At 48.7% G+C, this 139908-nt stretch overlaps 6 protein-coding genes across 17 annotated transcripts; 3 read left to right on the top strand and 3 right to left on the bottom strand.

The window, feature by feature from the left end:
• Positions 1-7048: 7048 nt before the first annotated feature.
• On the top strand, positions 7049-13340 carry TMEM54 (transmembrane protein 54). The gene is made up of 6 exons (XM_042951568.1): positions 7049-7212; positions 9803-9996; positions 11795-11854; positions 11998-12186; positions 12333-12467; positions 12888-13340. The coding sequence occupies exons 1-6, from the start codon at positions 7197-7199 to the stop codon at positions 12960-12962; spliced, it is 669 nt and encodes a 222-aa protein (XP_042807502.1). The 5' UTR covers positions 7049-7196; the 3' UTR covers positions 12963-13340.
• HPCA (hippocalcin) lies at positions 13237-21387 on the bottom strand. Its single transcript, XM_042951569.1, has 5 exons — positions 21383-21387; positions 18626-19024; positions 14216-14321; positions 13983-14094; positions 13237-13298 (listed from the first exon to the last, which is right to left on the bottom strand). Exons 2-4 carry the CDS (start codon positions 19001-19003, stop codon positions 13997-13999), a joined length of 582 nt encoding a protein of 193 aa, XP_042807503.1. The 5' UTR covers positions 19004-19024; positions 21383-21387; the 3' UTR covers positions 13237-13298; positions 13983-13996.
• A 14294-nt stretch (positions 21388-35681) lies between these two features.
• On the top strand, positions 35682-43230 carry FNDC5 (fibronectin type III domain containing 5). 3 transcript variants are annotated; one of them, XM_042952963.1, is made up of 6 exons: positions 35682-35754; positions 37378-37493; positions 37987-38185; positions 38522-38611; positions 40664-40797; positions 41666-43208. In XM_042952963.1, exons 1-6 carry the CDS (start codon positions 35682-35684, stop codon positions 41702-41704), a joined length of 651 nt encoding a protein of 216 aa, XP_042808897.1. In that variant the 3' UTR covers positions 41705-43208. The 3 variants fall into 3 exon arrangements, with proteins under 3 accessions (XP_042808897.1, XP_042808899.1, XP_042808898.1); XM_042952965.1 differs by lacking the exon at positions 35682-35754 and adding an exon at positions 35962-36137 and having other exon boundaries at positions 41107-43230; XM_042952964.1 differs by lacking the exon at positions 35682-35754 and adding an exon at positions 35962-36137.
• A 4959-nt stretch (positions 43231-48189) lies between these two features.
• Positions 48190-83811, bottom strand: LOC122228798 (S100P binding protein). 6 transcript variants are annotated; one of them, XM_042954137.1, is made up of 7 exons: positions 83777-83811; positions 76555-76772; positions 75116-75960; positions 74385-74470; positions 72582-72685; positions 50726-50813; positions 48190-48904 (listed from the first exon to the last, which is right to left on the bottom strand). In XM_042954137.1, the coding sequence occupies exons 3-7, from the start codon at positions 75956-75958 to the stop codon at positions 48763-48765; spliced, it is 1263 nt and encodes a 420-aa protein (XP_042810071.1). In that variant the 5' UTR covers positions 75959-75960; positions 76555-76772; positions 83777-83811; the 3' UTR covers positions 48190-48762. The 6 variants fall into 6 exon arrangements, with proteins under 6 accessions (XP_042810071.1, XP_042810069.1, XP_042810068.1 ...); XM_042954135.1 differs by lacking the exon at positions 83777-83811 and adding an exon at positions 83686-83770; XM_042954134.1 differs by lacking the exon at positions 83777-83811 and adding an exon at positions 83074-83173.
• Positions 83293-111839, top strand: YARS1 (tyrosyl-tRNA synthetase 1). 3 transcript variants are annotated; one of them, XM_042954131.1, is made up of 13 exons: positions 83293-83577; positions 86617-86763; positions 86903-87078; positions 91892-92021; positions 94348-94428; positions 100309-100401; positions 102389-102524; positions 102997-103082; positions 106464-106599; positions 107388-107485; positions 108361-108554; positions 109103-109244; positions 110961-111839. In XM_042954131.1, exons 1-13 carry the CDS (start codon positions 83413-83415, stop codon positions 111069-111071), a joined length of 1695 nt encoding a protein of 564 aa, XP_042810065.1. In that variant the 5' UTR covers positions 83293-83412; the 3' UTR covers positions 111072-111839. The 3 variants fall into 3 exon arrangements, with proteins under 3 accessions (XP_042810065.1, XP_042810067.1, XP_042810066.1); XM_042954133.1 differs by having other exon boundaries at positions 83493-83577; positions 86557-86763; XM_042954132.1 differs by lacking the exon at positions 83293-83577 and adding an exon at positions 86143-86393.
• Positions 111840-112112: 273 nt separating this feature from the next.
• Positions 112113-139339, bottom strand: KIAA1522 (KIAA1522 ortholog). 3 transcript variants are annotated; one of them, XM_042954127.1, is made up of 7 exons: positions 139105-139339; positions 118683-118853; positions 118543-118598; positions 118126-118249; positions 117430-117546; positions 114774-117338; positions 112113-114342 (listed from the first exon to the last, which is right to left on the bottom strand). In XM_042954127.1, the coding sequence occupies exons 1-7, from the start codon at positions 139337-139339 to the stop codon at positions 114320-114322; spliced, it is 3291 nt and encodes a 1096-aa protein (XP_042810061.1). In that variant the 3' UTR covers positions 112113-114319. The 3 variants fall into 3 exon arrangements, with proteins under 3 accessions (XP_042810061.1, XP_042810062.1, XP_042810063.1); XM_042954128.1 differs by lacking the exon at positions 139105-139339 and adding an exon at positions 130204-130309; XM_042954129.1 differs by lacking the exon at positions 139105-139339 and adding an exon at positions 120805-120919.
• Between the last annotated feature and the right edge of the window lie 569 nt (positions 139340-139908).

Here is a 139908-nt window from a genome sequence, read left to right as displayed (position 1 = left end):
TCAAGATTGTTTTGGCTATTTTGGATCTTTTGCATTTCCATATGAATTTTAGGATCATCTTGTCAATTTCTACAAAACAAAAATGGGGGAAGCTTGGATTTTGATAGAGGTTGCAACAAATCTGCAGATCAATTGGGGAGAATTCCATCCTAACAATATTAAGTCTTACAATCCATGAACCCAGGATGGCTTTCCATTTATTTATGTCTTTTTTTTTTATGTTTATTTATCTTTGAGAAAGAAAGAGCATGAGCAGGGGAGGTGCAGAGAGAGGGGGGGACAGAGGATCCAAGGTGGGCTCCACAATGACAGCAGAGAACCTGATGTGGGGCCTGAACTCACCAACTGTGAGATCATGACCTGAGCCAAAGTCGGACGCTCAATCAACTGAGCCACTCAGGTGCCCACCCCCCATTTATTTATGTCTTTTGAATTTTCTTTTAGATTGCTGATTTTAAGCAGAAGAGAGGCATAATCTGATTTTTTTTAACGTTTATTTATTTCTTAGAGACAGAGAGACAGAGTGTAAGCGGGGGAGGGACAGAGAGAGAGGGAGACACAGAATCCAAAGCAGGCTACAGGCTCTGAGCTGTCAGCACAGAGCCTGATGTGGGGCTCGAACTCACAGACCGTGACATCATGACCTGAGCTGAAGTCGGAAGCCCAACCGACTGAGCCACCCAGGCGCCCCATGACATAATCGGATTTATACTTTAGGAAGAGTACCCAGTGGTGTGTGGAAAAACAGCTGGGGGTGAGAGATGTTATATGAACAAGGGCAATAGTAGCAGGGACAAAGAGGAAAGCACTTGTTCCAGAATTGCTTAGGATGTAACTTGGCAGGACTTGATGATTGACTCTGTATAGAAAGAGAGGGAAGTGAGGCGCCTGGGTGGCTCAGTCAGTTAAGCCTCCGACTTCGGCTCAGGTCATGATCTCATGGTTCATGGGTTCTAGCCCCACATCAGGCTCTCTGCTGTCAGCACAGAGCCTGCTTTGGATCCTCTGTCCCCCTCTCTCTACCCCTCCTCTGCTCACTCTCAAAAATAAGTAAATATTAAAAAGAAAAAAGAAAGAAAAATAAAAAGAAGAGAGGAAAGAGTAAAAAAAATGACTCCCAGGTTTTTGACTTGGGTACATGGTGATGCCACCAACAGAAAATATACAAGGAGCAGTTTGGGAGAAAAGAGGAAATGATCAGCTGGTACTTGTCCAGCTTGAGATGACTGGTGGGAAAGTCAGGAGACTGGATATTTGAGTCCGATGCTCAGGGGAGGTAGTCTGGGGATGGTGATTTGAGAACTGTCATATAAAAGGAGAGCCATGAGACAATAGGAGCCAACCAACGGGAACAATAAAGGAAGCAGAAAAGATACAAAAAGGATTACCAATATCTAAAGGTAGAGCGGATCACAAAAGGTCCACAAAGAACCATTTGCAACAGCATGGATGGAGCTAGAGAGTACAACGCTAAGCGAAATAAGCCAGTCAGAGATGATGTCACTCGAGAAGAAACAAAACAAAGCACCAAAGGAAGAAAGAGACAGACCAAAACACAGACTCTTAACCTTCGAGAACAAACTGGTGGCTGCCAGAGGGGAGTGAGTGGGGGAGGCTGAGTGAAATAGGTGAAGGGATTAAGAGTACACTTACCTTGGGGCGCCTGGGTGGCTTGGTCGGTTAAGCGTCTGACTTCGGCTCAGGTCATGATCTCACGGTCCGTGAGTTCGAGCCCCGCGTCAGGCTCTGTGCTGACAGCTCAGAGCCTGGAGCCTGTTTCAGATTCTGTGTCTCCCTCTCTGTCTGCTCCTCCCCTGTTCGTGCTCTGTCTCTCTCTGTCTCAAAAATAAATAAATGTTAAAAAAAAAAATTAAAAAAAAAAAAAAGAGTACACTTACCTTGATGAACACTGAGTAATGTATAGAATTGCTGAATCATGATATTGTGCATCCGAAACGAACATAACACTGTATGTTAACTATACTGGAATTAAATAAAATAAGTGTAAAAAAAAGTCCACAAAGGAGACGGAGAAGGAACAACCAGGAACAAGGAGTGTGCTCTGTGAGTGCAGGGGGGTGACTAACCAGCCTTGCGGAAATGCTTCCATTGGATCCAGCCAAGTTAGAAGTCCCTGGTGACCCAGACAGGGCTCCTCCGGCAGAGGGCTGAAGCACCTTGCTGCGGATGGGGAGGGAGCAGTAGTTGAGAAGATGGGCAGCACAGAAGGACGATTCACTCCAGAAGTGTGGAGGGGAAGGGAAAAAGGAGTGAAAAAGAAGTAGCTAGAAATGCAAAGGGAGTCAAGGGGCGGGGGTGTCATCTTAGGATCCAAGAGACAAGGGCGTGTTTACAGGCTGACAGGGAGGATTGGGGGGGGGGGGCAGGAAGGATGAGGGATGGAGTGGGGTCCATGTGTGGAGCTGGAGGAACGCCTGGGAGGAGGAGAGAGGAGGTGAGAGGGTTTGGAATGGTGCACACCAATCACACGGCTCAAATCCCCCTCTCCTCCTCAAGCTCAAGTCCTCTACTTTGCATTCCTCACCTGGATCACTGTGCTGGCCTTCAGACGCTCAGCCTTGTGGTGTAGGCTTGCTGGACCAGCGGCCAGGAGAGGCTGACTGAACAGAAGGAAACAGAATGGGCCAGTGGCCTCTGTGAAGTCAGGGGATGAGGCACTAGGAGTCGGAAGACAGGCATTCTGCAGGAGGGGGCCTTGTGGGAACCCTTGAGGCTGGGGTTCCAGAGGGGAACATCCAAGGTGTGGCCCCAGAGAGGATGGCAGGGTCATGACGAAGGTCACCAAGGAGATCAAGGAAGGGTATTGGAGGGTTATCTGCATGGATCGACAGGACATTAGGACAGACTGCCTGACAGAAATTCTGAAGTCCTTGATGGATGGGGGGGGGGGGTGACAGGGAGGGCAACAGATCAGGGTGATGAGAAGGGTGGCAAAGTAGAGCCAGAGGGAAGGAGATTCAGAAAGGGAGAAAATGATAATGTACACGGGAAAAGACCCTCCAAAGTGTGAGTGGGGTTGTCCGTGAGGGCAGGGAGGATTATGGGTAGCTCTGATTTCTTCTTTATACTTTCCTGTTATTTCCTCCAAGTTTCCTACAATGAAAATTTTTTAATTTTTTTAATGTTTATTTATTTTTGACAGAGACAGAGACAGAGTGCAAGTGGGGGGGGGGTGGAAAGAGAGAGGGAGGGAGACAGAATCTGAAGTAGGCTCCATGCTCCGAGCTGTCAGCACAGAGCCTGATGTGGGGCTCGAACCCACAAACTATGAGATCATGACCTGAGCTGAAGTCAAACACTTAACCGACTGAGCCACCCGGGCGCCCCTGAAATGTTTTTAGAAAAGTAAAAGATAGGAAAAAAATACAAATGACAAACATCCCCTTTCACAGCGTCTAGAATTTGTAATTGTAAACATCCCAAGGTCCCCTTTAAGTACCTTCTCCTCTCAGACAAGCATGATCTTTTGTTTTTTGTTTTTTTGTTTTATGCATATGTATATACACTCCTAAAATAGAATATGGTGGGGGGGCTTAATTTTTTTAAGTTTATTTATTTATTTTGAGAGACAGAGAGACACACACACACACACACAGAGACAGAGAGAGAAAACAAGCAGGGAGGGGCAGAGAGAAGAAAAGAATCCCAAGCAGGCTCCGCACCATCAGCACAGAGCCCAATACGGGGCTCAAACTCACAAACTGTGAGATCATGATCTAAGCTGAGATCAAGAGTTGGACGCTTAACCAACTGCACTACCCAGGCGCCCCAGGGTTTGTTGTTTTTTTTTTAATTTTTATTTATTCTTATATTAGAGAGAGACAGCATGCGCAAGCAGAAAAGAGGGGCGGAGGGAGGGAGACATCCTAAGCAGGCTCCATGCTCAGCGTGGAGCCCTACAAGGGGCTCCATGCAGGGCTCGACCCCACAACCCTGACCTGAGCCGAAATCAAGGGTCGGTCGCTCAGCAGACTGAGCCACCTAGACACCCCAGAATATGGTAGGGTTTGTGCATGATTGTTTTATTTACATGGAGGAAGTGTTTGAATAATCAAAGAGGACTGAACCCTCTCTTCAGCTGAGCAGCCCAGCCCGGAGGCCATGCCCTGGGAAGACCCAGCCTTCAGGTGAAGTGCACTGGGCCATGCCTGGTTGTTAAATGTTCTAGGAAAAGGGGGATTACTGCTTGCATTTCTCTGGCCAGGTTTCTACCCACTCTCATGTCTCTCAAGTTATTTATACCATAGAGATCTAGGAGGCAGAGAAAGTAATCATTATCCCCATTTGACAGATGGGGAAACTGAGGTCCAGTGAATGGCAGTAAGCTGCCAGCGTGTCACAGTGTGTTGGTAGAGGGTAAGGGACTAGAGCTTTGCCTAGATTTCTTCCCGGAAGCCCAGGCCAGTGTGCAGAAGGGTGGGGAAGAGGCAAGGGACACTGGGTGGCTTGGACTTTGACCACTTGGCAATAAGGAAGAAAAATGGAAATAGCCAGGGAGCTAAGGCTGGGCCATGGCTGGGAAATTATCTGGGAAGAAACAGACAGGCAGTTTACCCTCCTGGGAGGGTGCCAGGCCCATCCCTGGAGGCTAGGGCTCCCCTTCCCCTTTTCCCCATCCCCACAGTCCCCTCCTTCACTCAGGAGCAGCCTTTACAAATACACAGGTCTCAGCCCCATACCACTGATACATGCTGTGTGATCTTTTTTTTTTTTTAATGCTTATTTATTTTTAGAGAGACAGAGCACAAGCGGGGGAGGGGCAGAGAGAGCAGGAGACACAGAATCCAAAGCAGGCTCCAGGCTCTGAGCTGTCAGCACAGAGCCCAACATGGGCCTCGAACTCACGAACGATGAGATCATGACCTGAGAACCCACGAACGATGAGATCATTGAGATCACTGAGAACCGTGAGTTCGTGACCTGGGCCGAGTTGAAGTGGGATGCTTAACCAACTGAGCCACCCAGGCGCCCCCATGCTGTGTGATGTTTGAAAAGCCTTTCACCTGCCTGGGCCTCAAATTTCTCATCTTTAAAACAGGATAATAATCTTTAACTCCGTATTATTCCAAGAATAAAAAGAGAGAATCCTCATCTATGCGTCTGAAAGCAGAGGCATTTAAGAGGTCCAGGCCCCCAGCCTAATTCCAAGAAGGCCCAGATGGGCTGTGTCGGGGAAACCATATGACACTGATGGAGAAGCCACATGCACTCACACACGTGACCACATGTGCCCTCCAGGGCGGCCCCTGGGAGGTAGGTGGCCTTTTGTCATCAGAAAGTTGTTGGTGGAGTGGGATAGGGTGGCGGTGACAAGGGGTCCTTTTTTTTCTGTCTTTGTAACGAAAGCAAGACCTGAATAAATGCTCGTTGTGAGACTTCCACAATATAGCCATGTGTAAAACAAAAAGCAAAAATCCTTCCCTCCCTCTCCGTGGGAGCCACACCTCTCTTGGTTATCACTTTGGTGTTACCGCTTGCTATTAGGAACAGCTTGTCCATAACGACGCCCACATATCTTTGCACTTTTTGGTGCGTAAGGTAAAGACCTTGAAATTGAATTGCTGGGTCACAGGTACAAGTGTCTGACCATTTACAATGTGGATAACTCCTGCCCAACTGCCCTACTGAAAGGTTGTCTCCATGGACATAAAAATTCAAATGCCAGCCTGGGGGAGCATCAGCCCAGTGGCTTCATGAACTGTCCCCCCCACCTCCCCCCCCCCCAACTTGCCTTCCACGTTGCAAGTCTTTCTCCCCACTCGGTCCCTGCCGTGCACCGCTCCCCCGTCAGACAGCAGATAACTGGGAAGCATGTCTGCTGAGGGATTATCAGGGCAGCCTGCCGAGACCCCCAGGGGCTTCCCGGACCCAGTTTCAGACGGCTCCACTCCCTCCTTTGGTGTTAACGTCCTCCAGACTCCAGAGGCTCTGCGTGTTGACCCAGGTGTCAGACACACAGGGCACACAGCGGCCACCAGTAACAGGCGTGCAGAAAGGCACACATTCAGTGGACATCTGGTGTCGGAAGTACCAAGCCAGCTCCTGCGCTTAAGGCCACTGACCAGTGCAGTGGGGGGTGCGGACGATGAAGTGCCACTGCCCAGATGCCACGTAAGTGCTTCCCAGAGGCCTGCTCTGAAGGCTGAGAAAGCCCTGGGAGGCAGCCCCAGCTCGGCCACGATGAGAAACGTGGGCATGGAGACCCGAGTGGGAATCTGGGTTCCCACTAACTCTACCACGTCCAGCTGGGTGCTCTTGGGCAAGTCCATTTCCAGATGCTGAGGACAAAACACAGGAGGGCAGGGGTCCATCCTGGCACTTTAAGGAGGCTCAGTAACCAGTAGCCAGGATATGTGAAGCTCCTACTGCGTGATCCCGCTGGGTCTACACTCTGTCTTTGAAGGTACTCTAGAGAATTTTCAAAGTGTTTTCTTATCTCATTTTTGTATCTCATTCTGTCTCATCACCCGCGTAGAGGATTTATTATCCCTGATTTTCCAATGAGAGAACAGAGACCTCCAAGACAGGGGAATAAAGTGCCTTGCTCAGCCTGGAGGACCAAAGACTCCCAGGACAGAGCCCATTCTTTGCCCAGTAAAACTAAGGCCCAGAGAGGGAAAGTGATTTGCCTGAGGTCCTACAGTAAGTCAGGAAACAGACTCTGGTCTCCCACGTAGTGCTCCTGCACCACCCATCTTCTAGAAAGAAGTAGATTCCCAACCTTCACCCTGGGGCTGCCCGACCAGGCGCCCACCAGGTCACGGCAGCCACAGCCAACACGCGTACGGCCCCCATCTGGACGACGGCTGCGCCTCGGAGCCTCAGTGGCCATCTGTGCAATGGGACCACTGGGGAGGACTGGGATCGCCGAGGCAGGCGGGCAGGCGGGTGGGTGGGGCCAGCGCCGTGACTCAGCGGGGCGGGCGGGCGGGGAAGGGCTGCCCAGCCGGTCGGACCGGCCCGGGATGCAAACGAGCCGCCAGGGCCCGCCCGGGGCTGGGCCGCCCGGGGGGTGACGGGAAGGGAGGCCGGCCGGGCGCCGGCGAGCCCGGGACCCAGACGCGGCGCGGGCGGGCGCCCAGGCTGCGGACCGGGATGGGAGCGGGGCCCCGCGGCCGGCCGCGGCACCCGGAGCCCCGCTGAAGCGGCCGCGGAGAGCCCGCGCGGGAGCCGAGATGTGTCTGCGCCTGGGTGAGCCGCGGCGGGACGGCCCGCGAGGCCCCCGCCGCCTTCTCTGAGGGTCACTTTCCGCTCTCGGCCTCAGTTTCCCCAGCAATGCGGTGGAGGGAGGAGGGCTGCTGGTATCCTCTCGAGGTGGGGTAGCGCCTCCGCCCTCCGTCCCCACTTTCCTTTCCGGAGGAGGAGGGAACCCCCAGGCGGGAGGAGAGTCGCTGGAGAGAGCAGCGCGCGCTTGGCCCAGAAGGAGAGCAGAGGGAGGGAGACCCAGGGCCCGGCGAGCCCTGAGCCAGAGGCTCCCTGCCTTTTCGCCTCCTCAGCCTCGCAAAAGCCTCCCACCTCCAACCTTCCACTCCTCCAACAGGATCCAGACAGAGCGGGACTGGTGTGTCTCCTCCCGTCGCTCCTTGGGCACAGTGATGCTGCTCTTGGGCATCAGACAGACCCGGGGACTCCCCACTTTCTGGCCAAGAGACCTCATGAACCTCAGTTTCCTCATCTGTAAAATGGGGGTGGTAGCACCACCTCCCAGGACTGCTGTGGGAATGAAGTTGGCTCCTGAGAGTGAAGTGCCAACCCATTGCTAAGTGCTCTAAGAATGATCACTTAGGAGAGGTCAGGACTGCCCTGACACTCTGTCCAGGGCTCCAGGCACAGCCCCACACTGGCCCTGTCCCTCCAGTTTGACCAAGTCTTGGTCCTAGGAGGTTGTTGTTCGTAAGCCCAACCCTGAGCCAGGTGGTGTCTGGGCTGCCAGGCAGGTGGGTGGATGGGGCGAGGTGGGTCAGGCCCTTGGGACAAAGCTTCCTGTTTGACTAGCAGTTAATCTTCATGAGGCCATCACAGTTCCAAGGTCCCATCCAGCCATCATCTGCCCTCTGCTCTGAGACCCAGTCCTGCTCCAGAGGGTCCTGCAGGGCCCCAAGTGTCTCAGCGACCAGCTGCGCTGGCCCCTCCCGAGTTTATATACCACAAGGTCACACAGAAGGGCTATGACAGTGGCCCTACCCTGCTGCTCCCAGGGACTGCTTCTTGGCACAGGGCCCCCAAGAATATCCACCCTACTGATTCCTTCCTCCCTCCCTCCCTCCCTCTTCCTTCCTTCCTTCCTTCCTTCTTTCCTTCCTTCCTTCCTTCCTTTTCTTTTTCTTTCTTTCTTTCTTTCTTTCTTTCTTTCTTTCTTTTTCTTTTCTTTCTTCCGTCTTTCTTTTTCCTCCTTCTTACCTTCCTCTTTCTTTCTTTCCTTTCTTTTCCTTCCTTCCTTCCTCCCTCCCTTTCTCTCGTCCTTCCTTTCTCTCTCGTCCTGCCTCCCATCCTTCCTCCCTCCCTCCCTGTCCCTTTCTCTCTCTCTCTCTCTCTCTCTCTCTCTCCTTCTTTCTTTCATTTCTTTTAGCTACAGGGCTCCCATATATGAAATAGGATCCAACCCTTTCTGTCACAGATGAGGAGACTGAGGTGTAGGAAGGGACTTCCTAGAACTTAGTTTAGAGGCCTGGCCAGTTTCCCAGAGCTGGCTGGAATGAGGGGGCTGACAGGGCCAGGAGGCACAGTGTGTGTCCTCTGTGGCCAAGCCAGGACCCATAGGGGACATTCCAAAGAGCAGATATGGAACAGCCTGAGCTGCCCAAGGAGGAGAGATCCCTCCCTGTGAGGTGTGCAGACAGGGGCTGCGTAGCCACTTGGCCACTCAGAATCTGCAGAGTAGTCTCTGATGTTCTTTTGGTCCCAGTCTCCCCCACTTGCCCTGTCCCTGTCCAGTCTCCCTGCACCAAGAGCTTGCTTCTCCCAGCACCCCCAGGGTATGCCCCACCTACCTTCCCATCTGTCTCCTCCTGGGACCCTCCTCCACTGGGAGACAAGGGTTATTCTTCCCATTTCATTATTTTTAAAAATTAATTATTTATTTAGGTAATCTCTACACCCAACGTGGGGCTCAAACTCAAGACCCCAAGGTTAAGAGTCATATGCTCTTTGGACTGAGCCAGCCAGGCACCCCTCTTCCCATTCTAAAGATGAGGAGATGGGTCCTCAGAGGCTTGAGTTTCTTGCCCCAAGTCAGTTCAGCAATTGTGAGTTGACTACTATGTGCCAGGCTCTACACACCAAACTGAATCCCGAGCAGGATCTGATCCCTGCCCAGTGCACTAGGGGCTCTTTGGGGCCTAGACAGTGACTGTCAAACTCACCGTGGTACCTTAGGGCCTGGCACAGAGCAGGCACTCTGAGCATTTGAGTAACAAACTCCTGAATGAATAAATCAGTGAATGGGGAGCTTCGTGGAAAGATCATGGACCTAGAGCTAGAGACCTGGGTTCAAGTTGTGGCCCTGTCACGCGTAACCTTGAGCACTGACAAGAACTCCTGCCCTTTATTAAGTACCACCTGTGTGCTTTTCCAGCCTTAGAGCCCCAAAGACTCTCACGAAGGTGTTGTGAACCCCTTTTCCAAATGAGGAAACTGAGGCTCAGAGAAGACAAGTCACTGACCCCAAGCCTTCCGGAAACAGACTTAGCACCCAGTGTCCACTAATCCTGCCAGGGCCTCAGTCTTCTCCTCTGCCAGAGGCTGAGCCGCACCATGGCCCTGACCTGGCTGTCCCCCACAGGTGGCCTGAGTGTGGGGGACTTCCGGAAGGTGCTGATGAAGACAGGGCTGGTGCTGGTAGTGCTGGGCCATGTGAGCTTCATTGCAGCTGCTCTTCTGCACGGCACCGTGCTGCGCTACGTGGTTGCCCCACGCGATGCCGTGGCTCTGCAGTACTGCGTGGTCAACATCCTCTCTGTCACGTCCGCCATCGTGGTATGGCCAGGTGGGGAGGGTGACTGGCGAGAGGGAGCTGGAGGGGGCTTGGGGTGGGCAAGGAGAGAGCGCCAAGCCTCTGGTCTCTCAACCTCTCCCTGCCTCAGCTGCCTTGTCTATTACATGGGGATGGTAGCATTGTCCACCTGAGAGGGTCCCCGTGAGTATGAATGAGATCACGTAAAGTGATCCACGTAATGAGATCCACGTAAAGTGCGTGTCATGGTATCTGGCGCATGGTTAGTGCTCACGCTTGCGAACTGGGATTATTATGATGATAAGGAAGTAACCAAGGCAGTGCTGGACAAAAGGAAGGAGCATCAGCTGAGCTTGGGAGGGTCCAGGAGTGTTCACAGAGCTGGAGGCCCCTGAGCTGGATATTGACGGATGAGTAGGAGTTCAAAGATAGGCTGCAATTACCATAGCCCACATAGGAGGCACGCTGGGGCCAGCAAGTAGGAGAGGAAGCTGGGATGACATTCCAGAGACAGAGAGAATGGCAGATGCAAAGGTGTGGAGGTGGGAATGGCTAAGATCTATTCTGGGGACACCGAAAAAACAAATTTGGCAGGAACTTAGCATTAGGCACGATCTATGGTAGGTGCTCAATTAATGGTGGCCATGGCTATGACTAGGTGTCAGTACCTGTTTGAGGAATCCACGAATGAAGGGGCCTGGCATTCTGAAGGCCACAGAGCTCTTTCCCACCTGTTAGCAGAGGTGGCTGCACCTTTTGGGCAACATCCATCCATCAAAGGCTTGAGTTCCATCTCTGCCACCTCCCGGCTGAGGGACTTCTTCCTCTCTCTAAGCCTAGTCTCTCCTCTACAAAGTGAGGCTCGAACAGCCCGCTGGCGTCAAGACTTAGGTGAATGGAGATCGCATGCCCCAGCAAGCGGGAGAAGCCTCAGTCAGTGGGACGGGCCGGGCTGTGCAGATGTGTGTAGTGTCCCCTGGAATGACCCCTGGGGTTCCCCAGTGACCCCAGTGTTCCTCTCACCAGCCTTGTAAGGAACTCCGGGAGAGCAGTGAGCTCAGGGTTAGGAGATCCACCGGGGATGGGCTCTGGGCTGGATCCCTTCAGCTTTGCCCTCATTTCCTCCGTTAATCCTCAACTGCATCTGGCAACAGGGGGCGTCTGTTACCCCCGCTTTCCAGAGGGGAAACCAACACTGAGGATTCACCCAACCTCCTGTCGATACAAAGAAGCCAGGCTGGATCTGAAACCGTTTGTGTCTGACGCCAAAGCTAGTGTCCTTTCTGTGAGCTCATCCTGCAGACTGGGGCTTAGCCCAGAGAGCTTGGGGCACTTACTTGGGGCTGTTCAGTGAAGTAAAGCCATTGCTGGGTGGCCATCAGACCACCTGCCTCCCATGGGCTCAGCCCATTGAATTCTCCTCCATGAAGTGTTCTGACTTGTTAAAATAACAATTTTGTGCTTAGTTCCTTGCCAGTTGAGTTTACTTAGTTTATCCCCAAATCTTTTCCACTCCAGAGAGATATGTCATGTATAGCCTGTGACATGGCCCTGTGGCCCTGGGCTACACAGGTCCCTGTTTGAGTTAAACATCTATAGGCAGTGGGGAGTCACGGAAGGTTGTAGGCAGGGAGTTACCGGATATTAGAAACATCTCTTCGGGGCTGGACCGTGAGGAGGCAGTGCCTCTGTGCAGATGGAGGTAGTGAGGCCAAAGCTGAGCGGAGATGAGGGGCCGGGGGCTTGGAGGGCTAGAGTTGGCCTCGGTGGAATCTTTACCCGGAGCTGCCCCTGACACCTGCCTGCTCTCCTTCCCCACAGGTCATCACCTCAGGCGTTGCAGCCATCGTGTTGTCACGCTACCTCCCCAGCATCCCCCTGGTATGTGGCTCCTCCTGGGAGGGGCTGTAGGGGTCGGGTGGGGGCAGCAGCCACCCCAAAGGGCCTAGCTTGCCCGGAGGGAGTGACGCTGACCCCATGGGACCAAGCCTGACATCCGTTGACCGGTGGCCTCCCCCATCCAGCGCTGGACAGTGTTTAGTTCGAGCATGGCCTGTGCCCTTCTTTCTCTGACCTGTGCCCTGGGCCTCTTGGCCTCCATCGCCGTGACCTTTGCCACCCAAGGCCGGGCGCTGCTGGCTGCCTGCACTTTTGGAAGCCCCGGACTGCTGGTACTGGTGCCTGACTGTCCCTTCGACCCCACGCGCATTTACGTGAGTGCTCAGGCCTGGGATTGCAGGAGGGGGCAGGGCAGGGCTGGAGGAATGGGGGGATGGGTGGTGACACCCAGGGGCTCATCAGAGGTGGGAAGGGTTCTTGGAGACCCACCCTGCATCCTGCCCCTTGTGCCCCCCCACAGAGCTCCAGCCTGTGCCTCTGGGGCATCTCACTAGTGTTCTGCGTGGCAGAGAGCGTGTTTGCTGTGCGCTGTGCCCAGCTCGCCCACCAGCTGCTGGAACTGAGGCCCTGGTGGGGGAAAAGCAGCCACCACATGGTAAGGCCCGCCACCCCCTCCATCAGCCTCGACTCCCCATATTTCCTGGGAGCCCTTGCTGGGAAGCCCAGGCTGGTCTGCCCCTACCCTCTGCATGGGGCCCCTGCCTTGAGAACTGGGGCAGTAGTTTTTCCTCCAGGATGAAAGGGAGAAGCTCGGAGGCTTAGAGAGGTCAGATCTCCCAGCTAAGTCACACAGCTGAAACCTGGCTCCCCCAAGGCCCAGGATGAGTCTTGAGGGAGAGGGAGGAGTATCTGGGTTCAATCTGGGGGCACTCCAAGGGTATGGTCTGGCTCTTGCACGGGAGGGGGTAGTGAGGTTCTTTTGCCCCAGAGATCCTCCCAGCCCTCCCCTCATCCCCTCCCCTGGGTGTCCTATAGGAGCAGACCCAGTCCCTGGCAGCCTCTTGTGTCTCTGCAGATGCAGGAGAGCCCAGAGCCCGTGGAGGGCCATGACCTGCTGAGCTGCACCAGCTCTGAGCCGCTGACCCTCTGAGAGCTGGTGGCCCGTCCAGGCCCCGTGACCACTGGGGCCCCCTGCAACCAAGTCTGCATTGTGACCAGGTCAGGATTCCTGGAACAGACCGGAGAGGTTTCACTGGTCACTCAGGGGCCCGGGTGGGGCTTTCAACCCCTTCCCTCAGCTACCCAGCCCACTGCACTGAAATGAGACTTTATTCTGAAGTTATTAAAAAGAACAGAGATGCTCCACATGGATGCATGCAGCAGGGGAGGGGACTCGGCCGGGGGCCCTGTGCTTCTTTCCCACACAGGATGCTGTGGTTGGGGCTCTGGATGTGTCTGCCCATCGTGGGCCTGTGTGTGTGTCTTTCTGAGAGAGGAAAAAATATACAGAGGGATCGGTGGGTCTGTGTTCATCCGAGTGCTGAAAGGCAGGTGGGGGTTCATGGGACCCACAGCTGGGAGCCTGGAACTGCGGGCGGGGGCGGGGGGGGGGGGTTCCTTTTGCATCGTGGCCTCCAGGCCAACAAGAGCTGTGAAGCAGGAAGGGTCGAGGCCCTCCTGCAGGAAAGGACGACTCAAGGAAGCTTTTTCCTCAAACCCCCACACCTCCGGAATCCTTCCTCCTATCCAAATGAAGACAGCCTCCTCACCTGGGCATGATTCCGCCCTCCACCCAGGCTGAGAGCTACAAGGGAGGGGGGGGTGGGGGAGCTTGCCCGGTGGTTGGGGGAGGAGCTCGAGGCTGCGTGTGAGTCGGGGTGCGGGTGGGGGCGGGGGAGAATGGCTGAAGTTCCCTCTGGGTAAGGGAGGGCAGACCCAGCCAGAGCCTGCGTCTCAATCATTGCCTAAGGGAGATATTGCCTTTTGGACTGAGGGTGCTAACCGCTTGCTTGCTGTAGGGTTGCCTTCTCCATAGACCCCAGAGTGCAGGCCCTGGGGGCGGGGGGTGTGGGCAGGGGGCGGGGGGTGCGACCAGCCTGACCCCCAGCCTGGATAGACACAAGGAAAGGAAGCCGGGAGAGGGCCAGTGAAGGCAGGGAGGAGGGGGAACCTGGGTCCTGTCGTTCAGAACTGGGAGGCGCTGCTGGGGTCGCACTGCAGCAGACGCACGATGGACGGGTCGCTTTTGGCCCCGCGGATGAACTCCTCCAGGGACAGCTTGCCTGCGGGGCGAGGGGAGCAGTGATGCTGGAGAAGGCGGCCGCGCAGCGAGAGGAGGCCGAGCAGAGCCGCGGGAGAGGAAGGGGGAGTGGCACCCGCCCCGCCCCATCCCTGCCCCCTCACCGTCGTTGTTTGTGTCCATTTGGCGGAAGATTTTCTCGGTCCTCTTTTCTGGGGTCGACTCGTCCTCCGGCATCTTCATCACGGAGGAAACCATCTTGTAAATGGCCTGAGGGGCGGGAGGGGGAGGCAGGGAGTCAGAGGAGCCTGCCCGAGCCCCCTACCCCCAGCATCCAAAACGGCCTCCACACACGCAGAAGATTGCTGCCCCCGCTTGGGTGAGGTGGAGAGATGGTCACGGAGGCGTGGGGGAACGGGAAGGGGGGTTAGTTTAGGAAGGAGTGCCTGGAGAGGCTTCCCAGAAGAGGGGGCTATTGGAGCGGGCCCTGACCAAGTTCCCTTGGAGCGCCAGGTGGGAAAGGCATTGCTGGCAGAGCAATCTGCACGTACAAAGGACCTGCAGCAGGAAGCTGAGTGGGCGCCGAGAATTTGGGGGTGGCTGAGTGCAGTGGGCCAGGAGAGAGGTTGGAGGATATCGGGACCCAGATAGCGAAGGGGCTAGAACATCGGGCTTAGGAGCTGGTGCGGGGCGCTGCGGGCTCCAGGATGAGTACCGGCTTAGAGCTGCTTTTCTGAAACTTCGGGGCCCTGGGCAGCCCGCGCTCGGCCGCCTACAGGGGGCGCTGGACGAAGGAGGTGACATTGGGCTGCGGCGCCTGTGTGGCCGGCAGGGGGCGCAGAGCCGCACTAAGGGCTGTAGGGCTCGAGGCCGCAGGGCCCAGAGAGGGCGGGGGCATTATGCAAATAAACGCAAATGAGCATCTGCCAGAGGCGGGGACAGCATGCGCTCAGTTGTGCCCAGAACTGCAGCTGCCACGTGCAGGATCTCTGGAGGCAACACGAAGGAGGATATTTGTGCTAAATGTAGGCAGAGCACGTAGGGCTTGGCCTGTGGGATAGACTGGGTCCTGGCGCCCCAGAACTCAAGGACCAGACGGATCCCCCCCAACGTTCCAGCTCTTTGCAACTGACACCTCTGCCAAGAAGCCTCCCTTCTCCCATCCCATAAACTTCCCTTGCCTCAGATCCAGATCCGGCCTCCGTACTGGTCTCTTCCGGCCTCTTTCCCTCGCATCTGTCCCCCACGCTGCCTCTGAAAGCTTTCCAAACACAGATCTCCACCGCCACGTCCCCAGCCCAGTGGGCCGCCGCCTCGCTCCTATCACACACAGGCTTCCCTCCAGGCCCACCGTGCACCCAGCTCCTTCTGGATGCTGCCCCACGCTCCTTCTGCTGCCTCCCACTCTTCTTTGGGACTCCACTTACATAGCGCTTTCTTAGGGAGGCCTTCTCTGATCCTGCCTGGGTCAAGGTCCATATGCTGGCCCAGAGCCTCCCGGGCTCTTCCTTTGGGGACACCTCTCTGAAAGCAATTTTGTAGGATTGCACCTAGTTTCCAGCATACAGCTAAAGATCATGGATATCTAGCTAGTACCCATATCCTCAGAACTTAGCACAGTGCCTGACATCTGGCAGGGACTCCACGGCTTAAAAGCCTTTGGTGCCTCCCACTGCCCTCTGTACCAAGTCCAAACCATTCAGCCCTGGTCACTCAAGGTACTTCTCGTTTGGTCCCTGCTGACCTCTCCATCATCAGGCCTCCCCTGGTGAGTGACCCTGCCACAACCAACCCCTCCATGCCTTTCAGGTTTCCCAGAATATACGGCCTCTTCCTGGAATAATAGTACTAGCTACCACTTATCAGGCTCCTGCCGTGTGCCAGGTACTTTACATGCATTATTTCTTAACCTCACAACGGCCCTGAAAAGCAGGTATCATGATCCCCATTTTCCAGATAAGAAATGGAGGCTTAGAAAGGGAATTGACGGCAGAGACTGAATTAGAATCCACTCCTTCAGAGTTGTGGGATAGATGCTTGTGGGTAGCGATGACCAGCAGGGATTTTGAAGTAAGATGGACTTGGAGGGGCATCCTGGTTCCACTAATGTGGAAGCCTTAGACAAATCCTTATGTGTAGCCTTGGACAAGTCCTTAACCTCTGTGAACCTGTTTCCTCATTTCTCCCTCATTAGGATTGTCCAGACGATTGAATGAGACACTGTTGTAGTTAGAATAGTAGCTGGCCGGAGTAAGTGGTCAGCAAACAGCAGCTCATAATATAATCATTACTCATCCACCACATCCTCAGGCCTTCCCTGCCTTTCAGTCCCCTAGACTCCAGATGCCACATTTAGCTAGTCAATGTGGGCTGCAGACTTCTTCTCTCCCACCAGAGTGGGAGCCCCAAGAGGCCAAGACGCAGCGTTTTCCCTTGTGGTGTGTCCACAGGGTTGGGTCCTGAGAAGGATGGCCAGGTGACTGCTCCCCTCGTGACAGCCCTCTCCTGGGTCTCCTAATTAATTGTCTGGAATTGTTGTGCACTTACTGTTTCATTGGAGCCAACTTGTAATTAATCAGCCACTGGGATTTGCAGAGCTCTGTCTGCACCGGCCATCTCGGGCTGCCCGGCTGCCGTAAAGGAAATCAGGGCCTACGTAGCAGAGGTCAGCCAGGCAGGGGTCCTGAGGGGGCCGAAGGAATGAAGCTGGGCATGACTGATGTCTTGGGTTTGGCGCCCCCAACAGGGCTGAGATTTACCAGTATAGAGCAGTGCAACCACACGAAGTGGTAAAACGTGAACATCTCTCATATTGGTTGGTATGTTCAATCGCTGAGCTGTTGCTGTTTTCCATCACCCTGATTGCCCCAGCCCTTCCACCAGGACCCCCAGAACTTCCCACTGTCCGTCAGCTAGAGAGTTCATGCCTGGTCCATGGGGGTCACAAACATTAAGGCTTTATCCCTAGCGATAGACACAGGGAGGGCAGCGCATCCCCAAGCAGCCCATGCTAGTCTAGCCCAAGAGAGCATACCCTGATGCTTAGCAAGAGAGAAGCCAAAGCAAGAATCCAGTAGGGGCTGGATGCAATGGAAGGGGAAGCAGCAGAGCCGAGGAACCAGAGGGAAAGGATTCAGAGAGGCAAAAGGAAAGAGCAAGAGCTTGTGCAAAGCTGTGCAGTGGGATTACTCAGGGCATATCCTAAGGATGTTGAAAAGGCCACTCTGGCTAGAGCAGAGAATGTGCAGAGGAGAGAATAGCAACCGACAGCATCTAACATTTGCCAAGTAACAATCATATGGAGGACTCTCTTCTCTCCTGCTAGAGCCCCTGTCCCACTTTATACCTGCAATAACCTGGTGCTGTAGGGAGCTAACACCCTTGCTATATGGGTGAAGAAACACAGGCTCAGGCAAAAAGTGAACTAGGAACTGGATAGATAGACTAGAACCAGAGCCCTGATGGACTTCAATGCTGGGCCAGGGGGATAGGCACTCTGGAAGATTGAGCTAATATATGCTACACTTAAACTTGTACTAAGAAAGAGCATTTATATCAGGTCCTTAAGTCTCCCTGTGAGGTCAGTATCACCATCCCCATTTTACAAATGGGAAATCTAAGAGTTGAAGCCAATTCCAGAACTAGAAGCCAGATCCCTTTCTAGGGGCAACTCTGAGTGGTGGCCAGCTTAACTTGACTCCACCACATACATGCTGTGTGACCTTGAGCAAGTCACTTCACCTCTCTGAGCCTCACGGGGTTATTGTAAGGATGCACTGGCTCACGGATATAAACATATCACTTAGTACTAGGTTTTTAGTGGGCCCTCAGTCAGTTGAAAGGTGGTTGGGTGTCCTCATGGAAAGTGGATGGTGGACCCAAGGTAGTCCACTTACAGTCTGTGTGGCTTTGGGCCAATGTCTTTACCTGAGCATTCATTTTCTCCTGAGTAATGAGGATCAATGAAACATAACTGGCCTGTACTCTGAAGAAATGTCAAGTTTTGAAAGACAAAGACTGAGGAATTATTACAGATCACAGGACTCTAAAGAGACACAACAATGAAATGCAATGTGTGATCCTCAACCTGGGTAAAAAGTGCCATACGGAACATTTCGAGACAGTTGACAAAACTGGAATATGGTCTGTAAGTTAGGTAATAGCATTTATCTACATTAGAAAATAGTTTCTACATTAAATGTCCTGACTTTGATAATTATATTATGGGTCATGTAAGAGTATGTTCCTGTTCTTAGGAAATATATCCTGATGTATTCAGGGGTAGAGGGTCATGTTCAGAACAACAGCGAAGCATTGCACACACGCTCGCATGATGCCCGTCACGATAAAGCAAATATGGCAAAAGTTAATTGGTGAATATGGGTAAAGGATATATGAGAGTTTTCTCAACTTTTCTTTAAATTGGAAACCAGTTCCTAATAGTTTTTTAAATGGGTCACAAAAGTAGCACCCGCCACTACCTACCCACAAGGGCTCTCGAGAGGATGAAAGGGAATGGGGGGTGCCAACTGCTGGGCCCTGCATCTGGCATTCTGAGGGGTCCAGGGGCCCACCTGCACAATCTCGAGCATCTCCTCGCGGCTGATGTAGCCGTTACCATCCAGGTCATACATGCTGAAGGCCCACATGAGCTTCTGCTCCAGGCGGCCACGCGAGGTCACGCTCAGCGCGATGATGAACTCCCGGAAGTCAATGGTGCCATCGCTGTTGGTGTCAAAGGTGCGGAAGACGTGCTCGGCAAACTTGGAGGCGTCACCGTAGGGGAAGAAGTTGGCGTAGATCTTCTTGAACTCGTCCACGTTGAGGATGCCCGTGGGGCAGTCCTTGAGGAAGCCCTTGTACCACTCCTGCAGCTCCAACTCCGAGAACTCCGTGTTCTCCCGCAGGTCCTGCAGCATCTCTGGCCGCAGCTTGCTGTTCTGCTTGCCCATGGCCACCGAGCCAAGTCCCACCTGGATTCCCGAGGGGGTCAAGGGGTAGAGAGGAAATGGTCAGGCCCTCTTGGCCCCTTGACGCCACTCCAGGAAGGCCCCCCGGACACCAGGCTCTCCAGTCTCTCATTTGACCCAATGAAAGAGAGCAGCTGGCCCAAAGTCAACAGCCCATACCCCGGCATCCTGCCCGTGACATGCTCCACACCATTTCCCAGGACCTTACAGTTTCCCAGGGAACAGACCAGGAGACGGAGGAAGGGAAGGGGGCTCACATTTACTGGAGAGCCTTCTCAGTGCCGGCCACTGGGCTTTCACAAGTGAATATCATTCCACACTCACAAAGTGAAGTCCAGGAGTTAGCCCCGCTTTACAGAGGAGAAGGCAGGCTCAAGGAAGTGAGGTGACCTGTTGCAGGTCGCAAAGCCGTGGAGTGACAGGGCTGCCTCCCAGAGTTGCCCAGGGAGGTGCAAAAAGGCCTTCTGGTCCTCTTCCCTCTTCCCTCCTGCTCCTTCTTTGCCTTGCATATGCCTGCTCATTACAAAATACACCTGCAGCCCAGACACTGACCTGTTCTCTCCCCCACACATGTGTGCCTGACAAAGGCCAGCGTAAGATAGATGTTAACCTAGGCTCCAGAGCCAGACCACCTGGGTTTGAATCTCAGGTCTGCCTCTTGCCAGCTAGGTGACCTTAGATGAGTTCCTTATACTCTCTCTGCCTCATCTGTAAAATGAGGGTACCTACCTCATTATTGTGGGGATTAAATTAGTTAATACATGTGAAGCACTTAGAATGATGCCTACACATATATGTGCTACACATATAAGTGTCAAATAAAAATGATTTATGTGTACCCAGATGCCACAAGACTCATGCACAACAACATACAAATGAATACACACTGACACATATTAATGCTACATAGCTCACCAAATCCATACACTGGCTCCCAGGCCACTCACATACCACCATGGGTCACCATGCCTCCACACAACATTCCCGCTGCTCCACAACTCACATGTACTGACACACGGCACCACTCACGAACAGCTCCCATACCCTGTGCATCAAGACACCAGCCCACGACCCCACATGTCTCACAAATGCCATCACAAGCCAACTCCCATGCTGACACCTCTCACATGGCCAGCTGCACGTGGGACCCTCAGGCAGCCTTGCCATCTTTCTTTTCCCAGGGGTGCTTGCAGGTCCCAGGAGAGGGAGCTGCAGCCCTTCTCAGACATAACAGGGGCCTCTTTTCCAGTGAGAGCCCTGGCCAGCCAACCTTTCTCCAATACTTACCTTTCACATAGTCCAGAAAGATCCCCTCAGTAAAGGAGGTTAAGGTGCGGAGGGCTGAGGGGAAGGCAATGGAGAGGAGACAGCCAGGCAGTTCCAGGCAGGAGTGTAGGGGTGTATGCAAGTGAATCCCTCCCCCCAGCCTCAGGCTGTGAGTGAGACAGGGTGAGGATGTTCCTTGTGTGTGCATTTGCACATAGCTCTGTGCACATGTGGATGAACATGTGTGTGAGTGCTTGGGTTCATGTACGCACATATGTCTCGGGTTTCTGCATGGCATTTGACTCCCGTGTGTTTCAGTCAATATATGTGCATGTGACTAGGTACGCACCCATCACAGTATGAGGGGGATATGCCTGAGTGGCCATTTAGTGGACTTGTGTGTGTCCTCAGCAGTGTCACATGCATGTTTTTGCAAGTTGGTGACCCTCCATTCTAAAGCAGCCTTTTCTGCCCCAGACTGAGGACCCAATGAACAAGTGTGTGGGAGGGGACTGAGGAAATGCGTGGGGCTGGGGCGGAGAAGTGTGTCCCTTAGTCCCCTCCTCAAGGTCCAAGGAACTGGGTCATCGGGGCGGGGGCAGAGAGATGTGCTGGGCAGGAGAGATCTTACAGTGGCCCCCTCCTCCCTGCCACCCTCAGAACTGCCCCTCCAAATCGGAAGACTTGGAAACGAGGGTGGTAGAAGGTTATGTTGTCTCCGCAAAGACCCCTAGTCCCCCGAGTGGGAGGCCCCCCAGCTCGACCTGAGAAACTCGCCCTGGGGACCTTCTCCAAACCTCTCCCCAGCTCTCGCCCTGAGCCCACGCTTCAGAGCGCCGGGAGCGGGGCCCCTCCTGGAGGGGGCGCTCCGAGGCGGCCGGAACGCCACTCCTCCCCGCTGGCCACTCGGCGGTCAGGACCCTGGAGAGCGCCGCGCTCTTCCCCTGGGGAGCCCCCTTCTCCCCAGCGCCCTCGGAAGGAGGCTCCCCGGGAGGCGCGAGAGCGGCGGGGTTGGAGAGGCTGGACGGGGCCCCCTCCCTCCGAGCTGCCCCCTCCCCGCATCACCCAGCCCCGGCCGGAGCGGCCCCCACTCACCCAGCGACGCGGAGACACCGACTGCGCAGGGAAGGCGGCGCTGCTGCGGCGCGCGGCGGCAGAGGCGGCCGGAGGGGCGGGCGGGGGGCGGGGGGAGGGACTGCCAGGGAGACGCCCCGCGGCGTTGGCCCGGAGCCCCTCCCCTGGGGGGGGGGTCCCTGTTCCTCCCCTTCCCCTCCAGCCCCGGGGCGGGGGGAAGCAGTGAGCTAGGCTCTGCCCCCGCCCCTGCCCGGGAGAGGGAAGGGGACGCCCTCACTTCCCCGGCCCCCTCACTAGGGAGCGCCCGCCGGGGGAGGAGGACAGAGATTTCCATCTCCTCAGCATCTCGACTCAGGTAGCCCGAATGGGGTCCGGGGGGTCAGTGCCCAGAGACGTCTTTCCGAGCCGGGGACAACCCCGGCCGTTCCACCCCCAACCCTACCTGGGCGCGAAGCCGCACGTCGCTCAGCGAGCGGAATCCGGAGCCTGGGCGGTTCGGTAGGCGCCCTCCTTGCCACCACGCCTCAACTCGCGAACTAACAGAGCTGGGGTCTCTTTCGCGAGGGGGCAGCTCCCATTTCTCCAGTCCGGGAGGTCTTGGTGGGGGGGGGAGACACGCCCCCTCCCCCACCTCGGCCTTAGAGAGCCCCGCCCCCATCTCCTGCCCACCGCCCCGGATCTCACCGCCCTTCCCCCCACCCCCCACCCCTCTCAGAATGAATCTCACCTCCCAACATTGATCTAAACTGCTCCTCCCAAACTCGCTTCCTTCCCCAGGCTCTGCCTCTGCTGTCCAGTCTCGGGGGTTCTGAAGTGCGTAGGCACCTTACCTCAGGAACGCCCTTCTCCGGAGTCGCTGACCCCCCAACACATCTCCTCCTGCCAGGATGGGGGCTGCATCCTCCTTCAGCCAGCTTCTGCAACACCCCCCCCCACACACACACACACACACACATCCTGGGCTCGAATTTTGTGCTTTATCTCTAGGAGGTGGGCCTTATTGTCCCCTCTTCACAAATGAGCAACCTGAAGTTCAAAGGGGTAAATGATTTTCCCCATGTCTCACAGCTGGTGAATGGAAGGCCTGGACCCGAATCCATATGCCTTCATCCTTTCATCGCACAAATATTCATCAAGCACTATTTCTGTGCCCAGCATTTTTCTAGGCAGTGGGGTTACAGCAGCGGGCAGTAAACAGTGGACAAAATATACAAGTCAACTCTGTAGTGTATTAGACACATATTTTGGGAAAAGTTGAGATCGGCGTTTAGAGGTTGGGATGGTGGCAGTGCTGAGGACCATTCCAAAGATTGTGAGGACCGTTCCAAGGATTGTAGATTTTATTCCAGGTGACATGGGATGCTCTAGGTTGGGGCCTTGAGCAGAGTGAGGGTCTGACTTTCAGGTCAAGCTTACTCAGGCATTCTGTCAAGAACAGACTTGAAGAGTGGGGGCCAGGGTGGAAGCCAGGGGCCATTTGAGGGTGAGAGAGATGAGTCTGGTTACTTTGAAGGTGAGCCGACAGCATTTGCTTTCTGACTAGACACCTCCTCCCAAGTCGGTGGCAGCCGGGACACCCCTGGCTCTCCAGGGCTCAGACCAAAGCTCCACTTCCAGGTCCCCAACCAGGCCACTCAGATGGTCAAAGTCTAGTCTCAGTCCTTCCTGCTTGAGGATGGGGAGGTCTCAACTGGAGGAGCTGGGGAGCCAGGCGGCGGTGGAGGGGGTGGGAGAGGTTGGACATGTGGGCCCTCTAGAACATCAGTTCCTCCGTGTGCCTTGGCTCTGGTGTTGGGACCCCCAGTGGAGGCGTGAGAGATGCCAGACATGCGTGGGTGGTTCCCAGCTGCCTCCTGTGTGAGGACCTGGGGGCAGGGAGAGACTTGCTGCTCAGGCCCCACCCCAGGCCCCTGGAGCGACAAGCTTCCTCCATCTTCCCCACTAGGCCTGGAGAGCCTGCCCTGTTTGGAGCTGGATGAGGGGACTGCCCAGCATTCACTGCCTGGGCTTCTCCTCCCCATCCTCCTCCTTCCTCTCTCTCCGCCTGAAGCCAGAGAATCTTCCCAGCTGGGTCTGGATCCTCCTCTCCATCCTTGGGGTGGGGGGTCGCAGTTTATCCTCACAGAGTGCTGCTCAGTCACTGTCTCTGCTTCTTCCCACTACCCCCTGCCAGCTTGACCTCCTACAGACTGACTTCTTGGCTTAGCCCCTCAGGAGCCTTCTTCTATTCCCACTGTTTTTCTTCCCTATGAGGGTAACTCTGATGCCCTGCCCTCAGGGCCCCCAGTCTGAATTCTGTCTCCCCAGTAGATGGGGCTTCTGATGGCAGGACCATGCCTTCTCCTCTTCCTGGAAGCCTCACCTTCTTTTGACTTTCCCTGTACCTGGAATGAGTGGGGTAGATCTGGGGGCAGAGTGTGAACCCTGGTAGGCTCTGTACTACTTCCAATCAGCCACCTCTCCCCTCCTGGGGGCCTAAGAAGCAATGGGAGTTCCCCCAGAGCCAAAGAGGAAGGCTTGGGCTCCCCATAATGTACACCAAGGCCCAAGACTTAGTGCCCTGAGATATAGCCCAAAAAAGCGGGCCAGAGGGGCAGCTGTCAGGAAACCTACCTGGGTCCCTCACTTCTGGATAATCTGGAGCAAGTCTTTTCCCCTTTGGGAACAGAGAGTCTAAACAAGTGACCTGGGTGCCTTGACATCCCCTGTTGAAACCCTTGACCAGACAGGTCTCATTTGCTGCCCCACAGTCTCCTCAGACCTGAAATTCTGGGCATGAGCATAGTAGACAGGAGGCCTCAGTGGCCCTGGAACCCTGCAGATTTGAAGGGCTCTATGAAGACTTGTTGTGGGGGTGAGGGTGGGGTGGGGTGTCCTTGCTGATGATACTCATCCCCCTCCCACCCCAAACTGAGGCATCCAGAAGGGAGAGAGAGGCACAGCTTAGGGTAGATGTTGAGTGGGGTCATTGAGAGAACTGAGCAGTGAGTAGGACCCATGGGGGATAGAAGAAAGGGCAAGTCCCACAGGAGGCGGTGTCCTCAGGGTCTGAGGAGTGGGGCTGGGGTACAGAAACCAGAGGTGGCCACCCTCCTCCAGCACTAAAGAGGGATGCCAGAGAGAGAAGCAAGTGGGGGGTGAATGGAGAGGGGACTGCAGATCTCTTGAGCACCTACTGTATGCAGAGTACTTTGCAGGCATCACCTCCTTTGATCTGAACTAATCCTGAGGAGTCAATAATGTTACTGCCATTTCACAGATGTGGAGACTGAGGCTCAGAGAAGTGAGGCCACCTGCTGGAGGTAATACAGCAAGAAAGTAACAATGCCAAAATTTGAACCCAATTCCATGTGACTCAGGAGCCCAGGCTCCCCTCTGGAAGTCTCTCAGTGAGGTAGGTGGAAGCAGCCCCTCCCCAGCCCCCTCAGAGGCACAGCCCCCACCCTCCCCTCTTAGGTCCCAAATGGTTTGGAAAATCCTGATGGGAGCAGATGGTGGGGACAGATGGAGGGAAAAGCATCTCAGGGCTGAATTACACAAACAAACATTGATAAAGTGATTAAACCTCAAGCCACCCCTTTCCAAAGGGCCCTGCCCACCCCAGCCTGAAGCACCATGGACCCAGAGGTGGGGGTCTGGGGGTCTCTGGGATGCCCCAGTCTTAGCCCAATGGATCCCAGCTTCTGCCCACCCCTCCCACCGCCGGGGACCACCCCCGGACCAGAGCCCAGGGCCTCAGAGCTGCCAAGAGCACAGCCCGGGAGGGGGAGGGGGCGGGCCTGGCTGTTCCCAAGGGAGCTGGGCCATGAGGAACACAACGGGGGCGGTGGGGGTGTTGGGAAAGTCCTGCGAGCTGGGACTGCAGAACTGAAATCAGAGTTGGGTGGCATCCCTCCAGCAAGCTTCACTTTACAGATGGGGCTCAGAGAGCTGCTGGGCCACGTCACACAGCAGCCTCAACCTGACCCGGTCCCCCAACCCCACAGTGGAGGGGGGCAAACCTTCACCTCTGGAAGGTTCAGGCGGTTCCTTCATCTATAAAATGGAAACGATAATTTTAATGCCTCCCTGAAGGGTCTTTGTGAGGATTAAGTGAGAGGAAGCTTGTAAATTTCGGGACACTGGGCCTGTACAGTCAGTGCTCTGTTAATGTCATCTCCAGCCAGCTAACAGGGCCTCGCTGGTGTTGAGGGATCAGGAAGGCAGGGGTTGGTTGGAGATGGTCCCCCTACTGAGAAGAAGTTTGGGCTTAAAGATTTTGCCTGCAGAGTCCCTGAGGTTACTGGGCTCCTTGGTGGTGGGATGGCCACAGTGCCCCCAAGAAAAGCGCCAAGTCCTGGGTAAGATTCATTCCATTCATCCCCCACTTGCTCCTGGGTAAGAGCAGCTGAGGGGCTTCTGGGTGGCTCAGTCAGTTAAATATCCAACTCTTGATCTCAGCTCAGGTCACGATCTCACAGTCGTGAGATCAAGCCCTGAGTTGGGTTCCACTCGAGGCGGGTTCTGTGCTAAATGGGCTCTGCACTAGGTTTGGAGCCTGCTTAAGATTCTCTCTCTCCCTCTGCCCCTCCCCATTCATGTGAGCATTCTTTCTCTTAAGAAAAAAAAAAAAAAATGAGCAGCTGATCTCTCTGCCACGCTCAGAATCCACGAGCCAAAGGGAGGCAGAAAGGGGCTGCGCCTTTGCTGGTCCCTCAGTGTGAACTTACAGACATTGCAGGGAAACAGACCCAGGTTCACATCTTGATGTGGCCCCTTCCCAGCTTTGGAAAAGTTGACAAAAACAACCCCACTGACTCTGGTCTCTTCTCAGTAAAGCCTGTATTTCCAGCCCACAGGCACCTCAGCCTCAAGCTAGCCAGCATCCAGCTTATGGCCCTCCACCCAGCCTGCCCTGTGCCTCGGTCCCCTCCAGGAACCCCTCTCTTCTCCTCGTCCCACACTTACTTCCCAAGTCAGAGTTCAACCAAAGCATTCCTCTCAGGCCTGCCCTGTCCTCTACCCCCAACTCGCCCCCCACTCCACCCCACTCCCTCCTCTGGTGGCCCTATATTATCACCTGGTCCTCTTATAGCTCCCCAGCCTTCGGTTTCTCCACATCTAATCTTCCTCCCTGCTTAATAACCTTCCCCACCACTACCAGAGTAAGTGGGTGTTGGAGACTTTTCATAATACACCCAATGCTTGCCTTCCACTTCAGCTCCTACCCTCCACCTTCCTCCGAAAACTCCCCCAAGGCCCATCTCCTCTACAGATGGCCAGGATCTCCCCTTCGCTGAAGAAGGGATCTGGAGTCAAAGCTGGGCTTTTCCCTGACCCCCATCTCCCTGCATATGGGTTTTAACCTAGGCGGGGGTGGGGTAAAGTGATGCAGGCAGGTGAGGTAACATCCCAGCCACCCCTTGTCTGCACAATATTTCCTCTTCCCTCTGCTGGTGAAAGCAACTGTCAGCTGAAAGGGCCTCAGGTTCGATGGCTTGCCTTAGGTCCCCCATCCAGGCCCACTCTTTTGCCCCCTCCTCAAATCAGAAGTGGCCCTTCTGTGACAGCTCTTCTGGCAAATAAGCGTTTGGGTCTTTCTTACACATTTTCATCGCATTACACATTCAGTCTGCTCCTGCAGCTTCTCCTGGTATATCTCTGTTTGAAAATTGTTCCTGGGGTCACAGCAAATGGAATAGTCACTCTTGGAAGTAGGATAAAGGGCAGGAAGCTGAGTGTTCACTTGTAACTGTATATGAAATTCTATATGCGTGTCTACAACCTGCATGCAGGCACTCGACCTCATTTGAGACTTGAGTCAAAATCTAAAGAGTCCAAACAAAAGCTTGTTTTAAGTTCTTACATATCTTTATTTCTTAAAATTTATTTATTTTGAGAGACAGGGGTGGGGTAGAGAGAGAGGAAGAAAGAGAGAGGGGGAGAGAGAGAATCTCAAGCAGGCTCTACACTGTCAGCACAGAGCTCAGCGCAGGGCTTGAACTCACAAACCATGAGATCATGACCTGAGCTGAAATCAAGAGTCCAACGCTTAACTGACAGCCACCCAGGCACCCCTCAAAAAATTTTTGTTAAGTTTTTTAAATTTATTTGAGTAATCTCTATACCCACGCTCAATCTCATGACCCTGAGATCAAGGGTTGCAAGCTCTTCTGACTGAGCCAGCCAGGTGCTGCCCCCCCAAATCTTTAAAGTCCTTCCTAAATTGGGATCTGCTCTCCAGAAGCCTTCCAGCAGCCCAGCTCCGCTCTGGGGGGTTGCCCAGGGCCCATGGCCACAGGATGACTCTCCCCCACCCCCGCCTGCCTCTTACAATCCAGAGAAGCTGATGGAATCCCCAGTCACCCCTGCAGCGGGGCTTGGTAGCCTGAGAGATTGCACGTGGTACAAGGCTGAGCCCACAGGAGTGGGGGCAGCAGACCTGATCCCACCACGGCCAGCTGTGTTCTCCTGGAGCTTCAGTTCTGTGAACCTCCTCCTTCTTAGAGCTGCTGTGAGGAGCCCGCAAGACACTGGAGCCCACAAGACATGGTTCACATGAAGGAGGCTACTGTGTGACACTGCGGGGCTCAGGGGTACACATTCATACAGCCTAGAGGGTAGGTCCTTCCGGGGAGAGGAAAGGTGACATCCCAACCCAAGGCTTCTGCTGGCACCCACAATTGGCCCCATTTTATGGATGAAGAAACAGAGGCACAAAGAGATCGAGTTCCCTGCCTGAGACTGCGCATGAGATTAGGGCCAGATCCAAGATGGGACCCAGCTCTGTTTCCTGAGCTCTTTCCAGTAAGCCAGGATGCCTTGGAGAAGTGTGGGCTTCCCACAGGGTTCCGAGGCTCCCAGAGTCCCAGAACCCAACCCCCAGAGGCTGAGGTCACCATATGCCAGGGCCTCATGCTCCCGATCCGTCTCCCTTGCTGAGAACACTGGGTCAGCTCTCATTGCTGGCACCTTAGGCTCTCCCCAAGACTGAGGATTGCCTCTTTGTTTCCATAGTAACAGTGAACAGAGGGGTCTCCTGAATCAGTGCAGGGATTCTGCACCGGCACCTGCAAGTAGGCATGTGCCCTGGGAATCCCCGGGATGGACAGCCTTAGGTACAAGCACACATACACATGCATACTCACGCACATGCTTGCACATGCATACACACCCAATGCACATGTGTGCACACCCATCCCCCCTTGCGAACACACAAGTGCGCCCTTGCACACGCAGGCACACGCACAAGGTGCCCACTAACCGAGAAATGGATCAGGATATGATCGTGCCTGGCATAACCCCTTCCCAGAGCCACCTTGGCCCACTCAGGCACAAGGAGGGTCTTGGAGACATGAGGCACTTCTGTACCCCTGCTACATTTGTGGATACTTACTATGTGCCCGGTACTGCACATAGAACCTTTTCACATAGAACATACTCCCCACAACGCCACGCTGAGATGGGTGCCCAGTGAGGGAACAGGCTCAGAGAGGTGGGGGACTTGCCAGAGAAGGCATGGGCCGAGCCAAGATTTGAGTCCAGCATTGTTTGACTCCTGCCCTCCCCACCAGACCTGTTGGTGCCAGACCCATGAGCACTTCCCTGGGACTCATAAACACAGATGAGGAGGCCTGGCAGGAGGTGGGGCAGGAACTGAGGCCTCCCAACTAGAATGCCAGGGTTCCTGGACTTGTGGCTCTGGGTCATCGGATGCCCTCTCCAGCATCCAGCCATTCTTGAGACTGGGGACTGAAGGAAGGTCCAAGGGACAGCAGGGGCTTTCTTTCCACTTCTCCCAGTCAGCAGAAAAGGAACTCTGAACAGCAACAAGAACCACCAGGAATCTCTTGCTGGTGAAGCTACCTGGGTTCACTTGTGAGCTCCCTACCTTTCCAGTAAAGGCAGGAATCCAGCTGCTGAGGTCCTGGCTCCTCGACCTCATGGGCCTCTCAGGCAGACCCTTCAGAGATGAGGGGGCCTAAATTCAGAGGCCAGGCCAGCCAGGTCACCCTGAGTAATGAGTTGGGTGGGGGCATCACCCAGGAGGGACCTTTCAGCAGGAGGAGCTCTAACAGTGAAAATGGGCTGCTGAGGAGATAGTGAGCTCCCTGTCACTGGAGGCATCCCAGATGGGTAGGTGCTGGTGCTCCCTGCTTAGGAAATTGAAAATAAACAGTGACTGAGTCCTCCATCATTATCCTCGTCATTGTCATTGTCATAGTTACCACTGATTGGATACCCTTTGAGTCAGGAACTTAAAGATACAACTACCACTGCTGCTGATAAAAATAGCAGCCCCTATAGATCAGACCTTATGGGGTTGATCTTCACTGACTCCTCACAGAAACCTGTGAGGCAGGCATGATTGTTAGGCCCATTTACAGATGAAGAAACCAAGGCTCAGAAAGGTCAGTGACTTGTGCACGGTGCAGGGACAGCAAGACCTACGTTCTGCCTGGCTGCTGAGTCTGTGGTCTGTGCACCTGGGAGCCGGCCTCGGGGGTAAAACAGGACAGCTTCCCCCAGTTAGGGCTCTTGGTTCCTAGAGCCTTTTCTGTTCTGGGCAACATTGGCTTCACTATGGCCAATGAGGCGCCCTCTGCTGGCCATTTCCTGGCTCTGCGGAACCACCTGAAGGCGGAGGCATACCCTCCAGTACCTGGGAGTGAAAGGTGGATAGGCCCTTGAACCTTGGACTCTCACTTCAGATGGTGGTACCTGAGGTCACCCAGACGGTCAAGGTTGAGCAGAGGTTGGAGTCTAAGGGCTATCTGATTCCCAGGCTCTCGTCCTTCCACCCCTCCCTGGTGGGTAAGAAGTTTTACTGCAGCTGCCTTCACTTCCTACTGCAGCCTCCTCTACATCCCGGCTCCTACAACAGGGCCTCTGGCCCCACGGCTCTTGAGGGATCTTGGGGACTGTAGTTTGTAGCTGAGAACCTGTCTCCAAAGGCAAAGCGGACCCTAGGGTTTGTGGCAGTTTGGGGCATGGGGCTGTCATTGACTGACTGTGTGAGGCTAGGCAAGATTCTCAACCTCTCTGGGTGTGGTGAGATGGGAGTCAGTTCCTTCGTAGACTCCGAAGAAGAGATTTGAGGACGTCTCTTTTACCCAACCAGGACACCTCGGCCAGCCCATTGCCGCACACTACCTAACATTACCCCCACCCAGCCATTCCCTACCACATCACTGCATCGTTTTCATAGCCCAGGGGAGTCTCTGAAGGTATTTTATTTAGTCATTAGCTCACTGTTTATTGCCTGTCTCTCCCACTGGAATGTGAGATCGGCAAGGGCAGGAATCTTGTCATCCTGGTCACAGCTGTGTCCCCAGGACCTATAGGTGTTCATACATATTTGTTGGATGAATAACGCCCTCCCGGGGCGCCTGCGCGTCTCAGTCGGTTGAGCAGTGGACTCTTGATTTCAGCTCGGGTCAATGGGCTCATGGTTCGTGGGTTCGAGCCCCACTTGGGGCTCTGAGCTGACAGGGTGGAGCCTACTTGGGACTCTCTCTCTTCCCCTCTCTCTGCCCTTCCCCCATTCATGTTCTCTCTATCTCTCAAAAATAAATAAATAAGCATTTAAAAAAAAAAATCTTAAAGCCCTCCCTAGCCCAACCTCTGTTGCAGCTTGAAACAGTCTTCCAGATCCAGGGCTGTTTTTCCTGTTCCCATTGTCACAGCCCAGAGCTCATAGCAACTCCTCCCACCCTCCTCTGCACCCTCCTCCGTCTCCCCTGCTTCCCCCCAACATGAACACTTTGCTCTCCCCGGCCTCGGGGCCAAAGATTCCTTTTTCTCTCTGCCTGTTCACCCTCATTTGAGTAATCCCCATTTGACTCTCAGGATTAGTTAAGCTCAGGCATCACCTCCTCCCAGAAGCCCTCCCTGCTTTCCTTTTAAATTAATGCTCTGTTCTGATTTATTTATTTATTTATTTATTTATTTATTTATTTATTTGAGAGAGAAAAAGAGAGAGAGAATGTTAAGCAGACTCCACACCCAGCTCAGAGCCAGATGCAGGACTTGATCTCATGACGCTGATCATGACCTGAGCTGAAATAAACAGTCTGACGATTAACCAACCGAGCCACCCAGGCACCCCTCTTCTGGCCTCTTTAGACCCTTGGTGCCTCCAGGTCCAGAGGGTAGTGTTCTCTCTGATATTATTTTATTTTATTTTATTTTATTTTTAGGATTTTATTTTTCTAAATAATCTCTACCCCTAATGTGGGGCTCGAACCCATGACCCTGAGATCAAGAGGAGCAAGCTTGGGGTTCCTGGGTGGCTCCGTTGGTTGAGCATCTGACTCTTGATTTCGGCTCAGGTCATGGTCTCACTGTGGGTTCGAGCCACATATCAGGCTCTATGCTGGCGGTGCAGGGCCTGCTTGGGATTCTCTCTCTGCCTCTCTGCCGCTTGCACACTCTCCTTCTCTCTCTCAAAAAAAGGAACAAAGAGAGTAGCAAGCTCTACCGACTGAGCCAGGCAGGCACCCTCCCTCTGTCTTTTAAATGTGTATCTCTTCTCTACCTTGGGCTCTCCTCAAGGGTCAGGACCGATCTGGTTCATCACTAGGCCTTCAGCACCCAGGCCCAGGCTGGCCTGGTACAGGCACTCAGGAAGCATTGAGCTGGGCTGGTGTCATCACTGCTGTGATAGGGACTTTGGGGATTAGACAGGCAGGACCAGGGTCTCCCAGCTGTATGGCAAACCACTTAGAGCCTCAGGTTCCTCATCTATAAAATGGGTATGACAATCCTGACATCTCAGGGTTGTGAGGATTCAAAAGAAGCTTCTCTTATGTGTGTAATGTGCCAGCAGGTGGAAACTGTTGGGTGAGTGGTGCGCCCCTTCCCTGGTGTGATCTTGGGCCTGGGCTTAGCAACTGCCTCTGTGAGCAGCAAGCCCCCTCAGGCCCTCCAGGGAAGGAAAATGTGTGTCCTTTAGTGAACCCTGGGCCAGGATTCCTGCCCTGAGGGGCCCCCAGGGGTGAAGGGAGGAGGTAGCAGACTCCCTAATTCACTGGCTGTGTGACCCACGGCAGGTGCTCACACCTCTCTGAGCCTCAGCTTCCTGATCTGGAACGGGAGCTAGTAACATGTGCCAGCCTAAAACTCAGAATAACGTGAACAAAAAGCCAAGTTCTTGGTAGGTGCTTGATTATTTGTGTACCCAAAGTCATCTCCTGCCCTTCTGATTCCTTCTGATTGTGATTTGGGGTGTGTGTATCTAGGGAGATCCCTTAGGGCCATGACCATTCTAGGCTGTGAAGAGGAGCCTTCCCATTCTAAGTGATTGCCTGCGGGTCTGGGCTGGGCACCTGCAGTCTGGGTGAGGTGCTAGGACTCTGGGCAGCTCTGGACACTCAGGAGGGTCCAAGTCCTCATGATTAGCCAGCCCTTTAGGACATGTCTGTGGAGTCCTCCAAATGGAGACCAGTGCGGCCTGGGAGGACAGAGGCTTATCCTTCAATCCCCACCCAGATTCTCACTCATGCATTCATTCATACTTTCAATGCTGTATTTACAGAATGTTGCACAGAGCCTGGTACATAATAGGTGCTCATTAGATATATGTTAAGAGAACAATTTTATCCCACAAATTCAACAAACATTTATTGAGTGCTTACTGCACCTAGCCCTGTGCTAAGAGATGGTGGTATAGATAGTGCCCATAAATCATTGGTCCTGGGGCCCCTCTCAAGAGCGCCGGGGGGGGGGGGGGCTCTAAATCTTCCCAACTCTTCGCACCCCCTACCCTGCTTCCACTCCAGACATCAAGACTTTTCCCTGAATCTGGTAATGCCCAAGCACCCCATGCATCATGGGGCCTGGGAAGGCTGCACCTCCACAGGCACGACTCTCCAAATCCTCCCTGCCTTTCACGCTCTCCTCCAACCACTTTCCCCCTCCCTCTGAAACCCTTAGACACAGCCATCACCCCCCTCCCAGTGCCCTACATCTACCCGGGGTTATACCTGGAGAGGCCAGCAGGTGGCGCTGAGACACCCCCCACCCCCCACCCCCACCCCCCGCCTCCCGCTGCGCTAGACTGGACTCCAGACCCCACCAGGACCCTCTCCCTTCTCGCCTTTTCTCCCCATCAGGGACAGGAGAAAACTCTGTGACCTCTAACTGACCCCTCTCCTTCCTGCTGGCTCCTGCGATGAGGCCTAAGGAGACTCCAGCTGCTCCTGCAGGCCCCGGGTTGTCTTTTCCTGCCTGGTGGGTGAGGGGGGTCCCCAGGGGCCAAGCTGCAGCTGGTGGGGCGGCGCCAGGCGGGGTGGGGCAGAAGCAGCTGCTGGGGGGAGAGAGAGGAGAGAAGAGAGGAGAAAGGAGATAGAGGTGCTTTGGTTCCTTGGCTCCTGCCCCAAACAGGTGGAGGTCCCAACTGAAGCTCACCCCAGTGCAAGGTATGTGGCTGAGGAAGCAGATGGGGCTGGGGGGTTTCAGTCTGCCAAGCAGAGCAAGTCTGGCGGTACTGATGGGCTGGCCAGTTCAGTTCGCTCTCAGTAAGAATCCCCGAGCCCCCTCCTATCCTAGTGACCCACAGAAACTTGAGGGTCAGCAAGGAGTCCTGGGGTGGGCATTAGGAGAGGAAAGTTCCATTGCTCCTCCTGACCCACTGTGTGAATTTCGGGGAGCTCTTTCCATCTCTGGACCTCAGTTTGTCAATGTAAAATGGTGGGCGGAGGGAGATTTTGAAGACCTTCTGTGGGATAACTTTGCAAAGTGGCCCTTTTCAAAAAAGGATTAGCTCTTCCCCTGGAGCCTGGGGGAAAACCAGAAGGTCTTTAAGACCCAAAGGAATGCCCCCAGTGGTGGAATTTCAGAGTGGTGGAGAGAGACTCATTTGGAGATGTGGGACCCCCTCCATGTCGAGGGGCCTAGGGTCTTGGTCTATGCCGCCCTCCTCAACCTTGTTTCTCTGATTGGGACTCAGGGTGGAGAGTGCCACAAGGTGGGGGGCTTCCCTCGAGGCCTGCTGTTCCAGAGGTCCCCTTGATAGGGAGAGGGTAGCAGGTGCAGGGCAAAGGCAGCTCTCTGCCTCTTCAGGAAAAGAGAAGGGGTGGATTGGGCAGAAGAGAGCGGGAGACATATGGGTGTCCCCAGGGTGGTGAGGAAGGAGCCATCCATGCCCTTTATTAACTGTGGTTACTTGCCAAGTCTCCAAAGCCCCCTGCACTTTAGAGTCATTAGCTCACTCACTGCTCACAGCACTCAGCCAGGCTAGAATGGTGGGGGAGGGGGCTGGAGCTACTTTTCCCTCACCCGCTCTTGGGAAGAGATTGTTCCAGATTGTTCTCTGGCTGGGGAGTAGCTAGCACAGGCAAGTTGTAGGATCTCAGGGATGGTAGGGTGGGTGAGTTCACTCCGGGTGGGGAGACAATCGAGTCAAGCGCACGTGTGGGAGTCAGATCAGCCTGTGTTCAAATTCTGGCTCTGCTGTGAGTCCTGGGGCAAGTCAAGTGACCCCTCTGAGCTGCAGTCTCCTGTGCAAAACGGGGGCCGCAGAGAACTCCTTAAGGGGTTCAGTGAGAAGCAAGGGGCATCGCGCAAGTCAAGCCCTCGGCACAGTGTCTGGCACCTAGTAGGTGCGGGCTGTTACTCTCGTGGAGATCAAAAATGGAGGTCCAAAGAAGGGGGAAAGACTGGCCGGCCGGGGTCACAGAGCTAGGTCCCCAGTGAGTCGGAGCACCCTCTTCTCCGCCACGGTGAAACGCTGAGCACCTACTGAATGCACCCCAGCGCCTACTAGGCACTCTAGGCCCCCCAGTCCCTGTTGTGACACTCCCCTCGGCTCACGTCTGTCCAGGCCTGCGAGGCCTCCGGTCTGGGGTGAGGGATGGGGACCCCCAGGCCGAGGGAGGGCGGGCCACGGCGGGGGTGGCGGGCACCGATATGCGTCTCGGGGCGCGCGTCCTCCCTCTCCCTGGGGAAGGGCAGGGCAGGGGCCAGGTCGGGCCGTGTGCTGGGGGGGTGGGGGAGGGGGACAGGGGCTGCGCGCGGGCGAGCGGTGGGAGTCCCGCGCAGCCGGCGGGCCGGGAGGGGGCGGGCGTGGGGGCGCCCTCCGCCCTCACCCCGCCCCGCGCCTCTCCCCGCAGCGGGGGCGCCCCGCCCCCCGGGCGCCCGACGTGGACGCGGCCGCCGCCGCCGCCGCCGCCGCCGCCGCGCGGGAGTCGCTGTCCGCGGAGCCGACATGCAGGCGGCGCGGGGCGGCGCGGGGCGGCCGGGCCGGGCGGGCCGCGGGCCGCAGCGCGAGCGCCAGCGGCCGCTGGGCGCCGGAGCCGCGTCCCCCTGCGCCGCCCCGGGCCGGCCGGCCGGACGAGCCGCCATGCGCCCCGGGCCGCCCCGCGCCGCGCTCCGCCTGTGGCTGGGCTGCGTCTGCCTCGCGCTGGTGCAGGCGGGTAAGGGGGCCCGGGCGGGGGGCTCGGCGCGGGGCGGGCGGGCGGGAGTCCTCGGGGCCCTTCCTGCCTCCCTGCCCCCGGCCTCTTCCCCACCTCTTGACCCCCAGGCCCGTCCTCCAGCCCCTGCCCCCCCCAACCCCCGCCCACCACCCCAGCCCTGGGGTCTTTGGGGTCTAGGGTCTTGTGATTCCCCGGTCCCCTCATCCCATTGCCCTGACCCCAGGCCTTTGCCTCAGGTGCCTGAGCTGAGCTCCCTTCTCTGGCCCGGGGAGCAGCCGAGGACACCAGTCCCCCAACCTTGGGCCTCCCTCCCTGTCCCCAAAGCCCTGCAGGACAACTCTGCAGGTCGGAGCAGGATGAGGTCCCAGTTTGCGTGAGCATGTGTGAGGGGGATGGGGACTGGCACCCTAGGGCTCTGGGTGGGTGGGATGGACCCCTGAGCCTACTGCAGTCACTGTCTGGCCTGCCCCGTGTGCCGGCCTCATCCTAACCCAGCCCAGGCTCTCCCCAGGCTCTGTATCTGTCCCTTTGGCTTCTGGCGCCTCGCTCATCTGTCCCTCTACCCATCTCTCTGTGGCTCAGTGCTTTCTCTCTCTCTCTCTCTGCTTCCTCTCTACGTCTGTCTCTGATAGCCCACTTGTCTGTTTTCTGGTTCTGTGTCTGCCGCCACCTGTCTGTGTCCCTCTGTCTCTATCTCCACTTTGGCTTTGTCGCCCCAGGCCCAGCCCCTTGGGCCTCAGGTCCACCCCTCTGTGGGGTGAAGGGTGCTGGTCAGGGCCAGGTGTCCCCCTTGCAGCACTTGCCCCTTGGGAGACAGAGAGGCTGTGTGACTCACGGCCCCTCTCCTAGAGAGGTTCTTCCTTCCCTGACCTCCACCATCCTGTCACTCTCCCTTCTTGACTGACCCCCTCTCACCCTTTTCCCATATCCAGAAGACTTGACCCACCCGTACTCTTGACTCTCCCCTGAGAGAACGTGCTCTGCGTGACCCCGTCTTCCCCTGCCACCTCCCTACCTGCCTCTCGAGGCTGGCAGAGTGTGGAGAAGAGGCTCACCTAGATAGACCCCTCCCCGGGCTTCGTTCTGTCTGGATCCTGGGTCACTACAATACTGGGGGTTCTTCTTGTGATCCTCAGTCCCAACCCAGGGCTCACCCTGGCCTGGCTCTTCTCGACCTCTGGGTCTTTCTCCTTCCCTCAAGGTCACTTGACAATGTGGTATTATAGAAAGAGCACTGGACTGGGAGTCCTTTTGACTGCTTTTCATCAGACTAACTTTCAGCACCTGCAACCCTGGCCACCTATGCCTCCTCCCGCCCTACCAGCGCCCCCCCCCCCACCTCTTTCCACTCCTCCGTTAGATCTGGCCCTAGCCCAGGCCCGTCAGTTCTAACTTGGACTGCTGATCGGGCCAGTGTGATCACTGGGGACTCCCATCCTGGACATGAGGAGCCTCTCAGGCCTGGCTCTTCAACCACTGATGAACTGAGATGTGCCAGCCCCATGGAGGCCTTGCTTTCTTCCTTCCCCACTGTGTGGCCTTCCCCAGGTTTCCACTTATGAGACAGTGGGCCTGGGCCCCACAGCAGGGGGTGCTCAGGCTCAGGTGCCTCCCCACCCCCAGACAGCCCCTCGGCCCCAGTGAATGTCACTGTCAGGCACCTTAAGGCCAACTCTGCAGTGGTGAGCTGGGACGTCCTGGAGGATGAGGTTGTCATCGGATTTGCCATCTCTCAGCAGGTAACCCTTGAGGGTCTGGGAGGGAAGAACACATCAAGATAGTAGCAGGGGATGGGGGGGTGCAGAAATAGAAAGGAACAAGGAGCAAGAGGGACAGGCAGAAGAATTGCACATATGGCTTGGAATGGGGACCCCAGCAGGGAACGGATCAGTAAGGAGGGCTCAGGGGCCTTTGACTGGAATCTGGGAATCAAGAGCCTGGTTTTGATCTTAAACATAAGACCGAGGTTTGGGGCCCGGTTCAAGTTCTCACTGGGGAGATGGTCTTGGGCAACTTCTGTAACCTCTCAGCACCCAGTCTCCTTATCTGGAAACAGAGATAACGATAGCTCCCTGCGGAGGTGAGGGGATCGGGGAGGAAGCTTATGTGTATAAAGGCTTTATTTATAAAAGCATGGTAGCTGGGTGAGCCCATGTCACCGCCAGAGAGGTGGGCAGAGTGGGGTCGGTGACGGGGCGCTGACAGCAGCGGGCCTGGCATTTTCCTTGGCAGAAGAAGGACGTGCGGATGCTGCGCTTCATCCAGGAGGTGAACACCACCACCCGCTCGTGCGCCCTCTGGGACCTGGAGGAGGACACCGAGTACATTGTGCACGTGCAGGCCATCTCCATTCAGGGCCAGAGCCCAGCCAGCGAGCCAGTGCTCTTCAAGACCCCTCGTGAGGCTGAGAAGATGGCGGCCAAGAACAAAGGCAGGCCCAGGGCACTGTTGGGGGGGGGGGTGCGGGGTGAGGCTTGAGGAAAGCGCCAACCCCGTTTCCTCCCCCACTGCCCACACCCTGCTGCCTAGTAAAGCAGTACCTGAGAGAGGAGGTCACCTTAGTCCCCAAACAATGAGGATATAGCCTCTCAGCTTTGGGTCAAGGCCCTGTTGCTGCTGCCCCAAGGAGCCATCGGCATGTTCCCAAATCTCTTTTTGTTAGATATCTGGGCACCTATAGAAATAAGCACTTAAGGTCTTGGGCCTGGCCCTAGAGGGGTGGCTGGGAATGAACGGAGCCTCAGACCTGGTGTCCCCCTCCCCACAGATGAGGTGACCATGAAGGAGATGGGGAGGAGCCAACAGCTGCGAACCGGCGAGGTGCTGATCATCGTGGTGGTCCTGTTCATGTGGGCCGGTGAGTCTGCCTCCAAGCTCTAATTCACTCGACTTCTGGGGAATGAAGGCCCCTGGCCAGACCCCTTTTCTCACAGGAGCGAAGGGTGGGGGCTTGGAGGCAGCTGAGAGATAACATGAGAAGCCTCAAAGTCTTGCTCTGGGGGCCAGATATGACCTCTCACAAAAAAACTTAGTAGATTGAGAGCTGCCTTGGAGCACTTGGCCTTCCCTCCCTCAGGAGTAGTTCAGGCTCCTGGGGTGGACGCATCCACAGCCCCTTTGCCTTCTGGCCTTGGCTGCAGCAGCCATGCCTCCTTCTGGGTTGCTGGGTCTCCAGTCCATCCATTAGAATGGCCATCTTGCATCTTGTTCCCACAATGCACTGCTTTTCCCTCTCTTTAGCTTTTCTTAGATGAGGTAGTTGGGCTCATGTCTCTCCCTTTTCCCAATTGTCTGTGAGCTACCTGAGGATAAAGAACAAACGTCATCTTTGTACTTAACTCAACCAGCATTTTCTGAACGGCCATCCCATTCCAGATAGTAGTACTATAGTCGTGACTAAGGAGAGCCCTGGGCTTGCAAGGAACCGGGTCTGGGAGGCCCATACTTAACTGTGATTCAGTGTGATGAGTGCCATCACATGAGGGCAGAGGAGAGGGAATTAATTCTGGGGCTAGGAGTAGAAATCGGGAAGAACACAGAGAGGAGGAAACATGGGGATTGAGCTTTGAAGGATGAATAGGAGTTCACCAGGCAGCCAATAAAAGGAACAGTGTTCTGATGACAGTGTGTAGAAGAAACAAATTGAGTTCAGTCTGGCTCAGTGCAGCTGTGACCCAAGAGAGAAGGTAGAAAGGGGACAGTAAAGGACGGTGAGGCTGTAAAGTAGGCTGGAGTCTGTTTTGAGGGACTCGAACACCATGCCAAATCTGCATTAGCATGGTGGTTGAGAGGACAGGCTGTATCGAGAAGTGTTTGGAAAAAATGTTCTGTAGGCACATCAAAAAACAGGTGCTTGTAGGGCACCTGGGTGGTTCAGTCAGTTAAGTGTCTGACTCTTGATTCCGGGTCAGGTCACGATCTCTCAGTTCATGAGATCAGAGCCCTATGTTGGGCTCTGCGCGGACAGCTTGGAGCCTGCTTGGGATTTTCTCTCCTTCTCTCTTTGCCCCCTCCCCTGTTTGAGCTATCTCTCTCTCTCTCTCTCTCTCTCTCTCTCTCAAAATAAATAAGAACTTAAAAAAACAAAAAACAGGCACTTGTAGAAAAAGGACCAAAAAACACAAAGGATTTTACAAAAGAGGTTTATGGTGTGTTATTAGACTGGGCACAGACAGTATTTAGATAACCGTAACAATATAAACATGGTGAACTAACCCAAGATTGTGATGTGATTCTGTTAGGATCGTGGGGAAGGAAGCGGGGTATCTACCATGGTGGAAAGTCAAAAGGTAGTATCTAAAACAGATCAAGAAATAGCACTATAAATAAAGCACAGAGGTAAAAATGGAGAAGACACCTACCAGCACTGGAGTTGGCTGCCTTAATAGTATCTGACTTTCAAAAACTATGACGTTCATGTCTTATTCGTTTGCTAACAATGAACATCTAGCAGAGCGCAGGCCCTGGAGTGCGCATCCCGGCTCCGCCACCGCAGGACCTGGAGTAGGTGCTGAGGCGCTCTGCATCGGCGTCCTCACTGGTAACCTGGGGAGGGTAATTACAGGTACCCTCCCAGCGCTGTGAGGACGGTGGCATTGGCCGAGTCAGTGCAGACTGCATGGGGCCTGGCACGTGCTCAGCGAATGTTACGGTTTCTATTTCCCCTAAGGGGAAAAGGGAGCTGTCCGAGGTTGAATGCGGGGAAGGTGGGATCAGATGAGTGTCGTAGGAAGATCAGCCCAGCCGCAGCAAAGGGGTTGGCTTAGTGGGGGACAGGTGCAGTGGTGCAGGGGAGAGGCCATCTGGAGCTCAGTATCTAACAGGGGCCCAGCAGATGCCAGCGGGAATGAAGCGGACAGGCGGGCCTCGAGCTCTGGCCTCTCACTGCTCTCTCTTGCCTCCCTCCCAGGCGTCATCGCCCTCTTCTGCCGCCAGTATGACATTATCAAGGACAACGAACCCAATAACAACAAGGAGAAGACCAAGAGTGCGTCGGAAACCAGCACACCAGAGCACCAGGGCGGAGGTCTTCTGCGCAGCAAGGTGAGAGGGAGTCTCGGACCTGGGTGGGCGGCCCCTGGGCTCAGCTCGGGTCCCAGTGTGGCTGCAGCTGGGTAGGGCCACTCTTGGCCGCTGCCTGGGTGACACACGGGACATAGCACATCGATTTTGGACCTTCTCCAGGGACCAGCGGGGTTAAACAGATGCGGTGACCGGGGAGGGCAGATTTCTCGGTTGGTGTGGGACCACGCAAATAGGGGGTTCTAGGCCCATTTCTGCTCCTGCTGTGCTGTGTGACCTTGACCAGGCACTTCACCTCTTTGTACCTTCGTTTCCTCTTCTGCAAAACAGATATGAGAACCTTTTCAGTGCTCGCTCTGAGCAGCTCAGAAGAGACGGTGGAGAAGTGAGAGATGTCATGGTTCTGACGATGATTATCCAACAAACATCTGGCCCTCTCCACATCTCCTCCCTCCATCTCCTCACACCCCCTGGCTTACTGTCCTCTCTCTTGGCTTCTCTCTTTCTGCCGCGTTTTCCTGAAGCCTCTTTTTAACCCCCATCTCCAGAAGCACCTCAACAATGTCAGTGGCTGAGGCTGCGCTCAGAGGCAGGTCCGCAGGATGCGCGAGAAACGGCCGGCGGGATGGCCCTGCCGGGGGTGGACAGGGGGCCTGGGGCCGAGGGCCCAGCACCCAGTCTTGGCCACTAAGCGAGTGAGGCCGAAGGCTGGGTTTAAGAAGGCAGAGAGACGAGGCACGCGGGCAGGGCCACTCCTTTCCTTCACCGCGGGACGAGAGCCTGGCTTTTAGGCTGCAGCCCTTCCTTCTCGTGTCCTCTCTCTAGTTCCAACCTTGCAAGAAGTCTATTCAATTAGCCCTGGCTGCTTCTCTCATTTTTTTCCTCCCAGTTTCCAAACAAGCCCTCGGTGAACATCATCGAAGCATGACTGCCCGTCTGCAGGGAAAAGGATTTCATTTTTCTTCTCTGCTGTCCCCGGGTCCATGGGCACCCGGACGGGGAGGACTGCGGATGGGGGGAGGCACAGCCGGCCGCACCGTTGGCACTCTTCCCCATCCTAGTCTGCTGAAGGAAACCGAACTGTGAACCCAAAATCTGCAAAAAATAAGCCACAAAACTAAAAGGCCTGGCCCCATTCTGGAAAAGGCAAAGCTGCATGAGACACAGCCTTCTTTCTGCCTCCTCGCCTCTTCTGGACTGGCTTCCTCTTTGAGACAATGCACAGAGCTCCCGGGAGATGACAAGCACCTAGACTGACTTCAGCTGTGTCTTTCAGACTGAGAGCCTTCAGGAAAGCCACAGGGCAGGAGCACGGCTGCCAGCAAGCCTTTCCTGGATCCAGCCATCAAGGACTTGCGGTGTGATGCACAACTTTGCGAGTGTGTAAGATGTTATGTTTTGTCTCTTTGGAAAATGTGACGGAAGGGCTTCACTCCAGAGGGCAGAGGAATTCCCCAAGCTGGTTGCCCGCAGCCTCTGTCTTCTTTGGCCTTTATTTTGACCCTTAACATAATTAGTCTGCAGTCTTAAGAAGACAAGGTAGGAAAGAGACCTGGACGGTACTGGCCCCATTTCTTTAGGAAGAGTCTTGGAATTGTGACAATGTTGGCTTACATGACTGAAAAGGTGTGTCCACATGGGACATCCTGGGGGCTGCTAAATCACCCGCTCTGGAATGGAAGCTGCTAGAAGGCAGGCCTGAGCCATTTACCACAGACAGAGCAGCCCTGGCCTCTGGGGTCTCCATATCTTGCCATCTCATCCAGGGTTCTGTGAAAGCTACCCAGGGTCCTCATGTCCTTCCCTAGAGCCTGAGTGGTGTGAGGTGACAGGTCTCTCTCTCCACTGCCCCTTTCTGGCAAACAAAACAAAACAAAACAAAAATGGTGCTTGACAGGGGAAGGCAGACTCTTCCCTAGGACTGCAAGTTACAGCCGCTGAATGCCTGCGTGGGAAGAGATGGGCCTCTGCGTCTTCCATTGGTGGCTAAGGACGGGCATGTGGGAGGACCACACCTAGCACAAGCCTGGCACACAGTAGGCGCTCAGTGAATACCTGCTGAACTGAATGGTAAGAGCAGTGGCCCCCAAGCCAGAGAGCTGAAAGCCATCACCCAAAGACCGGCCCCACCATCCGGTCTATAAGAGCTCTCGTGGCTAGGCCAGCCACTGCTCTGCTTCGCCCTGGTGTGGCAGCACAGGGAGGGAGGAGAGACAGGGTGAAAGGCAGATGTCAGCAATACTAAGGGCTTCCTCATGGGAGGGCATGAGGCTCCACTCATTGTCTTGTGACTTCCATCCCTGCTGAATGGGACTGCAAGGCCAAGGCTGCTTAGGGGAGAGGTCCTTACCTCTGATTCAGTTAGAGCAATAACCTCTTTTTAAATGTAAAATAAAAGACAAATGAAAAGGCACATCCTTGTCTTCTGGTAAATGCCCAAATGTTGCCCTCTTTTTCTGGCAATTGGCAGCAAGTCAGGATGTGTGGAGGAGGGAGTCGGTTCTCTCTCTCTCCATTTTGGCCTGCAGCTTCTTAGGGACATGCCTGCCAGCCAAGCTGGAGTTGGAAGGGAAATCTCGAACAGATGGGGGTGCACGTGTAGGAGGAGAAAATAGCTGCTCCATCATCCCATTACTGAGGCCCCCAAATCCAGGCTCGGGCTGCCTCATCGCCTAGGTATGCAGGCTGGTGCTCAGTTTTTAAAACAAAGGGTTTTCCCCTCTGGGCAGCGCTGGGTGTTTTCCCCGACCCGAAGGAATGTGGTTCTTGTTTCTCCCCAGGGTGAGGAGGGGAGCGGAGAGGAGCTGCGGAAGCGGCCTACTGCAGCGCAGTATTCCCAGCTTGCTGTTTGGGGCTGTCCAAGGAACATCACGATGAGCCCAAACAGCAGGCTGAAAGGTGGAGTCATGATGCCATTAGCCAATGAGCAAACTGGTAAATGGGACACCTCAGATACTTTTTGTCCAGAGCCAGCAAGAGCTTGGAGAGAAAATGTCAGGTGAGCAGGACTTAGGGTAGACGTTCTGGAAGGTTCCAAGAGGAGGAAGACAGGTCTTGAAGGCTGGGTGGGAAAGTGGAAATCTATTAGCACTCAGAACTCTAACCCCAACCTGAGAGACAGGTACCTGCCAAGGCCTGGGTCCTGTGTACCTGTCTAGTTCCTTGTGGTGGAGAAGCCCCTAAGTCGGCATCAGGTAAATACAGATTGCTGTCAATGGTCAGGAAGGCACTGCTAAGGGGAATTTAGCAGGGCCTGCAGTACTTCGGCTGAGGGTCTGAGGGGGAGGGGAGAGGATTGGACACTTCTGGTTTAGAAAAATTTACCCCATTCTCTTTAGTTACCTCCCTAAAAACCCCACGTTCTACGACTGACCAGCCGTCATTGCACGGTAAACCTACAGCTATGACTTGGGCTGGGGTCCCCTCTTCACCACACTTAGATCCGCAGATTCGTCACAGCTTGGGACGGATGTAAGCAAGTTCTTGCAGACGGAGACCTGACCCGTAGGCCACGCAGGGCCTGTGGGAGAATGTTGGACAATGCTGGACGGAGGGCAGAGAACCTGCCTTGTCACCACGTGACCTCTCAGGCCAGTTACTTCTCTGGGGGGTGGTTTCCTTATGTGTCAAAAACAAAAAGGGTAAGAACAAGAAGAGGGAAGCCCCAGGGTCTGGGAGAGGAAGGACCATGAGTGTTTCTGTGGGGCAGGAGTCCTTTGCTCTTTCTGACCCTGTCCCTTCAACCCAGGCTTTTCAGGGTGGCCGCCTCTAGAATCCATGGTAAGCTAATTCAGCCCTTTTACAAAAATATGTAATATTGCACCACTCCAGTCACGTGATGTTTCAGACTGCTGTTATTTCTCACCCTCTTTAAACCTATTTGACAGTTTTTGGATTTCGCTTTTAAGTGGCCTCCAAGAACGAATTGCTTCCATAAATGGGACACGGCCCCGGCCCCGCTCCAGCCGCACCAAGCTCCATCAGTACAATGTTCCCAAACCCTCAAAGCGTCATTGGAAGCTAAGTTGAAGGAGCTCCTCCTATACCAATAGTTCCTTAATGAGAACGATAGTGATTCAGGACTACCAAGTGGAGTGTGTTAAAGCTTGTCCCCAAGAGATCACATCCCACCCCCTTCTCAGTGGGTGCTGGGGAAGGTCTGGTTTTCTGTCTGTGGCATGTTCCAGTTGTCATCGGACAGGACAGGTGGAGAGGACTGACAAGGCAGGAGCTTGTTCATTAAGGAATTCCACTGCTGACCAGCTGATACTTCCTGTGACAAGTGGAAATTTTTTTCCTGACAGGTGCCCTGACATACAAAGCAAGCATTCCCTAGAACCAGCTTAGGAATTGTTTGCTCTGAGAAAAGCAGGACAACACTGAGAAAAGCAGGGAACTCTGCTTTCTAGTTTTAGGTGGTTGGGTTTTTTTTCTTCCTGTAAAAGCTCAAAATAGGCTAGAGAATGACCCCATTCCTTTGAGAGAAGGTCCATTTCTCCTCCCCCTCAATTTCCTATAACATAACATGAACTAAGGGTAAAGGACATCATCACTTCAGAGAATGCAGCCTCGTCTCTGAAACCTTTGATGTCTGCAGTGACACGGTGCTAAAAAGGAAATAAGCAACTCCCTGGACAAGGGATCTCCACCTGACAGAAACAAAATGGATATGTATCAAACAGCTGAGTGTTTAGCAAATTTATATTGAAGCTTTTGCCTGGACTATACAATATCCACTAGACAAAACTTACGCTAACAGCAGGACAGAGAGCCTATCCCAACATGTTGCTACTTATTTCCTCAGCATGAGGGGAGATTTTAAAAGCATTGGCTAATATAGGTGACAAGCTATTACTGCCTTCATCCTGTCTCCTGGGGCAAGTCTAAGAAGCTTAGGCTCACAAAAGGGATCGAAGGAATGTCGTGTCTCCCACAACTACCCACGCTTAATGCCACCTTCATCCAAGTTCCAGGAGCAGTTTCTGGAGAAGCTGGATTAAGAACAACCATCAATTCTGTATGATCAATTCTGGTTTCCCACATCCCTTTTAAAGGGAGAATGTCCTGGGATGGCTCAGCGTCCTCCTTAATCAGCAATGGCTCGGGAGAGACTGATATAGAGGTCAACCATATAGCTGTGGGAAGGACTGTAAGGCAGCGCTTGTGTGATGGGGCTGAGCCGTCTCCCCCTCTGCAAAAACAGCACAGTGATATTTCAGGCTTTCTCTATGTCAGGCTCCTGACATGCACTATATGTAGCTGCAGATCCCAATCAATTTCAACATTTCTGAACTGCTGGAACGCCTTTCTCAACACTGTAATTTACCCTCAAAAGAATAGGGAGCACGCACCCTCGCCTCCCCAGTACCACAATCTACTAACTGCCACCCCCGCCCAGACCCCACTAACCTACCCACGCAAAAGAGGAAGGAACCCTCCTTCAAAGCCTGCAACAGACGGCTACAGTACATATGCCACGACAAGAACTTTTATTTCTTTTTAATGACATTAAACACAACTGCTACAAGGGAAAAAACATGATAAAGAGGAGGCACCAAACTTCAGTTTCATAATTGATCCCGACAACTCAAGTAAATCAGGCCTGTGTTAGATGCAAAACTACAGGTTATTTCAGGCTCTTAAAAGTAAACTATGTAAACAGCACATTTTTACTCTTTGTCAAGACCCCTGTGGTGAGAAGGCCATCATGAACGAAGAAAGCTAGGTAGGCAGTTAAATGCACATAACCGTCACTCCAATAAAACAATACAGCAAGAACTCATCACCAAATACTAGTCTGAGAGGCCAGCACCACATAGGAGATATGCAGCTTTAAATACAGATTAAAACTCCAGATTTTACCCACCACCATCTTTAAGGCAAACATGCCTGATAATGAGTTTCTTTGGCTTTGTTTTTTTCTTCTTAAAGAATACCATGTTAACCGCTAAAGAACAGTTCTCTCCTCCCCCAGTCCAACAGATTTAATTAAGCTGCTAAAGCTTTGGAAAAACAGAATTATTTGAGCAAAGAGGAAATGTGATTGTCACATTTTCTAGTTAACCCGTCACTCATTTGATTTGGCAAAGGCAAGGCTGCCATTACACATTCAGGCTTACACCCTCTTGTACCAGGAGTGCAGGAACATGAGCCTAAGCGAAATGCTGTCCCTTCACTCCTTGGGCCGACTGTGGAGAACCAGACAGCCACAGTGCTAGTTACTCCAGCTACAATTAATTTTTATTATGCTGTGGTTCCAAAGGTGGATGTCTGCTCGTCTCACTCCATCATGCTAATTTAGGGAAATCTGGAGAAGTGACTGATTGAGTGAATGTCCATTATGCCAACTGAAATCGATTTTGACTCTTGGCTCTGAACAGAACTTCTTTGCATCTGGTTCCAGAATCTAAACCAAATGTCCAAGGAAGAGACTCCTCACCTGGATAAAAACAGTAAACACTTAGTGGCACCCATCTAAGGTTACTGGTGGCTTGAATGACTGAACTTTTCCCAAATCATTTTCTAAAGCCGGGTAGGCTGTTTAAGATGAGTGCAGAGATGGGCCGATGGAACAACAAAAGCAGAAGGAGGCAGCTAGCCTGGTACCACAGGCTGCGCCACAGCGACTACGCCCAGCCTCCACAGAGCGCGAACAGCAGCGTGAATGCCGGACTGCAAAATCTCCCCAAAGATGTCTAGAGCTGGCTGTATAGAAAGAATGACGAACTCCTTGACATCCATTAGGCTGCACAAAGTCTGTCCACTTAAGGTAGAATACCAAAGCTGAAGGTCAGGTAATGCTTTCGTGCACAGGCTTAATCACAACTCATTAGACCCACATTATCAGTTTTGTCAAGCTGTGTATCAGAGGTCTGACCAAACGAGATGGTAACATCCGGAAGCTAAAGGCACCTCTTGTTAACTACTCATGGAGACAACAGAGTGCCTCTCCAGAGTCTCTCCCACAGGATGATGGACTCACTGACTAACACATCAACTCACACTTGAAGTTGGGGTTGAGCAGATGAAACTGAAAACCAACTCACACCTCAGTAGGACTGGTTTGCTGGCCTGTCCTAGAGTGAAGCCTCTGGGTGGGAAGCTCTTTGATAAAGAGAGCAGGGAGGCTGCTCTTAAGAGGCATGTCTATGTCTAACAGGATACAGGAGCACACCAACAGAACTTAAGGAGCATAGTGGTCACTGGGGAGAAAGAAGGCAAATCCTTGAGAAAAGAAGAGAAGACAATCAGTCTCAAGACCACAAATCAACAAGGGTTAGTCAGCAGTCTTCTGTCAGAGTTGAGATGTGTAACATTTGTAAACCTATTGTGCAAAACAAATTTAATGAAGAATGGGGGCAGGGGGCAAAGAAAATAAATAAATAAAGGAGGCTAGTAAGTACAAAAAAGAGAGAAGATATACACTTTTAATTTGTCCCTTCCACAGGATTTTTGTCCTGCTCCGTCCTACTTCAGATGTGCTGGATTACCGACTTTAAAATACTGACAGGTATTCAGAGATTCAAATAAAAAAGTAAGAGGGGTTGTTAAAAGTGACTTATATCCACTTATAAGTCATTAGCAGTAATTAATGCTGGCTTGCAGCCTGGTAATCTCTTCCTTACAGGAGATTAGAAGATGATTTCTTTTGGGCACAAGAAGTAGACTTCACCTCTGTGCAGAGGTGGGTGCTTTGCCTGAGCCTAGGGATTCTGGCTTGATGCTGGCTTTCAATTAGTGGTCACCTTCAATTTAAATAAAAAAAAAAATAAAAACTTAACAGTGCTTAAACGCATGCGCACAGACAAACAAGAAGGACGTTATACAAAAAAATTTCAAGTCAGCAACGGGAATTTCCAAAAGGTGGCAAGTTCTTTAAATAAAAATCTTGTGAAAAATAAAATTCAAAATCTACAAAGCACAAAAGAGCAGAAGATGAGCTGCTGCTCCGAACAGGACCTGGAACAGGACCCTGGATAGAGACCTTCACTGCTGATGGGGTGAGACAAATGGACTCGGTGGGAAATCTGGGAGACGCTGGAACCGATGGTGGCTTCGCATGTTCCTGTCAACCCACTGAGTCAGACTGTATCTTTGCAGAGGTTTCTGTCGGAACCGAGCGTAGTTTCTATCAGGAGAAAGGGAAAATAAAAACAGGAAAACTGAGTGTTTCGGCTGGAATGGCTATTTGTACACCAAAAATGGCCTAGGCAACTATTTGAAGAGTATCTTTACTTTTGGATAGCAGATACTAATTTTACATTTCAATCCTCACAATTTTAGAAACTTTGTACTATTTTATTTATATGAAAGTCACAATGTAAGTGCTATTTCCTTCCAACTCCCAAAGCCAAATTGCCACATAGGTATTATGGTGATATATGCCACATACACAAATGTTAAGAAAACCTAATACATAATGTATAATAACACTCAAGTAGGCAAAAAAAAATTCTCTCCCTCAGGAAACATTTAGAACAGGATCTGTATTTCACTGCATCATGCCTGTACCTCCAACAGGACCTCACTGTCTGACACAGCTCAAGGTTGCTCAGGACTCAGCAGTTAAAATTAGAATAAAATTCCCAGAGAAGGTAAGTCATCATGTGAGCATCACATTGCAAGTTTGGAGACTGAATAATTAATAGCACGGACTCAAAGTTTCTTGAGATTCTCCTTTACTCACCCCCAGTCCTTTAGGCTGTACTTCTGAAAAAGACCCTGTGTGATAATCTGAGCTCATTCTCAACCCCAGCTCTTCCTAACAACCACCTGGGAAGCTTTTTAAAGGTTGAGATTCTTGCACCACACCCCCACCCCAACCCCTGACTTAATGATTTAGAATCCCTTGAGTCAGGGCCTGGACATCTGTATTTTTAGACATCTCCACAGGTGATTATGAGCAGCCAGAACTGAAAATAATGATAACATCTTACGACATTTATCTGGCCCTATATGCAAGTACTTGCTGAATTCTGTAAATACCTCACCTCATTTAATGCTGATAACAATCCTGCCAGAAAAGCCCTCTCATTAATATTTTGTACAGGTAAGGAAACTGAGTCTCAGGTTAAATAACTTGCCCAAGGTCATAAAGTGGAGTAAGTACAAGAGCCTGGATCTGAATTCATACCTGTCTCCAGAGTTCATCTGATAACCATTACACTGCCCTGTCTTTCTGAGATTTGCTATCATTTTGGCAACTAGAGAGGAAACGCTGAGCATAAAGGCCCTGGGGTGGGAACACGTGTGACATATTAGAAAAATAGCAAGGGAGCCAGTGTGACTAGAACAGAATGAGCAAGGGGAAGAGTAGTAGGAGATGAGGTTGGTGAGCTAACCATGTCAGGCCATGGTCTTTATAGTGGACTGTGAGGGTGGGAAATGTGAGATGGAAAGTTTTGAGCAGAGAATCTGAATTTCTTTGGCTGCCGAGTTGAGAATAGTAGATGGGCAAGGGCAGAAGCAGGGAGACCATTTAGAAGACCTGCAACAGTCCAAGTGAAAATGATGAGAAATGGTCAAGTTTTGGATATACTTACAGGATTTGCTAATGGACTGAATATGGGGTGAGAAAGTCAAAGATGACTCCAAAGTTTCTGTAACTGAATCAAAGTCACTGAATCGATGTGTAAAACCACCCTGCATCAAGAATCCAGAAGATTTCAGAACAGAAAGACCCTTGGACGTCAATTAGTCCAACATACTAGTTTTACTGATGTGAGGACCAGAGGAATGGAGTGACTTGGTCAGAATCATACATCTGGTTATAAACTGCAAAGCTAGTACCCGACCCCGCGTTTCCTGGATTTCAGTCCAGTTCTTACTCCACTATACTCTACCGCTTCTTTTCTACCTCTGGAATTATACAATTACACCCAATTCCCCACCGCATTCCTCCCGTGGCCAAATTCTACCGTTTTCCCCCTCCTCCTCATCACCCACTCACCGCATGGTGAGGTCCGAAGGATGCTGCCATTTTGGGTTTGGCACATGATGAACTTGATCCATCAAGGCGTACAGTTCCCCCAAGGCACCTGTGACACAGAGGGATCGTGGTTAGGAAGCAGCTCAATGAACTACCATATCAGTCTAGGTCAAAGCCCGTGCTTTCAGGGAAAGAAAAAACAGGCACTGATCCTAATACTATCTACGATTATCACAAGCAGTCAGCACAAAAACTATAAGCCAGAGAGGGAAGCTCGCTCTCAGATGGTGGTGGTGATGATGACGACGACGATGATGGTGATGATGACGATGACGATGCAGCAGCGGCAATAATGACAGCCACCATTCGTTCATTCAACATTTATCAGCTCCTATAGTGTGTGAGGAACTTTACTGGTTCCTAGAATATGGTAGTAGACAAGACACTACCTGCCCTCAATTAAGTTTATATAAGGAGACAGGCAATTCCAAAATTTGTGATACGTGCAGTGACAGGAGAAACACAGGCTGCTATGTGAGCACAGAGACTGGAGGGTGGAGGTTTGAGCAAGCCCTCTCCAGAAGTAAACTACAAGCAGGGATCAAAAGGATCTCTAGAAGTTAGTGAGGCAGACAGGGGTAGAGGTGGGGGTGTCCAAGAGAAATAGCTAATACAAAGGCTCAGAGATACAAGACAGCAAAATACATTCAAGAAACGAGAGAAGTTGGGGCACCTGGGTGGCCTAGTCGGTTAAGTGTTTGACTCTTGGCTCAGGTCATGATCTCATTCATGGTTTGTGAGTTCAAGCCCCACATCGGGCTCTGTGCTGATAGTGCAGAGCCTGCTTGGGATTCTTTCTCTCTCCCTCTCTCCACCTCTCCCCCGCTCATGCTCTGTTTCTCTCAAAAATAAATTAATTATGGAAACCAATTTGACAATAAATTTCATATATTGAAAAAAAGCTGGAGAAAAAAAATTAAAAAAAAAGAAAGAAGTTGAGAATAGAAGGCAGGTGGGGCCTTTTTGCTAAACAAGAAAAATTGCTGGAGGCAATTTCTCAACCATCTGGGAGACTGGCAAGGTCCTATGCGCTTTACATACTATCTTATGGAGATAGATGTTACTAAAACATCACTTTGGAGGTGGAACCTGGGTAGCTCAGTCGGTTAAGCGTCCGACTTCAGCTCAGGTCATGATCTCATGGTTCACGAGTTTGAGCTCCGTGTCGGGCTCTGTGCTGACAGTCAGAGCCTGGAGCCTGCTTCGAATTCTGTGTCTCCCTCTCTCTCTCTGCCCCTCCCCCACTCGTGCTCTGTCTCTCTGTCTCACAAACAAATAAACATTAAAAAAGTTTTTTTAAAACATCACTTTGGAGATGGGAAACTGTGGCTTGGTGAGGTGGACTTGCTTTAAATGCTCATTAAACCGATCTCAAAACTGGCTCCTGTTTGACTCTATGCTTTTCTGATAATGCTAATTTTGCACTTAGGGGAAGCTCACAAAAGCAGAAATTATGATTAGAGACAATAAAATAATTTCCCTTGACCAGTGGTTCTCAAATTTTAACATGCATCATAATCAGCCAGAAGTATTATAAAACTGATAGCTGGGCCCAACCCCAGACTTTCTGCTTCTGTAGGTCTGGAGTGGGACCTGAGAATTTGTATTTCTAATAAAGGCCTAAGTGATGCTGAGGCTGCTGGCCTGGGAACCACTCTTTGAAAACCACTGCCCTAGACGGTACAGACTTTTCTTTCGGCCAGTTTACATACTTCTCATTGCCTTCATTGTGCTCTCAGAAACCGGAAGCAGTTTAACTAAGCTACAGCCCATCTTTTCAAGTTCTGATAAAAGATATTTACTTAACTTTTAGGATGAATCTAATTTATTTGAAGCCTCAAGAAGCCAAGCTATGTAGAGAAAGTATATACTTTGAAGTTAGGCAGACTTAAATTAAAATTCCAATCCAGCCACTACCTAGTTCTAAGACCCTGAACAAATCATTTCACTTCTAGGCCCACTTGACCCATTTATGAAATATGGACAGTAATATGTAGCATGAAGTTGAATGTTAGGAATACAGCACATAAAAACTTAGCATATTGCCTGGCACAAAGCTGTAAGTGGTAACTATTGTTATTAAGGTGTTACAGCCACAGGCCTATGTTAGTTTGCAAAGACTCTTCAAATCATGGGACAATCAATCACCTCTCTGTAAGGAAAAATGTTTATTAAGTGGATCAGTCTACACATAAACTCAGATATGTGTTATAGCACTCAGCAGAAATTCTCTAACCATAATGAGATGATACTTTTCAGGAAAAATTTATAGATTCATCACAAGCTTCTGTGCAGTTAAAATTAAAAAGTACAACCAAGGGTAAAAGAAGACAACTGACAAAATGAAAAATATCTCTGAAACACATATGGCAAAGTTTTAATGCCCTTATTCTACAGAAGTAATCTCCTCATAATGAAAGAGGTCAAAGGACATAAATAGGCAATTCACCAAAGTAATACAAGTGATCAGTAAACATAATGAAAAGATGTTCAATCTCACTAATATGGGAAGAAAACATATGAATCTCACTTCTTGAGAAGGAAATATAAACCAGAAAAGAGTTTCTCCTTTAAGAAGGGAAGTAGCTTTAGATTAGAAAATCCCTTGCCTGCTGGATGTTAAACTAAAATCAAAGGTCTCAATTCAAATTGCCTTTCCCATATCCCACTGTCACATCCCAGCACCCCATCCTTCTAGGCCGGCAAAAAAAATGTCTCTGTGAGGGGAAAAATCAGCTTTGAAGAATTTCAAGATATGTTTTTCCTGCCAAAGTATCATCAAAGGATGGCTGGCAAGATATGGGTATTGTGGCGTCCAATCTCAAAATGGAACAAGATTATCTGTGGACCATGTCCTTCAGTTCACTCATCTCTTACCAGCTACAGCCTATAAAACTATCCTGATGACGGAGGCTAAAGATATGCTATAAGCCTCCTATGAAGAAACCCATTTACTTTTGGGGTACCTGGGTGGCTCAGGTCATGATCTCATGGTTCGTGGGTGCGAGTCCTGCATCAGGCTCTCTGCTGCCAGCATGGAGGAGCCCACTTTGGATCCTCTGTCTCCCTCTCTCTTTGCCCCTCACACACATGCACGCACTTGCTCTCTCTCTCTCAAAAATAAATAAACATTACAAAAAAACCAAAACACCTATTCACTTTAAACTAAAAGGAGGAAAAATTGGTCGATTAAGCTCAAGGCTTCAAGTATTAAACTGCTAGGAGTCAAAATCTAGCAGTAGCAACTTACATATAGCACTCACCATGTTATTGGACATTGTCCTATGAGCTTAATATATATATATATATATATATATTTTTTTTTTTTTTTTAATTTTTTTTGATGTTTCTTATTTTTGAGAGAGAGAGAGAGACACAGAGCGTGAGCAGGGCAGGGGCAGAGAGAGAGAGGGAGACACAGAATCTGAAGCAGGCTCCAGGCTCTGAGCTGTCAGCACAGAGCCCAACCCGAGGCTCAAACTCATGAACCACGAGATCATGAGCTCATGACCTGGGCCAAGGTTGGACACCTAACCAACTGAGCCACCCAGGTGCCCCAAGCTTTACATATATTAACTCATTTGTTCCTTATAATAATCCTATGAGGTATTTTCCCCATTTCACAGATGAAGGAACTGAGACACAGAGAAGTAATTTTCCCAAGGTCACACAGTTAGTAACAGCCTGAATAACAATTTAATACCATCGAGTTGAGTTTCCTTACAATTTTTTCTGGGACTGACATTTCACACTGGGGATTAGAAAGCAAGAATCCTACCACAATGTGTAGTTGCATACTCATTACCTCACACAGTGGTAAGTAAACAAGGGCTCCATAATCAGGTCTCAGCTCATGCACCAACAAATGTTAGTTTTCCTTAGCACTAAGAACTTACTGATGGACTATGGGAACATTAATTATTAATAAGACTTAATGATCTAGAGATAATGAAAACTACATTTATCAAGCATTTATTATGTGCCAGGCACTTTGCTAACAGCTTTGCATGTACCCTATCATCTAATCCTAACCACCACATGGGGCAAATACCATGATCTCCATTTTATTCGTGATTAAACTGAAGCCTAGAAAAGATACTCATCTATCATCTAGTAAATGGGAGAGCCAGGATTCAAACCCAGGTGGAGCTAATAATCCAAAGAACCTTATTTCAGCTTATAGCTTCTATCTCTTCTTCCAAATTTAGAGATGCTAACAAGAATGGAAATGTTTGAATTTTCTCTTCACAGTCTCTAACAGATGGGCTTTCTTGGACCAACAATCAGTACCATGGGTTTATTTTAAGTTGTGGCTAAAAGGTGGTGAAGACTGTCCTTTGTTTTGTGCCTAAGAATGAAATTCATCTAAGAATGAAAGTAAGAGGAAAAAACCCTAACATTTTGGGAATTAGATAAACAGTCCGTCTAAACCTTAATCTATAAATATATCGATGACTAGTTTTGGTGGAAGTCCAGTCTAATACCTGTCCTTAGTAAGTTAGGTCAATCAATTGTTAGAAAGGAGGAGGAATGGAAGATGCTGAGTGCTTGCTATGCTGATGGCCCTCCTGAAATCTTAGATTCACACCTTATACATGACCCTGTTTAATTCAGTGTGGCACATGACCCAAGAACAGAGAATCTCTCAGCTGGCTAAGGACCTAAAGAGCTGGCCTGGCACCAATAGGTCTTTAAGTAAATCAGTCAGACACTCTCCTTTGGAATGTGAGTGCGAGCTTTAGTAATGAAAATGAGAGAGAACACACAGGCAGGGCTCCAGGAGAGAACAGACACGTGAGACAGCTAATAGAAGCACTGGTCACAGAGAAAGAGAAGTATGAGAATCACTGAGTCAGCAAGGAAAACCTGGACACGGAACAAAGGCACCTGTTTCTGGGGGACATGGGGCCTGGATCTATGGCTGATTCTTTCTCCTATGAGAACTGGCTATATTGTTGAGTGTCTAATCTTCATCTTCTCCTGTAAATCCTTAAACTCCAATTACTTAAAGGCAATCACAAGGTCTCTATTCCTTGCAATAAGAAAAAAAAAAAACCTAATACAGGAAAGGGAATGAAGAGGAAAAGAACAAAATGTGCTATATGGGTGCAGGCTACTGCTTTTATAAGTACATTAATAAAATAGGAATAAAAAGGAAAAAGACATTAGTGAAAAACAAGAATGCAAATATGTCACCTCTAGGTCAACAAAACTGAGATGATCTACTGCAAATCTTGACTGATTTCCTTGCAGACAGGGCAAAAAGCAAAAGAAAGAAATAGGAATTATTATATATTATGTATTATATAACTCATTTTTGAAGTGATGTGTTAGGTAGGGGATACTAAGTGATATAGGAATGTCCTTGACAGTAATGCCAAATGCAAAATCAGAATTTACATAACCATTGCTGCTTGTGATCTCCAGGAAAAATCAAAGCAGAGACTTCTAGGCATGATGAATGGGCTTACCTCCTACTGTGAGCCAACTAGAAACTGGGCAAAATATATGAAACAACTGTTTTCAGACTGCTCAGAATCTTGATTCCCAAGAAGGGAAACCACTGAGGTGCACCTTGAAACTTCTTGTGAGTCTCTGAGTCTGTAACTTTTCAAAATAAAAAGTTTAAAATGAAGGCAAAACACTCTGTAAATAAACAAAAGCAAAGAGACTTCCTCACCAGCAGACCTACACTACAAGAAACTAAAAGTTCATCAGGAAAAAGGAAAGTAACAGATGGAAAAGAATCAAGAGCACTGAAAACAGTCAGTATGTGAGTAAATAGAAAAGACTTTTTCTCATTTAAAAAAGTCTTTCAAAAATAACTGTTTAAAATAAAAATAATGTGTTGGGGCACCTGGGTGGCTCAGTCGGTTGAACATCCAACTTCGGCTCAAGTCATGATCTCACGGTTCAAGAGTTCAAGCCCCACATCAGGCTGGCTGCTGTCAGCGCAGAGCCTGCTTTGGATCCTCAGTCCCCCTCTCTCTCCCTGTCCCCCTGCTCACGCTCTCTCAAAAATAAATAAACATTAAAAAAAAAAAAAAGGAAAAATAATGTGAAGAGTTAAATATATATATATATATATATATGTATATATATATGTACAGTATATAAAAACAATTGCATAAAAAAACAGACTGGAGATTTGGAAGTATATTGTTATTAGGGCTTTATGTGTTAAGTGGTGGATTATTTTGAAGATGGACTGATAAGTCAAAGATGCATATTGTCAACAACGGAATCACAGCTCTCAAAGTGTGTCTAAGAATCCCTGGGAGTCCCTCAATACCCTTCTGAGGCTTAACGAGGTCAGAATGATTTTCATAATAACACTAAGATGTTATTGTCTTTTCCACTCGCATTTCCACTGCGTAGGGTGCCTGTGTAAGGTGGCTCAGTCAGCTGAGCGTCCAGCTCTTGATTTTGGCTCAGGTCATGATCTTAGGTGGTGAGTTGGAGCCCCTATCAGGGGATTCTCTGTTTGCCCCTCCTCTGCTCTCTCTCGTGCGTGTGTGCACTCTCTCTCAAAATAAATAAACATTTTTTAAAAAGTGTACTGTGGAGTTCTCAAGAGGCTGTACGACATGATTTAGAGTGCAGAACCACAAGTGAGGATCTAGCAGTCTTCTGTTTAGCCAGGCATTAAAAGAGATTTGTAAAATGTAAATCAATGCCATTCCTTTCCCAAAATTTTTGGTTTCATTTTCAAAAAGTCATTTTTAGAGGCACCTAGCTGGCTCAGTCAGTGGAGCCTGCAACTCTTGATCTCAGGGTCATGAGTTGAAACCCCATGTAGAGGTTACTTTTTTAAGAAAGTTATTTTTATTTATTTATTTTTGAAATGTTTATTTATTTTTGAGAGACAGAGACAGAGAAAGACTGTGTGGGGAAGGGGCAGAGAGAGAGAGAGGGAGACACAGAATTTGAAGAAGGCTCCAGGCTCTGAGCCGTCAGCACAGAGCCCGAGGCAGGGCTCAAACCCACAAATCGTGAGATCATGACCTGAGCCGAAGTCGGACACTTAACCAACTGAGCCACCCAAGCACCCTTACTGCATTTTTTAAAAATGTGTATTTTGAGAGTGGGGGCAGAGAGAGAGATACAGACAGACAGGCAGACAGACAGAGAATCCCAAGCAGGCTCCATGCTGTCGGCGCAGAGCCTGACGCGGGCCTCCAACTCATGAACCATGAGGTCATGACTTGAGCCGAAATCCTTAACCAAGTTAACGTATACATTTTACATAATTCCAATGAAAATATCATCAGAATTTTTCCTGGAGCTTAAATTTTCATTATAAAGTTAACTTGGAAGAACAAATAAGCAACAAGTAGTGAAGAAAAAAATGGGGAATGGGTGCAATGGTGTACATGACAGACTGCTGGCCTTAGTAGATGTAAAAGCATATTATAAGGTCACTATAATTAAAAGGGTATAGCATTCTTCCCTGTATAGACACACTAAAAATAGAAGAGAAAACAACACTTTAGAAATAGATTCAACTGTATATGAACATTTAATATATAATAATCATGACCTGAACTGAAATCAAGAGACGAATACTTAACTGACTGAGCCACCCAGGTGCCTCCTCCAAAAATTATTTTTAGTAAAAACACATTATTTCTGTTAACGTGCAATGAGTTTATTATCTTAAAATATATTAATAAAAAATAATTTTTCAGTTCTTTTAATATGATTAAGTATAGACAGGTGTAACCCACACAAACAAAAACACTTTTTGGGGTCCTCAATTTGCAAAAGTGTAACTGGGTCCTGAGACCAAAACCTCGTGAGAACTACTACCCTAGAACAACCACGAAAAATAAAACAAAGAGGTATAGAATGGAGATGAAATGGAATACTAAAAAATACTGTAAAAACAACAAAAAAAGGGGACTCCTGGCTGGCTCAGTCAGTGAAGCCTGTGACTCTTGATTTCAGGTCATGAGTTCAAGCCCCATGTTGGGTGTGGATGGAGCCTACTTAAAAAAAATTTTTTTTTTTTATAAATTTTTTTTTTAACGTTTTTATTTATTTTTGAGACAGAGAGAGACAGAGCATGAACAGGGGAGGGTCAGAGAGAGGGAGACACAGAATCTGAAACAGGCTCCAGGCTCTGAGCTGTCAGCACAGTGCCCGACGCGGGGCTTGAACTCACGGACCGCGAGATCACGACCCAAGCCGAAGTCGGCCGCTTAACCGACTGAGCCACCCAGGCGCCTCAAAAAATTTTTTTAAAAATAAAAACTAGCAATAATAATAAAGAGCCTTGAAAAAAAAGGTCAAGAAAAGATGAAAGAAAAAACAAAGAACAGATAGACAAACAGAAAACAAGTAACAAGATGGCAGATTTAAAACCAACCATACTGACTGGACTCACACTTAAATTAGAAGACTGAGATTATGAGGGGCGCCTGGGTGGCTCGGTCAGTTAAGCATCCGACCTTGACTCAGGTCATGATCTCACTGTTCATAAGTTCGAGCCCCACATCAGGCTCTGTGCCAACAGCTCAGAACCTGGAGCCTGCTTTGGATTCTGTGTCTCCCTCTCTCTCTGCCCCTCCCCCGCTGGCACTCTGTGTCTCTCTCTCTCAAAAATAAACATTAAAAAAAAAAAAGAAGACTCAGATTGAGGTGGGGAGAAAAAAAAGCCACACTCAACTATATAGTGTTTACAAGACATCCACAAAGATATGAGGGGCACTGGCTGGCTCAGTTGGAGGAGTGTGCAATTCTTGATCTTGGCATTTTGAGTTTGAGTCCCATGTTGGGGGTAGAGATTACTTAAAAAAAAAAAAACAAAAAAAAAAAACCACATCATGCATACAGTAGTGAAAAGAAAGTTGGAATAGTTAATATGAAACAAAGTGACTCCAAAACAGAATATTAATAAAAATGTAAGTACTGAATGTTGCTAAGAGTAAAAAAAAAAAGTTCATAATGATAAAGGTGTCAATTTATCAAGACGTGTAATATTCCTATAAGCGTATGCATCCAATAGCAGAGATTCAAAACACACAAGGCAAAAACTGACAGAACTGAAAGGAAAAACATGAAAATCCACAATTAGAGTTGGAGGTATTTGAACACTCCTTTTAGTAAGAAAATCTGTAAGGATATATAATTGAACACCACCAGCAACTAACAAAACCGTACTAAAATGTATAGAACACTCCACCAACATCAGAAATATATATTTTCAAGTGCACAGGGAACATTCACCAAAACAGACCATATGGTGGGCTATAAAAATAAGACTCGGCATATTTAAAAGAAGTGAACTCATACTGAGAATATTCTCTGACCACAACGGGATTAAGCTAGAAATAAGAAGATTGCTGAAGAGTCCCAAATATGTGGAAATTAAGCAACACACTTCTAAGTCAAAGAAGTAATCACAAGGGAAATTAGAAATTGCTTTGAGCCAAATGAAAATGAAAATATATCAAAATTTGTGGGATGCACCTAAGTAGCACTTAAAGGGAAAACCTATGACTTTAAATGCTTGCAGAAAATAGAAAGGTCTCAGATCAGTGATCTAACCTTCCACATTAAAAAGCTAGAAAACAAAAGCAAATTAAACCCAAAGTAAATGGAAGGAAAGAAACAACAAAGTGTAGAAAAAAATTAAATGTAATAGCCAAAACCAATATAGAACTATGAAACTAAAAATCTACTTTGGGGGAAAAAAAATCAGTAAAACTGACAAACCTTTAACTAGATTGTCCGAAAAAAAAAAAAAAAAAAAAAAAGATAAATTACCAATGTTAGAAATGAAACAGTGACCATCACTACAGATCCTACAGTAATTAAAGGAATCTTTAGGGAAACATTATAAATAATTTTATGCCAATAAACTCATCAACTTAGATAAAATTCCCTATAAGACAAAATTTTAAAATGGACTCAAAGATAAAGAAATTCTGAAAAGCCCTGAATCTTTTACAGCTGTACTTTGACACCTTCTAAAAAGAAAACTCCAGGGTTGGATGGCTTCACCGATACATTCTATCAAACATTTAAAGGAAGAAATGATACCAATCCTACATAAACTGAGAAAACATTTCCCTACTCATTTTATGAAGCCAGTATTACCACAATATTTAAACTAGAGAACAATACAAGAAAAACTAAAACCCAATACTCCTTATTAACAAGACGTAAAAACTGTTAAAAATATTAGCAAACTGAATTAAGGATAATTCATGAAGATCAATGAGTTTATCCAAGGAATGCAAGTTGGCATAAGAGTCAAAAATCAATAAATGTAATACACCATGTTACAGAAAAAAGGAGAAATACCAATATGACCTTCTAAATAAATGCAGAAAATTCAACTAACAAAATTCACCACCCATTCATGATAAAAACTCCAATCAAACTACAAACAGAAGGGGAACTTCCTCAACCAAACTACCAATAGAAGGGGAACTTCCTCAAACCTGAACAAAGGGTATCTATGATAAATATACAGCTAATATCACAGTTAATTTACTAGAGATCCTAGCCAGCGCAATAAGGCAAGAAAAGTAAACAAAAGGCCTATATAGATAGGAAAAGAAGAAACAAGCTGTCCTTATTTGCAGATATTATCATGTTAACACAGATAATCCTACGAGATTTATTAAAAAGTTACCAAAAGTATCAAAATCGCAATAAGATATCACCTCATACCAGTGAGTATCAAAACAACAAAAAATAACAAGTATTGGCAAGGATGTGGAGAATAGGGAACCTTTGTGCAGTATTAGTAGGAACGTAAATTGGTACAACCACTATGGAAATGGTATGGAGGTTCCTCAAAAAATTAAAAATAGAAATACCCTATGACCCAGTAATTCCACAACTGGGTAATTACCCAAAGAAAATGAAAACACCAATTTGAAATGATATATGCACCCCTATGTTTATTGTGGCATTATTTACAATAGCTAAGATATGGAAGCAAACTAACTGTCTATAATAGATGAATGGATAAAGAAGATGTCACACACGTGGGGTGTTGGGTGTCCGACTTTGGCTCAGGTCATGATCTCACGGTCCGTGGGTTTGAGCCCCACGTTGGGCTCTGTCCTGATGGCTCAGAGCCTGGAGCCTGCTTCAGATTCTGTGTCTCCCTCTCTGCCCCTCCCCTGCTCACACACTGTCTCTTTCTCTCCAAATATAAACATTAAAAAAAAAGTTTAGAAAAAAAGATGTCTCTCTCTCTCACACTCTCTCTCTCTCTCTCACACACACACACACACACACACACACACACACACACACACAGGAATATTAGTCAGCCATAAAAAAGACTGAGATCTTATCATTTGCAACAAAATAGATAGACCTAGATGGTATAATGCTGAACAAAATAAGTCAGAGGACAAATACCATGAGTTCACTTATATATGGAATCTAAAAACAAAACAAACAAACAAAACAAAAATCTCAAAAAGACTCTTAAACACAGAGAGTAAACTGTTAATTGCCAGCAGGAAGGCAGGTGGGGAAATGGGTGAAATAAAGGAGATTAAGAGGTACAAATTTCCAGTTATAAAATAAATAACTCATGGAGATGAGAAGTACAGCATATAGAATATAGTCAATAATATTGAGTAACACTGTATGATGGCAGATGGTGACTACACTTATGGTGGTGACCATCTATTACATTATAAAAAAGCATTAGGATACGGATGAATTTAACAAAATATGTACAATAAAAACGACAAAATGTTATTGACAGAAAAAAAGCTACTGACAGAAATTAAAGAGGCCATAAATAAATGGAGAAATATATCCTATTCACAGGTTAGAAGGCTTACTATTGTTATGATGTCAGTTCTCCCCAAACTGATCTATTATAGATTCAACACAATCCCAATGAAATACCCAACAGGTGTTTTTGAACAAACTGACAAGCTAAAGTTAATTTTTAAGAAAATTATAGAAATCTAAACAATTTCAAGACTTGCTCTACAGTTATAGTAATCAAGACAGTAGAATATTGGCATAAAACATATGTATATATATATATATATATATATATATATATATATATACACACACATATATATGTATATATATATATATATATATATATATATATATATATATATGTATCAAACAAAATAGAGAATTCAGAAACCCATGGAAAGGATAATCTATTCAAAAAATTTAGAACTAAATATTCATATACAAAAAAACCCTTAAGCCTTTGCAGTATAAAACCTACAATAAATAGTACGATCACTTTGCAAAAGTTATACAAACCCTATATGACTCAGCAATTCCATTCCTAATCATTTACCCTGGAGAAATGAAAACACATATCCATACAAAAACCCATATATGACTGTTCATAGATGCTTTATCCATAACAGCCAAAAACTAGAGACACAGATGTCTTTCAACAAGTGACTAGATTAAACTACAGTATATTAATACAGGAAAAATTCAACGGCAAAAGTATAGAACTACTGATACACATAGCAACATGGATAAATATCTTAAAATTATTCCAAGTAAAAGAAGCCAAACACAAAAGAGCACATACTGCATGATTCCATTTATACGAAACTCTAGAAAAGACAAATCTAATTATAGTGACCAAAAAGAAATCAGTGCTTTCCCAGTGCAGGAGTGGGATAGAGACAAAATGACTGAGATGGAGCACAGGGAAAATTTGGGGGATGGTGGGAATGTTCTATCAATCCTGATTGTTGTGATGATTTAACAGGTGCATAAATTTGTCAAAGTTCAGCAAAAGTACACTTAAAATGGGTGCATTTTAGGGGTGCCTGGGTGGCTCAGTCAGTTAAGTGCCTAACTCTGGATTTTGGCTCAGGTCGACCTCACGGTTTGGGAGTTCAAGCCCCACATTGGGCTCCATGCTGGCAGCATGGAGCCTTGCTTGGGATTCTCTCTCTCCCTCTCTTTCTGCCCCTACCCCACTTGCTCTCTCTAAATAAATAAATAAATAAACTTAAAAAAAAAGCCACTATAAAATGGGTGCATTTTATTGCATGTAAAGTATAGATCAATAAATCTGATTAAAAACACAGGTCAAGGCACACATCCAGAGAAACAGAGATTGACTGCATGAGTTTATCTTCTCCTACTCCTAACATCCCTTACTAAATTAGAAAAAAAAAAGACTCAAATAGATGGTCTTAGCAACCATCTAAAGAAACTAGAAAAAGAGCAAATGAAACCCAAAGTAAGCAGGAAAAAAGGACATAGTAAGTATCAGAATGGAAATCAATGAAATAGAAAACAGAAAAATAGAGAAAAATCAGTGAAACAAAAGCTGGATTCTTTTTTAAAGAAGGAATTACATAATAGTGTTCATAAACTTTTAGCCAGACTGATTAGAAGAGAGAAAACACAATTACTGATACCAAGAATGGGAGGATGACATCACTAAAGAAAACTATATAAAAGGCTAATGAGGGAATGTTATTAACTTCCTGCTAATAAATTTAACAACTCGGATGAAATAGTCAAAGTCCTTGAAAGACCACCAAAGCTCACCCAGGAAGAGATACCATTTCTTCTATATAAACTCTTCTGGAAAATTTGAAGAGGTAGAAATAGTTCCTAATTCATTCTTTGAGACCAACATTACTCTGATACCAAGACCAGATCAAGAGATTATAGAGAAGTATAAAACAATACCCCTTATTAAGGCAGATATGAAAATTCATAACAAAATTTTAACAAATCAACCCAATGCTGTCATTATAAGGATAACACCTTAAGACCAAGTGCAGAATGCATAAGACCAGGAATGCAAAACTGGCTTAACATTAGAAAATCAAATAATACAATTCTCAATTAATGGACTTTAAAAACCACAACAACACTGTATGATCATCTCAACAGATGCAGAGGAAGTATTTAATAAAATCCAATATCTATTTCTAATATAATTCTCAACGAGCTATAAATAGGAGAGAACATCCTAAAGTTGATAAAGGGTATCTAAGAGAAACCTAAAATAATAATTAATGGTGAAAGACTAAATGTCTTCTTCCTAAGATCAGCAACCAGTTGCTTGTACTACTTGTATTAAACACTGTACTGGAGGTTCTAGCCAGTGCAATATGGCAAGAAAAGCCAATAAAAAGCATCCATATTGGAAGGGAGCAAGTAAAAATGTGTTTATTTGCTGATGACATGATCACAGATGTAGAAACTGATGCAATTTACCAAATAGGTACCAAAACGAACTAGTGAATTTAGCAAAGCTGCAGAATATAAGGTCAATGTACAAAAATCAACTGAATTTCTATATATCAGCATGAACAATCCTTTGTAAATATGGGAGGATCTGGAATTTATACACTGCTGGTGAGAATATAAAATGGTACAACCACTTTGGGAAATAGTTTGGTAGTTTCTTAAAACAAACAAAAACAAAAAACAGCTAAACATACACCTACAATCTGATCTAATCATTTTACCACTAGATTTTTACTTGAGAGAAATGAAAGCATATCCATACAAAGATTTGTACATGAATGTTCATAACAGCTTTATTTGTAATAGCCAAAATTTGTAAACAACCCAAATACCCATCAATAGGTGAATGGATAAACAAACTGTGGTATATTTATATAATGGAATACTACTCAGCAATGAATAGGAATAAACTATCAAAATGATGAATTTCAAAATAATTATGCTTCAAGAAAGAAGCTAGTATATACTATATGATTCCGTTTACATAAAATTCTAGAAATTACAAACTATAGTGACAGCAGATCAGTGGTTGCCTGGGGAATAAAGGAGTCAAGGAAAGGTAGGAGGGAGGAACTATAAAGAGACACAAAGACAATTTGGGGTGTGGTATGTTTATCTCAATTGCATGAGTTTCATGGGTGTATACAAATGTCAAAACTCGACAAGTTGTATACTTTAAATTTGTGCAGTTTACTAAATTTCAATTATAATAAAAAAGAAACAAAATCTTGAGGTAAGAAATTAGTTCACAAATAAGAACAACACAATATGCAAAGGGAACAAAACAGGAAAAGACTCTCAGAAATCATAAATGTGAATATAAAAATAAAGAAGTCAAGAGGCGTCTGGGTGGCTCAATCTGTTAAGCACCAGACTTGTAGTTTCAACTCAGGTCATGATCTCATAGTTTCATCAGTTTGAGCCCCGCATCTGGCTCTCTGCTGGCAGCACAGAGCCTGCTTGCGATTCTCTCTCTTTCCCTCTCTCTCTGCCCCTCCCCTGCTCATGCTGTCTTTGTCTCTATCAAAATAAACTTAGAAAAAAAAAAAAAAGCCAGTAAGAAGAAAATATCCCAGCAAGTAGAACACTTTGCATAATATAATGGATAAAGAGAAGACCCTAAGAACTTCCAGAGAGAAAAAGACAGTTACACAAAAAGGAATAAAAATTAAATTAATAAAAGACTTCTTAACAAGAAGACTAGATGTAGGTCTCCAAAATTCTGAATAAAAATGATTTTCAATTTAGAATTCTCTACCAAACTACCAATCAAGTATGGCAATAAAGACGTTTTCAGATACGGAGGGCCACCCAAATTTACACCCTTTCTTAGAAATTCTCAGAGAATGTGCTCCACCAAAACAGATCAAGAGGAAGAAATAGGGGTCCAGGAACATGAGTCAACTGAGGAGGGCAGCAAAAAGAAATACCAGGATGATAGCTCTGCAGCAAAGCTGGAGAACAAGCAGTATAAATTGGAGCAGAAGGACACAAGGCTCTAGGAAGGTCTCCAGAAAAAATTATTAAAGGAATTGATAGATTACTAGGTATGTCTGTGCATTTGTAGAGGGGCACAACCCAGACACACAGACAACATAGATAAGGATATAAATTGCAAAAAGATTAAAGACAAATTAATTTGTAGTTTAAAAAATAAGTGAGGTAGGGGCACCTGGGTGGCTCAGTCACTTGAGCATCTGACTGGCTCAGGTCATGATCTCATGGTTCATGAGTTCAAGCCCCACATCTGGCTCACTGCTATTAGCGCAGAGCCTGCTTTGGATCCTTTGTCCTCTTCTCTCCCCTGCCTGTGCTCACTCTCTCTCTCTCTGTCAAAAATAAACATTAAAAAAAATAATAAATAAAAAATAAGTGAGAGAATGAATTACTCCAGAAAAATAAATTATTCAAGAAAATGAAACTATAGTATAGTGCCTGGCTTTGCAGTGAACGATATTTACATAGTTGTAATACTGATGAATACTTAACCACCATAAGGGCAGCTACTCCCAGAAAACAGAAAATAACAAGTGCTGGGAGTGCAGAGAAACTGGAATCCTTGTGCACTACTGGTGGGACTGTAAAATAGTACAACCACTATGTTAAACAGTAAGGAAGCTCCTCAAAAACTTCAAAGTAGAACTACCATACCATCTAGCAATACTTCTGGGTACATATCCAAAAGAATTGAAAGCAGGGTCTTGAGGAGATATCTGCACACCCATGTTCACAGCAGCAGCATTCACAATAGCCAAGAAATGGAGGCAACTCAAATGTCTATTGAAGGATGAATGGATAAACAAACTGTGGTATATACATGGAATGGATTATTATTCAGCCATAAGAAGGAAGGAAATTCTGACACATGCTACACCACGGAGGACATTATACTAAATGAAATAAGCCAATCACAAAAAGGTAAGTGCTGTCTGACTCCACTTATATGAGGTATCTAAAATAGGCAAATTCACAGAAACAGAAATTAGCATGGCAGTTACCAGGGTTTATAGGGAAGGGGAAAAGGCTAGTTGTTTTATAATGGGTTTGATAAGAAAGTTCTGTAGATGTTTCACAACAATGTGAATAAACTTGACACTACTGAACTGCACACTTAAAAACTGTTTAATTGTGGGGTGCCGGGGTGGCTCAGATGGTTGTGTCTGACTCTCGGTTTCAGCTCAGGTCATGATCTCACAGTTCATTGAGTTCAAGCCCAGCATTGGGCTCCATGCTGACAGTGAGGAGCCTGCTTGGGATTCTCTCCCTCTCTCTTTCTCTGTCCCTCCCCTGGTCACGTTCTCCCCTCCACCCCAACTCTCTCTCAAAATAAATAAATAAACTTAAAAAAATGATTTAATTGGTCAATTGATATTACTTTTCTTACCATAATTTAAAAAAAGATTAATGGGGTCATGTCAGAAGACACAGGAGCCCACTTGAAGGAAGGAGTCCCCACTGGTCAAACTTGAGACAAACAGAATTTTAAAAAGTAATGACTATATATAATGACCACTGTAACGTTAATTTTTAAGAACCTATGAGGTTATAGTGATACTAAAAAAATCTTTATAGAAGAATGGAAGGTATTCATTGCAAAAGAAATTATATTAGAAATTATTTAGAAAATGAATACTTTCTATGCAATTCTCTGTGTAGTAGCTGTTAGGCAAGGATCATCAATGAATACTAAAACAATTAACAATTGTTGTGGAACAGGATATTCAAATGTTACCAAAGCAACACCCACAGATGACTTACTAATTACAAAGGGGAAAATGCACCTTACAATGGAAAGATATGACAGTTAACATTTTAACAAAGTGATCAAACTTAGCATCACTATTAGAACACCATGCCAAAAAGAAAAAAAGAACACCCTGTTACTGTGTGGTGTCCCCTAATCTGATAAAGATCGAATACATAACAGTGCCTATGAATTATACCAGTCAAAAATGCTTACTCTGAATCTAATCCCTCCTCTAGATCCAACTTCCAATATATAGGAAATACAGGGGATAGAGGAACAAGTTAAATGACACCACAGGGAAACAATCAGACACAATTCAGAATGTGAGACAATCTACAAAACAAGTGACCTAGATTAAGAGAGACTAAGGAGACAATAATTAAACACGTGCACCTTGATTCGATCCTGTTTGAACAGTTTACAAGAAGACATTTTTGGGACAACTGGGGAAACTGGAATATAAACTAGATACTAGATGATTTTTAAAAATCATGATTAAGTATATATTTCCAATAAACATAAATAAAAAATGTTTAACCTCACTAATTATTAAAACAAAATATGTTAAAATTTACCTATCAAATTGGTGACAATAAAAATTAATACATTTTTTGGGGGGCAGGACAATCTGGTAACATGTAACAGAGGTTTTTAAAATATTTATATACTTTACCCAGCAATTCCACTTCTAGGTATTCATCCTATAGAAATAAGAGTTGTACATAAATATTTATTGACCAGAATGTTCACTGCAGCATTACTAATGAAAATGGGCACAACCTAATTATCCAAATGGAATAATAAATTATATAATACTTTGTAATCATTAAAAATCTTAATTTGAGATAATTAACATGAAAAGGTCCTTAGAAGACATTAAGTATATGGAAGAGAATAGTTATTTTTTGTGATCCCAGAGGGCACAACTAGGAACTACCACTGGAAACTATAGGGAAGTAGAGTTTGTCTCAGTGTAAGGAATAACTTTCTAACAATCAGAATTTTTTAAACAATGAATGGCCTGCTTCATGAGTTAATGAGTTTTGTGTTATTAGAATTCTAAGCAAAAGCTGAATGGTCACTTGGCAAAGATATATAGAACAGATTTATATGTTAGGAGATTAAAGAGAAGATCTTAACGCTCCTTTTCTACTCTAAGAACTTATAATTCCATATAAAGTTTTCCATTAGCTGGAATGTCAGGAAGGAAGTAGTTGGTAATTCTTTGTAAATGCTATTAAAGACTCACCTGGCATTAAACTAAAAAGAGATTATATTTATATTAGAATACTGGAGTTGAAGGATGACTTGTATTATCATATTCTGTGTCAATAACATACACATTATTGATAAAGTGAAAGAACATTAACCCAATGGAGAGAACTCAAACTGAATTGACAGAACTACATTACTAATTTCTCTGTTTCTAATAAAGAACCTGGAGAGTTACACTTTTCCAAGGTGAAATAGCACTTAACATATCAAAAAGGACAGGAGGCACTATATGCTTCCTCTTTTTGTTTCTGGCTACTCTTTACTTCATATATAAATAGAGGAGGAATAAAATATATCCCCACTCTCCTCTGAAATTTTGCACAGAATCTTTAAACTTTGGACGCATGAGTAGTGGGCAGTGGGAAGTAACACAAAAACATGGTATCACACTGGGTTCCTGGAAAGCAGGAGCAAGTGCTAGAGGACTCTGAAATTTTTAGAATAAAACCGGTGATGATGGCAATTCAAAAAAGAATCCCCTAAAAAACACACTTAAAAAATAATAATAATAACCTTTTATTATGGATATTTTCAAATACACACCAAAGTAGAAACTATAGGGGCGCCTGGGTGGCTCAGTTGGTTAAGCATCCGACTTCAGCTCAGGTCATGATCTCACAGTCCGTGAGTTTGAGCACTGTGTTGGGTTCTGTGCTGATGGCTCAGAGCCTGGAGCCTGCTTCAGATTCTGTGTCTCCCTCTCTCTCTGCCACCCCCCCCACTCTGTCTCTCAAAAATGAATGGTTCAAAAAAAATTAACAAAAAACAAAGCAGAAAATATAATGAATCCCCACATAACTATCACTCAGCTTAATTAATCAACATTTTGTAAAAGTTGTTCCCTCTAATTTTCCAGGGTTTTGGCTTTTTTTTTAAGAGTTGAAAACAAACACCTGACATCATACTACTTTACCTATAAAAACTTCAGTTTGTAAAGATACCCTTTCTTGCAAATAATACCAAGTATTCAATAAATGTTGGCTGCTAGGTACTGTTAGTGGCTAGGTACTGTTCTATGCATTATACTTGTGCTTACAAGTATGAATTTTCACATATGCTAAACCTCATTATTATACCCATTTTGCAAATGAGAAAACTGAGTTTTATTGGTTCAGGTCATAGAGTCAGTAAGCAGTGGAGTTAGGGTATGAACCCAGAAGTTAACTCTAGATTAGACTTTACTCTCTCAACCACTAAAGTATGCTGTCTTTCCCCTATGCATGTTATTCTAGCTGTTTCTTATGGGATACAGATTATTATGGTAAAGTGGGAGAGGAACTGCTAAGTGGGAAAGAGACTGGAAAGACGCTGTAACATGAGTAGCTGCTCATTGCTTTTCTTGTGAAATTTTCTCTTCTAAATGTCCCAAACGAGAAGGGAAATATAATTGGGTATCATCAGTGTGAATTGCCTAGGACATAAAAGAAAGTCACCTCACAGAGGGAAAAGCAATGCTCAAGTCTCTTCCACAGAGGTTAAACACACACAAACTTCTTTCAATCTGCCCCTCCAGTTAATGACCCGCAGCGAGGGGGTCTGGGCCGATGGGAGAGGGGTGTCTCTAGTTCCACCAGACCTTTAAAATGGTTCAAACAAGGGGCACGTGGGTGGCTCAGTTGGTTAAGCATCTGACTCTTGATTTTGGCTCATGCCATGATCACACAGTTCATGAGTTTGAGCCCTGCGTCGGGCTCTGTGTTGATGGTGTGGAGCCTACTTGAGAGTCTCTTTCTCGCCCTCTCTCTCTCTCTCTGCCCCTCCCCTGCTCTCTCTCTCTAAATAAATAAACTTAAAAAAAACCAAAACTTTAAAATAGTTCAAACAAAGAGATCTCACAAGCAGAGGGCTGAGCCATCAGTACAAGCAGTATTTGATTCCTTAATGAAGTCTTTGAAGAAAAAATAAAAGGACCTGGAAAAAAAACTTCTTCTGGCTGATGCCTCAGTTCCAAAACTACTAATTAAAGATTTGTTTTAAAAAAAAAAAGGGATGGGAGTAGTCTCCTCCGAGTCTTTGGTCAAGAATTCTCCTAAAACTCTTCCTAGTAATTTATGACAGATCTTAGAATAACAGAATTATTTTCCCCATGGAGCCTACCTAGGGTGTCCTCCACTCTCCCCAAACACAAACAGAAGTGCTTCTTCCTTGTTCCTAGTGCACGTTATACATAATTCTCTTAGAGCACTAATCAATATTGTGGTATAATCATCTTTACCTTCTCTGGACTATCAATTCCTAGAAAGCTAGGACCCTACGTTGGTCCTCTTTACATTTCAAATTCCTAATCTTCAAACCTAGCACCACTGAAAATATTTGAGGAAGATTTGCTAAATGAATACAGAAAGAAGCTGAGGATGACCAAATATGGAGTGATATTTAGGAGAAGATAACTTTTATCAGTACCTCTCTAACCTCAGCCCCTTCAGTATAGCCCACAAGTTCCCCTCCCTTTAGGAGTTTTCCCACCAGCTACTAGTCCAGGATGAATGATAACAGGGCCTATATCTTTTGAGGGCTGGAGAAAGAATCCGGCCACTTTGCTTTGTAATAGCTTTTAATGAACTAGGGAGAACTCAGCTTGAAGAATCTGGAAGGTAGTCAAAACCTTTTAGGAGCTTTTATTCAAATGCAGATATAGAATATTATTTGAAATGCCTGCCTTTTTACATTTAAATCCTGAAGGAAACAGGGAAAATAAATAATTCTATATAAAACACTAGTGATTACTAACCAGCCCTTGGTCATCCACTTCTATTTTTCAGACAAAAAAATTCCCTATCAGAAAACTACAGGTCTGGTTACAGCCCTCAGCCATGGAAGACGCACTCTTCACATAGTGGTATGAGTCTCCTTGGACCCCTCTCTAATACAGGTTAGCCAAACCACTTGGGGAATTATTTGGTTAGGCAATCTTTTAAAGTAAAAATCTTTGGGTAAAGAAGTTATCTTTCTCATCAATTTTAGAAAATTCAAAATAATCTCCCAGTTTATATTACACTGGAAAAAAAAAAAGAAGTCCCATCACATCTTTTACATGCCATTCTCTGGTTACCATGTTACCTTGGTTAGTGTCCTTTGGGTGTTCTATATGAGCAATGACTTCCTTGAGATAACTTTGCTTCTGCTTTTCTAGATCTGATTGTGAAAACGTCGGAACATTAGTCCTTGAACAAAGCAAACCGGGAGGAAAAACAGCCCATTAGAACCATGAGTGTAGTGTTTATAGAGAGAAGTCATATATTGCCAATCAGTTAGAACAACTAACTTTCAGAGGCAAAATACTCTTTAAGATCCAGTGACAGAAGACAGTGTTAGTCACATAGTATAAAGCTGAAATCAAGTATGTAGTTGAGAAAAAAAGGAAGATGAGAAACAGATACAACCTCCTGTTAACAAGGCATAGGAAAGTGAAGATTATCCAGTCCCCAGAGAAAGTAAGCACTTGTTGAGTAACTCAAGGTTAATCAAGAAATAACTTCACAGAGCCACAGAAAAACTCAAAGAGATAAAGACCAAAAAGAACCAGCTGGGTGTGGCAGTTAGAATACTGGTGACCTTGGCAAGAACAATTTTTGGCCCTTGCTCATCCTGTTTGCACTGTACTATGGAGTCAGTGGATTAGAATATGGAGATAATAAATTCATAACTGTTCTAAGTAGCCTGACTTGGCTCTTTGGTATAACTTCCACTGTAAGTAATTCACCAAGTTTCCCTCAATTGTGCAAAGAAAACAAAACAAACAAACAAAAAAACTGGGATTAAGGATAGAAGTCAAAGGAAACTTTAGCCTTATTTCTAATACATTAAAAAGAATTTAAAGCAGAGGAGAGCCTGGGTGGCTCATTTGGTTAAGCTTCCGACTCTTGACTTCGGGTCAGGTCATGGTCTAGTGCTTTGTGGGTTTGAGCCCTGCATAGGGCTCTGTGCTGGTGGTGCAGAGTGCTTGGGATTCTCTCTCTCCCTCTGCCCCGTGTGCTTTCTCTCTCTCTCTTTCAAAATAAACTTAAAAAAAATTTAAAGCAAAATAAATATAATATCTGTGTAATAAAAAAATTTTTTTTAATCCCTTTGTAGGGAAGTCAATCTGACTCAACCTAAAAAATAGCTCTGCTATAGGGCGCCTGGGTGGCTCAGTCGGTTAAGCATCCGACTTCGGCTCAGGTCACCATCTCACAGTTCGTGGGTTTAAGCCCCGCGTCGGGCTCTGTGCTGACAGCTTGGAGCCTGGAGCCTGCTTCGATTCTGTGTCTCTCTCTCTCTCTCTCTGCCCTTCGCCTGTTCACACTCTGTCTCCCTCTCTCTCAAAAATAAATAAACATTAAAAAAAAAAAAAAAAAAAAAAAAAAGCTCTGCTAATTGGAAAGGCCCATGTAGAGACACTGCCATCTCCTGGCAACAAGAGAACAGATTGTAAAGTGACCCAAATCTGCAACCTCTACTAGAATTTTCCCTCAAGGACAGCTGCATTCAAGTTGGAAGAGATGACTAAATGATCTTCTACATAGTTGTATTTTAACGTTTGTGTTCAAATTATTCTAACTTCCTATCATATCTGTGACCAGGCTTCCCCATACACAGGAAAAGAAATCTTACATTTATACAGTATTTTCACTAATAGGTCTTTCTGACTCTTCAAAATAACTGAGAAACAGCAGGGAAGGCATCATTAGCCTCATTTTGTTGACAAATAAACATAGATTATTTGACTTGCCCAAGGTTAGACAGCTACACGTTAGTGGTCCCAGAACTTAAAGTATGCTTACTCCTGGTGCGTGGTTTTATTCCACATTAAGGGGAAATGGAGGAGCGGAAGACAGAAATTGAAGAGAACCAACAGAAACCAGAATATTATCATACTGTTACCTTCTTTTGGCTTGCAGAACAGGTATGACTTTGCCTAGTCTTCTCTCGTTGACTTTCAGCTTCCCAGAATCCTTGTCAAGAACATTCTGCTTTCATTCAAAGCAGAAGATAGTCATAAAAAAAACAAAAACAAAAACAAAAAAAAAAACTGAAAACACCATTTACAGACATATTCTTAAACTATAGGCTACAAAGGCATATTCCTGTACCCTACTGTGTAACAGGCACTATAGCAGATGCCTTAAATGAGATAATAACTAATTTTAAGGAAAAGAAAGAAACCCTAAGTTGTATGCCCATTTGACAGGGAATCAGGCTTAAAGAGGTTAGGTAAATTGTCGAAGATTTTTTAGCTCTTCAGTGGCTGATCAGGTGTTGTATCTCATTTAGCATAGCAACCCGAGATTGAGACTTAGGGTTAAAACCCCCAAAAAAGGAAAAATAATAGTAATATCATCATTATCTTAGTAATTAGCCAATAATAGCAATTTAATATTATATACCAGTTACCATATAGACATTATTTCATTAATCCTTACCATATATGTGTGAAGTATTATTTAGTCCAATTTATAGATAAGAAATATGAGAGAACAGAGGCTAAATAATTTTCCCAAGGTGACAGTTCTAGTCAGGGTTCAAATCCCAATTTGTTTGATGAATACAAAGCTTTGCTATACAGCTTGTGAATGAAAATAATTTTTCTCTTTACCTTGAAAAAATATACGTACTTTGTTTGATGAACTGGAAACAACTGGAAACGTCATTTCACAATTTGATTTATGTGATCCATTTTTCCAGGATGACCCCAAATGAGGAGTCTCTGAATTGTCCAAGATCTGAGAGAATACAGGTGTAGGTTTCTTACTGTCAGGCATATTTTTATCAGACACAGTTTGCTGAAAGTTACTGTCTGGAGAAGAGAGCGGGGGCATATCCCAAGCAGAATTATTGGGACTGATCCCTTCAGACTCAGTGCAGAGTTTGCTCTCATTTGGGCTAAGACCATCTTCTCTCATCTCTTCCCCAAGGGAGGAGGGCTTTTCAAGATCTTTGGATAAATCAGTCTTGTCCTTATCAAGCACAGCATCACAAACTGTTGGATTAAATGGTGCAACTGTTACTTTTACAAGATTCTTTTCTAGTGCAAAGTGTCTGTTTAACGGTTTAGTAGGAGTTGGGCCATGACCAACTGATGTACTTAGTTGAGGTAGTTTTAAGAGGCCAGGGGTCTCAGCTACTGGTCCCAAGGTGTATGATGAATTTTTCTCTTGGGAAGTATCAAATAGAATTTGATCCCCTTTCCCTCCCTTCTCAACGTGACTGCTGTCATCTTTAAGCAACCCTCCTCCCCAAGAAAAGTGCTCATTTGATAGGTCATCATCCTTCAAGAGCTCCTGAATATCTTCCTCTGTGAAACTGAAATGGCCATCATCTTCTTCTCCCTCAGACAGATCCAGCAAGGAGTCATCCAATCCATCCTCATCCGAGGAACCCCATGAAAATGGGGCATTGTCTTTAGGCAAGAGAGAAGTCCCAGAAGACTGTTCAGAGGAGACTAGTGAGCACGTCATATCTGGAAAAATAAGAAACAGTTTCACCGAGGTACAGGAAATCCCTATATCAACTTCTGTTTTATAGAGTGGTAGTATCCTAATATTTCAAATTCTTTGCACCATGACTTAGAACATGAGAAAGAATTTTAAGATATTTAACCTTACCAGAATCATGGAAATACACATTCGAACAGTGACATGCTTTTTTTCCTAACAAAATAGTAAAAATTAAGATGTCACAATATCTAAGTTGGTAAGGATGTAGGAAACAAGCGCTCTCACAATCAGAATAAGAGTATTAAGTCAGCACAATATTTTGTGGAGAGTAATTTGCAATACCATTTGACCCCACAATTTTACTTCTGGCAATTTTTCCTACAGTAGTACCTATACAAATGCACATCGATACATTTATAAGGATGTTCAAAGCAGAATTATTCAAAATAGCCAAATATTGGAGAGAACCTTAATGTCCATGACCGGAACTATTTAGTGGAATCATGGTACACTCATTCTATGGGATACTTTACAACTATTTAAAAACACAATGAAATAGATCACTATATACTAGCATGGAATAATATCCACAATGTAGAAGGAAAACAAATACATACTGTGTAAAATGCTTGGACTTTCAATTTACACTTTGAAAAAACAAACACGTATAACTTTTAAAGTTTAAAAAAAAACTTTAAGAATACAAGAATTGTCTTCCATACTGTGTGGAGCTGCTGGCGTGATCTCTTTGCCACGAGACCAAATGGAAAAAGGTTTCAGCTCCTGCTAGCTGTTCCTTTCAGGAGACTTGTCAAAATGATTGACTCCCACCTTCCTGCAGGCACAAAGAAAATTAGAGGATCTTCTCATCACTTTCAACTCTGCTAATTACAAAGTCAACTGTATTATGCTTTAAGGTGCTCCACCTATTAATTTTGATCTTGATTTTTTTTAAATACCAGAAAGTTGGATTTTGAGTCAAGAACATCAAAGAAAAATCTTTAGAGGGAAAATTATGCAACTAAGGAACTAGTTTTGTTCCTCCCAACAATTTGTTCTTTCTTGAGAATTATCATTTGCTCCCGTAAGATGAATACTGGCTTGGGAGTCTTGAGACCTTGCTTATAGTCCTGGTTCTGTCACTAACCAGCTGTAATAATTTGGGCAAGTCACTAAATCCCTGGATTTGTCTCATTTATAAAATGGGAAAGGGGTGGGAAGGCAGACTAGGCAATGTCTAAGATTCCACCAAGATCTAGAAGTTCATCATGATCACACATACCAACGTCTCATTTTCAGTTTATATATAAATGCAAAGAACAGATCCAGAAAAATATAAAACTGATGACTGTTATAACCTATGATGGGACCAAGAGATCTCAAGGGAAGACTTCAGTGTCATTCTGAATAATGTCAACTATTCTACTTGAATATTTGTATATTACTGATGTAATCAAAACCTAGCTTTTACACAGTGATGGACTTAATCGAAATTATTTTCTAGATGGTAAAGGTAATGAAAGCTTGTATTTCACACATCACGTCAACATCTGAGAAGCTATTAAGAAATGCTTATACACTAAACTCAAATAATTTCGAAAACTCCCTGCTAGCCTTTTAACTGTGATTTCCCCCACCCCACTTTTCCTTCACACTCTGAATTTTAGCTTTAGTTCATGCACTCTTTCAGAAAACCATTCTCTGAGCTACTGTCATCACACAATACTGAGCAAGACATGTTTCTATATGACTTCTTAAAAACAAAGATACAGTTTCCTACCTTGGTAGGAAGACAACATTGAAAGTTATGCACTAATATCAGAAAATATAAAATGGTATGAATAATAAAGTACTAGAGAAAGAGAAGAAAAAGAGAGGTATTACAGAACACTAGCATTAGAAAGGATTTATATAATGTATAACATATTGACTATAGTTAACCATACTGTATTTTTATATTTGAAAGTTGCTTGAGACAGATCTTAAAAGTTCTCATCACAAGGAAAAATTTATAACTATGTGAGTTGGTATGTGTTAACTACTCTTACTGTGGTAATCATTTAGTATTATGTACATACATCATTATGTTGTATGCCTTAAACTAATACAGTGCTATATGTCAACTGTATCTCAACAAAACTAGGGGTAAAATAAATTTAAAAAAATTTAAAGAAGGAACTTAAACTTACCCATCTTATAAATGAGATGGGACAAAAAGAAATATTAAGTACCTATTATAAACCAGTCACTACGAGACACATTTTACGACTTCTAATTTAACTCAACATAACTCTGCAATATAGACCTTACCAAATAAACTAAGCTTTCTGTTGCATTTAAACTTAGGGCTGCTGAGACTTTTTATCTTATTTTACCAATATTCCAGCATTGTTGTGAGAGAGTTCCAGGCACTGCAGGCACTGAAACAGGTGCCTCTATGAAGAAAAAGTAATTTCTCTGCACAGTGACTGGGTTATTTTATATTATTTCTTTAGGCAGCAGTAAGAAAAAGTTTAGATGTAAAGTTTGTAGGTGTAAAGCACAAGTATCATAGGCACCGGGTTAAGCAGCTTTATTTCTGAGAAGCCCTTTCTAAGCCACTATCTCCATTCTCATTCAAACTTCTTCCAAAAGGTCTAGTTCAAGCAGTTGGCTTGCCCAAATGAAGAGTTCAATAAATGTTCACTCTTAGGAAACTCAGGTTAAGAAGCATTAAGAGGGGTGCCTGGATGGCTTAGTCTGTAAAGCATGTGGCTCCTGATCTCAGGGTCGTGAGTTCCAGCCCTATGCTGGGTGCAGAGATTAAAAAATAAAATCTTAAAAAAAAAAAAAAAAAAAAAATGGCAGGAAGTAACTTAACCAAGCACACAGAGCTAGTAATGCTAGAACAAGGATCTAAACCCAGATCCAATTCCAAAGGTAATGCTTTCTTCTGCTACCCCTGTCAGAGATTTGCCCAGGGTCAGTCAGCAAATGGCAGAGCTTTCCAATTTCACACTCTCTAACATACTATGAAAGATAAAGATACTGAAGAGGGCTTTTAATCCCTCAGCAAAAATAACTTAAGCCACTTTATTAAACACAGGCTTCCCCGGACTTCCCAGGTAGAATAGAAGAACATGAGAAATACTCCTGAATGCAGCTAAACCTCACTGGAAGAAAATCATGGTTATTGGCAAACTTTACTGTGCACACATAGGATCAATATCCTTCACAAGAACTGAAAACATCAATCCCTATACTACATGACATCCAGAAGCACAGAGCTGGCTCTTCTGAGTTTCTTTCAGAGAATGTTCCAATAGGTTTGGGAGCAAAATTATGCAAAACAATACAATATACAGATAATTTTTAACTTGCACAAATCATTCTCTCCACAATTTTATTTCCTCATTAAAAATTCTTTTTATTATACATAACTTAAAACATATACAAAAATCACAGCAGTATAACAAACTCTCATAGATCCACCACTCAGCCCCAACAACTATCAGCCCATAGTAAATCTTGTCTCATCCACTTCCCCCCTTTACTGGATTCTTTTGAAGCAAATCCCAGGCATCACATCATTTCATCTGTTAACTAACAGGAATTCCTTATCATAAAATACATGGTTCAGGTTTCCAATTATTTTATAAATGTCTTATTTTTTAAGATTGAAAAAAATCGGTTTCCATATAAGTCCACACACTGCCATTGGCTGACATGTTTTATATTTTAATCTATAGGTTCCCCATCTTTTTTTCCTTGCAATTTGTTAAAGAAACAATACCAGATAGTGTATGGATACACACATATATCATTAAATTATAAAAATATGCATGGGACTAGGAAGCACAAAATTCAGGATAGTGGTTACTTCTGGTGGTAGAGAGGGAAGAGGAAGGTCAAGGGGGCATGAGTACCTTCAATTCTATCTGTAATGTTTTACTTCTTAAAAAATAAATAGATAGATAAATAAATAAATAAATAACAAAAAGACCTCCAAGAAATATGGCGAAGGGTGCCTGGCTGGCTCAGTCAGTAGACCTTGAGACTCTTGATCTTGGGGTCATGAATTCGAGCCCCATGTTGGGTGTGTAGAAACTACTTAAAAAAATATGGCAACATAATGAAAGTAAAATAAAGGAAGCTATGTTCCCATTCCAAGGGGGAGGCAAGAAAGTTAATCATTCCTCTAAGTTCCATCCTAGGCCCTGAAACACCTGATAACATCTAAGACAACTGGATCCCAAACATGTTCCAGGACATTAGCTCCAAACCTTGGCCAACACTGGCATCAATACCCCCTCCCTTTGGTAATTTATGGAATAACACCTATTGTTCTCCTGACACTCACTTTTGATCAGAGGCTACGTTGGGTTCTTGAAAGAACATGCACCCTGGACCCCCTTCCAATATAAACTCATAACCCCAAGTGACAGAGAGACTCACTTTTCCTTTTCCAAGTCTCCCAGACACTCCATCTGCTATACTCTCTCACTTACACTATTCAATGAACTCTGTTCTCACTTCCTCCTGGCTCACATTTGATTTCTATCCTGAACTAAGCCAAGGACTCTCTTGAGCCTCAGACCCCTCTGAGTCCTCAGATTCAGCTTGCCTACATCAATAAGAAAGATAAAGCTGAATGGTGTGCATAATGGTATTATTTTGTTACTTCCTACAAATTTCATATGCTTAAAATATTGAATAAAAATATTTCTAAATTAAGAAGCCAGTGGAGAAAGACAATGATTACATTCTGAAGTTTCAAATGTCCTCTTCTGTACAATAGAGACCATCACAGTAGCTACCTCATAGTGTTGTTGCCAGAATTAAATGAGACCGTGAACATAGAGCACTTAGCACAATAGAAGCACAATGGAAAAGCTAAATAAGTAGTGGCTATAGTTTCATTTCATCCCACATCATCACCTCCCTGACCCCTAGAGAATCTTAAGGAAGCATAGAAATGGTAGGAAAGAGTGCTAATCTAATAGAGAACTCCCCCTAGGTCCTTGCTTGTTAAGAAATTATCCAGTATACTCTAATCTCTTCTAGTTTAACCCAGCATTCAACCATATTGCCACTGAATTAATTAAAGACCAGGCTGTGTGCACGTCTGAAATATCAGGCAAATCCTGCAAATTAATGGTTACTAAAGTGTCTTGTATAGAGGAACTGCACTAAAATTCAGAGACCTCTGCAAGTCACTGAAAGTCTCTGAACCTCAATACAGAGGAGAACACTCATCTGAAAAATGGGGGATAATTATACACTGTTAACTTCAAACACCGATTATGAAGATCAAATGAGGGGATGTTTATGAAAGCACTCTAAACCTAAAAGCCCTATACTAATGAAAGTTGGTATTTAATGAATTTGCAAGAGGTGGGGAAAAAAAAAAACTCAGATAAAATTAAGTTCTAAAATGAAGTTCCACAAGACGGCCTTAGTACTTCTCTGTCTGCCATTCTACCATTACCTGACTTTCTTGGCACTTGCTTTGTAACTGCCACCTAAAATGAGATCTCTTTATTTTTAAGGGAGAGTATTTTTCCCATCTCCAAGTCTGTCTCTTATTCCTCTGCTCCCCATCCCTTCTGTGACCCTATTCTGTCCTTCCATGTCTCTCTCACCTGTCCACCCCCTCTTCACACTTCAGTTTACCACCCCCTCGCTCTGTTCTCTAACCACCTAGCTGCAACCTCAGAAACTGGTTCCCTTTCTATTTTTATCGTACCTAAGAAAACCTATTGCCTTAAAGCACAAAGCCTTATTTTATTCAGGCCACTAAAACTGCAACACCAGACACAACCCCATATCCCTCTTTCAAGGTTCTAAAACCAAGACCATTACCAAGCTATGGCCAAGAGCAAAGAATATTTCCAAGGGACATGCCTTTGATTTCCAACCTTTCCCATATGCAATACATGTGAGGCACGAAGCACAAAAGACACTCACTAGGCTTTATCGCTCTATAAAATGGGCATAACATTTAAACAAAATCAAAGTGAACTGAAATTATCTGTAAGAATTCTGCAACTTCCTTTGAAGTAACTGGAAACACCGTAGGACAGAAAAACAACCTAGGGCTGGAAATCTCTGCTTTAGGTTAACATTTCACTAGATATGGATTCCAGGACTCTCATCCCACAGGGGCATAAAAACTAAATATTAAAAAAATGCAGCAACAGGTGTCTTCTTTAGAAGAAAATGTTTTTAAACTAATTTAGGCAGGATTGCCAAAGATCGCAGCCTCTAACAAATCCAGAAGAAACTGGAGATCAGGGTGGGGCAGCAGGTGAGCAATGCAATCACTTCTTTCCCTTCTCAGGGGCCCCCGCTGCGGTGCCAACTGCCCTCCCTCCGCCCAAGAAAGAACTGGTAACACCACCAGTCCCGAGAACCCCTCCGGGCCCAAGTCCACCCTTCGTAGGACACTACTTGGGCTCCCCCTGCTCTTCCTTACGAATGCAACGGCCCCAGCACAGCATCGCCCTTGGGGCTGGGCCTTCTCTCTTCCCTTCTTCCCTCCCCCGAAAACACCAAGAAACTCCCGCCTCCCGGTGGAAGGCGGGAGAAGCGCGGGCTTGCTCCGCGCCCCTCCCCCCGGAGGGGCCAAACCGACCTCCCCCGCAGGCCTCGGTGGTGCACCCCTCACCCTGATAGTGACCACCCACACCCACACTTCCGCGGGACCCAGGCCCCGCCAGCCCTAGGGGTGGGTCATCCTCTCCTCCGCCCTTAAGGCGCTGCTGTAAGACCACGATCTTCTCCCTAGCAACAGCCCCCCAAGTGGGGCATAGAGCAGCAGCACCCCCAACCCACCTAACACACCCATCCTCCCACCCCCACTGGGCAGGGAGACGGACGGCGCTCTCCGTCTCGCAGGTGACCCAACAAGCCTCCCTCTTCCTCAGCAGGGTGAGGGGCATCTGTCGCCAGCCGACGTGGAGGTGGGGCGCAGGGACACTCCCCCTCCCGCCGCCATCACCTCAGGAACGACAACGAGCCCTTTCCCAGCAGGGCGAAGGCCTCCCAACCCTTCAACAGGGTGGACAGACATGTACGGCCCCCTGGAGAAGCAACAGGCGCCCCCATCCCCCCTCCCAGCCGGGAACGCTGACCCCTTCATCCCTCCTGCTCTTCACCTCCGGAAGCGGGGCCGAAGCCTGTGCGAACGACTGCGCCTCACTCCGCCCCCTGCGCCATTTTATCGCCCCCTCCCCGACCTCCCCCACCCCTAGCCAACCGGGCCAGCGCAAGGGGGAGGGCAAACAGGCAGTGATTGGCAGGAATCCGCCCCGCCCCTCAGGGGGTTGTGCCCCGCGCAGGCGCGGCGACCCCGCCCCCGTACCGCCTATCCTGCCTACTGGCTCCTCCCCTTCTCGTCTCATCGACCCGCTCGACTCTCAGCTGCTCCTGACTCCTCCCTGGCCGCTCTCTGGCGAAGGGTCCAGGCCGAGCAAGCCGAGCGACGAGCTCAGCTGATGCAACCTAACTGGGCCCGCGTGCCACTTCCCGGCACGCGGCGGCGGCGGCGACCGAGGAAGCGGCGCGGTGCCGGCCTGAGCGCGGGAAGCAGGGGCGACGGTGCCATGGGGGACGCTCCGAGCCCTGAAGAGAAGCTGCACCTTATCACCCGGAACCTGCAGGTAGGGCCTCGGGGTTGGAAATGCGCTGTCAAGGACTGGGGGCTCGAGGTCCCGTGACCCTGAGTGCCACTACAGGGTCCTAACTGTGTGGGGTCGGGGCCTCCGCACCGAGGCAATTCAGAGAGCCTGCTGGTTGGTCGGTCAGTCGTTCAGTCAAGCAGCAGTCATCTGGGTCCCACAGAAATGACAGTGGGCTCACCTGTGTGCAGTCACCTTGTATTGAGCCAAGCTTTGAATCTAGGACTGCCACCCCACCCACCCTATTATGTGCCAGGCGATACGTCAGGGCCCTGCCCTCCCGGGGCTTGTCTGGAGGGAATCAGACGTTAAGAATAACCCATAATTCAGGCACTTACAGTTGAAACAAGGACTGCCAAGTCCTATCCGTGGAGCTTTGGGAGGAATTTAGGGGAGAGGGCTGGGGGAGTGTCAGGGAAGGCTGAGGAAGTGATCTCTGAACTGCGCCTTGGCGATGCAAATCACTTCACTCCACATCTGTTCCTGCTGTTTCCAGGAACTGCGGGAGTAGAAGTTAACCAGAAGAAGGATGGGTCGGGGCGGGGAGCATTTTAGGTAGGAACCCGGGTCAAGACCCAGAGGGGAGAAAGAACACTGGTTCAGAGAGAAGGCTAAATTCGCAGGAGTAGAATAAGCAAAGTGCAGATCAAACCCTTAATAAATATTTATATTGCTCATTTCTTTACCTCCTTCAGGCCTCTGACTATTGTCACATTATCAGGAAGGCCTCTCCTGACCACTTCATTTAAATAACAAACCCCCTACCACCAGAACTGTCTCATCTCTTGTTCTAGCTTTTTTCTTTGTTGTTTCTCCATATAACTTATCACCATCTGACGTACTATATATTTTACTTGTTTGTTGAGAAGGGGTAAGGAGGACCCAGGTTATGAAGGCCTTGCAAGTTATGCTTAAAATTGGAGTTTATTCTAAGAGCAGTGATACATTGGTTCGGCCACAGTTTGGGGGTTTTTTACCTTTTTTGAGATACAATTCACAGACCATAAAATTCATTCTTTTAAAGTATACTATTCAGTGGGTTTTAGTATAGTCACAAGGTTGTACAATTATCACCACTGATTCCAGAACTTTTTCATCACCGAGATAAAACCTGTACCCACTGGCAATCACTGCCCATTTCTCACTCCCTGCAGCCATAGGGAAACACTAATCTACTTTACGTCTCTAATTTGCCTATTCTGGACATTCCATATGAATGGGATCATGTAATATGTGGCTTTTTATGTCTCATTTCTTTCACTTAGCATGTTTTCAGAGTTCATCCATGTTGTCACACCTATCAGAATTTTCTTATTACGGCTGAGAAATATTTCATTATGTGGATATATCACATTTTGTTTCTCCATTCGTCAGTTGGTGGACATTTGGGTTCTTTCTACTCGTAACTTGATCTCAATCGGTAATTTTTGCATGCTTCCTCTTAGCCAGATCGTTTGTCCTAGTCTCTTTCCACAAAACAATACTGGTTGGGGACAAAGCATAAATAGAGCTAATGGCAATGACTCACTCAGGTTTTCAAGAGTAAGTAATATGACCTTGTGGCAAGAACTGTCCAAGTGTCCAAATAGTCAGGGGCTTGGAGAATGCAGGAGCCACCATCCAGCCACCTTGAAACAGGATTTTAATAAGTCCTGCTAACAGGTGATTCAAACCAGCAAAACAGTTTTTGTCTTTCATGGCTTCCAACAGCCTCCCCAAACCATCCCTTGAAGAGACACTAAGATCTCTTTTATTAGCAGCATATTGACCTATAAGGATTTTTCCAATACTGTCTTAGGGCAAAAGGAAATCATTACAGTATCTAAATAGGTGAACAAGTTAATCAAGTTTTGAGTTTTAAAGATCTCTCTGGCTGCTTTCTGGAACATGGGCTGGAGAGAGCAAGCTGTTAGAAAGCTATTTACAATAGTCCTGGTATGAGCTGATGGCCTAGACCAGGGAAGTTCGATGGAGGCAGAGAGGAGGAGGATTTAGGAGCTTTGGGGTAACTTAGGCAACTTGGTGAATGATAGTTACCATTTACTGCGCTGGGGTGAAACTATAAATGAAAAGGATGGGTGGGGAGTGAGGTGGGAAGTTGAGAGCATGAGGTTAATTTTGAACATGCTGAGTTTGAATTAACTGGGTTGATAACAAGTACACTGTTCTATATATGGGTATGAGCAGAAAATTTGGTCGTTACTAGCTCATGAGTAGTAACTGAAGCAACTCGAAAGGGATCAGTTAGGGAGAATGTAGAGTAAGAAGAGAAGAGATAGGGCTGCGAGGATTGCTAATTTTTTTAAAATTTTTTTCCAATGTTTATTTTTGAGAGAGAGAGAGAGCGCACGCGCGCACACACACACTCACGCGAGCAGGGGAGGGGCAGAAAGCGAGGGAGGCACAGAATCCGAAGTAGGTTCCAGGCTCAGAGCTATCAGCACAGAGCCCAAAGCAGAGCTCGAACTCATGAACCATGAGATCATGACCTGAGCTGAAATGAGACACTTAACTGACTGAGCCACCCAGGTGCCCCAGGATTGCTAATATTTAATGATTAGGAAGAAGAACCGCTGCCAAGAAATCTGAGCCATCAGCCAAAGAAGTAGGAGGACAACTAAGAGAATAAAATAGGGGAGGACCAAAAGAGGAGAGTGTTCCGGGAGGGAATGAGGACTAAAAAGTTTTCATTGAATTTAGCAACATGGGATAAAGACCAGAAGAAGAGACAACTATTTCAAGAAGTTGACGATGAAAGGAAGGAACATGAGTTAGAGTAGATGCAAGGGATCATGCAGGTAGGGACGTGTCCAGTTTTCTAACATGGTGGCATTTCACTGGCAACAGCACCAACTTAGGTTGACTGTCACTTGACACTGAGAGCATGGCTGGACCTCCCTGCTGGCTCTGAGCTTAGACCCCCCCCCCCAATGACACATGCTTCTGTTTTCCTTGCCACAGGGTAAAGGATGAGCAAGGTGGGGCACCAGCATTAAACCAGCTCTTCTGCTTCCACAACAGGAGGTTCTGGGGGAAGACAAGCTGAAGGAGATACTCAAGGAGCGGGAGCTTAAAGTTTATTGGGGAACAGCAACCACAGGCAAGCCACACGTGGCTTACTTCGTGCCTATGTCTAAGATTGCAGACTTCCTGAAAGCAGGATGTGAGGTAAGAAGTAAGGTTATAAATCAAGGAGTTCCCTGGGGAATGGCCAAGAAAGAGATTTAACAAGGGCAGGGGAAAGAGGGGTGTTTGGAGGGACTTGGACAGAATCACATTTTGGCGGTCCCTCATCTGTTATGTCCAGGTAACAATTCTGTTTGCGGACCTTCACGCTTACCTGGATAACATGAAAGCCCCATGGGAACTTCTAGAACTCCGAACCAGCTACTATGAGAATGTGATCAAGGCAATGCTGGAGAGCATTGGTGTGCCCTTGGAGAAGCTCAGGTTCGTCAAAGGCACTGATTACCAGCTCAGCAAGTAAGTTCTGGATCATCCACCCTCCTTGTGGCTCTCATGCTTCTAGCTAATTACAGGTCCTGTGGAGTCCAGGCACTCTATAAATTTGGATTAGCAGTGCTTTGGCCCTACCAATTAAAAGCCATTAAAAAATTTATACTCTTTGTCCTCTTAACTCATCCATCAAAAATGTACTGACTTGTGAAGGCCTGTGTACTATCCATTTTGCTGGAGATACAAATGTAACCAAAGCAGAGTCCTTGGCCTTGCTGGGCTCCCAGCATATGGAGGAGTGATGAATTGATAAACAATTCAGCCTCCCTTTTTCCTTCCAGCCTCCAGCCTTAGCAAATAATGATAAAATAAATGTGAAAGAAAAATATTTCACTTGTTTCTCACCTCCCCAACAATTTTTACTGCTTCATACTTTTATCAATTTTATTCATACTTGTAATATTAGCAAAGATACAATTTTTCTGTCCTAATATTTTTAACTTAAGTAATTTCCTAAGTCATTTCTCCATGCCGCCTCATAATCTCCATATTTTTTTTTAATTTTTAAAACCTCAATTAAGCTATGTATCACTCTACTGGTCACTTTTGCATGTGAACCCTTAGAACAACTTTTTTTTTTTTTTTTTTTTAATTTTTTTAATGTTTATTTATTTTTGAGAGAGAGAGAGACACAGAGTGTGAGCAGGGGAGGGGCAGAGAGAGAGGGAGACATAGAATCCAAAGCAGGCTCCAGGCTCGAAGCTGTCAGCACAGAGCCTGACGTGGGGCTCGAATTCATGAACCGTGAGATCATGACCTGAGCCGAAGTCGGGCACTTAACCAACTGAGCCACCCAGGCACCCTAGAACAACTTTTTAAGGTAAGCATTGCTATGTCCTATTTCACAGATAAGGAAACACATTCAGATTTAACTTTCTCAAGTTTATACTTTCAGTAAGTAGAAGAGCCAGGATGTGAGCCTGGATCTCTTGCTTACAAGTTCATTTCTCTTTTTACTTCATTGATCATAATTTTCTTTATCCTTCCTCACTTTGAACATTTAAAGTTTCAAATAAGGCACATAACACTCTAACGTACACAGATGTTTGAATCCACAGTTTCAGTAGAGCGCCTGAGATTCCATTTATTTTTACATTTATTCTACAGATATTTAGGAAGCACTTATTAGATGGGAAGCCCTGTTCTGGGTCCTGGGTGTACAGAAGTAAACTAAAACAAAAACCCCTATCTTAACGGGCCTTACGTTTAAGCAAGGGGATACAGCCAAAGACAACAAATGAACGAGTAACGTATATATAGTGTGTCAGATGGTGATAGGTGCTGCAAAGCAGGTGAGTGGGGGAGAGAAAGTTCTTGGGGAGTGGGGGGTTTCTGTTTGAATAGAGTGGTTAGGGAAGACTTCTATGATAAGAAGATATTAGACCAAGACCTGAAGAAGGTGAAGGAAGGAGTCATGCAAACACTTATTGAGTTCTTACTATATGCCAGACTCTGTTCTAGGTACCGGGATCATAACGGTGAAGGATTCAGGCAAGGTTTTTATTCTAGAATTGAACAGAATTTGGGGTAGGAGGAGATGGGATAAATAAATAAAGCTACCTTGCTTCAAAGTCACTTGATCTTTTTATATATACAAAAGTGACTTCAAAGAAAGATGGCTTTGTAAGTGTGCACTTTGATGCACTCCCTCTGTTCCAGACAACAGCAATGATAAAAACATTAAAAAAAAAAACAAAAACAAAGGACATAGCCAGGTTCAAAAACAAGCCAAACATCTCTGTGGTAAGAGAAACAGAATTGAAATGCAAATTGGTGAGTTGGGCTGAAGTTACAGGTTTGCTGGGCTCCAGGCAGGAAGCTGGCAGTGGGGACAAACCAGGCTTACTACTTAAAGCCAAAGCATAAAGGAATGCTTTTCCCCTTTTCCTATTCCCATCCCTACCTATCAAGGAGAGTAGAGCCAGGGAATGGGGGCACTATTAGTCACCTGCCTGGGTCTTTAGGGACTTTTATCAAACTTCAGGCCTATGGAGATTAGAATATAAGCATACCAAGAATTAAACCAAGCTGCCCACCATTTTTGAGTGTTCTATCTGTGATATTAACAAAAAGACATAGATCTAACATGCTAAGGAATAACACCCATTTTTAAAAAGGAAATTATAAAACAGAGGCAGAAATGAAAATGAATATATAGAAATAAAAAGAATCATTTAGAAATCTTAGAAATGTAAAAATTAGTCATTAAAGCCAAACCAAACCAAAACAAAAAACCCCACAGGGGCACCTGACTGGCTCAGGCAGAAGAGCAGGTGACTCTTTATTTTGGGGTCATGAGTTGAAGCCCCATGTTGGATGTTGAGATTATAAATAAATAAACTTTAAAAAAGCAAAAAAGCCCCACAAACCAGCCTTCAATAGAAGGCATCAACTCTAGACTGAATAAAGTTGAAGAGAAAACTAGAGATTCGCCTAGAATACAGCCTAGAGAGATGGACAGAAAAACTGTAAGAGTGTTTGAGATGCGGATGAGGACTTTTGTTTCCAGCAGTCTGTCACACTGGGTACTCTGACCAGCCTTACTGCTGAAATCAACTAAAAAATGGTGGATAAAATATTTTTTACATTTCCTGAATGCTTCAGATCAGTCGATTGAAAAATTAGTCAAGAATACTCAGTGGCCAGAAACCAAACAAAAGTGGGAATACAAAGATCCTGTATTTCAGGGGTACCTGGCTGGCTCAGCCCATGGAGCATGCAACTCTTGGTCTCAGGGTTGTGAATTTGATCTCCATTTCGGGTGTAGAATTACTTAAAAATAAAATCTTTAAAAAAAAAAAAAAAAGACACTGTATTTCAATTAATCTAAGATGCCCTTAAAAAACTGCTGGGGCACCTCAGTGGCTCACTCGGTTAAGCGTCCGACTCTTGGTTTCAGCTTAGGTCATGATCTCACAGTTTGTGAGTTCAAGCCCCACACCTGGCTCCACGAAGGCAGTGCTGAGCCTGCTTGGGATTCTCTCTCTTCTCTCTGTCTTTCTCCACCCTTCCCTGCTTGCTCTGTCTCTCAAAATAAATAAGTAGACTTCAAAAAAAATTTTTTTAGTATTGCTAATTAATCTATATCATGCTAGTGTTTATTTTTATTTGTTTATTTATTTATTTTAAGAGAGAGAAAGACTGCGCGCTCACAGGCAAGTGGGAGAGAGGGACAGAAGGGGAGAGAGAAAGAGAATCCTAAGCAGGCTCCAATGCAGAGCCCGATGTGGGGCTCGATCCCACAACCCTGGGATCATGACCTGAGCCAAACTCAAGGGTCAGATACCAAACCAACTAAGCCACCCAGGTGTCCCTCTAGATGAGTCTTAAAACCTAGCATGTTAGGGGTGCCTGGGTGCCTCAGTTGTTTGAGCATCTGACCCTTAATTTCAGCTCAGGTCAGGATCTCACGGTTTATGAGTTAGAGCCCTGCATTGGGCTCCGTGCTGGAAGTGCAGAGCCTGCTTGGGATTCTGTCTGTCCCTGTCGCTCTGCCCCTCCCCTGCTCACATGCTCTGAATGAATGAATGAGTGAGTGAATGAATGAATGAATGAATGAAAAATAAATAAGATTCTGAAGGAAAACAATTTACAGCCTAAAAAATCTGTGCCTACCTGAACTACCATTCAAGTGTAGGAGTAAAATACTTGAAAATATTTATCTGAAAAAAGTTATTTTCATGTCTTTTTTGGCCATTTTTGTTTCCTTGTCTGTGAAGTATCTTTGCAAGTAGCCCATTTTCCTTTCGTTTTTTTAGGAGTTCCTTATGAATTCCTGGCAAATCCTTTGCATTCCTAGCAAATCCTTTGTCATTTATATAACATGAGGATAGAGTAATAACCAGTGGAACAGAATAGAGAATTCTGAAATAGATCCTCATAAACATGGAAACTTAATTTATGACAGAGCTGGCATTGCAGATCAGCAGAGAAAGAATATACTTTTTAAGAAAAAATGGTGCAAGACAATTAGTTACCCATATGGGGAAAAAATTGATCCCTCCGTTCCAAGAGGATTAGAGATTTAACTGTAAAGGCCAAACTATAAAACATAAAAAGACTGTACATATGTAAGACTATCTTATAATCTCAGGGCAAGGAAGATTCAACAAAAACACCAAGGGGCGCCTGGGTGGCTCGTCGGTTAAGCGTCCGACTTCAGCTCAGGTCATGATCTCACGGTCCGTGAGTTCGAGCCCCGCATCGGGCTCTGTGCTGACAGCTCAGAGCCTGGAGCCTGTTTCAGATTCTGTGTCTCCCTCTCTCTGTGCTCCTCCCCTGTTCATGCTCTGTCTCTCTCTGTCTCAAAAATAAATAAACGTTAAAAAAAAAAAATTTTTTTTTAAATAAAAAATAAATAAAAAATAAAAAAAAAAAAAAACACCAAAAGCACAAATCACAGGAAAAGATAAATGAATTCAAATTAAAATTAAGACCTTCAGGGGCTCCTGGGTGGCTCAGTGGGTTGGGTGTCTGAATCTTGATTTCAGCTCAGGTCATGATCTCACAGTTCATGAGATTGAATCCCACATCGGGCTCTGTGATTACAGCGTGGAGCCTGCTTGGGATTCTCTCCCTCTCTGCCCCCCCCCCCCCTCTCAAATAAATAAACTTAAAAAAAAATAGAGTGATATTTTGAATAAGAGGATGGACCACTACATTTTAGGAGCTACCAGGCTGCTATGCTCTCTTGGAATGGGAGAGTGAATTAATGTGCTTTAGGATCATAGTGAGGCCTTGGCCCAGTTTCACAGCTGTCCCCTCTTCCTTTCCTCTTCAGAGAGTACACACTCGATGTGTACAGACTCTCCTCCGTGGTCACACAACATGATGCCAAGAAAGCCGGGGCTGAGGTGGTAAAGCAGGTGGAACACCCTTTGCTGAGTGGTCTGCTGTATCCTGGACTGCAGGTACTCAAACGGGAGGGAGTCGCCCAGTGATCTTTTCTGCTCTGTTTCTAACTATTGGCCATAAACCTCTCTCTCAGCCTCCATTAAGTCCATGTACTTGCTGTTCCTTGGCTGTTCTGTGGGCCTTCCTTCCTGTCTCCCTCCCCTCCCCTTTCTTGCAAGCCTTTGACTTCTCAGCTGTAGATCCTCCCCATCTGTCCTTCAAAACGCTACTTATCTCACACATCTTTTTTTTTTTTTTTTTTTTTAGTTTACAAATCAGTTTGTTTACAGATTTTTTAATTTTCTTTTTCTTTTAAGTAAATTAGTTCTACACGCAATGTGGGCTTAAACTCACAACCCTGAGATCCAGAGCCACACGCTCCACCAACTGAGCCAGCCAGGTGCCCCAGATGTTATATTTTCTTAAAGTACATTTCAGCCAACAAATCTATTTACACAGGTATCCATGGGAATTCATACCAGTTATTTACAGATCGTACTTACAAACCACACCCTAAGTCTTCTGTACAGAGTTACACTGGATGTGACTATTGACTGAAAATGGCCTGATGACCAGGCTGTTTACACATACGTAGTAAATGGGTTTGTTTTTTCATGTCTGCACAGTACAGGACACACACAGAGACCAGACCTCCCAGAGAACGCTTTGCAATGTCACACATCTTCTCTGTGTTAATCATAATCACTTAAGTGAAAAAAATTTCAGAGGTGCAAAAAGAAATTTCAGGCATGGTCCTATTTTCCATTAAACAAAGCATATCATATTTCATGTGTGTGTACATTATATTTGTATGAGCAAGGAGAAAGATGACAAAATTCAAAAAAAATTTTTTTTTTAATAATTAAAATTGGGGCACCTGGGTGGCTCAGTCGGTTGAGCGCCTGACTCTTGGTTTCTGCTCAGGTTATGATCCCAGGATTGTGGGATCGAGCCCTGTGTTAGGCTCTTGTGCTGAGCGTGGAGCCGCCTTAAGACTCTCTCTGTCTCCCTCTGCCCCTCTCCCCTACTCATGCGCTCTCTTTCTAAATAAAATAATTAAAATTTTTAGGTTTCAGTCACATTGGCTATCTTTCACATATATTTCAGTGCTCACAGGCCACATGTAGCTAGTGGCTAACCTACTGGACAACACAGAGAATATATTCATCATTCCAAAATATTCTACTAGACAACGCTGTTGTAGATTATTCCTGCTTGCTCACCTTTCTCTCCCTCTCCTTCTTCCTCATCCCTCCATTCAATCAGACATGAAATTTTATCAATTCTGCTTCTTAAAATCTCTTACGTTTGTTCTTGTTCTACATTCCCACTGACTTGGTTCAGCATTGTTTCTTACCTGGACTCTCATAGCAGCCTTCTAGCTATTTTCTTTGTTCTAATCCAAAGGCCTCCACTCAGTGCTCTGTCTGCCCTCTTACTGGTATGGTCTTTCTATGGTGTGGGCCGGGATGATGCTAGCACCCTAGCATGACATTTAGGGTCCCTACTTCTCTGATGCCATCATTAACCACTTCCTCCATCCGTTGAAGTTTGTGCTTTTGCAGACTGAATCACTCATAATTTCCCTAAACATTTCACACCTCTGTGCCCTCTGACATCTGTTTCCTCTGCATGGTGAAAAACATCTATGTATTCTTCAAAACCAAGCTCAGCCCACAGTCTGATTCCAGGAAGCCTTCACTGCCACCTGTCTGACCAGCTAGAGATCAGCCTTTCTTTCTTTCTTTGTGTTAGCACTGTTCCGTGAATGAACATCCAGGGTAGCCCTTCGCATACTGTACGCAGGTTATCTGCTTAACATGTCTCTCTTTTCAACTGTTTAATTGGCTTATTAAAGGCAGAGTCTGGGTCCGATTCAACTCTGCGTCCACAGGGCTGGCTCTAGGCCTGGCATGTAGTGACAATACCTGTTTGCTTACCAGTTTAATAGTGCCCTTTTCTCCTGAGCTCTCACAGCACTTTATTCTTATGCCATTATCTGACATTTGTCACAGGCTGCCTTGCTCACTGTATCTTTGACACGACCATATTGTGTCTTCTCCTTCTTCCCTCCCTTCCCCACTGGATTGTGAGCTTCTTAAAGGCAGAAGCTCTTCTTTTTTCCCCCCCATGACATCCACATGGAGTACTATTCACCGCAGGCATTCAGCAAACATTTCTCCCGCTCTTGAGGCCAACAGGGAGGCTGGATGCTGCTTATTTGCTTCCTAGCTTTACTTTCTGAAAAAAACCTAATGAATTTCAAGCTTCTGATTTCTCAGATCCATATAGAAGAAATACAGTAGGAGTTTATGCTCATGTGTTTTTTTTTTTTTCCCACAGGCCTTAGATGAAGAGTATTTGAAAGTAGATGCCCAGTTTGGAGGTGTTGATCAGAGAAAGATTTTCACCTTTGCAGAAAAGGTTGGTGTCCTCTTTTCTTTTTTTTCTTTTGTGCCTCAGAGGTGTGCAGTTACAGTTTACTGAATATTCCAGTCCCACCACTCATAACTACAGAGAAAGAACGTTGTCCATTATCACACAATTAGCGACTGAGCAGAAATTAGCACTCAGACCTGGCTGGCTCAGTAAGTGGAGCATGCGACTCTTGGTCTTGGGGTTGTGAGTTTGATCCCCATGTTGGATGCAGGGATTACTTAAAAAGAAAAATCTTTTTTTAAAAACAAAAACCTGTGTAGGGGCACCTGGGTGGCTCAGTCAGTTAAGCTTCCAGCTTTGGCTCAGGTCATGATCTCACGGTTCATGAGTTCAAGCCCCGCATCAGGGTCTCTGCTAGCAGCACGGAGCCCCCTTCGGGTCCTCTGTCCCTCTCTCTCTCTGCCCCTCCCCCTACTCACACTCGCGCTCTCTCTCTCAAAAATAAATAATAAAACATTAAAAAAAGGAAAAAAAAAAAAGCCCATGCTCTGGCTGCCACCAGGAAACTGCCCCCAGACCTGTTGGATTTGCTTCTTCCCTAGTAGCGCAGTTTCTAGGGAAAGGTACCACCAGGCAGAACTACTGATCTTTCTCAGAGCATTCAGTCTGTATTGCTGTGAATCTTACATAAACCACTCATCTGAGTTGAGGTTTAGCAGGGTTTAAAGGAAGAAATCAGAGCAAACCCTTTAGTTCTTTTTGGGGAAAGAACGTGAGTAAGTTGAAAAGGACTATTGAGAAATGGTTGGTATTTTTGAAAGCTTCTCAAAACCTCATCTTGGCAAGGGCATGGAGAAAACACTGTTAGTGGAAATGTAAATTCCTGAAGAGTAGTTTGCCCTAATAATTATACAAATTAATGTTAAGGAAATTATTTTATTTCTTTATTTTTTTTTAAGTTTATTTATTTTGAGAAAGAGAGAGAGTGTGTGAGCAGGAGAGGGACAGGGGGAGAGGGAGAGAGAGACAATCCCAAGCAGGCTCCGCTTGAACTCACGAACTATGAAATCATGACCTGAGCCGAAACCAAGAATTATATGCTTAACCAGCTGAGCCACCCAGGCACCCCAAGGAAATAATTTTAAAAGTGTAATTTCGGTTATATATTAAAGTACTTATCACATTATCAATTTAAAGGAAAAATCTAGATATAAGAGTGCTTGGCTGGTTCAGTCAGTAGAATGTGCAACTCTTGATCTCAGGGTTGTAAGTTTGAGCCCCATGTTGGGTGTAGAGACTACTTAAAAATAAAATCTGGGGTGCCTAGGTGGCTTAGTCAGTTGAATGCCCAGCTCAATTTTGGCTCAGGTCATGATCCCAGGGTCATGGGATTGAGCCCCACGTTGGGCTCCATGCTAAGCGTGGAACCTGCCTAAGATTCTCCCTCTCTTGGCCTCCTGGGTGGCTCATTCAGTTAAGCATCCAACTTGGGCTCAGGTCATGATCTCACGGTTTGTGAGTTTGAGCCCCGCATCAAGCTCTGCACTGACAGTGTGGAGCCTGCTTGGGATTCTCTGTCTCCATCTCTCTCTGCCCCTTCCCCACTTGTGCACGCATGCCTTCTCTGTCTCTCTCTCAAGATAAATAAACTTTAAAAAAAACCAAGATTCTCTCTCCCTCTGCCCCTCTCCCTCGCACGCACTCTCTCAAATAAAGTTTTTTTAAATATCTTTTTTAAAAAAACTAGAAATAAATTCCTATCCAATGACAAGTGATTGGTTAAATATGTTATGATAACTCCTTGTAATGGAATATCGTATAGTGTATTTAAAATGGTTTTAGGATGTCTTTTTTATTAAGTTTTTAATTCTATTTCCAGCGTAGTTAACATGCAGTGTTATATTAGTTTCAGGTGCACAGTATACTGATTCACCAGTTCTATAGATGACTCAGTGCATTCCCCCAGGGCCCCACCCACCTCCCCTCTGGTAACCATCAGTTCTGTATAGTTAGGGGTGTTCTAGGTTTGACTCTCCACCCCCCCACCTTTTTTTTTCCTTTGCTCATTTGTTTTGTTTCTTAAATTCCACATATGTGTTGGGGCGCCTGGGTGGCTCAGTCTAGTTAAGCGGTCGACTTCAGCTCAGGTCCTGATCTCGCAGTTTGTGAGTTCAAGCCCCACGTTGGACTCTGTGCTGACAGCTCAGAGCCTAGAGCCTGCTTTGGATTCTGTGTCTCCTTTCTGCCCCTCCCCCATTTGGGCTCTGTCTCTTGTCTCTCTCTCAAAACTAAACATTAAAAAAAAGTTTTTTTTAAATAAAAAATTCCACATGTGTGTGAAGTCATATGGTATTTATCTTTCTCTGACCGGCTTATGGTTTTGGGGTGTATTTAATGAATGGGGAATGATTACAATGTAAATTTTTTAATTAGGTATTTCACATTATTCTATTTTATCTCCTCTGTTAAGTTTTTGGTTGAACGTACTTTTATTATTCTAGCAGAGATGTGACCCATGGCTTGTTTTTTGTGTGACTCACAATCTCTTAGAAAGGTTTTTATATTTTTTAAGGGCTGCACAAAACATGAAGAAGAATATGCAGTAGAGGGGCACCTGGGTGGCTCAGTCTGTTAAGTGTCTGACTTTGGCTCAGGTCATGATCTCGTGATTCATGAGTTTACCCCCTGCGTTGGGCTCTGTGCTGACAGCTCAGAGCCTGGAGCCTGTTTTGGATTCTGTGTCTCCTTTTCTTTCTGCCCCTCCTCCTCTTCAAAAATAAACATTAAAAAAATTTTTCTTTTAAATAAATAAAAAGAATATGCAGTAGAGTCCCAAAGTCTAAAATATTTATTTTTTGGTTCTTTACAGAGAAGTTTTGCTCATCCTTTACTCTAGAGATTACAACATGTGTCTTTATAGTTTATTACAGTTTAAATTAGGTATTTTAACCACTTCTCAACAATGTAAGAACCTGCAATTTAACTCCTTCCTGCCCTTTGTGCTATTGTCATATATTTCGCTTTTACATATATCTTAAATCCGAAAGACTTCATTATAACTCCTTTTCAAGCAGTCAATTTTCAGGTATGCTCATCCCTACTTACCCTTCCTGGTATTCTTGACTCCTTCCTGCACTTCTATACCTCTGTGCTTCCTTCTGGGGTCATTTTCCTTCAGCCTGCAGAGCCCCCCACCTTGGATTTGGTGTTGGTAGTGCAGGTCGTTAGTAATGAATTCCTTCAGCTTTCTTTTGTCTGAAAACATCCTTCTTCTGTTTTCACTGGATATCAAATTCTAGGTTGGCAGTTATTTTTCTTTTAGCCCTTTAAAGACTCATCCCATTGTCTCTGGCTGCCTTAGTTTCCATTGAGAAGTCACCTGTAAGTATTACTGTTCTCTTTTGTAGATAGTAACTGCTTTTCTCTGGCTGCTTTTAGGGTTTTCTCTGTCTCTGATTTTCAGCAATTTGACAATGATGTTTTTTGGCTATAGTTTTCTTGATATTTATCCTACTTGGATTTTGCTGAGGTTCCTGAGTCTGTTTTCAGCAATTTGAGGCAGTTGTCCCCTACTATGTCCTTAAATATTGCTTCGGTCTTATTCTCTGTCTCCTGCCCTGGGACCCTAATTCTACATAGGGTAGACCTCTTGACTATGTTCTACGTGTCTTTTTAAAAAAAATATTTATTTGGGGGAGAGCGCAAGTGAGGGAGGGGCAAAGAGAGGGGGACAGAGCATCTGAAGCGGGCTCTGTGCTGGCAGGCTGACAGCAGCGAGCCCAATATGGGGCTCAAACTCCTGAACTGCAAGAACTTGACCTGAGCCAAAATTGGATGCTCAACCCACTGAGCCATCCAGGTGCCCCTCCCATGTGTCTCTTATATTCTGTTCTGTTGTTTTCTTTTTTTTGTCCCTTCTGTGCTTTAGTTTGGTTATTCTCTACTGACTTTTCTTCAAGCTTATCAATCCTGTCTTCTGTTAAATCCATCCAATGTTGTACTGTGCCATTTTGAACTTCCATTTGGTTCTTTTTTTTATAGATTCCAGCTCCCTTTTACAAAATTCTCTTTTATCCAGTTTGTCCATCTTTTCCTGTTTCCTTTCACACACCAATCATAGTTATTTTGACATCCTAATCTGTTTTTTCCAGTATCTGGATTGTTCCTGGGTCTGCTTTTATTTCTCGTAATTATCAATCATTTTTTTTTCTTCTTCCCCGTTTCTAATACTTTTTTTATTGTATCAAAGATATCGTAGATATGTGGTAGAGACTCTGGATTATGCTTATAGGGTGAGTGTTTTCTGTAGGCTGTTAAATTACTGACTTACCACCTTGATCCTGTCTGGGGCAGGTTTTAGGCTTTGTCAGAACAGGTTTGTTTCAGGGCACCTGGGTGGCTCAGTCAAAGCGTCCGACTTCAGCTCAGGTCATGATCTCACAGTTCATGAGTTCAAGCCCCAAATGGGGCTGGCTCTGTGCTGACAGCTCAGAACCTAGAGCCTGCTTTAGATTCTGTGTGTGTGTCTCTCTCTCTGCCTCTCCCCTTTTCATGCTCTGTCTTCTTTCAAAAATAAATAAACATTTAAAAAATTTTTGTAAATTATTGAAAAGAAAAGATTATGTGTCTCCTTCTCTGCTCCTCCCCTGCTTGTGCACGTTCTCTCCCTCACTCTCTCTCTTTCTCTCTCAAAAATGAATAAACATTTAAAAAAAAAAAAAAAAGGAACAAGTCTGTTTCAGTTTGCCCTTCTACAATGTGGGTCTTATTCCTAGGATACAGCCTTTCTGGGATCTCAAACTCAAATCTCAGGGTGTTCACTAAGACCTCTCCACTTGGAGTGGACCTAAGCTTCAACCTCTGTCTCCCCAGCACTGTGCAGCCTCTGAAGTCTGTGCGCAGATCGCCAGCCTCCCAGCACCTGTTCTCTGCTAGGCTTCCTGGCATCTCCGTATGCACACACCGCTATGAGTCAGCTAATAAATGAGTAGGGAATTTTGACTTCGATTTGAGGGTGGGGGGCTCACTTCTCTCTAGAACCTTTCCTCAGTCCTAGCCTCCTGGCAGCCCAGAACTCCAGTCTCTGTCTCTCCTTCATCAGACTCTCTTTCTCTCAGCACCTCGTTTGGGGAAAATGCCCTCAAGGAGGAAGCCAGGGTGAGTGTGGGGTCACCTTTGCTTTCCCTTCTCTCAAAATTCATAGTCCTATACCTGTTGCTATCAAATGCCTGCAAATGGTCATTTTATATATTTCCAGCTTTTATAGTTGTTTATGGTGGTAGGGTAAATCCAATAGCTTCACAACATAATACTAGTAGGAAAACAGTAGGGAAAACTTTGTTTATGTTATTGTATACACCATCGAAAGGTTGTATATCCAATGCAATGGATTATTAGGCACAAAAAAGAATGAAATCTTGCCATTTGCAATGATGTGGATGGAGCTAGAGAGTATTATGCTAAGCAAAATCAGTTACTCAGAGAAACACGAATACCACATGATTTCACTCATATGTGGAATTTTAAGAAACAAAACAAATGAGCAAAGGAGAAAAAGAGAGAGAGGCAAACCAAGAAACAGACTCCTAACTATAGAGAACAAACTGATGGTTACCAGAGAGGAGGTGGGTGGGGGGGAGCAAGTTAGGTAGGTGAAGGGGATTGAGGAGAGCACTTGGGATGAGCACAGGGTGTTGTATAGAAGTGCGGAATCACTATGTTGTACACCTGAAACTAATCTACTGTATGTCAACTGCAATTTAAATAAAAACTTTTTTAAAAAAGAGAAAAAGTCTACTCAGTAGGAAAAGAGATTGGAAGGACCATATCAAACTATTAAGTTGCTTGCCAAGTTAGATGGGATCAGGACACTGAGAAGGAGTTTACACTAACATTTGCTTTGTGTGTTTCTTTCTAACCCCTCAGTACCTCCCTGCACTTGGTTACTCAAAACGGGTCCATCTGATGAATCCTATGGTTCCAGGATTAACTGGCAGCAAAATGAGCTCCTCAGAAGAGGTAGGTTTGCCAACTCTGACTTGAGTTTAGAAATCTTCAGCAAGAGAGATGCCTGGGTGGCTCAGTTGGTTGGACATCCGACTTTTGATTTCAGCTCAGGTCATGATCTCACAGTTCTTGGGATTGAGCCCCACGTTGGGCTCTGCACTGGCAGTGTGGAGCCTGCTTGGGATTCTCCCTCTCTCTCCTCTCTCTCCTCTCTCTCTCTCTCTCTGCCCTGCCCCTGCTCGTGCATGTGCGCTCTCTCCCTCTTAAACTTTAAAAGAAAGAAATCTTCAGCAAGAGATGAAGATATTGAAGACTCAAAAGAACAGTTACTTGGCTAACTTGAATTCTTGTAGATTTGAATTCCAAGGAATCTGAGGTTCATCCCGTTAATTCCAGTGGTTCTTGAGTATTGAAGGACCCAGAAGCAGTCCTGATAGGATCCAATCATAATCTTAACAATTTTACTGCTGTGATATTGTGTGATAAAGCACACAAGCAAAAGTAATGTTTTCGTTCATCGACTATGGTAAATCTCAGCCTTACTAATGAGGTTAATGAGGTGAGGGTTACATTTCATCAAATAGCATCTTGATTCTTAGAGTGATATTTGATATAACTAATATGACAAATACAATATTTTTTAACATTTAAAAGTACTGCTTAGGGAAAATGCACTTTTGTTTTGATCACTAAGGGTACAGAATGGAGGGCTCTGTGGAACCCAGAGATGTGGAAGTTTGAGTTCGGGGTTCCCAAACACAGCTGACCTTGAGAACCACCTAGGGAAAGCATTGATTAGACTCTGTTCTTAGAGATTCTGATAAAGCGGTTCTGGGAAACAACTCAGGAGTCTGTACTTTCTTTCAGATTCTACTAGGTGATTCCGATTGAAGTCACGTTTGGGTGCTCATCCAGTTCTTTAAATCTGACTTCTCAATCTTTGATCAGAGATCAGTAAATATATGCATGGAAACTTTTCTTATTATTTTTAAAGGAATATACTCATTCGTTTTTCTCTATGTTAAGGTGATCCATGTATCAGCTATTTCTCTGACAAAATATCCTATCACTCACCCTATTTGGTGACACTCACCCTATCTTAACCCCGGAAGTCCGTGTTAGTTAGCAGCAGTTCCTGAACACGACTGCATCAGAATCACACAGAGACTTTTTCAAGATACAAATATCTGGCCCAACCTCAAGAGATTTTGACTCATCTCCCAGTAATTCACATTTTTTTACAAGCACCCCAGGTGATTCATACACAGGCATATGTGGACCGGAATTTGGTAACCACTGTGAACCCAGAGATCCGTGAGTTTACTCACTTCAAAATAAGAAACAACTCCTATTACCCTAAAAAGGAAAAATGGCTCTAGGTAATATACAGTACCTAGTGTGGGGGCTTGCTGTGAAACAAGTCCCCTCACACATTGTTTGTGGCAATGTCAATTAGTCTTCCCCTTTCAGAAAATCGTTTTGGGCCTAGCAGTTTTGGGTAGCTTAAGGAAATAATCTCAGAGAAGGAGGAAAAAAAAAACCAACTCTGCAAAGATATTCATTGTATTATATATAAATTGTATAAATTAGAACATAATCTAACAGTTTAGAAATCATTAAAGAAATTATATTGTCACTAATAATCGGGACTATAATACACCATAAAAATTACAAGTGAGGGTGAGGTAGCCACTCAGAAATACTTATGATAGAGTCTCAAGTGAAAAAGCAAAGAGTAGACATTTGTTCTCGAACTACAGATTTGTAACGATTCTGTGTGTTATAGACAAGGCCTGGGAAGAACACAGGAAAACTGAACTAGTTATTTTTGTTGGGGGGCAATATCGTGAGTGGCTCTTGACTCTGATTAATTCTGCTTTTGTTGAAGCTGTTACTGTTTAAACCTTCGTTTAAAAAAAAAAAAAATGGAAATACACAGATTCGTTGAGCATATCTCATTTCCCACCATAAGAGGTCCCTTCTCCTCCATGGCTTCTAGGAGTCCAAGATTGATCTCCTTGACCGGAAGGAGGATGTAAAGAAAAAACTAAAGAAGGCCTTCTGTGAGCCAGGGAACGTGGAGAACAACGGAGTTCTGTCTTTCATCAAGCATGTCCTCTTTCCCCTTAAGTCTGGTAAGACACCCTTTTACTGCTTCTCAGAGGCCAGGCCGAGGTAGCAGAAGTAGTGCTGAGGTCGCCCTTGTGATTTGTCAGAATCTTCCTTCTCCGATGGCTTCCCTGATTCTGTGCTCTGACTTCTCATATACCGACGTACATTTGGAGTCGGGATGTCATTTCACTGCCCGTGGGGTTGTTACCAAGGTTAGGTTCTAAGCGGGGTGTCAGGGTGGGCAGGGGTGTAGAGATGAAGGTGGGCGCAGGCATGCTCAATTAGAGGAATACAAAAGAAATGTAAGGCACGATCCTTCCCCTTGAGCTTGGATGCCAGCTGGTTTGCTAGCTCATCTGATTTAAGAACAATAAAATGCCATATAATAAAGTTCAAAATATATAATAAAAACTAAAACACCCATAATATTTGAGCTAGGAATGCTGACTCTGCCATTATCAATGAGTTTGTTGGCATAGATCCATTTTCTTACAGAGTTTGTGATCCTTCGAGATGAGAAATGGGGTGGAAACAAAACCTACACCGCTTACTTGGACCTGGAAAAGGACTTTGCTGATGAGGTAATACCAAAGGAGGAGTAATCCCCACTGAATTCCTTCTGACAGACGTCTCCATCTTGGCCCAGCCAGGTTTCTAATATGCGCCGCAAGGCTCTGCTTGATGCTGATGTGTATTGTGTTAGTGTCTTAATGAGGATTGGGGTGGTTCACAGTTTAGATGGGCACATGGCACAAAGCTCGTATATTGATGTCCTCATCATTCTGCAAAGGATTTAGCCTGGAATGAAGGACCAAACCCAGCAAGATGAAGCATTTCAGGGAGAGGTGCAAAGTCCAGGTTCAAAAAAGAAACACCTGTGGAAGGTAGCTAGCTAAAGGGTACTGATGATCTCAACAGACAGTTTAACAAAAGAATTGCTAGGTGCCCATGTGTTAGGCACCATGGTAGGGGCTGGCATTACAGAGGATTAAATCCTCATGAAGGGGATGCCTGGGAGGCTCAGTCGGTTACGCATCCCACTTTGGCTCAGGTCATGATCTCACAGTTCGTAAGCTCGAGCCCTGCACCGGATGAGCCCAAGCCCCACTTTGGTCTCCACGCTGATAGTGCAGAGTCTGCATGGGATTCTCTCTCTCTCCCTCTCTCTCTCTACTGCTCACTCACTCGTACCCTCTCTCTCTCAAAAACAAATTTTAAGGGGTGCCTGGGTGGTTCAGTCGGTTGAGCAACTGACTTCGGCTCAGGTCATGATCTCATGGTTTGTGAGTTTGAGCCCCACATCAGGCTCTGTGCTGACAGCTCGGAGCCTGGAGCCTGCTTCGAATTCTGTGTCTCCCTCTCTCTCTGCCCCTCCCCTGCTCATGCTGTCTCTCTCTGTCTCAAAGATAAATATAACCATTAAAAATAAATAAATGAATAAATAAATAAATTTTAGAAAATCCTCATGGAGCTCATGGTCCAGTGGGAGAGGCAGACATAGAAACAAATACCACTGCTATGTGACTATACGATGACGATGTACATGTATGATCCAGAAATATAATAGGAGGAAGTGATTGCCTGGCTGGTCAAGCTTTACAGAGGGGACAGCCTCCGAACAGAGGGAAGAAATTGCGCAAAGACATGGTGAGGTGAGACAGCATAGTATGGAATTACAAGTGGTTTGATCTAACATGAGTCCAAAAGGTGAGGCAGAGTGTTGTGGGAGAGATAGGCAGGGCCAGGTCATAAAGGGAAGATGTGGCCATGGTGCATATGGAGAATGAAATGGGGACTTTTGACTGACTCTGACTTTGGGTTGAATCAGCAACGTGATCGGGCTGTCAGAAACGTAATGAAGTCTTAGTGTAAGTCATCCGAAGTGTAGAGTCTGGAACCACAGAGTTGATCATTCAGTTCTCCACTGTTGTGAGTACATTTGGGGTTGTGCATTCAGCCCTGAACTTCAATTTTCTGAAGTTTATTTGACCATCTGGGCTGTGTTGGTGGGGAGAAGGAGGATGCTGTGATAGGGAACAGACCCAAGCCCTTGTCACAAGAGCACAGTTGAAAGAACAGGGGATGTTTAGTTGGGAATCAGGCCTGTGTTCAGTCATCCTCAAATACATGACAGATTCCCGTGGGAGAGGGGTTGGATTTCTTCCTGTGGCACCAGAAAGCTAAACCAGGTCTGCAGGTGGGGACCGCGGGGGTAGGTGTGTTCGGGTTCAACATCAGGGAGAGCTGTGCAGTGACCTCCACTGTGTGGCAATGGACTGGGCTGCCTCACTTGACCTTGCGTCCCCGTCACTGAGGTGTTCAGGCAGAGCCCGGAAGACCACTGCAGGACACCGTTGTGTAAGGGACAGAACATCAAGTAGAAGCAAAGGTCGGTGACCTCTGAGCTCTGCGGCCCTCCAAGCCCATCTTTTGGATGTTTTTCACAGCCATTGCTCTGAAACCCTTCTGTCTGCAGTCTGAGGCCGGCCACGAAACCCACACGGTACTCCTCAGTCCTGTGAACGGTCATTTGTGGGAGTAACGAAAAGGATAGAAGAAATGTGTCTGAAAAAAGAGCTTGGAGCAGCACTAGCCAATAGCACTTTCTGTGACCATGGACATGGTCTGTATGCACTGCCTCCTCACGCAGCTGCCACTGGCCACGTGTGGCTGGTCAGCCTTAGAACATGCCCAATGCAGCTGAGAAACTGTGTTTCAGTTTACCCGGAAATATCCACATGAGGCTAGTGGCTCCCATCTTGGACAGAGCCGGTCTAAAGCTTTCCTGTTGTTAAAATTACACATGCCCGGGGCGCCTGGATGGCTCAGTTGGTTAAACGTCCAATTTCGACTCAGGTCATGACCTCGCAGTTTGTGAGATCAAGACCCGTGTCAGGCTCCGTGCTGACAGCTCAGAGCCTGGAGCTTGCTTCGGATTCTGTGTCTCCTTGTCTCTCTGTCCCTCCCCCACTGATGCTCTGCCTCTCTCTCAAAAATTTCCCAAGGAAATGAAGGAATATTAGAAACAAAAATGTAGGTATTGTTGTATTACAGGTGTTCATGCCTAAGAGACATCACCTCGGAATATCTAACAGGTGCTTTCAGGCCAGATCTGGGATATAAAAGCACGAGTCATGGGACACAAGAAGAATTGACTTGCTCAACTCTTACTGCATACTTGCACTCCTCACCATTTTCACCCACGTTATGTGATTTAATCCTCATTCTGACTCTCTGAGACTCTGAGATATAGGTATTATCTTCAGCTTTTAAGTGAAGAATCCCAGACTTAGAGGAGTTAACTGCCTGGTCCAGGGGTCACACAGCTAGCTGGAACTCAAACCCCAATCTAACTCCAGAGCCCTTGTTCTTTCTTCTGGCTCACTCGGCTCGGCCCCCCTCGGGCTGTCTCCTTGGGTTGCATATGTGAATGTTTCTCTGCCTCTAAATGCCTCTGGTTTGTGCCATTCTTCTAAGCATGAATGGAGGGACTAGAAGACTTTGACTAATAAAAACATTCAGCCTCTACAAACCCTCAAGTTGGTATGGAATTCAGAGTCAAAAACCCTAACTCTCATACAGTGAGATAATCTTTCTGAACCTGTTTTCCCTTCTCTGTCAGCTTCACAGGATTGTTCTGAGGATCGAGTAAGACTGTAGGGAGGAGTGGTGTCTGGGTGGCTCTGGGAGCTCACTAGCACAGGTCATGATCTCATGAGTTCGAGCCCCACATCAGGCTCTGCGCTGGTGGTATGGAGCCTGCTTGGGATCCTCTCTCTCTCTCCCCCCTTCTCTCTCTCTCTGCCCCTTCCCCACTTGCGCACTCTCTCTCTGAAAATAAATAAATAAACTTAAAAAAAATAGAGACCGCTGGGGAAACACCTGCACCCTCCACACACATTATCCTTAGTGGACTTGGACATCTGTGCTGCATCTCACAGAGCCTTTGGACGCTTTTGCAGGTTGTACACCCTGGAGACCTCAAGAATTCTGTTGAAGTCGCCCTGAACAAGTTGCTGGATCCTATCCGGGAAAAGTTTAATACTCCTGCACTGAAGAAACTGGCCAGCGCTGCCTACCCAGACCCCTCAAAGCAGAGTAAGGCGAGCCAGGGAGGGAGGGGGAGGGCCAAGGGGTGCTTGGCATCATCAGGACAGAGAGCCTGTCAGTGGGCTTCAGAAGAAGGTCTGCCTTAAATTGAGAGCCCAAGAAGCCAGGGGGCCCGAAGTACAGGAATATCGTACCCCATTGACTCCTGGAATGGAGCTGGAATCATCTGGATTTTGGTTTGGGCGATGCTGTGAAGTGATTACGTCCTGCCGTACCAGTCTACTGTGTGAGACGTGGCCTGTGATCTCATACTTCACTAAATCCTCTTCAGTTAAGAGACCAGTTGGGTTAGACCATGAGGGTAACACAACTGCTCGGGCAGAGTCTGCACAGCTCCTTAGGAAAGCTCATCTTTAGCTTCGCCCAGTTCCCTTGCATGGGCTTCTGACCGGCTCTTAGTTGGCCATCCATTGACCCATGATGCTGAGTTATTAACTTGGATGGTTTTGTGTGACTCTCCCAGAAAAGACTCCATCAATGCATGTGAGATGCATGAATAGAAACACCTAGAGGTAGCAAAGCTACTACTGTCCCTTCCCAAAGGTTGCCAGTCCTATTTTAGAGAAGATATAAGTAGGGGCGCCTAGTTCATGAGTTCAAGTCCCATGTCGGGCATAGAGATTACTTAAAAAAAATAAATAAGAAAAAACTAAATGGGTAGATTCTGGGGATTCTGCACTACACCCTGCTAGTGTCATCATTTGGTGGGGTCAGCATTTGGCCTGTCATGGCAGAGGAAGAGAGTTCTGATCCCTTGGGGTTCCTTTCTTTCCCAGAGCCGATTGCCAAAGGTCCTGCCAAGAATTCAGAACCAGAAGAGGTCATCCCATCCCGGCTGGATATCCGTGTGGGCAAAGTCATTAGTGTGGACAAGGTACTCATTTTTCACCACATCCCAGAGAGGCCGATAGGGGTCACGTTTGTCTGTTTCCATCTGGAGGAAACCTGGCCTGGGATGGGAAGTAACATCCCTGAGGTCATATTGCAAGTCAGAACACAGGTGTCTAGTTCCAGGTGTCAGGCTTTTTTTCCCTTTGCTGCCTCTGGACCTTTTGCAACCAGACATAGCCAGGAACTCAGAGCCGGGGTTGGGGAGGAGAGGATATTAGTCAGAGGGAGCTTGCTTATCAGTTAAATCTGGTCTGATAGACTCTTCTGGTCTCTACTGGCTTGTCTGGACTTGGCTGCAGGCCTTATCTTGGAACAGCCACTTTGTCTCCCTGCCCCATCCCACCCGCCCCTGAAAATGGGGAAGGGAGAGGGACTTCCTTTTACCCAGAGACAGAAGGTTATGCAGCCAGCGACCTGGGACCATTGTTGTGGACTTTTCTTTCTTTCCCAGCATTGTTTTTCACTACAGAGACTACTGAAAGTACTTTGAGATGGCTGCCTCCTTCAGATGGTGAGGCCAGCATTGTCCTCCGCTCTTCTTCCAGGCCACGCAGGACTCAGCCGGTGTAGCATGTGGCCATAGCGGTAGCCGCCCAGACAGTCCAGGCCATTTACTTGTGCAGGAGACTCCCTGCACCTCCTCTTACTCAAACCCTGCCTCTTGGGGGAGAGTAAAATGGAGCTTCAAGGCCCATCTTCCTGTCTGCTCTCTGGGACCTGGAAAGAGTTTGCTGCAGAGGGTCCCTCAGGAGCCTCTGTTGGAGAGTAGATGCCCCTTTCAGCAGTCAGAGGGCTCACCGGACCCCCATGGTCCCTTCCGTCACGATACCGTCCGGGACTAACCTCTCTTGCCGGCAGCACCCAGACGCAGACAGCCTGTACGTGGAGAAGGTCGATGTGGGGGAAGCTGAACCACGGACTGTGGTGAGCGGCCTGGTGCAGTTTGTGCCCGAGGAGGACCTGCGGGATAGGCTGGTGGTGGTGCTGTGCAATCTGAAACCCCAGAAGATGAGGGGTGTCGAGTCCCAAGGCATGCTTCTGTGTGCTTCTATGTGAGTGAGAGCTTGGGGTGGGGCGCGGGCCTGAGCGTAGGGGGCAGGAAGTGCAGGGAATTGGCCCACGTGATGCCCTTCTCCAGGGCATCAGGCAGAACACTTGGAGAAACTGTCCAAAACATGATGCGTGAAGGAATTACTCACCACGCACGTACTGCGAATGAAGCGCTTTACCCAAAGTTAATTTTATTACCACAGGAACTGAAGGTTCAAAGCAGCAGGTACATGCCCAAGTCTCTCTACTAGTGAGAGATGGAGCCAGGATTCTAGCCTAATTCTGACTGGCTGTTCAGGCCTTGCTGTCTCTGTTATGTCATACTTCCTCCCCTAAAAGCCTAGATTTCGGTGTCTCTCCTGACAGAGGGTTTCAGTCTAGCCCCGGTTAACCCAACGCACAAATGTAGTACAGCACCGAAGACTTCCTGGGCCTCTGGCGTTGAGGAGGCCCTAAAGCCCCACAGTGAAGGCCCCGGTGCTCTGGCTTCGCTGGCCGCTGCAGGCAGTCCATAGTCTCACTCTTTCCTTCTCCTGTGCGTCTTCCCCAGAGAAGGGGTAAACCGCAAGGTTGAGCCTCTGGACCCTCCTGCCGGCTCTGCTCCCGGGGAGCGAGTGTTCGTGAAGGGCTACGAGAAGGGCCAACCGGATGAAGAGCTCAAGCCCAAGAAGAAGGTCTTCGAGAAGCTGCAGGTAAAAAGCTGCAGTGCCCCCTCTCTGGCCTGGGCCGCCTGGACCGTGTCCCCAGACTGCTATTGCTGAGTCCACAACTGCCCTCTCCCCCGCTGGGCCTTCCTGCGTCTGAGCCCCTCTCTTCCTTCAGTCCAGACCTCCCCGGAGGAGGTGTCTGAGCAGCACGGGAGCCCTCGCACGTACCTAGCGTGGACGGGCTATTTGAGGCACCGTGTGAGGGACTTCAGACGTTTCCTCACTTGATCTTCAGCTCGTGATCAGAGGCCTGTCCCTATTGTACCTGGCAGGATACCTGCCAGGGCCACACAGGGTCACCAGCAGGGATGAAGCCAGGGTCCCACCACCACCCCCAGCCTACCTTGATCTTAGAACCACTCATTCTTTGTCTGCTCTCTGGGACATGGACTCCATACAGCCTGTCCCTGTGACCCCTGAGTGCATTCGTTCCCTCAACAAATACTGAACCCCTGCTGTGTATGCCCACCACTGTTCTGGGCGCTCGGGCTACATCTGTGAACAAAGTAGCAACAGTTCACTCTCCTCATGGAACCGACATGTGTGATTATGAGCAAATGAGGAATTAATACCTCATTTCCTCGCTCAGCCAGAATGTTTCTGGGTGAGGGGCATTTAGAGTGTTGTCTACTTCCATCCGTCCTCCTACATATGGCGGGTGGTTTTACCCGCTCCCTCCTTTCCTGCTTTTCCAGGCTGGTTGTTTTGTTTTGTTTTAATGTTTTTTAATGTTTATTTATTCTTGAGAGAGAGACAGAGTGTGAGTGGGGGAGGGACAGAGAGAGGGGGAGACACAGAATCCGAAGCAGGCTCCAGGCTCCGAGCTGTCAGCACAGAACCTGATATGGGGTTTGAACCCACAAACTGCAAGATCATGACCTGAGCCAAAGTGGTACTTAACCGACTGAACCACCCAGGCGCCCCTCCAGACTGGTTTTTTAAATCACTTATTTTTTCTGGCTATAAAATCAAAAATTTTTTTAAGTTTATTTATTTATTTTTGAGAGAGAGAATGTGGGAGGGGCAGAGGGAGAGAGCGAGAATGCCAAGCAGGCTCCACACTGTCAGCACAGTGCCCGATGCAAGGCTGGAATTCACAAACCCCTGAGATCACTAAGATCTGGATGCTTAACCGACTGAGCCACCCAGGCGCCCCAATAAAAATTTTTCATCATAGAAATGTCTAAAGTGGAGGGGATATGAAGAAAATGAAATATGCATAGTGTTGCCACCTAGTGATACTAGAAAATAGCATTAGTGGTCATTTCTTTCTGGACTTTTTCTATGCATGGAGATGACATATTTACAGTTTGAGTCCCACCATATGTTTATTTAACTTTGTGCTAGAAAAACTTCCCCATCTTTTTAAACACTGAGAGGGGGATCTTACTGTATATACTATTGTATCATAATTACTATAATTTAATGAAATTTATCTAACCTTATTAGACGTTGAGATTCTCTTTGGGTTTTCACTATTTGAACGCTGAGATGGAGGTCTCAGTACATAGTCCTTTGCACTTACTCGTGACTGTTTTCCTAAACTAAATGCCTAAAATGAGCTTCCCGAGGTGAAGAATGAGAGCTGGGTGCGCAGCTCACAGGGAACCTCGGCCTGTCCACACTGCTAGAGCATCAGAGAGCCTGCTCTCCTGCAGTCCCGCTGTCCCCACATTCACTGCTTTTGTTTATTCCATGCAGGCTGACTTTAAAACCTCCGAGGAGTGCATCGCACAGTGGAAGGAAGCCAACTTCATGACCAAGCTGGGGTGCATCTCCTGTAAATCACTGAAAGGGGGCAACATTAGCTAGCCAACCGGGCACCTTCCTCCCTTCTCCCGTCACCCTGAGTCATCTGCTGTCTTAATTTGCTCCGTCCGTCACCCATTTATCCATCTCCCAGGACACCGAACCAGGAAGTTTGGGACTTTATCAGGTGTGGGACTCAGTAAGCGGCAGCTCAGCCTCCCCAGAATCCAGAACCATCCTGTCTGGCTGAAGTGAGCCGCTGACCTCCCAGGTAGTCATGCGGGTGGGGCAGCAGCAGGGAGCCCAGCTCTACCTTCTTCCCTCGGCAGCTGACTGGAGAAATCTGGTTTCAATAGAAGTCCTAGAAAAGGCTTATGCCACAGTCATCCTAATTGGAAAAATATTGGTTCCTGTTTTCCTAGAGTTATCCCAGCGGCTGTCTCTGTCTGGGATCTGGTGCCTGAACTGGGCTAATTACAGCCTTTCCCCAACAGGAAATTGTGGGATTCCAAAAGCAAGGGGAAGAGAAAACAGAGAACCTAGTGGTCTACCGAGGGGTTGGCAGCTTTTTTCCCCAGTGGCCGCCAACCTTGAGGCTTGGCACTGGGGGCAGGGCCAGCCCCCAGGGCTCCTGGAATTTCTCTCCCTTGATTCTGTTGGGTTGAGACATTCCCTAAACCAGCTGTGTGTTATTAATATCGGAAGTAGGGCGGGCACAGCCTGAATCCTCCTTCAGAGAGGGTGGGGTACTTCTCCATAGGCATCTCAATCAGAATCACTATCACTGTCATGAATTCAAATAAACTATCTGAACAAAGGTGTCTGGATGAGGCCTGTCTGTGAGCTGGACCATCCCAGGAGAGAGGAAAAGGTGTGGAGCAGCTTCTGGGCCCCTCACCCAACCTAGGCTGCTCATATCTTGGACTTCTGACCCTGTAATGTTGGGAGATAGTGAATTGGATGGATGACCAACACTTTGACTTTTCCTTCGTGATAAAAGCAGAAGAGGCCCACTTTGGGGTCCAGTGCTTACAGGAGGCAGAAAGAACATTCTCTCATAATAGTGGGCCCAGACCACCACCCTGTCCCTCCATTAAGAAACAGCAAACCACAGCCACGTTTTAATCATTTAATTAACACCTTTGAATGAAACACACACACACAGCTCTTTCATGTGTCTCACTCAGGCTTCAGGGCAGAGGGAATGGATTTGTTTGTATAGACATATCAAAGACTCAAAAATTTAAAGAAATATATATATATACTTCTCTCTCTCTAACATTTTTATGGAAATTAAAAATCAGAGGCTTTTGGTCTCTCCATTTGCACTAGGTCAAGCTCATTTACCCCAGAGGACAAAGAAGGGTTGCCTCTTCTAGATCCTCCCTTCTCCTTTGTACTCTGTCCCACCCAGTGGGGAAACAAGCTCAGAAGATTCTAACTGAGGATAAGGAGCTCAAGTAACGTTGGGGGGGAAGGGGGGGGGGGCGGGGAAGAGACACAGAAGTTGGGCTCCCTCCCATCTCCATCTCCAACAGCTCCAAGGCTGCTGCCAGGGCCAGGTTTCTTTCGTGGAGGCTTTGGCCTGGTCTTGGTTCCCAGGGGGCTGGTCAGGAGCTCTGAGCAAAGCAGTGCATCCTGACTCTCCTCTTTCCCCGGCTCACTGGACAGGTGCGACATGTACCCAGCAGCCGCTCTCCATTACCCAAAGGGCAAGGGAAACCTTGGTTTACAGCCACAGGGAGAAGACCGCAGTGAGGGAGGGCCCCAGGAACCTGGGCTCTCGTACCACATCCCCTGTGTTCCCAGCTCTGGTTCTGGGAGGGGTTCAGCCTCTCCACAGAAGCAGCTGAAAGTGAGGTTCCTCAAGCCCAAGTCACTGTTGAGGAAAGAGGATCAGGCCAGAAGGGGTGGCCCTGGTGGCAGTCACACTACTGTGAAGGGAGGCACCGGGGCCAGTGGGGAAGCCAGCTTACCTAGATAGGAGGCACAGGCTGAAAATAGGTCATTAAAATTCCTAGAGGAGACCTCAGTAGCAGAAGCTGATGGCCAGGGGGCAATCGCCCAGCCTGCTCCCTAGGAGCACTGAACCCCCTTCACTGACTAGGGAAGAGTCTGGAATAGAATGCACCTTTGGCTTCCTTCCCATCCTTGTCACTCAGCGTCAGCTCCCCCCAGTGAAACCACCTGTGCTGAAAGGCAGCTGCAGAAAGAACATGCACCGAGTAAAGAGAAAGGTCAGAGAATGTAATCTGTAGGGCCAGGTCTGGGCCCACTGCCCAAATAAGCGCTCCCCTGGCCAGACCCTCCACCCGCCTCCCTCAGGGCTTCCTGCACAGCTGAAGGGGACACAGCTTCGCCACAGCCCATGGGCTCCTGCCTCTGAAGCGTTGTGTCTGCCTGCCCACCCCAACCTGATCAAGTGAAACAAGGGGCAGATGCTTGGCATTACCAAGTGCCCGCTGAGAGGCCTCCCTGTTCTGTCCTCCCACTCTCTGAGGACAGAGCCTGTGGACCTCCTCTCTTCTTCTCCCTCCCACCGCCTCCCTCATTTGGGCCCAGGCAGTCCCCACTTCTCGTCCCCTGCATGGAGCACCTGGCAGAACTGGAAGGCAGGTGGTTGGTGGTCAGTTGAGGCACAGGAAGGCTAACCCCTGCTGCCCCTTTTGTGCTTTGGAATTCCACAGCCCCGCTCCTACCTCCAGCCTGGAGAAACCTGTGGGAATACAATGACTCGCCCACCTCCAAGAACTAGGAAATGAGCAAACTGGATCGGAGGGAGCAGACTGGTCCCAGCTATGGGCTGGCTACCGGGGACTGATGCTGCCGCCATGTAAACAGGCCCTTAGAATGAGGCTTCATGGGCCCTGGAGGATGGACATGCAGCCACTTGTCAAAAGTGCTTTGATTCTGGACTACAGTATGTGCATGATTTGGACACGGGGGGGCGGGGGGGGGGGAGGAAAAATTCACGTGAGGCGCTCTCCTCCCAACCGTGTGGCCTCAGGGCCAGCAGGGGGCGCAGCCACCCACTCCCACCAGCTACCTCCTTCAAGATGAGGCTAAGGCCAAGACAAGCAGCAGCTGCCAGAGGGGAATCCATCCAGGGAGGAAAAGGCATGAGCTGGATGACTTGGAGGGCAGGATCAACACCAGGCTTGCATAAATATCGAAGGCTGTGAACGTTAAGGCTGCAGGCATCCTCTCTACTAGGTTAAGTGTCTGCCGTATCGTCTCATCCTTGGAGCTGCTCAGGTCCCTGAGATTGTATTCCTGGGATGGGTCAGCCGTGCCAGTGAGGTGCCTGGCGGTCAGACCAGCTCTTTCTGTGGGTCTGCGGCAGGGGGAAAAGAAGGGACATTCAGCAAGGGGCCTCTTGGCTTAGTTCTGGCTACTAAGAGCCCAAGGCACATCCTCACCTCCTCAACTGACCGATGCCAGCAGCACCAGCTAGATGTGTTACAAACAATACCTCTGACATGCTAATGTAGGCATCACTGCCCTGCACTTTATGGTGAGGAACTTAAGGCCAGGATGGGTAGATAAAATGGCAAAGTTGGAGTTCAAACTCAGTAGGTCTGACTTCAAAGCCCTACATACCATGCTCCTTCACTAGCTTATCAACGGTGATCGCTCACCCTTCCCAGGCAGCCTGAGACCAGGGAAATCTTAAAGATCCAGTAACAAATTCCCAGTAGTGGGACTTCAGACACCTGCTTCCCAACACCAGTGATGGGGACCCACCCCCACCCCCACCCACCGTACCTGAGCCAGGTGGGCCCAGCTTCTGCTCCTCCAGGCCCACCAGCTGCATGACACTTCCATTCTCCGCCAGCTCCCCCTTAGTCCTGTCTTCAGCATGGAGCCCGTTGGTGGGAGGAGCAGTAAGGGACTCAGCCCGAGGAAAGCTGGGCGAGGTGGATGGCGGGACTCCCACAGAGGGCTTGCGAGCCACGGGTGGGGGAGCTTTAGGTGGCTTCTTTGGGGCTTGGGGTGGCCACTGCTCTGAGATGTTCCGAAGTTCGGCCACCAGATTCCGCTGGAGGTCAGCCTGGGTCTCAGGGGACACTGGCCTCTCCAGCTGCAGCTTCTTGGTGCCCCTGGAGAATATGAAGCTGGCCATAGAGGCAAGGGACTGGGGAGACCGTGGCTCCACCTCAGGCGGTCCATTGGGCTGGGCACTCGCAGGGTCCTTGCTGGCAGCCAGACCGGAGGCCTTGAGTTGGACAGCAGCATGGAGCCCTGAGGAGGGGGCAGGCGCTGGGCTGGCCCGCCCTGACAGGGCCCTTCGTAGCGGCTTCTGGGGGGCTGACGGCCCGGAGGCCGGGGTTGCAGCAGCCGCAGGAGCGCCCACAGAGCGCAGCCGAACCATCTGCAGGAGTGAGGGCGTGACCAGGGGTGCGCCAGCATCCTCCCTGGGAACCCCGCTGCCTTTGCTGCAGCCCACCGGTTCCTTCCGTGGGAGCTTGGCCAAAAGCCCCGAGACAGAACCAGCTGGAGGTGGGGCTGGTGGAGCCGGAGGAGGGTCTGGGGAACCGTGAAGCTGGCTCTGGGAAGAGACAGCAACTGAGAAGGATGAAGCAGCCAGGGATCTAACAGGCTCTGGGGGGCCTGAAGGGCCTGCAGGCTCAGGGCCAGCCACAGAGAAAAAGGCCTCCTCAGGTGGGGGGAAGTCAGCCATGGAAAGGTCCTGCACCTCCGGTGCAGGAGGCGGGGGTGGGGGCCAGTTGGGGTCTTGGAGGGGCTCCTCAGCAGTCTCTGGGGCAGATGGGGCCTCAACGACCTCAGGCTTCTTAGTGGGTGGGGGGGGAGGATGATAAGATGGGGGTGGGGACGGTGGGGGTGACTGGTCTTTGGAGGCACTGGGGGACTCCTGTGGCGGGGTCAGGGAGGTCTGCGGAGTTGGTGGGGGCTCGGGACTCACATCAGCAGTAGAGACCGGCCCGGGGACCACAGCAGGAGTGGCAGGAGCGGGGGCAGCTTGTTTAGGACTCTTGGACTTGGAAGGGGGTGGGGAGAAAGGGGCGGGCACCTTGGGGTGAGGAGGTATGGCAAACCTGTCACCCAGGGCAGTCGACATCTGTGTACCAGACCGGTCTGAGGGGGCTGGGTCAGAGGATGAGGAACATAGAGACGTGAGGGAAGAAGAGACAGAGGCCCCAGGGGAACGAAGGGAAGTGACACGTTCTGGTTTAGGGGGTTGGGCCTTGCCTGGGGAAGCAGGGGCCCCTGTTAGACCCTTAGGAGGGAGGGTAGGAGTACCACTTTGGCTCGAGTACCCACTGGAGGGTGAGAGCGTCCGTTCTGGGGAGCGCGGGGGACGCCGGGAGCCACCTGGAGACAAGCCAGGCACCCAGGTGCCTGCTGAGTTGGAGGGACACGGAGCTGCCCCCGTCCCTTCTGCCCCACCAGTGGTGGGTGGCCGAGGCAGCTGTTGCTGCTGCTTCCGCTCAGGCCTGGGCGGCAACCCCAAGGGCCCGTCGGGTGCTGCTGAGCCCCGCTGATGGAGTGAGTAGGTCCGGCGGGGAGGTGGGGGGGGCCTCTTCAGCTTACGGAGGGACACGCTCCGGCCGGACAGCTGCCCACTGCTCCGAACGCTGACAGTGTCGGAGGCCTCGGCCGTGCTGCCCCCGCTGGGAGAGCCCCTCCCACTGCCCCCCTGGGGAGGGGGTGCCACGCTACTGCTAGCCAGAGAGCCCTCGGGCTGACCCTCAGAGCCACCCTTAGAGGAGAGGGTAGAGCCATCAGACACGATGGTCTCAGAGGACTGAGAGTGGCTCCAGGTGTCACTGGAGGAGGAAGGATGGCGGCTGCGGGGCCGCGGGCTGGAGGCCGAGGAGAAGCGGCCCAGCGAGCGGACAGAGGCCGGGCTGGCCGACAGCAGGCTGCAGCGGCTCAGTGTGCGCAGGCTGCAGCGGCCCAGGGCCACCACGTCCACCGTGGGCGGCAAGACAGCATGCGGAATCAGTTTTGACAAGTAGGTGGCCTGGGGCGAGATGGACATGGCTGGGCTCAGGGGTTCTGGAGGCCCTGCCCCTCCTGTCAGTCCGGGCACCGCTAAGGACATGGGCCGTGTCACTGGCGGGGGCCGGGCTCCTGTGGACCGCCCAACGAGGGTGTCATCCCGGTAGACGCGGTCGATGTGGCGCTGCAGCATGGCCTCGGCCTCGGCACCGGCCTGGGCCCGTGCCTCCAGCGCCTGCAGGGACACCCGGGCCCCTGTCTCTGAGGCCGGGCCCGCTGGACGGCCATCCACCGTGGGGATGCGGACGGCATCCCGAGGACCAGGAGGCCGAGGGGTACCTGGTGCCTCACGCTCGTTCCGCAGACCTGCGAGGGACAGGGAGGACCGGGGGGTCAGCGGAGGGTTCAGCCAGAGCTCCCGACTCACCACCGCTGCCCTCCTCCCCGCCAGGCTCACCGAGTTCCTTCTGCACGTGCTGCGGCAGTCCCAGCACCGTGCTCCGCCTCTCGCGCCTTCGCCGCCCCGACTTCCCGGACGATTTGGAAAATGAGTCATGGGGTCGGAAGGTGGACCCTGGGGGCCAGTCCAGGGGAGAGAAACCGTTAGAGCAGGTCTCAGGACACATTTTGCAGAGCACTACTTCTGTGGAATCACTAATCAGTGCTCTGCAAAAAAAGATTTCCATAATCAAGGAGGCGTGGGCCAAGCTAGGTTAAACAAAGCTAAACACTTCTTTTCTAGAAGGCTGATCATTTCCAGTGATAATTTCCACTTAGTGAACAATTATTATGTGTTAGCATGCTGAACACTTGGCACTCGTTCCAATAATGTAAGTACTCTTAACCTCATTTTTATAGAACATCAAACCAAAGATCAGAGTGGTTAAGGGTTGGCCCAAGGTCACACAGCTGGGAAGCAGCAACACCAGGCTCAAACCCAGGTTTCCTGACTCCTAACTGTCCTGCTTTGCAGTCAATGTGCATGGTGAGTCTCCAAGAAAAACGCAGGATACTGTGTTTCCTGGATTCACTGACTCACAGAGCCTTGGGAAATGCCAGATGAAGAGGAAATGGGGCAAGGAGCAGGTGCTGGGACCGAGGTAGTGCCCACTGCCCCCTCCCCCGCTGGGAATCCTGGCCGGTGAGCAGACACCTTTGCGCTGGATCATCTCTGAGCGGATGGAGAGAGCGTCCTCTGCTGTGGAGCTCTCAGCCGTGTAGGATGTGGTCTGGCTGCAGAAAGAGATGCTGTCTTCATCTGGCCCCATCCGGGAGGACTGTTGAGGGAAGAAGGAGATCAGGCCCTGGCCTCAGACATCCCAGAGGCCTACGTGGGCCTCTGCTGTCACCTCTTCAGGGCTTCCCTTTGGAACTTTTGACTTGGATTCTCCCCAGCTTCACCTAGCACTGAGCGGGTTGTCAGCTGGACTAGCCCTGAGGGGTCATCTAGTCCAGCCCTTCGTGATACAAAAAGGAAACTGAGATCCAAAAGGGTTCAAAGACCATACTTGCCAGAGATTCAGCAGGAAGGGAAAAGCAGAGTCAGGACTGAGCTGGGGGCAGAGCTCACCTGGATGCTCTGGGTGTCTCCATGGTCCCAACCACCTTTATTCAGTTTCTGTTTTTCTGGAAGACACCAGAAAGGTGTGTCGGGCTAGGTCCCTGACCTTGGAGAGCTAAGAGGGATACTAGAGGGGAAGTGAAGGCTACCTTGGTGCTGGAGGGAACGGAGCCCCTCCTGGGCCTGCGTGTGCAGCTCTTCGAGGTGAGGCGGTCGCCCACTGGGGAAGAAGACATTGTCCTGGTGCTCATCCACTACAGACCCCGGCCCCTGGCCGGACCCCACACTTAGACGTTTGTCACTCTCAGCCTTGGCAGAGCCTAGCGGAACAGAGGAGGGAGAGAAGTGAGGCCTGGGGATGCACAGGCTCCACCACAACACACCCCAGTCCCAAGACTGCACACGGTCCCTGCACACACATGCAAGGCCTGCTTCCCCCAATCTGTAGACACAACCCACGGTTCTGAGTTATACACGCGATACACACAGCCCCCATGCACATATGCAAACTGTACCCAAGAGTACACATCTGAGCACCCACACCACACAAAGTTCCCCATACCCAGGGCACACAAGCCCACCATATATGCACACAACACCCACAGGCTTCAGGACATACACAAACAGCATCCCAGTATAAACACATCTGGGAACCAACATCGAACACAGGGGCCTCCAGAGAACACAGCCAGCCCCTAGGTCTATACACAACAGCTACAGTTCCCATTCTGTACATATACAAACAATACCCAAGTACATACACGACTGTGTATCCACATGTCACACAGGGACCGATGTAAGGCACCCTGTATACACATAGCCCGTAGCAAATACACTGTCTTGTCTCCACACCCCGAGCTTTACTTTACAGAAAAAAACCACCCCTTTCAAACACCCCCCTTGGCCCAGGCCCAGGAAGACACTGTGGGACACTAGGAAAGGGTGTGGGCTTTCAGAGGTCACAACCAGAATTCCCAGGAAGTCCTGGTAGGAGGGACAAATAAGGCACATGGCCTCTTATGTCCCCTACTCACCCATGTGGCTATCCCTTAGAGGAAAGAAGGGGAGGGGAGAAGGCCCTCCTCCGGGCCCCTCTAGCCCCAGACAAGGCAGCTCCAGCCTCTCTTGGGAGAACAGTCCCAGGCATCCCCCTCTCCTGGAGGCCCCAACCCCTGGTGCAAAGGAGCCAGGGATCCATTACAAAGGATCCTGTTACAGGCCCCGCCCATGGGGAAGCTGGTCATCTAATCCTGGGAATAGGGGGCTGTGTCAGCACTTTGCAGCTCCAGCCCCCCTTTTAAATGGAACCCACAACATAAGCAAAAGCGCTGGGAGGGTCATGTGACCTTGGCAGCACCTTGTAGAGAGGGGCAGGAACAAAACAAGCCCTTTAAAGGGCCACACCCCAGGATGAGGGTCTTCAGCTCAGACACCTGCCCATTTCTTCTTCCCTGGCCCACTCTTCAACAGCCAGCTCCTGCCCAGGGAACCTGCAGGAACCCTACAAGGTCAGAGCTCCTAAGTCTCCCAACAATCCCGATGAGTCTCACCTAATCCCTGCATTTTACAAGTTGGGGAAACAAGATCGACGGAAAGGCCTTGCCTACGGTCATCCAGCAAATCAGAGCCAAGACTAAACTCCAGGTTCCCAGAGGGGATACCTGGACCACACTCCAACCAAGGACATTTGCTTGCCCGCCTCCCCCCCACCACCCCCGGCGAAAGTCTGATAAACCATGGCCCCCATGTCTTAATCCAGGCCTCAAAGCCCAGTTCCTAGAGAAGCAGTAAGCAGGCGCACTCCAAAACTTCTCTAGGGGCCCCACCTTGGCCTCTAAACAACGTTTCAATGATCACGCCCCAAATTCCAGGGGCACTACTTTTCTCTCTTCTCTGCTCCCCACATCCCATCCTTCCACACATGCTGATTGACCTGGAAGAGGGTGCCCTGCCTCTCAGAACTGAAGTACTGGGATGTACCCAGTACAGTGTGGGTACCCGTGAAGGGAGGCAGTCTCACCCAAGGGCTGCAGACTTCAAGGTCAGAGACATCTGGATCCATCCTCCCAAACCCAAGCAGGGCCCAGACAAAGGCAGCGGAAAAGCCGCTGGACAAAGGCACAGGGGAGGACAGGGTAGTCTGGCCTCATTACTGCCCCCCATCCCCCACCCATTAGCCTTCCCCGGCTTTGATCCCCTTTTTACAGAAGGCTCTGGCAAATGGAGGTGTCGGGGTCCTTCTTTCCCCCCCCCCCAGCCACACCCACTCACCCTTCTTCTTAAAGAGCCCGAGGAGCACCGGAAGGCGGCGGCCCAGGAACACCACCATGACTGCGGGCGCCACTCGGGCCGTCCCCTATTCCGACCTCTCCGGAGCGCCGGGCGCCGCCTTCACCGTAACCCAGCACCGAGTGGTGCGAGTCGCCCGCCCAGCTGCAGAGCCAGCGCCAGGCAGGGGAGGGGGAGGGGCTGCTCTCCAGGTCCTCCTCCCACCTGCGCCACTGGTCCCGCCCACCCACCGACCCCGCCCCTCAAGTGGAGTGCCGTAGCAAGAACCATCCCAGATTCTCATGGGGAAACTGAGGCCCCGAGTCTGCAGATGCTTGGCTCTGGTGGAGAGTATGACTAGCAGGGCTGAAGACACTCAGTCCCAGGAGCAGACCATTAACCCGTCCCCAAGTCCTTTACTAAACCGTCAGGGGCCAGAGCTATGGCAGGGGTCCCAGCTGCCAGATGGTGGGTGGAACAGCCACTAAACTACACTTGGCATGATCCCCAAGTCCTCCTGGCTGGTGAGGGTAATTCCCTGGGGAAGGAACTCAGAGGTGGAGCAGCCAGGCAGCCCAGAACTGCCTGTGATGGCAAGTTCACCGGCGAAAGCCGCTGGGACACAGCCCAGGACACAGTACTAGGAAGCCAGGGAGATGCCCAGAGCAGAAACACAGTGGCCGGTGGGAACAACTCCTCCTGTGTATGTTCGGGACTTTCTTCCCACTTTGGTCAGGTGGAAGCAGCCCAGAGAAGCACTATGAACTATCCAAGGTCACACAGCAGAGGTAGGCTTCATCGTCCCCCTCCTGCTCTTCCAGCCCAGGATCCTTCCCACTGGCCTCACTCTATGACTTGGTGACTCTGATGAATCACCAGGTAGGGAGAACAGAACTAGCCAAGAAACCAGCTCACAGCTAAGGGCAGTAAAAGTGGAAGGTGGGAGGAGGGAACCGGAGGGAAGTCGGGCTCAAGTTCAAATCCAGCTCCATCACACACAAGTCATGACCTCATATGGAAACAAGGCCAATAAGTCCTCTTTATAAGACAGTTGTACCCATTCATTCAATCAGCAGTATTTATCGAGCTAGTATTGACAGCTATAGCAAATGGAGAATTTTGTCTTGGTCACCAGTACATCCCTAGCATCTAAATCAGTGCCTGTCACATACTGTGAGTTCAATAAACATTTGATGAATACATGAATGAGGTAGACTAACAATATAATTTTAGATTAGTGAAGACTGGGAAGCTATGATAGAGAAGGGGGTGCCTATAAGAGGCATCAAGGAAAGTCTCTCTAAGGAAAGGACATTGGAACCAAGACTCGAAGGAGGAGGAGCCCGCCAGGGCAAGTGCTGGGCACAGAGCCCTAGGGACAGAAGCAAGAGGAAGTGTCAGCCTTGAGGCAGGAGTGGGGGGGGGGGGGGTGTCTCCCAGAATAGAAAGGAGGCCAGTGGGGCTGAAATACGGTGAGCAAGGGAGAGAATGACAGGAGCCAGGTCGAGGTGGGGCCCGGTAGGCCATGGCAGAGTCTGGCTTTTATTCAAAGAGCCCCAGGAGGTCAATAATGAAGGTTAAACTGGGTAGGAACAGTGTTAAGAGATACCCTGGGCAACTCCAAAAAGAGTAGCCGAGAAGGTGGAAGAGAAAGTCTGTGAAGTGCTGTCCCCCAAACTTAACCTCAGGACACCCCTCTCTCACCACACCTTTCTCTCTGAGCCCCTAAGGATCTAAGAATTCACAGTGGCTCTCATGCTGCAAGACCCCTCTGCAGCCCCTTCCCCATTCGCTGCCCCACCTCTCAGACCACTCAGAGGATGAGCCCTTGCTCTCTAGAAAACAAACTTTTATGCAGCTGGATAGTATGTAAATCCACAAATCACTTCAATCTAAACAACAATCCTAAGAAGTGGGCACTTTTTTTTTGAGAGACCGAAAAAATGCTGTCATAGTTGGGAAGGGGCAGAGGGAGTGGGACAAAGAATCTTGGGCAGGCTCTGAGCCCAGTGCGGAGCCCAATGCGGGGCTTGACCTCAGGACCTCACGACCTCGAGATCATGACCTGAGCGGAAATCAAGAGTTGGACACTTAACCAACTGTGCCACCCAGGCATCCTGGAAATAGGCCCTTTTGTCCCCATTTTACAGATGACGCAATGGAGGCTAGAAGGGGCAAGCTGGGAAAGGGCAAGGTGGTATTTGCACTCAGGACAACTGGAATCCAAAAGCTATGCTCTGTCTGCCATGCCAGCTACAAACCCGATCTCCCCTCTGAACAAGGGCTGAGGGACCCTCTCATCCCCAGAAATTCGAAGTTTCTTGGCCACAGCCTCCCCTCTTCCCTCTCTTAGGCCAGACTCACCTGCCCCCTTATTAGTCCCGCTCAGACTGAGAAGAGCAATAGGCCTCATTACTTTAGGGTGATTAATGCCAGGTGCTGGGGGAAGGCAGTCTCTGCCCTCATGGATCTTAAAATAGCCCTTGGAGGCAGGTTCTCGAGGATTCTCTCCCATTGTTGATCATGGACCTGTGAGGCTCCGAGAGCTAGGTGACTTCCCAAGCCCTGGCTGGCTCCAAAACTGAAGCCTTTACCCACACAGGACACAGTCATCCTCAGCTACCCACTAACCAAGGAAACTCAGGGCTGAGCTCCACTCAGGGCATGGGGGAACATCAGCTCAAGGTCTCAGGCCCAAGCTGGCAGTCAGGGCCACAGCTGCAAAGTCCCAGAGGATCCAAGGCTCTCACACTTGATAACATCTGGTTGCTCCAGCAACACCCCTCCCCCCACACCCACCGCTTGGCCATAGCCTGAGGCCTCTCTGAGCCTCGCAAGGCAAGGCAAAGCAAAGCAAGGCAAGGCAAGGCTTGGGTCCACACACCTGTGACTTGCTTAGGGCGGAGCTCAGCAACCAGAGTCTCCAGTGGAGGGCAGGGACCTCACAAAGAAACTGAGGCCCAGAGAGTGGAAGGACCTTGCCCAAGGCTGTATTTAGAGCCTTCTGCCCTGGCACAGTCCAGAGGTGCAGCCTGGGGCTGAAGCTCCTGGCTCAGCCTGCAGCCTCCGCCTCCCCTCCTCCCCCACCTGCCAGAGGAAGGAAGCTTCCTGGATCAGAGAAGACACCTTGCTCTCGGCCACACCCCCTAACATGAAGGGCACACCAGGAAGCACACATGCAAGTTCGTGAGCTCAGATATAGTCCAACCAGCAGAAGTATGTGCGCCTGCACCTCCAAAATGTCCCACTGGGCCCCCCCCACACACAGGTGGGTGCTCGCAGGACCACGTCCACAAAGCACACCCAGGCCACCCTAGTCCGTGTCCTCACACAGGAGCAGGACCGCAGACTCACGCAGGGCCCAGCCAGGTGGCTGTGTGTACACAAAGGCAGGTGCATGTACCCACCACTGTGGGGCTTTCCTGAGCTTGGGGACAGGGAAGAAAGGGGGAGGGAGCCCCCAACCCCCAAGGCCAAGGGCACATTTGTGCGCATGCGTACACACTGTCTTGGCAACATCCTCCATGGGGTGAGGCCTCAACCTGCCCCATTCCAGAGCAAGGGGCGGGGGTGGTGGCGCGCCCACAGCCAGGCAGGCCTGACTCAGGGGAGAGGAATGAGGGGGGGAGGGAACAGCTGCCCAGGTGGCCTTACTCAGGAGCTGGAGCCCTCCAGGCCTGGGCCTGACCCCGCTCCCTCACCACATTTGACCACTGGCCAGGCCCGGGAGCCAGGATTCAGGGTGTTCAGAGGTCCTAAGCCCCTCTGTACTGGTGAACAACCCAGGGCCTTCCAACAGGAGCAGAACCCAGAACGTATGGAGATTTTATTCTCCAAGACAAAGGGAAATGAGTATAACAAAAACCTTCACGTGGAAGTTTCTCTTTCTTTTCAGTCTCACAGAACACCTAACAAAAAACCTGAAAGGTATGTCTGACTTCCCTTTTCACAAAGAGCACAAGGAGGCTCCAGGGAAAGTGACTTGCTCAAGGTCACTCAACCAGGAAGTGGCTGACCCCACACTGGAACTTGGGTCTCACTCCAAACACTGCAATGGTCCTAAGTCCGAAGAAGTTAAGGGATCAGGGGGGCTGCATGCAGCCTCAGTCCCTGCCCAAAGAGGGGGAGCTCTGCACCCCACTTCTGCAGAAGGGAAATCCCCCTCCTCTCTCCCCTCAGTGGGAAGCCCCGCCCTAGAGCAGAGCTGCAGAGCTGACAGGCCGGTTTTAAGATAAATATGGGGGGGCAGGGAGTGCCCCAACAAGGAGAGGAGGATCCCATGCCTCAGGCGGCTGCAGGAACCAGCAGTAGTGCAGGGAGGAATTAGCTACAATAATATTAATAAATGTCATAATGAGTTTCCGGGTCAGTATCTGCTCCTGACAATGACATAATAATCTCTCTGGGCCAGGGTGCGAGTCTCAATTTCCAAAAACCCTTTCCTTTGTTCCTTCAAGGCACAATTATCCCTACCTTATATATGGCAGAGAGGCAGCCACGATGAAGTCAAGAGGGGAAAAGCCTGGGAATCAGGAAGCCTGGATTAGAGGCCTTGGACAAATGAATCAGCCTCTCTGGGCCTCAATCTCATCTGTAAAGGACCAACACCTACCTCATGGAGTAGCTGGGAAAGCCAAAGCCACACAACCAAGTGTAAGCACAAAGTGTGGTCCTCAAGGGAGCTTCTGCCTCTCCAGGGTGTAGGGGTGGATAAAGGTCTCTCTCAGGCCCCTCCGCCTTTCTACTGGTAACAGGATAATAAACTCACATGTATTGATAGTACCAACTGATTGAGACACACATGATCTCACTAAATCCCCCTTGCCATACAGAGGCACTCCCTCAGGGTCAGTGACTTACCTAAGGTCACACAGCTAGTAACTGGCAGACTCAGGGTGTGTGAACCCAGCTCTGACTGGCTGCAAAATCCTGTTCTTCCCATGCCACCAGAGGCCTCCACTCCCACCCACTTCCGGAGCTCTCTTCAAATCCCAAGTGGCCTTAAGGACCATTATTAAGATAAAGCCTGATAAGGGACACTTTAACAAGAGTTCCCTATCAGCTCCTCAGTGACTTAGTCCTAATCCTCCTGTTTGGGAGGGAAGGGAATTCCAAGCCCAGACCAGAGACCCCAGGGCCCTGGGAGTCAAGAGCCTCAAGGTTTGAGCTCTCACTGCCCCTCAATTGCAGCATGATGCTGAGCCAGTACGTGCCCTTTTCCGAGCCTCAGTTTCTTCATCTGTGAGATGGGAGGGTTGGAGAAATGATCTCTAAAGGTCCCTTAGCATGTGGGCTCTGCCCCTAGGAGGGTAGTGTCCCCCACTTTGGGTCAGGGCCTGGGGCAGCAGCGGGGGCGGGGGGTGATCCCTGCGACCAGAGAGGGCTGGGCCAGCCCCTTGTCTGCAAGCCCAAGGCTTCCACAACCAAGTCCAGACACACTGTTGGTCACAATCTCTCCCAGGAAGGGGGAGGAGATGTAGGGAGAAGCTGGGGGGTAGGTGAGTAAGAGGAACAGGACTTTTCCCAGCTGCGGGACCTACCAAAGACCCCTGGTGCTCCAAGTACAGAGGCAGGGGGAGAGATGAAAGGAATTCCAGGTGGTCTGACTCCCCCAATGACTTAGTCTATTCCCTCAATCTCCCGATCAGCAAGATGGAAACAATAAATCCCACGGGGGCAGGGGAAGGGGGTGGCTGTGTATAAACCTGACAGTACAAGGTCTGGGAAAAAGAGGAGGATCAGGGGCATCTGGGTGGATCAGTCAGTTAAGCATCCGACTTTGGCTTAGGTCATGATCTCCCGGTTCTTGGGTTCAAGCCTGGCATCGGGCTCTGTGCTGACAGCTCAGAGTCTCCCTCTTCAGAGTCTCCCTCTCTCTGCCCCTTGCCCCCACTCATGTTCAGTCTCTCTCTCTCTCAAAAATAAATAAATGTTAAAAAATTAAAAAAAAAAAAAAAAGAGGAGGGTGGTATGGTGGGGGATGCTCCCGGACTCCCAATTCACATCTTTCACCAATCCCCCAAACTTCCCAAGACCAGACGCCAGTGGGCCTGGGGAGGGACGGGGGTGTGGTTGGATTCCTGAGATCCAAGGCCAAACAATCCCAGCAGGTTAGTATCTTTCCAGCAGTGAGAAGGCCTCTCCCTGTCCACCCTTACCATTCCCTTTCATCCAAGGGCATTGATCCAATGGACCAGCCATTCCTTGAATCTCAGTTCTCCTTCCATTTCTCACCTGCTCCCTCTCTGAGCCCTTGGGGGGCTTCGGTGCTGTCCTCAACCCCTGCCCCTCTCCCACAGTGCTTCCTCCACTTGTGCTCCCCAAACCCCCAGGGCCTCGGGCTTTCTTTGCCCAGAGGACCTGCAGGCCCCTCAATCATAAGAAGGAACCCATCTATTCCTAAACTGATTAAGGGCACAGTCTTTAAAATTTGATAGGCTTGAGTTTGAATCTCAAAGCTACCTCCTTGCTGAGTGGCCCTGGGCAAGTGACTTCACTTCTCTAAGCTCCAGCTTCCTCATCTGTAAAATGGGAAGGATAATGGCTTCTAGCTTATTTCTATACCTGTTGGGGGACAAATGAATTAACTGACGAAAGGGTTTAGCACAGAACCTCATTTTTATCTCTGAGTTATTATCTCTGTCACCAACCCCCCCAGCAAAGCAGCCTGGAGCATTAAGCCTCCACAGCCCTCTCTGGCCCATACGCCCAACATCTGATTAATCCCAGGTCCTATCACTTCTGCTGCCTCCTCCTCGGTGTGTCTGCAACTGCCACTCCTCTCCACTCCCACAGCCCCCACCCTGTCCCTAGCCCTCACCTCACCACCTCTCCCCTGGATTACTGCAACAGCCTCCAGACTGCTCTCTTGAGCTTCCACTCTCACTGCTCCACCCCCCAACCTGTCCTGCCTGCACCTGCCCTGTTCTGGCGCCATCTTCCCAACACAACACTTTCATAGGCTCCTCCCTTGCTCAAACACCTTCACTGGCTCCCTATGGTCTACAGACTCCTGCCCTCTCTGCTTGCCTTGCATCATTTCCCTCATCCTCTCACAAACGAATCAAATGGATAAGTACTCAAACCCCAGTCCCATACCTGGGCAGAGGCCCAGGCTGAGGAAGCCTTAACAATCCTCAGCACAAGTAAAACCAAAGGGATTGAAGTTTGCATTCACAATGGAATTTCTCTTCCCAGGCACAAGGAAGAAGCCTCAACCAGTTTTCTCTCCAGCCTCCATGCTCAGGTTCAACTCTTGCCTTTGTTCATGGCCATTTCCCAGAGCTGAAGAGCATCCCTGGTCATCTCTCTCTCATTTAATCAACAATCAGGACTCCCTCCAACCCTGTAGTTTCTTCGAAGGCCAAATTAAGACCATCTCTCCAGTTTTCTAAAACTAGCCCCAACCCAAAAGCCTTCTGAATATTCCTCAGCCCCCACACTTACTTCTCTGTTGTCTTGACATTGCTTTCTGGTTTCTTAGGACCACCTTAAAGCCTGGTTGGTGCCTGAGTTGCAGCAGGAGCTGTAAGAGCACAGGGACTAGTGGGCAAGAGACTGTAAACCTAGTCCTCTCATCTCCCTCTCTCTCCTACCACAAATGGTCACAAGTCAGCACCCACAGTTGGTTCTCAGGAAACCATCAGATTAGAGTGGCCACGGGAAAGCCGGGGAAGAGCCCCAGCCCCACCCCTTGGTGCAGGATCTAAGAGAGACAGGTGGTCAGATGGATTTCAGGATTGCTGGGACAGGGAGACTACTGGAGGGTCCTGGAGTCTCTCATCAATCCACTTTCTGAGGAATCCTCAGAGTCTACCAGAACATAATTAACCCTTTTCCTACTGTTATTTTGATCATCACTGTTATTCTTCAAACCGCTACTAGCACATGACCTTAGACAAGCCCACCTTCTCTATCCATAAAATGGCTAGACAGAACCGTAAGGGTCCCAGAAGTCGCCTAAGCTATGCCCCCCTTATTTCACAGACAGGCCCTTCCGTGGGAGCCAGGAGGTCCAGAGGAGTGAAAGCAATCTGCTCAAGGTCACCAGAGCCCATACCAGAGTCACACTGAAAATCCAGACCCCCCAATTCCCAGCACAGGTTCTATCTGTCACCCCCTGCCCCCGTGTGGAGGGATGAGATCATCAGGCTCATTTCAGAACCTCTAGGAATGTGGGCCACCCTGGGAAGACATGGGTGGATTCTCCCACCACAGCCAAAGGAACCCCACCCCACCTTCTCCAAGATTCTTCCACTCCCAAAGGCCAGAAGGAATACCTGCCTCTGTTGGAGATCCCCTTATCTTCCTCAGGGGGAAAAGCAGATCTAACCCCGAGCCCCTACCCCATCTCTGGATTCACCAGGTAAGGGAACTGGCCACCCTCAACAGCCCCTCCTCCAGCAACCCTTGGGACTCTGGGGGATACCCTGAACTGTCGCACCTGCTGGGGAAAACCAGGAATCCTATCTCCCAACCCTAGAGTTGGAAGCCTTCTCCATTCTCCCCCTCCACCCACCCCCCACTTGGAGGCTGGAATGTGACCCGCGGAGGGATCCCGCAGCACGCCGGGAAGGGCTGCGTTCCAGCTCGGTGGCTGCACTGAAAGGGGGACATGCGGCAGCGACCACGGGAACCGCGGGTAGGGGGAAGGGGGACGACAGGCAGCGGCGACGCAGATGGGGGTGGGGAGAGAGCCCAAAGAACCAGTCCAACTCCCAATCACGTCAAACGGAGGCGGCCCATAGTCTCCAGCCCCCTGGTTTCCTGCTTCTCTCCTGCACCTTTGTCTCCCGTCCCTCCTGCAAACTTTCAGCCCGTTGGGGGCTAACAAGTGTGAGTGTGTGTGTATGTGTGTGTGTGTGTGTGTGTGTGTGTGTGTGTGTGTAAAAGTGCCTTAGGGTCGGTCTTTGAGCCTGAGTGTGGGAGTCTGGTTGGTTGTGCAGTTCTGAACCCGTGGGTACATCTATGTGCCTAAGACGCTGGGCAACTGTACCTACATGACTGATGTGTGTGTGCGAGTGTGCGAATCTGCGCGTGTGGTATAATTCCTGTGGCTGTGTAAACCGTATACCTAGGTGTATGTACCTGTCTCAGGGTCTGTGCGTTCTACAACGACGCTGTGGGTGTAAACGTGTATGCGATTTTGCGTCTGCATGTCCGTACATTTGAGTGGGTGTTGTGTGTGACTGTGTAAATTGTGAACATGGACGTGTGCCCGCCCGTGGGTATTCGCATGTACGCGTGTCTCTTTGCGCATGTGAGGGGTGGGGTCTGTGCGGGGGATTCCCGGCCCCCCACACTCACACCCACCAAGCCCCGGGAGGGGGCAGCAGCGGTGGCGGCGGCTGCGGCAGGGAGACCCTCCTCCCCGCCTGCCCCGCCCCCACCCCCGGCCCCTACCTGCCGGCCGCTTCGCCGACCGCCCGAACCGCCAGAAGCTGCGGGCCCGGGGGCCGCTGGGGGCCTTCCTCTTGTGGTGTGAGTTGCCCATGGCGGGCGCGGGAGCCGGCGCGGAAACCCTAGCGCAGCCCAACCAGCCCGGCCGCCGGGCCCGCAGCCCCGGGAGGGAAGCAGAGAGACGCGCGGGCGGCCACCGCAGGCGCCCCCAGCCCCAGCTCAGCCACGCCTCCAGGCTTTGCGGCCAATGGCCGGGCCGGGGGCGGGGACGGTGGAGGGGCGGGGCCTGGCGCGCGTCCCGTAGGCTCCACCCCTCCCGGGACCTGGGAGACCAGCTGAGCCACCCCACCCAGAGCGCTCGGGAAAGGCCGGTGTGTCCAGGTGGGGCAGGCGGGTCGCCAGCTCTCTCAGCCCAGCAGCCGCCTCTCTGAGGACTGCAGTGGCGCCCAGAGAACGAGGGCCAGGTCTCCAGACAAGGGGGGTCCGGAGCCCCGCTGCTGCTGGGGCCCACCAGCCACCACCCCGTGAGTGTCACGTGTCTGTGTGTGTATCTCCTGTCTCTGTGCCTGTGTGTACACATGTATCGATCTGACTGTATTTCTGTCTTAATAGTGTTTCAATAACAGCATCCTTTTATATAGCGCTTACTATGTGCTAGGCACTCTGATAAACTGCTTTCATGCCACAGAACAATTTTATAAGGTAGGTAGTTTTATCATCCCCGTTTTACAGATGGGGAAATAGGGGTTCCATGAAGTCAGATGACTAGCCCAAAGTCAAACATCAGTAAGCTACAGAGCTAGGACTCAAACCCAGACTGACTCCAATATCCGCTGATCCATGCTACTACCCCTACTGTTTATCTGTGCCTCTGCATAACCTTGAAGGAGGGCATGTAATTGGGCATTGGTAACTGTATGCTTGAATGTGGCTGTGTAGTTGTGTACCTGTGTACATATCTGTGACCCTGAACGTGTGGGTTCCTCTGTGTAAACATCCATGTGCATCTATCCATATCACTGAGTCTGTTTTCAAACATCTGGATATGCGCTTTTGTGTACCCACCTACGTAACTGTGGCAGGCTCTGTCACATTGTGTCTGTGAGTGTAAGTAATGGAGTGTATAGGTAAACATGTGAGGCCACTCATGTCTGTGTGCCCCCCACTCATCTCCCCTTATACAAGTCTTCATCTTTCAAACCTAGGCCTCGCTTCACCTCTTCTAAAAACCTTCCAGGCCGCCACGCTATCCTCACCTCTGTGTCCTCACAAACGCCCTTGTGCCCAGGGCTCAGCAGCCTAGGCAGTGACTCTCCTTTACCATTGCTCTGCCCTGTCTCTCCTACTAGGGGCAGCATGGTGTAGCAGAGAGACTGCTGGGCTAGAAGTCCAGAGCCTTCAGTTCTAATCCCCATATTGCTCATCCTTTCTGCCACCTGGGTAAGCCTGTCCACTGCACCAAGCTGCCTCTTATGCCCAGTGGCTCCAGGGCACCCTGTCCCTCCCTGCAAAATTGGGGAGTCAAGCCCCACCCTCCTTCAGGTCCATGCCTTGCTAAGAGTTTGCGATTAACAACAGTGCAGTCCCCGAGGGGTTATATTTTATTCATCCACTCATCACGCATACACTATATACCAAGATGTGTGCACCAGGTTCCCGCTTTGCAGAGAAGAGGGTCCTGGCATCAAAGCTGGGAGACCTCGGAGTATCTGCTAGCCCAATTCCCCTAATTTACAGATGGGGCCCATAAAGGAGAAAGGTGGTATGAAGGAGCAAAGAGAACACTCAAGGGTAGCGTCCAGATCTCTTGACATAAGCTGAGCAAGGGTGTATGCAAAGAACTTCAAAGTCTGGAGTGTAGCAGGTGCCTTGGCCTTTGCAGGAGGCTTTGCAGTAACTGCCCTGCCCCCAGGTCAACTCATCTCCCACCACACCCCTCATCAGAGCTCCAGCTGCACAAAACTGCTTGCCACACACACACCCATACACACCTCCAAGCCTTCCCACATGCTTCTTCCTCTTCCACCTTTGCCTGGAAGATTCCCCATTTTCTTCAAGATCCCGCTGGACAGTCTCTTCCTCCAGGAAGTCTTCCTTGCAGCCCTCCTCCCCCAGCTCAGCCCTCTGTGCTCCCACAGGCACTAGTGCTGCACTCTGATAGAACTGATCACACCTCACGGCCCCCCAGCACCCTCTGCAACACCATTCCAACACTCGTCTCGAGACAACAGCTTGTTGTGGTATCTCCCTTTCCAACCAGAAAACAAGTTCCTCGGGGACACTGATCGCCTCCCTCCTCTCAGCAACCCCAAACGCAGCACAGTGTCGGGCACGCAGCACGTCTGCTGTGCGGTGTTGAACAGGACCTGGTGGAGGCAGAGACGGTGGGGCTGGCCCGCTGACGCGGAGGAAGGTGGTGATGATGTCACTTAAGTACTGGGAAAGGTGAAGAGGCACCGGCAGGAGAGTCCCAGTCTTATGTTCTTTCACTACAGAGGCTGTGCTTGCTCCAGGATCCTGGAGAAATAGTACTGCCCACAGCCAAGAGCATGAGAGAGCCTGGGGTAGGACTGTGGGAAGACGTAGCTGGTATGGAAGACCAGAACTCCTAGAAACCACAACACTGGGCTGAGCACCTGGTGACTCTCTTGAACCATGGTGAAGACCTCACCTAGCTAGAGGCTTGGAGGAGAGGGGTGTCCTAAGCAGACAGGGAGCAGACCCCAGCAGCAGCTTCCTGGGAATTATGCACTTTGCCAGAAAATTTGGGGGTTAAACCCTTTGCAAGCTGAGCTGTGTCTGTCTCCCCTCCATGCCAATCACAGGGCTGGGCACCTTGTGAGTAGGGCTGACAACCCTTGATGAACCAGCCCCTGGGGGCAGTAAACACAAAAGCACAGAGACAGTGGAGTATACTAATGGGAGAGACCCAACAGCGATTCCACCCCTCCGGCCCATAGTAGCTGCTTCCAACCTGCTTCCAGCTTACTTCCTCCCCCAAGTCAGCCAAGGGCCTAGAGGTGGCCGTGGGGTATGCTGGGGTATGCTGGTATGTTGACAGAAGGTGGAGGTGTGGATACCTGCTCTCCCTGCCCCACCACCATCACGGTGGCCCAAACAATATACAATGCCTCCTCTCATTAGTTTTCATGGGCATGTGACAGGCCAGGAGCAGCTGAGGCAGCTTTGAGGTTTGGGGAGACGGGGATTTCCAGGGGACAGCTGGGTAAGGGGAGGCTCTCCCTCTGTCCTTTTCTGACAAGAGTGTAGATTTTTCTGGCCACAGGGCTTAGCCACCCCAGTTCAGCAAACTTTGCTGCCAGCCCTGCTTCAGGGGCAGGAGATGGACAGAATAGTGGGGGGAGGGCCCATCCTAGCCTGAAGGGGATTTCCAGAACACTGGGATGTGTGCCATGGGTGGGGATTTGAGGCCTCCATCAGGAGGGAGAGGGAGAGGCAGCTGGAATGAGCCCCTGAAGGTGTTGGAGGTAAGGGAGGGGGTGGAGCCCTTCTTGGACTCAGCTTCCTGCTCATCTCATCCCACTCCTGGTAGAGGCACCTCTCTGGGGCTGGATTTTCCATTTGAAGTCTGAACAAAGGAGTAGGGAAGCTAAGGTCAGCCTGGCAGGTGAGGGTTCCTGCTCCACCTTTAATGCTGGCTGGCTGTGTGACCTTGAGCAAGACACTTCGTCCTCTGGGCCTCAGCTGCCCATCTGTATGTGCCATTATGGCAGCCTGCAGCATCTCAGGCCATCAACTCTGAGCATCTAGGATCCACAGATGCCCATGCTCTGGGGCCCATATCAGATCACCTAGCTATTACCCAAAGCCACTTTGCACCAGGCCCTGTGCTGGGCAGTGCAGAGGGAAAGGACCATCAACCCAGTCCTGCCCTCAGGGTGTTCAAAATTATGAGGTATGGTGATTCCTGCAACCCACAGAACCCAGAGAGGCAGCTGGCCCCAGCTCCTTGCAGGCGCCTTGCCTGATTCCAGCACTGCAAATCCCTCAACCCCAGCTTCCTTTCATCCTTCCATTTTTGTTTACATGTCACCTCCTCTGGGAAGCCGTCCCTAATCTCCCCTGGGATCACTGTGCTTCCCTCCTTTGTCACACTTCTTGACCCTTCATTACCTATTCCATGTCTGGTTCCTCCCTCAGATTGTGAGGTTCATGAGGACTGGGACCTTGTCTCTCATTCATCCCCAGAACAATGCCAGGCACATAGTATAGGTACTTATTACCCAATATTAAATACTTAATCAATATTTTGAAATACAATAGTGAGGCACCCTCTCCCATCTGGACCCAAGGCAGATAATGCCCATCCCTTCACAGGGGCCTGGAGGAGGTGGTCCCAGATTCCTCTAAGGAAGTCACTCCCCCATTGGCCGTATCCCACAGCAAAGAGAAACCTACCCCTAACAAATTGGTCCAGGCCCCAGGCTAAGGACACTGAGATGTCCTACCCAAGAAGGTGGCCAGAAAAACATATACTGTCCAATTCCAAATCCCTTAAGCACCCTGTTCTAGTCTGGAGGCAGTAAGTTCCCTGGGGGCCATCACAGAGATGAGAACACTGGTGCCAGGCCTTGAGAGATGAGCAGGAGTTCAGTGGATAGAGAAGTGAAGATATGCACACCCTAAGTAGGGGAGACGGCACATGCAATGTGGAAATACATAGAGTGTTTACTGAAAAGCAAACAGACACTCTCCTGTCCTTAGATAGGCAAAGTGTCCATTACCCAAAGTGCCTTAGGGTCCTGACTTTGTTTTGGAGCTCCTCAGGCCCCTTCCTCAGCAGAGAGAGATGGCATTGTTCACACTATTCTCCTGGCCCTCCTTACTATAATATCTAGGCCACTCAGTCCCAATGTCTTGTACATGACCGGCCAAAAGGCAGCCTCTCCTTTCCTGAGCATAGCTCCCACCCTCATGGCCCCAGCCCATCCTTAAACCAGAATTCTAGAGCCAGAGAGGCTGTCAGAGGCCATGAAACCCCATCTTTGTCATGACGGGGCATGTGTGGCCCACCATGGGGTGCCACAGAACGTGTACAGAGCACAACTCAAACTCAGGAGTCTCTCCACAACCCCACACCAAGGGCAGTTCTCCCTGAGTGAGTGGCCAGAGTTCTTCAGGTGAAGTCTGCTGGACTCGGCAAGGTGGCTCCTGAATTCTTTGAGTACTGAAGTCCTCTAACTCTGATCCCAAGAATGATCCCACTCCCCACCCGGCCACTGTCCACTGCCCGCGAGTAACCTTCTTCGGGAGGGCTACATCCTCCTATGTACTCCTCTCCAGAGTCAGAAACACACCCAGCCTCATACTGTTTTGTTTGGAGAGTGTGGCCTCTGGAGGCCGACTGAGTGCTTCTGTCATTCCATGCAGGTGGGGACCTTGCCTGTCTTGTCCCAGGTATCCACGTTACCCTGAACAGTGCCTGACACTACATAGTAAAGGATAGGTCTTTTTCAAATGAATGAAGCCGAGTGACCTATTTTCTCCCCTATAAATGGTAATAACTGCCCACCTCTCAGGCTGTTGTGAGGACAAGGGAAAACACTCATAAAGATGCCCAGCCGGGGTCTGCCAGAGAGCAGCCTTCTTGTTACTTCTTCAAGTTCGCCAGCACCCTGCTCTTCTACGCTTCTCACCTCCTGCAGAGAGCCTCCCCTGATTATCTATTTGGGCTCCAGTCCTGGCATCTGTCCCAGAAACACTTCCTCCCCACATACTTGTCTGGAGTCCAGGTGATATTTCTGGAAAATATGGCCTCTTATTTGTTTACTTTTTCTTATGCCTGAGTCCTCTTGTTGGGCAGAGGTAAGATTCTTTCTGTGGCTCCCGCCTCAATCATCATCACCACTACCACCATGGGTATCTGAGGCGTAACCAAGAGTGGATTTCCAAACATGGATCAGCTAATGTCCAAGTCCTCAGCATTACAACTGCAGAAACTTGCTAGCCTCTAGACCTTTCTCCACAGCTTCACAAAGCACTTGCATGGCTGTTATCTAATTGGGTCCCTGAAACACCCCTGTAAAGCCAGGATTTATTATCCCTGTTTTACAGATAAGGAAACTGAGGCTTAGAGGGGTTTAATAATCTGCTGGTGTCACATAGCCTGGGAGGGGCAGCAGAGTTGTCCTGTCAGCCCTGAGCCTATTCTCTCCAGACTGGGTCCTTAGAGCTCAGGTGATTAATAGCAACCCTTTGCATTTTTGTGGTGACTTCACTTTCGCAAAATTTTCACGTCCCCTCTTTTGAGAATCGTACAGAGACAGAAATCTTGGAGTCACAAACCCACCAAGGCAACGTCCAACCAGAGGGTCACCCCTGTGAGAAGGTCCCCTGTCTTCCCTGAGCCAGTAATGGAATCAGTGGGACCACAGAGAAGTTGCTGCCCAACATCACAGGGCTTGCGAGCAACTGAGCCAGGATCTGGACTCTTATTTGCCTGACTCTCATACTCCTCCCACTCTGTCAACTTCCCTTATTTCTCTCTGGACCTTTTCCCTTCTGTAGAATGGGTTGGATGAAAAGATCTTTAAGCCTTACCCCTGGTCTATGTCCCACCTGTATGTCTTATTTATGAAAACGGTACCGGTTGGAGAGGCAGATGGTTTGAGTTCAAATCCGAGTTTGGGCAAATTCAGCACTCACTGTCACTGAGCCTCAAATATTTTTTCATCTGCAAATGGGCTCAAATGAGATAATGGATAAAGGGCTCCTGGCACATTCAGAATAATCAATAATTGTCAGATTTCCTCTCTTTTCTTTCTAAGTCTGTGCAGGGCAGTCCTGGAAGACAAGTGCTCAAAATTCTACTCTAAGCTCAGTTTCCCCATCTTAACTGTAGTGGAGTCAGATTAGGGGAGCCATGACCTGCATCTCTGGGTCTCTGGTTCAGAGACTGGGATGGGGGAGCTTCCCAGCAAAAGCTCCTAACCTCTCAAGAATTTTCCGTATATTCCTCCTTCCCATTTTCCCCAGTCTCCATTCTGAACATTTTCCCCAGAAATAGTTAAGCCTTCTTTGGGCTTCCCCTTCCTGATCAGCAGTGCCAGTGGAGATTAGAGAGATTGGATTCATTTGTCTTCATAAACAGAAAAGAAGTTGGGCCAGGCAGGTGACAAGGAAACAATTGGAATAATAGGAGGCTGGAGCAAAATGGAGCAGGACTTCCTCCAGTCATACCCAGGGCCACCCCCAGACCTGGGGAAACAACAGCCAGGGGCAGGGAGGTGTTTCCCATGCACGTGAGCTCAAATCAGGCCGACTGCTGCCCAGAAAGCCCAGTGCTACTGGATACCAAACACAACGCAGGGGGAGGCCTAGCCACTGAAGCAATGACAGATATACCCCAGGAGGTTGGAGCAGGGACTTATAGGATCAGCTTTCCCAGCCCCTGCCTCCAGGCTGGTCTCTGGGGAAAGGGGTCCACTTCCCTGGGGTACACCACTAGCTTTCTATCTCCAATCCTCACAGTCTGACCACAATCCATCCTGCTGCAATTCTGACCCAAGCCCTCTTGAGAGGGGGATGACTTCAGACCGAATCCCAGTGGGACAGCCTTAGGACAGACTCGGGCATCCAGTTGGGAGTACAGAGCCCTTGGAAACACCCTTCGCCCAAACCCTCCCTCAGGGCTTGGCCCAGCCATCCCTGCCCCAGCACCCTGACTTCTATTTGTGCCTGGGCCAAAGGGGAGCAGGGCCCTCATCCAAAAGGAAGATCAGGCCGGATGCAATCACACAAGAGGCTTTTCACCCTCTTCCTGACCCCTCAAATGTTCCTTCTAATTCTCCTGCAGAGGAGGTGGTTAAAGGACACTGGGAGGGTAAACACAGATGGGATGGGCCCGCACACACCGCCATTTCCTCACCTCTGGCACTGCAGCAGGAGCCACAGGGAAGGTAGACTTCGGAGCAAGGCAAGCCCCAAGGGAGCCCCACCCTCTTGCAGAGACTCATGCCCTACCCCTCAAACGGGAGACAGAAACAGAGGGGGGAAATGAGAAAAGAACCAAGCAAGTGCCCGAAAGAAAAGTGACCCCAGCAGGGATGAGCCAAGTCAGCCATCCGCCCCCCCCCCCACCTCCCCTCAGGCTGCCCATCCATCAGGCCAGAGAGCCCATAGACAGGGAATTGGCTGTTGTGTTTTAAGTACCCATCACAGCCCAGATACAGCTTCTCCGTTAATTTGGGCCTCAGTTTCCCCCATCTGTAAGCACGCTTCCAACACTGGCATGTTTCTACCAGGCCTGGGGGAAGGAGTGATGGGGAGGGGCGCCATGGTTCATTCTCATCCGTGAGCTCACCACCCCAGGAGGTGGATGTTTGCGGTTTGGCCCAGGGGAGTGGTGAGGGGAGCCAGGTGGGAAAAGCTAACACAGTTAAGAACCTAAAGCATGCTATGCCCCACGTTGGGTCCTTTGTGGGGCTGAAACACCTTTTGAGTGCAGTTGACCTTCCAGACCTGGAGGAAGCCCCACCAGAGACGCAAGGCCACTTGCCTCTCCCATGGGCCCCAGGCCAGAGCCAAGTCTCTGACCCCCTGACTCAGCAGAGGGCAGAACCTGGGTGAGCCTGGGGGAGGGGGACTGCCTCACCGTCCCAAGAGCCAGATTGCCAGCACTTCCTGCTTAAACCAGGAGATTCCTGCCCCAGCCGGGGGTCCCTTCTCTCCAGAACGGGGCCGGGCTGACTCTTGGCGATGCTGGCGGGGTGGGGCGCGCAGAACGGGGGTGCTCGGGCTGAGCCCCGGGCTCTTCGCTCCCCCCCACCCCGCCCCAGTGCCTAGAGGCTCACCCCTCCAACGCGCCGCGGACCCCTGGCTGAGCCACCCTGGCCGCACCCTCGGCGCCGCCCGGCGCGCAGCCCAGGTGCCCGGCCGCCTTACCTCGGCCTTTACCCTTGGCCCTCCTGGCCTTGTCGTCAGCCTTCTTGGCCCGGGGGGCGGCCGGTTCGGCGCCCTCGGCCCCCGCCGCCTTCTTCTTGCGCCGCTTGCCCCGCAGCCAGCTGAAGGCGCGCCGGAGGCCGGACGCGCCGGAGCGGGACTTCTTCCTGCGCGGGGGGCCGCCCGGACCCCCCGGCTCGTCGGCCGCAGGTGCGGCGGGGGGCGCGCGGGCCGCCATGGCGCGGCGGGCGGACCGGGAGGCGGGGGTCAGGCCCCCTGCGGCGGGGCACCCATGCGCGGGGCGGGCGCGCGGGCAGGCGGCAGCCGCGGGGAGACGCGCGGGAGAAAAGTTTGGGCGGCGGAAGCGGAGCCCGCGGGGAGCGGCCGGGCGCCGGGAGCGGCGCGGGAGGGGCAGGCCGGGCGGCGAGCAGGCGGGGCGCGGAGGCCGGCCGGGAGCACAGGAGGGAGCGGCCGCGGGGCGGGGGCGGCGCCGCCTGCCGCCCTCCCCGCCGCCTCCGGCCCGCGGCCCCGCTCTGGGCTCTCGGGGGGCCCGAGGAGGGAGAGGTCGGGCGCCGAGCGAGCCGCTCCCGTGTCCTCGGGGTCGCGCGACGGCCCGGGACCCAGAGGGCGGGGTCGCGGGGCGGGGCGGGAGGGGCGGTACTGAGGTTCGGTGCCGGCGGGGGCGCGAAAGGGAGTCCGCCTCGCCGGAGGAGGTACGATGAGGAGGGGGCGGAGAAATGCTCGGGTTGGACCCCGGGACTGCTAGGTATCCTGAGTTCAGTTCAGGAGGAGATGGGATGGTTCTGA

This window comes from Panthera leo, chromosome C1, assembly GCF_018350215.1.
Source record: "Panthera leo isolate Ple1 chromosome C1, P.leo_Ple1_pat1.1, whole genome shotgun sequence".
In the NCBI taxonomy this organism is placed as follows: Eukaryota; Metazoa; Chordata; class Mammalia; order Carnivora; family Felidae; genus Panthera; species Panthera leo.
The sequence above is the reverse complement of the archived record's forward strand: the minus strand, read 5'-3'. Positions and strand labels throughout refer to the sequence as shown.

What these genes read in the sequence shown, in the direction of transcription:
- FNDC5 (XM_042952963.1), top strand. Translation starts at nt 35,682, where the DNA reads ATGCGCCCCGGGCCGCCCCGCGCCGCGCTCCGCCTGTGGCTGGGCTGC. An exon ending in GATTTGCCATCTCTCAGCAG is followed by an intron (nt 37,494 to 37,986) that starts GTAACCCTTGAG and finishes TTTCCTTGGCAG; the next exon opens with AAGAAGGACGTGCGGATGCT. An exon ending in GGTCCTGTTCATGTGGGCCG is followed by an intron (nt 38,612 to 40,663) that starts GTGAGTCTGCCT and finishes CCTCCCTCCCAG; the next exon opens with GCGTCATCGCCCTCTTCTGC.
- HPCA (XM_042951569.1), bottom strand. Translation starts at nt 19,003, where the DNA reads ATGGGCAAGCAGAACAGCAAGCTGCGGCCAGAGATGCTGCAGGACCTG. An exon ending in AGATGCTCGAGATTGTGCAG is followed by an intron (nt 14,322 to 18,625) that starts GTGGGCCCCTGG and finishes CCCGCCCCTCAG; the next exon opens with GCCATTTACAAGATGGTTTC. An exon ending in AATGGACACAAACAACGACG is followed by an intron (nt 14,095 to 14,215) that starts GTGAGGGGGCAG and finishes CTCGCCCCGCAG; the next exon opens with GCAAGCTGTCCCTGGAGGAG.
- TMEM54 (XM_042951568.1), top strand. An exon ending in CTGTCACGTCCGCCATCGTG is followed by an intron (nt 9,997 to 11,794) that starts GTATGGCCAGGT and finishes CCTTCCCCACAG; the next exon opens with GTCATCACCTCAGGCGTTGC. An exon ending in TCGACCCCACGCGCATTTAC is followed by an intron (nt 12,187 to 12,332) that starts GTGAGTGCTCAG and finishes GCCCCCCCACAG; the next exon opens with AGCTCCAGCCTGTGCCTCTG.
- LOC122228798 (XM_042954137.1), bottom strand. Translation starts at nt 75,958, where the DNA reads ATGACGTGCTCACTAGTCTCCTCTGAACAGTCTTCTGGGACTTCTCTC. An exon ending in TTTCCAGTTCATCAAACAAA is followed by an intron (nt 74,471 to 75,115) that starts GTACGTATATTT and finishes GAATGAAAGCAG; the next exon opens with AATGTTCTTGACAAGGATTC. An exon ending in CCTTCGGACCTCACCATGCG is followed by an intron (nt 48,905 to 50,725) that starts GTGAGTGGGTGA and finishes TTCTCCTGATAG; the next exon opens with AAACTACGCTCGGTTCCGAC.
- YARS1 (XM_042954131.1), top strand. Translation starts at nt 83,413, where the DNA reads ATGCAACCTAACTGGGCCCGCGTGCCACTTCCCGGCACGCGGCGGCGG. An exon ending in ACTGATTACCAGCTCAGCAA is followed by an intron (nt 87,079 to 91,891) that starts GTAAGTTCTGGA and finishes TTTCCTCTTCAG; the next exon opens with AGAGTACACACTCGATGTGT. An exon ending in ATGCTTCTGTGTGCTTCTAT is followed by an intron (nt 108,555 to 109,102) that starts GTGAGTGAGAGC and finishes CGTCTTCCCCAG; the next exon opens with AGAAGGGGTAAACCGCAAGG.
- KIAA1522 (XM_042954127.1), bottom strand. Translation starts at nt 139,339, where the DNA reads ATGGCGGCCCGCGCGCCCCCCGCCGCACCTGCGGCCGACGAGCCGGGG. An exon ending in CCGTTCCCTCCAGCACCAAG is followed by an intron (nt 118,599 to 118,682) that starts GTAGCCTTCACT and finishes GGTGTCTTCCAG; the next exon opens with AAAAACAGAAACTGAATAAA. An exon ending in GCTGGGCCCACCTGGCTCAG is followed by an intron (nt 114,343 to 114,773) that starts GTACGGTGGGTG and finishes CCCCTGCCGCAG; the next exon opens with ACCCACAGAAAGAGCTGGTC.